This window comes from Haliotis asinina, chromosome 8 (genome assembly GCF_037392515.1).
Source record: "Haliotis asinina isolate JCU_RB_2024 chromosome 8, JCU_Hal_asi_v2, whole genome shotgun sequence".
NCBI classification, from domain to species: domain Eukaryota; kingdom Metazoa; phylum Mollusca; class Gastropoda; order Lepetellida; family Haliotidae; genus Haliotis; species Haliotis asinina.
Window position 1 is genome coordinate 10,933,963 of NC_090287.1, and position 136,696 is coordinate 11,070,658.

A 136,696-nucleotide genomic window follows, 5' to 3' on the forward strand; every position below is an offset into this window, starting at 1 on the left:
TAAATTGTCTTTTACACTTAAACTGGAAATATGATAGCCCAATGGCTCATTATGCTGAAAGTATGAAATGTCGTTAATGGAATTCGTTTTCAGAGGTAGCAAACTTCCACTATGACCTACGGGTATTCAGTTACCTACTTGTGTCCTTATTTCCAAACGTGCTTGTACAATGACGCATATTCCTTCTACACCGATTTCAAATCTGTTTGTCATCAGACTTGAAGCTTTCAAAATGTTTTTTTGTAGCCAGTTGGAGACAGTTCCAAATTTTACTTGTACCAGCTGCTGCCGTGCGTTTTTAGTCGAAGAATTGTGTGTTACTTTGTGTTTTTCTTCACTCCTATAATGCCATGTCGTTATATAACGCTTTGCAATTGCCTTAATTAATGTATAGTATACTTATTTTAACTCGCTAACCGATCATAAACTGTGTAGTTAAGTAATGTCAACAAACTCGATTGTGTTGCTAAGTGTTTATGATGGATGCCTCTTATGACAAAGTAAACAATGCTTCCTTGACGATAGGATGAGCCAAATGGAAACAGGTGAGAAATTGTCATCGACAAGTAGTTTACTACTGACCCGTCAGAAGGATCGCACTAGTCGCTTCATCATGGAAACTAAATAATGTTTAGACTGTTTTGTGTTTATATCCCTATCAGCACAGCTGTGTATTTCTACACACTCAGCACCATATGTTCTGTGAGTTTTGAGTAGTTGTGAATAAATAGACCTGTGTAGAATGTCAAGAACTGTGTAGTCAAACAGTCAAAGAAGCATCATATCTACTGGTCATAAGCAAATGCCAACAAACTCGACTGTATTGCTAAGTGTTTATGATGGATGTCTGTTATGACAAAGTAAACAATGCTTCCTTCAAGATAGGATGAGCTACCTGACCTACTGATCGACATTAGGTCAGCACTTATATACAGAGAATGTGCATTAGCTCTTCACCAAATAGCTCAGAGTCTTAACTTAATTATATGAGAGGTTGCCCAGTTCGTCTCAACTGTAACACGAGTGTAGAGCAATATTTCCTTTGTCTAGAAACCCTGCATTGTATAACTAATGTAAATTTTCGAAAGGAAATATTTTTGAACCAAGATAAATTTAATTTGCTGCATTGTTGAATTGATTCTGAGGCTCTCTCTGTGAAAACTCTAATGATGCCGATGACCAACTTGAGTGTATACAATTCCGCAGTGGGTGGCAATAGCATATCAGAATATAATAACCTCGGTAACGGAGCTGGTTTCTTATGGAAAATATCAAAAGGGAATTTCCATAATAAACCCGATGCTTGGCTTCTGGTTCGGGCAGTTTGGGCACGTGAAAACAGGTCATTATAAGTGATGCGAAGAATCATCCCTGAAACGGTTTGCATTGGATCGTGAAATTGTAATAGGTGTAAGAATTATTCCACGAGGTTTGCTGTTGCAATGTATTTGTCAACCTATAAGCTGTTAAAGCGCTCTTTGTTGTAACGGACCGGGAACCAGTAAATTATCAAAGCAAACAGAATTAGAAAGTACGTTTTAAATTTCTTCGGTCATAGAAATATGAAAAATAGTTAAAAATCGATATCGAAAAAACTGTCAAAGGATTCCTATCAGTCCATGATAATCTATGCTCTGAGAGTGAAGTTATGCCACATGAATTTTCATGAATTCACAGTTTGGCATTTTCAAAATATCTCATGTTTTAGCTTGTAAAATGTCAGCCATTATTGCGTCAATTAGAACATCCTCAGTCAAATGCCTCCCACTTTGGCAAGGAAAAGCGATATTCTCTGGAATTTGACCTATATTCAGACATACCATATTAATATTTTGACTCTTGTCATTTATTATCACCACAAGAAATTGAATCTGGGAGGGCTTTATAGATTTGCCTTGGTTTCCATTTATATGCAAGTTGAAAATGCAGATGTCCTATCGATGTACTTTGAAATAGCGTAGCATTTATTCCTGACGTGTTGAGCCACATCATCAAGCACAAATAGAACCGGAATCAATGCTAATGCTCATTAACACCAGGACCGTTAATGTTGTAGTGACTATGGACGCTCATCAATTCCACGGGATGATTAGGACATTGGCTAAGATGCCTATACAAAGACGATAACGCCTCAACCTAATGCTTATGCCATTAGACGCTCTGAGAAAGTGCACATGGGAGTCAATGAGAAAGGAATATACCTGACGAAACACACGTTAAAAGTTACTATGCATACAGTGGATCATTATCCGTAAACATAGTCTACAGCAATTCTTAATAACAGTATCTTTGTACTTTGTGCTGGGAAAAGTGAAATAATTTGTGAAGATTAACGACACTGGTGAAAAAGAAGCAACGGATATATTTTTTAGTTGTACGCTTCTCTCTAAGGTAATATGTTCTGATGTACGCCTCTTTGTAGCAGTGTACATGTCACGCGATTGAGGGATGACACTGCTTCAAAAAAGTGCACACTACACCCTATTACTCGAGACAGAAGAATACACCGTATTTATCTTATCGTTATGTAAAATGTACAAAATATCATTTTATTTTATTTTGAAATTCGCTACCGACAATTTGACAGAAATGGCATCTGTTTCTTGACCGGATTTTGAAAATATATGAAACGTATTCTAACAACCTTAAAACTGAACTAATGGTTCATTATGTTTAAGTCTAATGGATATTCGATTTATAAGCCATTTTAAATAATGCAGTGAAAGTCGGTACATAAAAATGAAATTTTGTTAGTTCCCACGGAAGCGTGTAATATTTGTTTCAGCTGTCACGCTCCTGGGATGGGTGCAGTGTCATATATCGCCTAAAGCAGAAGGAAGGGACAACTTAGTTAGTAATGCAGTAGGGACAATACCGGAAGGATATATGAAAAAGGAAAAAATATCACATTGACCGCAGTCATATCAGTTGAAAGTACGTCAACATCCTCGCCAGCGGAAGTCATGTTAAACTGTCAATCAACACAGGTGAAGGTCGTTCCACAACATCTGCCTACTGTGAATTGATTAAACATTTGGCTCCCCGTTGATTTACCTCCGCATTAAATGTTCTCCGTGGATGTGACACAACAACACCCTTCTTTTGTTACATATATTACATCCCATGTTAAGCTATCCTATGTAAGTTTGTTGTTATTGTCAATATTTCCCTTTCAGATATTATTCATCCCTACCACATCCACATCGGTCAGTCCTGCTTGACAGTGTATCTATAGCGAGTAAACACCATCACCGTACCAAAATGTTGTTATGCATCAATTGTTGATATGTACATATGTACGTAGGAATATGTTTTCACAATCTGACTTAGAAGAGTAGAGTAAGTGAGTGATTAATTCCTATACACTGCCGAGAAGTCTACATCTACAAATGTGTAAATCTCTTGCAACGATGAAGTCTACAAAACATATATACAATTTTACAAAGATGATATTTACATGATATTTACAATTTTGTAAAGTGGTTTACATGGCATTTACATTTTTGTAAAGATACGATTTGTGAAACAATACTGTTTGGAAATATGTAGAGAGTCAGATGCCTGGTGGGTAAGGCTAAACGATTGTTCTTTGATAAAACAATAAAGAAAAGCCTTTGATAATCGACACAATGGTTTGCAAAGGTAGTGAAAGTTGTATTGTTTTCTGAAAAATATAACTTCCATTGTCGTGGGTGTCCTCATGAATACATTTAATTTAAAAGATGAACGTACAGATGTTGCTTGAAGTCTTTGTTTTAAAACATAGGGTATTTCAAGAGAAAGAAAAGGTATTAGATTGTGGTGAAAACACTGGAGCAATGGTGTAACATACATGCAACCACCATGTATGTGATTGGGCGGGAGTGGTGAGGCTCACGTCAAACAATGATTTATAATAACAGTAACATAAACTTCTAGCCAAGAAAAAGACGTGATCTGTAAATCAAGCTTAAAATGTCAAAAGTTTATGCTGGTAGCAGTTTGGCCAAAAAATGGCTATGAAGTAAATATATATAGTAACTTAAAGTCTGTGCACACTGACTCCCATCCACCATGAAGCTCTCATGTTGAAGTGGGCAGCCGTTGAGACGCCCCATGTATCCACGTCGACGCCCAGTTTAGGCTCGCTCTTCATCCAACGTCTAGTAATCCCCGCTCCTTCTATAAATTATTTTTGACAAAGTGGCATAACAGATGCTATAGAAATCTCCAGGTTCAACAGGCCTCGTTATACAATTTCAAAGATAATCTGTCCATGAGGTCCATATCTGGTTTTTATTGCCGTTGCCAATGGATGTAGCAAAATACGTTTAAACTTACTGACCTTAAAGAAAGCAAGGGAACGTGCATGGTTTCATGATTACATGTTCAGTTATGCACGTACGCCAGTTTGAAGAAAGTGAATCCATTCATTCTAAAATGTTTCTGTCCTTACTGCATCTTGTTACACTCGATGGTAGGTTTATTTGTTGTTGAACTCGGCAATATTCCAGGAATATGACAGTGATCGGTAAATATTTGAGTGTGGAGGAGACAAGCTTGTGACTGACACCATGAACATCGATCTACACTGACCCTGTCAGCGTCTCTGACAACCCGATCTTGTTAGATGTGGCATATGAGAGTGAGCAGCTGATTACCAGTTTGACCCGGATCTCGCGAGTCGTTGGTAATTAGTGCTGCAAGCGAAACATATTCATTTAGTTGGAAGATATGTAAGGTGTTACGAGATCTTTTGAGATGTCCGACTCAGGTGGTGGCAAAAGTGTTGTTGATGGTGTACAGTTCAATGTGCAGTCACAATTCTATGACAAACACAGTTGGCATTTTTGTTTCATTTGTGTGTTTGTTGTCTGGAGCCGCACTCAGCAATAATCCAGGTATAAGGCTGCGGTTTTATTCCAGTTATAATAGTCGAGTCTGGATCAGACAATCCAGTGATCAACTCCATGAGCACAATTTACACATGTGCGAGTATGACAGTTCACATTGAAGTCTTCATGTATGCAACAATGCTGCATACGACGCTAAAGAAGGGAGGAACGAATCTCGATTTCGTTTCCTAACATTACACTTGGTGTTAAAATTACTTTAAAAAAATCCTGAATACGGCTAAAGAAAGAAGAAACACAACCCTGAGAAACACCATTTCGTTTCCATATATTACACTTAGTGTTGAAATTGTCTCTAAGCAATTTGTTTTCTGTAATTACTGCACCTAACCATGTGAATCGTGAAATAGTTCAAAACAACGATATTTTGCACACACGCCGTGGATTCGTGAATTCGTGGTTTCGTGGATTCGTGGATTCGTGAATGATATGTCAAATCAGTGCCCATGTCCGTACACAAAAAACAAAAAACATAATGGATAAAAATAAAACCAGGTCAAATGTAGGACATTCACGTAGTGTATAGACACTTCATTATGCCTCTCACTCAAGAATATGATTTGACAGGAGACTTTGGCTAAATTATTTTTCATTTAGACAGAGCACGTACCGAGTATAGGCCACAATACAATTACACTTGATAATCGAGGATGGTATGTAGAGGCCTCGAAACGTAATGCGTGAAGCCATACTCTTAATCGTTTGTCTGCCATCCCCACACCATTGTGTCATCGTATGACTTCTAGCTCATGCTAGTGATCACTGGATTGCATGGTCCAGACTCGGTTACTTACAGACCACCACCGTATTGCTGCAATGTTGTTGTGTGCACCGCAAAACTATACTCACTCACTCCCCACACCATTAAGTCACTCAGAACGTAGCACAATGTATAAATATCAAATTAGATACATGGTTGCAATTCAAATAACCCTGGTATAAAATTCACTTGTATAAATTCGTGTGTACCATTCATTATTTGTGATGTAGTGTTCAACGGATCAATTACATTATACGACGGTCGTGTTCCTCGTACAAGGTGATAGCTTACAATATGTAACATGTTGTCAGGCCACTCGATGTCTTAGAACCGAAAATGAGTGACTATTTCAGATATCGTGTCCCTGGTTCCCAAACTAATGAAGTTGTCAAGGGTCTGTCGAGCACGTATGTCTCCGTTCCCGCTGAAAAAGAAAGGTAAATAGACTGTTGTGTGTTCGGCTGTCTTCGTGGGAACAAATCCATTCTAAAGCTACAAGGACACCATTTCCGTCATGTTATCGTGGATCACCACAGATGATAAACATTCTTCATATTGAGCCAGGCAGCCCTTTGTTAGATCCGTCTTGACTAGGGACACAGGAAACACGTGTCCTTCAGAATTATCTAACATAATATTGATGATTGTAGGAATCTGCCGATGACCAGTCGTCACAAACGTCACAGCTTTCACGCTGTGTGTAATTATTGTATTACATCAATAATATTACATGTATCCTTACAATTCAGGCTGATCAAGAAACAATAGACTGATAACCGAACGATGACCCTAAGTAGGATCTGATATTAGATTATGCCGCGGCGGTGAGAAATATTCCAGATATGTATTACAGCAGTTGACAAATGCAAGGACTGATAAACGGGTGATCTATATCATGCACAACGACCTTCGGTCTTAAGACACACCACAGTAATCAGTACTTCAGCTGTGACAAGCCGGTATGTGTAATCAAGGCAGGTTCAAATAGACCAGTGGTTCACAGCATGAACAATCAACTGCGGTGTCACCGGTGACTTAACCATTAAGCGATCAATAAGATGGCAATTCACAATTTTATGTATTCATCTCTCTGCCAGTGTTTGGGGCAAGGTGAGGTGAATAGTCACAAAGTAGGATTGAATCTAACTTTCCCCTGTGTTGGGGTATGATAGAACCAGTGTGAACAGACAGAGACACCTTTTAAGCCTAACTCTTCCTTGTGTTTGAGTATAACAGAACCAGTGTGAACAGACGCGCACACTGTCTGAATCTTGCATTGGCAGTATTTGGACGTTGGAACCGCGATGCAATTAGGCACAGTCGTTGTTGAAATCATGGAGGAAGGTGACTCGACAGCCTAGCCTTTCTATAATTCTTTATGAATAAATAGTATTTTACACTTAAACTGGAAATATGATAGCCCAGTGGCTCATTATGCTGAAAGTACAAAATGTTGTTAATAGAATCCCTTTTCAGAGGTTCCAATCTTCCACTATGACCTATGGGTATTCAGTGAAAATGCTAACCTTTCTAAACGTGCTTGGTCAATGACACATATTCCTTCTACACAGGTTTCAAAACTGTTTGTCATGAGACTTAAAGCTTTCAAAATGTTTTCTTGTAGCCAACTGGAGAAAGTTCCAAATTTTACTTGTACCAGCTGCTGCCGTCCGTTTCTAGCCGAAGAATTATGTGTTACTTTGTGTTTTATTTCAATCCTGTAGTGCCATGTCGTTATATAACGCTTTGTAATTGCCTTAATTAAAGTTAAGTATACTTATATCAACTCGCTAACCGATCAAGCTAACCCATGTGGAAACAGGTGAGAAATTGTCATCGAGAAGTAGTTTACTACTGACCCGACAGGAGGATCGCACTAGTCACTTCATCATGGAAACTAAATAATGTTTAGACTGTTTTGTGTTTATATCCATATCAGCACAGCTGTGTATTTCTACACACTCAGCACCATATGTTCTGTTAGTTTTGAGTAGTTGTGAATAAATAGACCTGTATAGAATGTCAAGAACAGTGTAGTTAAACAGTCAAAGAAGCATCATATCTCCTGGTCATAAGCAAATGTCAACAAACTCGATTGTATTGCTAAGTGTTTATGATGAATGCCTGTTATGACAAAGTAAACAATGGTTCCTTCAAGATAGGATGAGCTACCTGACCTACTGATCGACATTAGGTCAGCACTTATATACAGAGAATGTGCATTAGCTCTTCACCAAATCGCTCAGAGTCTTAACTTAATTATATGAGAGGTTGCCCAGTTCGTCTCAACTGTAACACGAGTGCAGAGCAATATTTCCATATCTATCGCTGCATTATAAAACTAATGTAATTTTTCGAAAGGAAATATGTTTGAACCAAGATAGAATTAATTTGCTGCATTGTTGAATTGATTCTGAGGTTCTTTCTCTGAAAACACTAATGTTGCCGATAACGAACGTAAGTGTATACAATTCCGCAGGGGGTGGCAATAACATATCAGAATATCATAACCTCGGTAAATCAACTGGTTTCTTGTGGAAAATATCAAAAGGGAATTTCCATAATAAACCCGATGCTTGGCTTCAGGTCCGGGCAGTTTGGGCACGTGAAAACAGGTCATTATGAGTGATGCGAAGAATCATCCCTGAAATTGTTAGCGTTTGCATTTGATCGTGAAATTGTAATAAGTGTAAGAATTATTCCACGAGGTTTGCTGTTGCAACGTATTTCTCAACATAGAGGCTGCTAAAGCGCTCTTTGTTGTACGAGGCAGGAACCCCTGAATTATTAAAGCAAACACAACTCCAAAGGACGTTATCAATTCCTTCGGTCATAGTAATATGAAAATTCTTTAAAATCGATATCGAAAAAACTGTCAAAGGATTCCTATCAATCCATGATAATCTACGCTCTGAAAGTATTTTCAAAATATCTTATGTTTTAGCTTGTAAAATATTAGCCATCATTGCGTCAATTAGAACATCCTCAGTCAAATGCGTTCCACTTTGGCAAGGAAAAGCGACATTCTCTAGAATTTGACCTATATTCAGACATACCATATTAATATTTTGACTCTTGTCATTTATTATCACCACAAGAAATTGAATTTGGGGGCTCTTTATAGATTTGCCTTGGCTTCCATTTATATGCAAGTTGAAAATGCAGATGTCCTATCGATGTATCTTGAAATAGCGTAGCATTTATTCCTGACGTGTTGAGCCACATCATCAAGCACAAATAGAACCGGAATCAATGCTAATGCTCATTAACACCAGGACCGTTAATGTTGTAGTGACTATGGACGCTCATCAATTCCACGGGATGATTAGGGCATTGGCTAAGATGCCTATACAAAGACGATAACGCCTCAACCTAATGCTTATGCCATTAGACGCTCTGAGAAAGTGCATGTGGGAGTCAATGAGAAAGGAATATACCTGACGAAACACACGTTAAAGGTTACTATAAATACAGTGGATCATTATCCGTTAACATACTCTACAACAATTCTTTGAATGTCATTTAGAAGTGAAAATACATAAGAATGAAGATTTTTATGGATATCAACTTCTTTATGAGAGAACACAACGTTTCGGAGTTAATGCTTACTCCTTCATCAGGTGATTGAGAAAGGGATACAGAGGTGTATTTATATGTACAGGTAAAAACAATAACAAAGTAACAAGTGGAATGAGTTAACGAAAGCTAGTATAAACAAGCACTGATAGGAAGCCGATAGTTAAGATAACAATGATGGAAGCCAATGGTAATGCATTACAGTTGATTGGATATGTTTACATAACATGATTGGGGATAAGGATGGAAGCCAATGGTGATACATTACGCATGATAGGATGATGTACATAACACACGATAGGGGGTGAGCATGTTACATGAGGGTTGGTGATGTACAAACACAAGTATGTACTCGGGTAGATAGGCTATACATGAATTACATAGATAGAATGTACACAGGTAGATGAGATTAATTTATCAATAAGTCCCAGGCACTTGGTAGGTACACTCCTTGGTCGCGGTTGATGGCTGGTTTCTGTCTCCGGATCTCGATGGCCTCTTGCAGTTTCCTTTGGCGCCAGTTGTTGTTGTTGGTAGATAGTATCCTAGTGTCCTCCCATCGAATTGAGTGTTCAGGGTTCTTGAGAATGTGTTCAGAGATGGCCGATTTCTGGTCGAGTTTCCTGACTGAGGTCTGATGTTCCTTCATTCTGGTGTTGATTGGTCTCAGCGTTTCTCCAATGTATAGGTCGCCACAGTTGCAAGGGATCTGGTAGATGCATCCTCTCGGGTTAGGGTGTTCACAGCTGGGTCCTTTACCGTTGGCTTTTAGGTAGGTCTTGATGGTCTTGCCACTGGAGAAGGTGACATCGATGCTGGCTTTGGTCTTGATGAGGCGTGATATTTGATGACTGATGGGGCCAAGGTAGGGTATGGTTACTCTGATGGGTGATGGAGAAGGTTTGGGGCGGGGTTCTCGGTCCTTAAGGGTCTTGTTGATGGTGGCTGTGACGAGCTCGTCAACAACAGCCTCTCAGACACCACCACCTACCTCAATATCAAAAAAGATCCGACGGCCAGACTGGAAAGACAACACAAGAAAACCCTGAAGGACCTCCATGAGAAGAGAGAAATCAACGACATCATCTTCAACCAGCTGAACCCTATCAACTCCCAAGCCCCATACGGAAGAGCCACCATCAAGATCCACAAGAACCCGCCCAAAGCCCGGATCCTAGTCTGCTCAAGAGGTTCAGTTTTCTACAACACCGCCCAGTTCCTCACACGTCTCCTCGCTCCACTTGGCAAAGATGGCAAGTCCTACATCAGCGACTCTTCATCCTTTGTCAACCAGCTGAAAGAATCCAACCCCACAGGCACCATGGTCAGCTACGACGTCGTGGACCTCTTCACCAACATCCCACTAGAAGAAGCCCTGGACATCCTTCGCAGCAAGTTAGCCAACCGGTTAGATGACTTGGACACCCAGCTCACCATAGACAGCATCATCAACCTCGCCCGCAGCTGCTTTGACACCTCCTACTTCACATTCAATGGTAAGATATACAAGCAGATCCACGGTCTCCCCATGGGCTCACCTCTTTCTCCTCTCATTACAGAAATCTTCATGACCTCCTTCGAGGAAGCAGCCCTCTCCACAGCTCCGTTCCAGCCCCTCTGTTGGTACCGCAAAGTCGACGACACCTTCACCACCATCGCCTATGACAACGACCCCAATGAGCTCCTCAACCACCTCAACGACCAACATCCAAGAATCAAGTTCACCATGGAGACTGAGACCAACCAACACCTGCCCTTCCTTGATGTATCCCTCCACACCACAGACGATGGACTTAGAACCTCAGTTTATCGCAAGCCGACGCACACCGACCAGTACATCCACTACAACTCCTGCCACCACCCTCAGATCAAGCAAGCTATCATCGCCACCCTTACCAGACGTGCCAAAGCCCTCTGCCACCCCGATGCCCTAAACAATGAACTGGACCACCTCAGAAAGACATTCACCACACTCAACGGTTACCCTCCCCAGCTCGTCACAGCCACCATCAACAAGACCCTTAAGGACCGAGAACCCCGCCCCAAACCTTCTCCATCACCCATCAGAGTAACCATACCCTACCTTGGCCCCATCAGTCATCAAATATCACGCCTCATCAAGACCAAAGCCAGCATCGATGTCACCTTCTCCAGTGGCAAGACCATCAAGACCTACCTAAAAGCCAACGGTAAAGGACCCAGCTGTGAACACCCTAACCCGAGAGGATGCATCTACCAGATCCCTTGCAACTGTGGCGACCTATACATTGGAGAAACGCTGAGACCAATCAACACCAGAATGAAGGAACATCAGACCTCAGTCAGGAAACTCGACCAGAAATCGGCCATCTCTGAACACATTCTCAAGAACCCTGAACACTCAATTCGATGGGAGGACACTAGGATACTATCTACCAACAACAACAACTGGCGCCAAAGGAAACTGCAAGAGGCCATCGAGATCCGGAGACAGAAACCAGCCATCAACCGCGACCAAGGAGTGTACCTACCAAGTGCCTGGGACTTATTGATAAATTAATCTCATCTACCTGTGTACATTCTATCTATGTAATTCATGTATAGCCTATCTACCCGAGTACATACTTGTGTTTGTACATCACCAACCCTCATGTAACATGCTCACCCCCTATCGTGTGTTATGTACATCATCCTATCATGCGTAATGTATCACCATTGGCTTCCATCCTTATCCCCAATCATGTTATGTAAACATATCCAATCAACTGTAATGCATTACCATTGGCTTCCATCATTGTTATCTTAACTATCGGCTTCCTATCAGTGCTTGTTTATACTAGCTTTCGTTAACTCATTCCACTTGTTACTTTGTTATTGTTTTTACCTGTACATATAAATACACCTCTGTATCCCTTTCTCAATCGCCTGATGAAGGAGTAAGCATTAACTCCGAAACGTTGTGTTCTCTCATAAAGAAGTTGATATCCATAAAAATCTTCATTCTTATACTCTACAGCAATTCTTAATAACAGTATCTTTGTACTTGCTATCTTTGCAGTGAAAGTCGGTACATAAAATGGAAATTTTGTGAGTTCCTACAGGAGCATGTAATATTTGTTTCAGCTGTCACCCTCCTGGGATGGGTGCAGTGTCATATATCACCTGAAGCAGAAGGAAAGGGACAACTTAGTTAGTAATGCAGTAGGGACAATACCGGAAGGATATATGGAAAACGAAAAATATCACATGGGCCGCAGTCATATCAGTTGAAATTACGTCAACATCCTCGCCAGCGGAACTCACGTTAAACTGTCAATGAACACAGGTCAAGGTCATTTCATAACATCTGCCTATTGTCAGTTGATTAAACATTTGGCTCCCCGTTGATTTACCTCCGGATTAAATATTCTCCATCGGTTGTGACACAAGACCCTTCTTTTGTTACATATATTACATCCCATGTTAAGCTATCCTATGTAGGTTTGTTGTTATTGTCAATATTTCTCTTTCAGATATTTTTTATCCCTACCAGATCCATATCGGTCAGTCTTGCTTGACAGTGTATCTATAGCGAGTAAACACCAGAAGAGCAGAGTAAGTGAGTGATTAATTCCTGTACACTGCCGAGAAGTCTACATCTACAAACTTGTAAATCTCTTGCAACGATGAGGTCTACAAAACATGTATACAATTTTAAAACGGTGATACTTACATGACATTTACAATTTTGTAAAGATAAGATTTGTGAAACAATACTGTTTGGAAATATGTAGAAAGTCAGATACCTGGTGGGTAAGGCTAAATGATTGTTCTTTGATAAAACAATAAAGAAAAAGCCTTTGATAATCTACACAATGGTTTGCAAAGTTGGTGAAAGTTGTATTGTTTTCTGAAAAATATAACTTCCATTGTCGTGGGTGTTTCTACGGTGACAGAGACGGATTCCACATGAATACATTCAATTAAAAAGATGAACGTACAGATGTCGCTTGAAGTCTTTGTTTTAAAACATAGCTTATTTCAAGAGAAAGAAATGGTATTAGATTGTGTTGAAAACACTGGGGCAATAGTGTAGCATATATGCAACCACCATGTATGTGATTGGGTGGGAGTAGTGAGGCTCACATCAAACAATGTTTTATTTTAGCAGTAACATAAACTTCTTGCCAAGAAAAAGACGTGATCTGTAAATCAAGCTTAAAATGTCAAAAGTTTATGCTGGTAGCAGTTTGGCCAAAAAATAGATATGAAGTAAATATAAATAGTAACTTAAAGTCTGTGCACACTGACTCCCATCCACCATGAAACTTCACGTTGAAGTGGGCAGCCGTTGAGACGCCCCATATATCCACGTCGACGTCCATTTCAGGCTCGCTCATCATCCAACGTCTAGTAATCCCCGCTCTTTCTATAAATTGTTTTTGACAAAGTGGCATAACAGATGCTATAGAAATCTCCAGGTTCAACAGGCCTCGTTACACAATTTCAAAGATAATCTATCCATGAGGTCCATATCTGGTTCTTATTGCCGTTGCCAATGGATGTAGCAAAATACGTTTAAACTTACTGACCTTAAAGAAAGCGAGGGAACGTGCATGGTTTCATGATTACATGTTCAGTTATACACGTACGCCAGTTTGAAGATAATGAATCCATTCATTGTAAAATGTTTCTGTCCTTACTGCATCTTGTTACACTCGATGGTAGGTTTATTTGTTGTTGAACTCGGCAATATTCCAGGAATATGACGGCGATCGGTAAATATTTGAGTGTGGAGGAGACAAGCTTGTGACTGACATCATGAACATCGATGTACACTGACCCTGTCAGCGTCTCTGACAACCCGATCTTGTCAGATGTGTCATGTGAGAATGAGCAGCCGAATACCAGTGAATCGTGAAGAAGTTCAAAAGAGCGATATTTTGCACACACGCCGTGGATTCGTGGATTCGTGGATTCGTGGATTCGTGAATGATATGTCAAATCAGTGCCCATGTCCGTACACCTTTTAGAACAGTGCTTTCTTTAAAAAAACCATAATGGATAAAAAGAAGGCCAGGTCAAATGTAGGACATTCACGTAGTGTATAAACACTTCATTATGCCTCTCACTCAAGAATATGATTTGATAGGAGTCTTTGGCTAAATTATTTTTCATTTAGACAGAGCACGTACCGAGTATATGTCACAATACAATTACACTTGATAATCGAGGATGGTATGTAGAGGCCTCGAAACGTAATTCGTGAAGCCATACTCTTAATCGTTTGTCTGCCATCCCCACACCATTGTGTCATCGTATGACTTCTAGCTCATGCTAGTGATCACTGGATTGCATGGTAAAGACTCGGTTATTTACAGACCACCGCCATATGGCTGGAATGTTGTTGTGTGCACTGCAAACTACACTCACTCACTCCCCACACCATTAAGTCACTCAGAACGTAACTCCATGTGTAAATATCAAATGGGACACATGGTTGCAATTCAAATAACCCTGGTATAAAATTCACTTGTATAAATTCGTGTGTACCATTCATTATTTGTGATGTAGTGTTCAACGGATCAGTTACATTATACGACGGTCGTGTTCCTCGTACAAGGTGATAGCTTACAACATGTAACATGTTGTCAGGCCACTCGATGTCTTAGAACCGAAAATGAGTGACTATTTCAGATATCGTGTCCCTGGTTCCCAATCTAATGAAGTTGTCAAGGGCCTGTCGAGCACGTATGTCTCCGTTCCCGCTGAAAGGAATTGTAAGTAGACTGTTGTGTGTTCGGCTGTCTTCGTGGGAACAAATCCATTCTAAAGCTACAAGGACACCATTTCCGTCATGTTATCGTGGATCACCACAGATGATAAACATTCTTCATATTGAGCCAGGCTGCCCTTTATTAGATCCGTTTTGACTAGGGACACAGGAAACACGCGTCCTTCAGAATTATCTAACGTACGATTGATGATTGTAGGAATCTGCCGATGACCAGTCGTCACAAACGTCACAGCTTTCACGCTGTGTGTAATTATTGTATTACATCAATAATATTACATGTATCCTTACAACTCAGGCTGATCAAGAAACAATAGACTGGTAACCGAACCATGACCCTAACTATGACCTGATATTAGATTATGCCGCGGCGGTGAGAAATATTTCAGATGTATTACAGCAGTTGACAAATGCAAGGACTGATAAACGGGTGATCGATATCATGCACAACGACCTTCGGTCTTAAGACACACCACAGTAATCAGTACTTCAGCTGTGACAAGCCGGTATGTGTAATCAAGGCAGGTTCAAATAAACCAGTGGTTCACAGCATGAACAATCAACTGCGGCGTCACCGGTGACTTAACCATTAAGTGATCAATAAGATGGCAATTCACAATTTTATGTATTCATCTCTCTGCCAGTGTTTGGGGCAAGGTGAGGTGAATGGTCACAAAGTAGGATTGAATCTTTTATCCGGTGTTGGGGTATGATAGAACCAGTGTGAACAGACAGAGACACCTTTTAAGCCTAACTCTTCCTCGTGTTTGAGTATTACAGAACCAGTGTGAACAGACGCGTACACTGTCTGAATCTTGCATTGGCAGTAGTTGGACGTTGGAACCGCGATGCAATTAGGCGCAGTCGTTGTTGAAATCATGGAGGAAGGTGACTCGACAGCCTAGCCTTTCTATAATTCTATATCAATAAATTGTATTTTACACTTAAACTGGAAATATGATAGCCCAGTGGCTCATTATGGTGAAAGTACAAAATGTTGTTAATGGAATCCCTTTTCAGAGGTTCCAATCTTCCACTATGACCTATGGGTTTTCAGTGAAAATGCTAACCTTTCTAAACGTGCTTGGTCAATGACACATGTTCCTTCTACACAGGTTTCAAAACTGTTTGTCATGAGACTTAAAGCTTTCAAAATGTTTTCTTGTAACCAACTGGAGAAAGTTCCAAATTATACTTGTACCAGCTGCTGCCGTCCGTTTCCAGCCGAAGAAATATGTGTTACTTTGTGTTTTCTTTCACTCCTGTAATGCCAGGTCGTTATGTAACGCTTTGCAATTGCCTTAATTAAAGTTAAGTATACTTATATCAACTCGCTCACCGATCAAGCTAACCCATGTGGAAACAGGTGAGAAATTGTCATCGACAAGTAGTTTACTACTGACCCGTCAGAAGGATCGCACTAGTCGCTTCATCATGGAAACTAAATAATGTTTAGACTGTTTTGTGTTTATATCCCTATCAGCACAGCTGTGTATTTCTACACACTCAGCACCATATGTTCTGTGAGTTTTGAGTAGTTGTGAATAAATAGACCTGTGTAGAATGTCAAGATCTGTGTAGTTAAACAGTCAAAGAAGCATCATATCTACTGGTCATAAGCAAATGTCAACAAACTCGATTGTATTGCTAACTAAAGTGTTTATGATGAATACCTGTTATGACAAAGTAAACAATGGTTCCTTCAAGATAGGATGAACTACCTGACCTACTGATCGACATTAGGTCAGCACTTATATACAGAGAATGTGCATTAGCTCTTCACCAAATAGCTCAGAGTCTTAACTTAATTATATGAGAGGTTGCCCAGTTCGTCTCAACTGTAACACGAGTGTAGAGCAATATTTCCTTAATCTAGAATCGCTGCATTGTATAACTAATGTAATTTTTCGAAAGGAAATATTTTTGAACCAAGACAGAATTAATTTGCTGCATTGTTGAATTGATTCTGAGGCTCTCTCTCTTGAAAACACTAATGATGCCGATGACCAACTTGAGTGTATACAATTCCGCAGTGGGTGGCAATAACATATCAGAATATCATAACCTCGGTAAATCAGCTGGTTTCTTATGGAAAATATCAAAAGGGAATTTCCATAATAAACCCGATGCTTGGCTTCAGGTTCGGGCAGTTTGGGCACGTGAAAACAGGTCATTATGAGTAATTCGAAGAATCATCCCTGAAATGGTTAGCATTTGCATTTGATCGTGAAATTGTAATAAGTGTAAGAATTATTCCACGAGGTTTGCTGTTGCAAGGTATTTGTCAAGATACAGGCTGTTAAAGCGCTCTTTGTTGTAGGATTCGGGAACCCCTGAATTATCAAAGCAAACGCAACTGCTAAGGGCATTATAAATTCCTTCGGTCATTGTAATATGAAAAATAGTTTGATAATCGATATCGAAAAAACTGTCAAAGGATTCCTATCAATCCATGATAATCTATGCTCTGAAAGTGAAGTTATGCCACATAAATTTTCATGAATTCACAGTTTGGCATTTTCAAAAGATCTCATGTTTTAGCTTTTAAAATGTCAGCCATCATTGCGTCAATTAGAACATCCTTAGTCAAATGCCTTCCAATGTGGCAAGGAAATGCGACATTCTCTGGAATTTGACCTATATTCAGACATACCATATTAATATTTTGACTCTTGTCATTTAATATCACCACATGAAATTGAATTTGGGGGCTCTTTATAGATTTGCCTTGGCTTCTATTTATATGCAAGATGAAAATGCAGATGTCCTATCGACGTATCTTGAAATAGCGTTGCATTAATTCAAGCACAAATAGAACCGGAATCAATGCTAATGCTCATTAACACCAGGACCGTTAATGTTGTAGTGACTATGGACGCTCATCAATTCCACGGGATGATTAGGACATTGGCTAAGATGCCTATACAAAGACGATAACGCCTCAACCTAATGCTTATGCCATTAGACGCTCTGAGAAAGTGCATGTGGGAGTCAATGAGAAAGGAATATACCTGACGAAACACACGTTAAAAGTTACTATAAATACAGTGAATCATTATCCGTAAACATACTCTACAACAATTCTTAATAACAGTATCTTTGTACTTTGTGCTGGGAAAGGTGAAATAATATGTGAAGATTAACGACACTGGTGAAAAAGAAGCAACGGATATATTTTTTAGTTGTACGCTTCTCTCTAAGGTAATATGTTCTGATGTACGCCTCTTTGTAGCAGTGTACATGTCACGCGATTGAGGGATGACACTGCTTCAAAAAGGTGTACACTACACCCTATTACTCGAGACAGAAGAATACACTGTATTTATCTTATCGTTATGTGAAATGTACAAAATATCATTTTATTTTATTTTGAAATTCTCTACTTACATTTTGACAGAAATGGCATCTGTCTCTTGACTGGATTTTGAAAATATATGAAACGTATTCTAACAAGCTTTAAACTGAACTAATGGTTCATTATGTTTAAGTTCAATGGATATTCGATATATAATGCAGTTTAAATAATGTAAGGAAAGTCGGTACATAAAAATGAAATTTTGTTAGTTCCCATGGAAGCGTGTAATATTTGTTTCAGCTGTCACCCTCCTGGGATGGGTGCAGTGTCATATATCGCCTAATGCAGAAATAAAGGGACAACTTAGCTAGTAATGCAGTAGGGACAATACCGGAAGGATATATGAAAAAGGAAAAATATCACATTGACCGCAGTCATATCAGTTGAAAGTACGTCAACATCGTCGCCAACGGAAGTCATGTTAAACTGTCAATCAACACAGGTGAAGGTCGTTCCATAACATCTGCCTACTGTGAATTGATTAAACATTTGGCTCCCCGTTGATTTACCCCCGGATTAAATGTTCTCCGTCAATGTGACACAAGACCCCTCTTTTGTTACATATATTACATCCCATGTTAAGCTATCCTATGTAAGTTTGTTGTTATTGTCAATATTTCCCTTTCAGATATTATTCATCCCTACCACATCAATATCTGTTAGTCCTGCTTGACAGTGTATCTATAACGAGTAAGCACCATCACCGTACCGTAAGGTTGTTATGCATCAATTGTTGATATGTACATATGTACGTAGGAATATGTTTTCACAATCTGACTTAGAAGAGTAGAGTAAGTGAGTGATTAATTCCTATACACTGCCGAGAAGTCTACATCTACAAATGTGTAAATCTCTTGCAACGATGAAGTCTACAAAACATATACACAATTTTACAAAGATTATATTTGCATGATATTTACAATTTTGTAAAGTGGTTTACATGGCATTTACATTTTAAAGATAAGATTTGTGAAACAATACTGTTTGGAAATATGTAGAAAGTCAGATAAAGGCCTCGTTTCACAAAACGCTCGTAGCCTAAGATCTCGTAAGTTTTCTCGTAGCCATTGCACCTCCTATACTGTAACACAGGAGCTATGGATGCTACGAGAAAAGTTACGAGATCCTGGGCTGACGAGAGTTTCGTGAAACGGGCCCCAGGTGCGTAAGGCTAAACGATTGTTCTATGATAAAACAATGAAGAAAAACCTTTGATAATCGACACAATGGTTTGCAAAGTTGGTGAAAGTTGTTATTGTTTTCTGAAAAATATAACTTCCATTGTCGTGGGTGTCTCAACGGTGACATAGACGTATTCCACATGAATACCTTTAATTTAAAAGATGAACGTACAGATGTTGCTTGAAGCCTTTGTTTTAAAATTTAGGGTATTTCAAGAGAAAGAAAAGGTATTAGATTGCGTCGAAAACACTGGGGCAATGGTGTAGCATACATGCAACCACCATGTATGTGATTGGGTGGGAGTGGTGAGGCTCACGTCAAACAATGATTTATTTTAACAGTAACATAAACTTCTAGTCAAGAAAAAGACGTGATCTGTAAATCAAGCTTAAAATGTCAAAAGTTTATGCTGGTAGCAGTTTGGCAAAAAAATGGATATGAAGTAAATATATATAGTAACTTAAAGTCTGTGCACACTGACTCCCATCCACCATGAAGCTCTCATGTTGAAGTGGGCAGCCGTTGAGACGACCCATATATCCACGTCGACGCCCAGTTTAGGCTCGCTCATCATCCAACGTCTAGTAATCCCCGCTCCTTCTATAAATTGTTTTTAGCAAAGTGGCATAACAGATGCTATAGAAATCTCCAGGTTCAACAGGCCTCGTTACACAATTTCAAAGATAATTTGTCCGTGATGTCCATATCTGGTTCTTATTGCCGTTGCCAATGGATGTAGCAAAATACGTTTAAACTTACTGACCTTAAAGAAAGCAAGGGAACGTGCATGGTTTCATGATTACATGTTCAGTTATACACGTACGCCAGTTTGAAGATAATGAATCCATTCATTGTAAAATGTTTCTGTCCTTACTGCATCTTGTTACACTCGATGGTAGGTTTATTTGTTGTTGAACTCGGCAATATTCCAGGAATATGACAGTGATCGGTAAATATTTGAGTGTGGAGGAGACAAGCTTGTGACTGACATCATGAACATCGGTCTACACTGACCCTGTTAGCGTCTCTGACAACCCGATCTTGTTAGATGTGGCATATGAGAGTGAGCAGCTGAATACCAGTTTGACCCGGATCTCGCGAGTCGTTGGTAATTAGTGCTGCAAGTGAAACACATTCATTTAGTTGGAAGATGTGTAAGGTGTTACGAGATCTTTTGAGATGTCCGACTGAGGTGGTGGCAAAAGTGTTGTTGATGGTGTGCAGTTCAGTGTGCAGTCAAAATACTATGACAAACACAGTTGGCATTTTTTGTTTCGTTTGTGTGTTTGTTGTCTGGAGCCGCACTCAGCAATAATCCAGGTATAAGGCTGCGGTTTTATTCCAGTTATGATAGTCGAGTCTGGATCAAACAATCCAGTGATCAACTTCATGAGCAATGATTTGCGAGCCTGACAGTTCACATTGAAGTCTTCATGTATGCAACAATTCTGCATACGACGGTAAAGAAAGGAGGAACGAATCTCGATTTCGTTTCCTAACATTACACTTGGTGTTCAAATTGCTTCAAAACAATGCTGGATACGGCTAAAGAAAGAAGAAACACAACCCTGAGAAACACCATTGCGTTTCCTAACATTTAACTTAGTGTTAAAATTATCTCTAAGCACTGAAGAAGTTCAAAACAGCGATATTTTGCACACACGCCGTGGATTCGTGGATTCGTGGATTCGTGGATTCGTGGATTCGTGGATTCGTGGATTCGTGAATGAATTGTCAAATCAGTGCCCCTGTCCGTACACCTTTTCCACAGTGATTTCTTAAAAAAACGATTATGGATAAAAATAAAGCCAGCTCAAATGTAGGACATTCACGTAGTGTATAGACACTTCATTATGCATCTCACTCAAGAATATGATTTGATAGGAGACTTTGGCTAAATTATTTTTCATTGAGAAAGAGCGCGTACCGAGTATAGGTCACAATACAATTACACTTGATAATCGAGGATGGTATGTAGAGGCCTCGTGAATTCGTGAAGCCATACTCTTAATCGTTTGTCTGCCATTCTCACACCATTGTGTCATCGTAAGATCATTTGCTCATGCTAGTGATCACCGGATTGTGTGGTCCAGACTCGATTATTTACAGACCACCACCATACAGCTGCAATGTTGTTGTGTGCGCCGTAAAACTATACTCACTCACTTCCCACACCATTAAGTCACTCAGAACGTAGCTCCATGTGTAAATATCAAATTAGACACACCGTTGCAATTCAAATAACCCTGGTATAAAATTCACTTGTATAAATTCGTGTGTACCATTCATTATTTGTGATGTAGTGTTCAACGGATCAATTACATTATACGACGGTCGTGTTCCTCGTACAAGGTGATAGCTTACAACATGTAACATGTTGTCAGGCCACTCGATGTCTTAGAACCGAAAATGAATGACTATTTCAGATATCGTGTCCCTGGTTCCCAATCTAATGAAGTTGTCAAGGGTCTGTCGAGCACGTATGTCTCCGCTCCCGCTGAAAAAGAATGGTAAATAGACTGTTGTGTGTTCGGCTGTCTTCGTGGGAACAAATCCATTCTAAAGCTACAAGGACACCATTTCCGTCATGTTATCGTGGATCACCACAGATGATAAACATTCTTCATATTGAGCCAGGCTGCCCTTTGTTAGATCGTCTTGACTAGGGGCACAGTAAAGTAATCAAGGCAGGTTCAAATAAACCAGTGGTTCACAGCATGAACAGTCAACTGCGGCGTCACCGGTGACTTAACCATTAAGCGATTAATAAGATGGCAGGTCACAATTTTATGTATTCAGCTATCTGCCAATGTTTGGGGCAAGGTGGGGTGAATAATCACAAACTAGGATTGAATCTGACTTTCCCCTGTGTTGGGGTGTAATAGAACCAGTGTGAACAGACAGAGACACCTTTTAAGCCTAACTCTTTCTTGTGTTTGAGTATAACAGAACCAGTGTGAATAGACGCGCACACTGTCTGAACCTTGCATTGCCAATATTTGAACGTTGGAACCGTGATGCAATTAGGCACAGCCGTTGTTGAAATCATGGAGGAATATGACTTGACAGGCTAGCATGTCTTAATTCTATATCATTAAGTTGATAATGGCACATTATGCTGAAAGTATAAAATGTCGTTAATGGAATCCCTTTACAGAGGCTCCAAACTTCCACTATGACCTATGGGTATTCATTTACCTACTTGTGTCCTTATTTCCAAACGTGCTTGTACAATGACGCATATTCCTTCTACACGGATTTCAAAGCTGTTTGTCATCAGACTTTAAGCTTTCAAAATGTTTTCTTGTAGCCAGTTGAAGGAAGTTCCAAATTTTACTTGTACCAGCTGCTGCCGTGCGTTTCTAGTCGAAGAATTATGTGTTACTTTGTCTTTTTCTTCACTCCTATAATGCCAGGTCGTTATATAACGCTTTGTAATTGCCTTAATTAATGTCAAGTATATTTGTTTGAACTCGCTAACCGATCGAAACCTGTGTAGTTACACAGTCAAAGAGGCATCATATCTACTGGTCATAAGCAAATGTCAACAAACTCGATTGTATTGCTAAGTGTTTATGATGGATGCCTGTTATGACAAAGTAAACAATGCTTCCTTCAAGATAGGATGAGCTACCTGACCTACTGATCGACATTAGGTCAGCACTTATATACAGAGAATGTGCATTAGCTCTTCACCAAATAGCTCAGAGTCTTAACTTAATTATATGAGAGGTTGCCCAGTTCGTCTCAACTGTAACACGAGTGTAGAGCAATATTTCCTTAATCTAGAATCGCTGCATTGTATAACTAATCTAAATTTTCGAAAGGAAATATTTTTCAACCAAGATAAATTTAATTTGCTGCATTGTTGAATTGATTCTGAGGCTCTCTGTCTGAAAACACTAATGATGCCGATGACCAACTTGACTGTATACAATTCCGCAGTGGGTGGCAATAGCATGTCAGAATATCATAACCTCGGTAACAGAGCTGGTTTCTTATGGAAAATATCAAAAGGGAATTTCCATAATAAACCCGATGCTTGGCTTCTGGTTCCTGCAGTTTGGGCACGTGAAAACAGGTCATTATAAGTGATGCGAAAAATCATCCCTTAAACGGTTTGCATTGGATCGTGAAATTGTAATAAGTGTAAGAATTATTCCACGAGGTTTGCTGTTGCAATGTATTTGTCAACCTAAAAGCTCTTAAAGCGCTCTTTGTTGTAACGGTCCGGGAACCAGTAAATTATCAAAGCAAACACAATTCCAAAGGATGTTTTAAATTTCTTCGGTCATGGAAATATGAATAGTTTAAAATAGTTTAAAAATCGATATCGAAAAAACTGTCAAAGTATTCCTATCAATCCATGATAATCTATGCTCTGAAAGTGAAGTTATGCCACATGAATTTTCATGAATGCACAGTTTGGCATTTTCAAAATATCTCATGTTTTAACTTGTGAAACGTCAGCCATCATTGCGTCAATTAGAACATCCTTAGTCAAATGCCTTCCAGTGTGGCAAGGCAAAGCGACATTCTCTGGAATTTGACCTACATTCAGATATACCATATTAATATTTTGACTCTTGTCATTTATTATCACCACAAGAAATTGAATTTGGGGGCTCTTATAGATTTGCCTTGGCTTCCATTCATATGCATGTTGAAAATGCAGATGTCCTATCGATGTATCTTGAAATAGCGTTGCATTAATTCCTGACGTGTTGAGCCACATCATCAAGCACAAATAGAACCGGAATCAATGCTAATGCTCATTAACACCAGGACCGTTAATGTTGTAGTGACTATGGGCGTTCATTAATTTCACGGGATGATTGGGGCATCAAGGCGAACGGTTATGCATCGGGTAACATACAGCAGATCATTATATGTAAACATACCATACAGCAATTCTTAATAACAGTTTCTTTGTTTTTACTTTGTGCGGGATGAAGTAACAGGTGAAGATTAACGACAAAGGTAACAGGGAAGCAACGGTTATGTTTTCAGTAGTACGCTTCGCTTGAAGGAAATGCGGTCTGATGTACGCCTCTTTGTAGAAGAGTCACCCGAGCGTGGGATGACACTGCTTCAAAAAGGCGTACACTAGACCCTATTACTCGAGATAGAAGGATATAACGTGTTTATCTGATCGTGATGTAAAATGTACAAAATATCGTTAACTTTTATTTTATTTTGAAACTCGCTACTGACTTTTGACACAAAGGGCGTCAGTCTGTCGACTGGGTTGTCACAATTAGTGAACCATATTGTAACAAGCTTAAAACCGCTATAAAATGGTTCATTATGCTTAAGTTAAATGTGTATTCGATGTTTAAAGCAGTTTGAATAAAGTAGTAATAGCCGGTTATGTAAATATGTAAGCAGTGAACTAAATCAAAAAAAGTAATGGAACAGTTTGGAACTCCGGGCGCGGCATGCGTCATATGATGACGTCATGCGATTATCAGCGATGAATCTTCTAAGCTTAGAGCTTGGTTGTTACCATGACAAGGTGTAATATTTTTTCCAGTTGTCAACCTACTTGGGAGGGGTGACGTGAAAACGTGTCAAAGAGTTATTAACCAATGTAATTAGCGTGTTTTATGCGACGGTAAGGTAAAATCTATTGTAAACGAGGTGAGAAAAAGGGTGATAACGGAGAAAAAGGTGACAAGGGCTCACGGGTGTGAAAACACGAAATGAAAGAAAAACATGAGCAGCATCAAATCAGCTGAATGGGTGAGCTGGATCAGCTAGGTTTAATTCCGCTTTGAGCAGTGGTACATATCACCAGAAACCTAAGGGAGAAGGAAAGTTATAAATGTATGATAAAGAAAATAGCATATTAAGGATATGTGAAAAAAGAAGAATGGGTCGAAATCATATCGGTTGAAACAACGTCAACATCCTCACCAGGGGAAATCACGTCAAACTGTCAATCAACAGAGGTCTAGGTCATTTTATACCATCTGCCTACTGTGAACTGATGAAACAAAAGATCCGCCTTTCTTCCACCCTTTCCAACAATGAAAACTTTATCCGGTTCATCTGGCTTCCTGTTACTTTACCTCCGCATCAAACGTCATCCGTCCGTCTTGATACAATAGTGAGTGAGTGAGTGAGTGAGTGAGTTTAGTTTTACGCCGCACTCAGCAATATTACAGCTATATGGCGGCGGTCTGTAAATAATCGAGTCTGGACCAGACAATCCAGTGATCAACAACATGAGCATCGATCTGCGCAATTGGGAACCGATGACATGTGTCAACCAAGTCAGCGAGTCTGACCACCCGATCCCGTTAGTCGCCTCTTACGACAAGCTGAGTCGCCTTTTATGGCAAGCATGGGTTGCTGAAGGCCTATTCTACCCCGGGACCTTCACGGGTCGATACAATAGTATCCTCCTTTTGTTAACATAGACCCGTGAAGGTCCAGGGTAGAGAGGAAGAAGAAGAAGAAGAAGAAGAAGAAGAAGAAAATTATTTTATTTAAGTGTCACGTGCTGTGGTATAAAGTATATAATATACATATTACCATATATTAAAAACAGCACCCGGCCAGTTGGCCTATGAGACAGTGGATCAAACATACATTACATACGTTACATACCATACCTGTATACCGTACACACACACACATCCCAACACGACTTGCAACACACACACGCGCAAACACACGCACACGCATACGTACAATCGTACATACATGCAATAGTGTAGAGGTTTAAAGTTCCCAACATGGACCAGCCATCCACCAAACCCATACGCACTTACATATTGCAGTCATGGTAAATACAGCACAGGCATACTATTAAACACAGATAATAAAAGTAAATGTTAAAATAAACTGACATGTCGAGCTATACACACTCACGTACTTATTAGACAATGTATAGCATTGACGGAAGCCCGCTAACGATTGGCATCAAGTTTATGACACCTGTACATTTTGTAAACAAGGGCGGCTAGGAATTTATGTACACAGGGAGTATTGATTAAGTAACAAGTCTGTTGCAGTGGAGAGAGATTCGGGAAGTAGGGCTCCAAGGAGTTAACGTGTTCCCATAAATCATATCTTAAATCAGAACAAAACTTGCATACGGTTAGGAAGTGAACTTCATCTTCGACTACTTTAGAGTCACACATTTTACAAATAGAACAGGCCCCCACAACACTGGATCACTGGATTGTCTGGCCCAGAATCGTTTATTTACAGACCGCCGCCATATGTTATAGCTGGAATATTGCTGAGTGCGTCGTAAAACTAAACTCAGCCACCAATTTGTTAATATATTACATCCCATGTTAAGCTATCCATTGTAAGTTAGTTGGTATTGTTAATATTTCCCTTCCAGATATTCATTCCTGGGTGATTAATTCCTATATACTGTGAAAAAGGTCTACATTTACAAGCTTGTGAATCTCCTGTAAAGATGAAGGTTACAAGACATATAATTCAGTTTTGCAAAAATGTGGTTTACGAGACATTGTACAGTTTCGTAAACATGTGGTTTACAGAAGTTTTACGATTTAAAAAATACACTTTTGGAAATATGTACAAACATAACTGAACCGTAATGCTAAAGGATTGTTCCCTGACAAAAAAAACCCAAACGTTGATAACTGATGAGTGTCAAGCCAATTAAGACTGCGCCTGGAGGGAGGCTGTTTAAATTTGCTGAACAGTAGATTAGTTCGACACGTTGCGATCTGTGGTATGCACAGTTGGTGAAAGTTCCTTTATCGTGGGTATCACAACAGTGATAGTCACGCATTCTATATCAATACGTTTAGAGTTGCAAATGTCGCTTGAGGCCTTTGGTTTAAACATAGGTTATTTCAAGGTTCCACTACACTATATCAATATCACATGCTGCCCGAGCGAGGACCGTATGGAAACAACTCAAACGGACAGAGGCCTGTGACAGCTGTGATTGGATGAAATAGTGTAAGATGTGTATGTGTTTTAAAAGCACATCCACCCTGTTATTAAAACTGACCACAATTTTAAGTATTTAGTGCTGTCATTTTTATCACCATGGGTTATGCTTATGTGTGTACCTATATTTTGAAGTAGGTGACATTCGGTGCGGAGCTGGGGGTTGATGTGTTCCGCTTCCTGTGCTTGGCAAATGTGCCGGACAAGTTGGCCACAACTTGTGTTTTATTGTAGTTTAGAGGCCAGACTGTGCCCATGTGTACATGGAATGGCTGTTGATAGCCTGGATATTTTTTAAAAAAATATAAGGTTACTATAGAAGTCTATGGGAAAACATTTGGTGTTGTGTAACCTTCAAGAGAAAGAAAAGAAATTGGCTCATTATAAGTTGTTCACTGGTCTCGAGGGGGACCATGGGCTCATGTACCTCGAGGGTACATGAACCCATGGACCCCGAGGGACCATTAGACAACGTATTTGTCTTACCGAACACCTGAATTTTAATTTTGAGCTGTTTGAAGCACTTCTGTTGAATGCCAGGCGAATCTCCATTTAGCAGACGACACAAGGTAAACAGATTTAGAGTTATCTCCCTTCCATCGATTTTCAATCGCAAAACATCGGTAATTTTCGTGCTTCACACGTGATTCAATGGTTTTCGAAACAAAGAAGTACGACTATGAAGCACCAGAAGTTCGGAATTCCCACCGGTGTACATTGATAATACCTTATATAAGCAGGGCGAGGTTTGGTTTACATATAAACAAATCTCGAGGGTACATGAGCCCATGCCCCCCTCGCGACCAGTGAACGACATATGATATGCCTCTCCCGAATATGTATATATTTAGGGAAGCTATTTACAACAAATCAGTTGCCAATAAAGTAATAGAATGGAATGGTACCAAATGTTTGCTCTTTGAATAAAATTTAGTGTTTGATTGTTAAACTGTATGTTAAACCTTTTGAAAACTGGATGAAATGGCAAGCAGAGATAAACTTTTTGTTATTTGTTTGAAGAGTCTACATTACCGTATAATAGGGAATGTATGGCGTATCTATGATGATAAAAGTACACTGAGAGAGGTAAGTCATTATATAACAGATAGGTGAAGAAATAATGAATATTGTCTTCTCTCGGGTGATCACAAGGACAGGATTGAAGAGATATGTCTATTGAACTTATTAAATCGCTGCTCCCAGCCTGAGGTGCGCATAGTGTACTTGAAACTGCCTGCTACCATTACTGGTGTCAAAGAAGAACGAGGCCCTGTACGGGTAGATATTAAACGTTTGACATAGTGATTATTAACAGTGCTTCTTGATTGTGGCAGACTGTTCCATTGTATGATTAAAGGATCTAGCATAGAGAGCTGATCTGCATTTCTTAGCGTTCAGTTGCCATCTGTGATTTAGACGGGATTAAGTTTTTCAAGAAAGTTGAAGTTTCATTGTTTACAATTTTGTGCATCAGCTTTTATTTTGCATGGATCTTCTTTCGTCAAAAGGGTAAAAGTGTTTCAAAATATAAAACATATTGTTCACACAGCATCGAGGTGTTATTTGTTGAGGGAAATGTATCGAGGAAGAATAAAATGTTTGTAAATAAGTCGGCTCTACGTGATAATCTGTATTTCATGGACCTAAATCAGTTGATCATCTTTGATGCTTTCTTGATTACTTTCTTGCGCTCATGCCAATTACATTTGTTTTGCACTTAATGATGAGATACCGTTTTAATATTGATATTATTCATGTGAAGATGATGAAATCATAGCTGGTGCTTGTTTGCGTCACAATGATATGCTTTCAGTTTTGTTGGGATTGAAACTGACATTCCAATCTCTAACCAATTACGATTTAGTCATCATTGAATTAAGTAGCAGTAACATCAGAATAATCACCACTAACATAAAGGGCTGTGTCATCAGCAAATAAACGGATTTCACTAACAGCAACTAGGTCGTTTGTCTATCAGATATAACAATGGGTCCAAAACAGAGCTTGAAGCTTTTGAGAATAGCAGGCGACTGCAGATTTGAACATTCTTTTCAAATTATTGTGGTGTAAGTGGTAATAATTCCGGGGCATTTGACATCAGATTGACTTTCTTATTTAGGAATTTGATGCTTTTCATAAACTAGAATCTTTGAATGCATTTCTCTATCACTTCCTTCTTGTAAATGACTTAATTAATTAGTTACTCTATGATTTATTAAAGGACATCATTGTTTTCGCCTCATTCAACCCATGTGTGGACAACATAACCAGTTATCTATTAACAAGTTCATAATCTTTCGAGAATACACCAATTGCATAACACCGTCTCTGAGCAAAAACCCAAACCGGGTCTGTGCGGACCTTCGGCGGTATTGACTGTATTCTACTACAATTAGTCTATGATGCCTTGGCAAGGGTTCACTCTATGACATGTAATACATAAACCCTGACCAGTCAGTCAGTGGGGATGGTAAACCTTATCTAATCCATGCAACGTAGGTGTGTGTAATTTGTATTTATGTTTCAAACTAGAAATCTATAATATTTAAATATAATAACAACTCTTCGTGTGTGAGATCATGGCTTGTTTTTCATGCTGTTTATAGAGAACATTCATCAGCAACCATGGAGATGTTTACAGTTTGTACCGGAATATTTATCACTAGTTAAGAACAGATGTAAAACACTCTCGCACAGCTGCATTACACGATCCATTTCTATGGTCTCAACATCCCCGGTTATGTAGCAGATCGAAATATACTCAATGGCATATTTTAAATCGATAATACATGCTGATCGATGTCCACTGTACTAAAATGATTCGCCTTCCCTTGATATTCCACGATTCTCCCTGACTGAGTGACGTTTCATTATACTGGTATCGACATATACGCTTTCCATATTCTTTTTATGGCGTGTTCTAATAATGGAATATTTGAAGATTCTTCCAAATGCTAATCATACCTTCTTCAGTAACGACTACAAATGAGAATAATATTTCATTCTCTCCAAAATGCGTCTCTGTTTCTTTAGCAACGCATTATTGCAAACAGGAATTGCGTATGTACGATTTTCATTCTGGTTACTATGTCTCCACCAGTTCCGAATCTATTACAAGTGAGTTATAAGATCTTTTGGCAAACGGTACAAAATAGAGAGAATGGTAAGGAATATTTTTAGCAACATTACAGTGAAAAATGTCACCGCTGATTATCCGAGTATTTAATTCATAGGGTAGAAGACTAACAAGTTCTAAACATTTCCTAGGCTTGTTTTGCACAATCAGCAGAAACGTTATAATTTGTAAGAATACAATGTTAAAAGTCACATGTTGGTTACTTCCTATTTTTATCCATTCGTGGAAAAATAGATTGTGGAAAAATCAGAACGCAGGTTATATTTGATTATTTGATGATAGATATTTGTAATCAGTTGTTACATCTTCAAACCAAAGAAGATAGTATTTTGTATTAAATTAATATCTGTATTTTGTGTTAAATTAAGTTTTTTTTTAACACTGAAAAGCAATGTTTTTGGGCGACAAACGTCATAAACGTTAAGTCATGTTTTTTTTCTGAAAATGTGCGGTTGAATGCAGTAGGAATCCATGAAACGGGAATTGGTCCGGAAAGATTGATGTCCGTGATTCCAATCATCGGATTGTCTGGGTACAGATAATAGCCACTCTGGCCGGTACCAACAGACCTTCCTATATATCCACATCCTCCTGCGAAACCGATGTCAATGTTGACAGACCACTGCACCCTTGGTTTGCGTCCGATTAGTGCAAGAACAGTGCAAGAAATCGATTACAATAGCACCACATTCTTTACCACTGAAGTCCACTTCAGCTGCCTCTTCTTTGAACTGGATACTGCCATTGCCAAGACAACATCTGAGGTTCCGGTTACAGTAATGAAGGTTAGCACTCCTCGGAGCAAAGTCTTGTTTCATGCAGTGACGGCCGTCAGTGTGTTGATCGACGACGATGGGACGTTACGCTTGTGGACGTGTTGTTCAAGGTTGTATATTCGTTGATCACAGCATAATGGTTTTCTGAACTATGACTACACGTCACCAGGGCCCGTATCGTTTCCCATAATGGCAAGGTTATCAGTCCTGAAGTCCTCCCGGTCCTTAATACTCAATGCCTATCCTCCGTTGGCCTGCTGTTCAACCTGATTCGTCGCCTATCGAACACATGCGGAACAAACGCTTCTCAACTCCATCTTGAAGCGTCAATGAGACGCTACCGTAAAACTCGTGTCACTGCTATTGAACCTTATACCGGATGCTCCAACTAATTGTGGACCCGATGCCAGTTTTAGTCTGAGATGACGTCACAGAGGACGTGTTCTTACACTGTAATAAAGAACTTACGTTTCAGTGACATCAATAAATCGCTCTGTTTCAAACTCCGTCCTTTTAAGGTTTACATGTTATGCCCCGTGATTGTTAGTGAATGGCATATTTATTTTCAACCACTTGACAAAAATAACGGACACGTGAAGGTCCCGGGGTAGAATAGGCCTTCAGTAACCATAGGCAACTATGCTTGTCGTAAGAGGCGACTAACGGGATCGGGTGGTGAGAGTCGCTCACTTGGTTGACACATGTCATCGGTTCCCAGTTGCGTTACGTTTGGATGACGTGGACCTTGATCTAATTGCAGTTAAGGGTGTTCTCTCTCTCTCTCTCTCTCTCTCTCTCACACACACACACACACACACACACACACACACATACACGCGCGCACACACATAGACAGAGGAGGAGGAAAAGATTTCTGATAGGAGATTTTCGTTATAACACGTCCCTTTCTTCATATGAGGCAAGGTTGGATCAGATACGGAATTGCAAACGACTGTCATTATAGTTGTTCGTTTAAGTATAAGGATAAAAGTACGCAGATTATGACTAATGTGCAACGACCCCTGAAATATCCGGGGCATAATAGAAAAATGTAACGAAGTGCAACATGTAACAGTGAACTAACTGCAACGCGTAACAACAGGGCAAACTGAACCCGAGCCAGTGAAGTACAACAGTCGGTCCAACACAAGAAAGTAATATGCAACAATTATACTACCCATCAAAAGTCTCACTTAAAACACCCACTATATGTTATATAGGTATACATGGTTACAACGAAGCTGAATTTCTCCACCAACGTTGGGGAAACAACTGCAAACCTTATGCAGACTAATTGCACGAGGATGATTCATCAAAGTGCTGAAAAGCATGTACAAATATCGTGCATGTGAAGTGCTGCGTTTTGGTGTAAAGTTCTGGTAAGAATTTGTAATTTTTCAGAGAGGTTAATCATTTGTTGAACGCATGACAATAGTCTTGTCAACGTTGCGTTTGTTTTCTTATACATCAGTTCACGTGAATACAGTACCTTTAAACATTATGTAATTTTTTGCGAAATCTAGTTTAGAACAGTTGACTGAAGTATGCGGCTACACTTACAGTGAGAGTCTCAACTTTTGATGGGTAGTATAGTTGAACACACGAGTCTAATCGTGATGGAAACAGTAGACTCTTAGAGTAAATGAAACACATGGCTGTAATCTCTAAAACAGTGACTGAAACAGTCAAAAAGGAAACGGTTGACCATTTCAGATTAATGTATTCAGATTAATAGCATATATGGAACATCTCCTACAGGAGATACTAAGTCCTACGTAAGAGATACGAAGTCTTACGTAGGTGCTAATAAGTCCTAAGTAGGAGATACGAATTCTTACGTAGGAAATAATAAGTGCTACGTATGAGATATTAAGTACTAAGTCCTACGTATGAGATACTAACTCCTACGTATGAGATACTAATTATCTCCTACGATAATTAGACTTATTATCTCCTACGTAGGAGTTAGTACCTCCTACGTAGGAGATAATGAGACTGAAACATTTTTCACCGTGGCCCTAATACGCTTCCGTCACGATCTGTGTCGTTTAGATGGTAGGTTGTAATCATATCATTACTATTCTAAAAAGTAAAAGTAAACGAGGCTTGTAATTGTACGTTAGACCTCCTGCCAATGTACAACATTCGGAGGTTTTTATTGGTAGGTAACACTGCGAGGTAATCAACACCACAGGCGTCCTCAAGTTCCACAAGCGATTTAGCACTAAGACTATATTTAGCCTGTGAGTAACTATTGGAGTTTAGTGTACATTAACATGTTTGCTTTGAGGAGCAGGACCTTGGCGTCTGAGGTAAACTAGACCTTGAACGAAGCTTGGAACAGAACACTGCATGAAGATGTACCTGACGTCCTTCTTGTGCTTTGATTTCACAGAAATACCCAAACACAAACACGCAAACACACACACACACACACACACTCACACACAATCAACAACATCAGCAACAACAACAACAAACACAATATCGAGCAATATCTGCTACCCTTTACGGTGTCTGTACAACATTCATTTCCTGATATTTATGGTATTTACACTATTGAGTAGAAATCCTTACCTTATCTTCCTATTGAATATTGTTACGAAACTGTATGTTAACAGCGTCATCAAATCGTATGGCATTTAGATAAAAGCCTCCAGCGATTAATGATTGATAGCTACAAGGAGTCAAATAAAGCATAACGTTGTATTATAAAATTAATAATTATGTTATTCCCTATCAAAGGAACGAGGTGCCCTTAACTCTTAGCGTGGTTAGGTGGCAGAGTGTCGACCGAAAAGAACAATCTTTATTCTCCATATGGCATCAGTTTCGAAGATATCATCACGAACTGCCATAATACCCAAGTGTATAACGTTTGAGAAAACATCTTTGATGTTCTTTCCGAGCTCCACATTACAATAAATAATTCAAGGTGACCAGTGACCATCTGCATGTAATTCAAAGCTGGCGATTGATTCGGGATAGATTTCAACGCACGAATGCCAACAATATATCATTCCTTAGTTGCGTATCTCTGTTATTGACTTTCCGCAGTCCATGATTATCGGAAGGAAGGACTAATGGTCAGACTAGGTGACATATTTGATCCATCGCATCACATTTATTAGATCGATGGTAATGGCGAGATTCACTGGATTTTCTGGCTCGGGTATTCAGAGTTTGTCGTCATATATATAGTTGGGTTATATATTACTGTGTGCAACATTCAAAAAGAAGAAAAACCAATTGCAAAGATGTTTGCAGATTCATTAGGAAGAAGATATTTTATTCATATCTATGATTTAGACAAAACTACAATAATATTAAGATGCCTGGCAGGCAAAGGAACGTAATCACCCATACGTCTGAGAAACGCGTATTCAACTATGTGTTACCAGTTTCATATTGTGTCGTGGACTTAGATGTCTTTCGTGATTGTTCTCAATTTAATGTTTTGTAAACATTTGCAACACATAGTCAACTTCAGTTTCGAAGCGTTTACTGCTTCTTGCTTTACAGTGTTCTTCGTCCTCCCACTGCTGGTACAAAATGAAAGATGGAACGTTGACACGAGATGCCAATACATTGCATACACTGCAAGGCATAAATATCGCATACACCTTTGTATAACGTAGTAAACGTACTCACGATCAAATGCACCGTTGATGATTTGTTTGTCTCATTGGTTTGTAACTTGTAAACACAACACAGACTCGTGTGCACCACGGTAGGTATTTCAACATCAAACTAACTTCGGTTGTCATGTCAAGTGGTTTGTTGTGTACAACAAGATTAGATCTGCTATCGATCAGTTACTGTTATCACAGACACATATGTATTCCGTTGTTTCGAGTCGATTTCCAAATTGAAATAACAAGTTTACCTAGAAATCTATACGCAAAGGAATTCCGACTGAAACCAGATAACAACAAGTAAATGATAACATATTTTAACGATTGTAGAATGAAAGGAACCAGGTTTACCAATCGATACAAGTTTCAAGCAACATTAGGGAAAAGGCTACACAAAAAGAAAGAACGGCAGTACACAATGTTTTGGAAGTATGATAACAATGAAAGTAAACGTATAATAGAAGTTCTACAGGAGAAAGATTAACAAGAAGATTCACCTCACGGCAGCTGCGGTCAAACAGCCAAAACTGGCCGAGGATGCATATGTATTGAGTAAATATGGTCTTCTTACAATCTATGTTGATGAATATGAGATGAGATGGATGAATCATGAATCACAAGGTTCTACATTATATTGGGTTAATCCGTAGCAGGTTCTACACTACATTGGGTTTATCTGTAGCTGTTGTGGAAGATTATAGCCCACGCCACTGCTAAAATTATATAGTTACTTAGTAGGATACAGTGTTTGCAATACTTTAATTTACCAGCTGCTACCTTCAGGCTTTAAAAGCTACAGGCCCTGAATGAGATCTGCAGGCCCATTTGGTTAAAGTCAAACCAATAAAAACAAAGTAGACTACATTGTACACAGTTTCAGACTGATTTTACAAAATCAGTTGAAGCCTATGGCACGCAGGGAATTTTTATTGGGTTGACTGTTGTTGAAAGCGTTGAAATACTAGGAAGTAAATCTGTAAATTAACATAAGATGGTGGATCGTGGATGTTCCGAACGCACGTAAGGAAAACGAGGGGTTATATCCCAGTTGAAAAATAATTGACATATAGTTTACTGAAGGCCAGGGTCCCGTTTCACAAAACTCTCGTAAAGCTAAGGTCTCGTAACTTTTCTCGTAGCCTTTGCACCTCCTATGTTACAGTATGCCAGGTACAAATGCTACGAGAAAGGTTACGAGACCTTAGCCTTACGAGAGTTTTGTGAAATGAGGCCCTGAGCCGTGAAGGTCCCGGAGTAGAACAGGCCTTCAGCAACACATGCTTGCCATAAAAGGCAACTATGCGTGTCGTAAGAGGCGACTAACGGGGTCGGGTGGTCAGGCTCGCTGACTTGGTTGACACATGGCATCGGTTCCCAGTTGCGCAGATCCATGCTCATGTTGTTGGTCACTGGATTGTCTGGTCCAGATTATTTCCAGACCGCCGCCACATGGCTGGAATATTGCTGAGTGCGGCGTAAGACTAAACTCACTCACTCACTACTGAAGGCCATAAGGGCCTGCACATATTTGAAACTGCCGGCCCCATCCAATAACAGCCGAACGCTGTTAGTATATTCTAACAACTGGCTATTGTTGAAACAAAATATATTGAACCGCTACAGAATCCCGCATTATACAAGTTAATACGATTATGACATTGTTCAACCAAACAGTACAATATGGGAAACACACAAGTGACACTAAAAACGCAATGGCCATAATCTTGAGCAGACTGTATTACACTACAGGGCGTTGACACACACGATGCCAATGTTTCTCCAACAGGTGTACAACATGGTTCCGATACGTTAGGAACATGATCCGCCTAGCACTTGACCGGGTTCCTGTCAAAAACGCTTTGTCCAACGAGACTCGTTGACACTCAAGGTGACGACAGACTTCCAGTGAGTCGACCATCAAGTGTATAAGTGATTGAGTTGGGTTTAATCTCGCTTTGAACTTTGTTCCAGTTTTATCACAGAGGTTATGGTGGGAAAGAAACCATAAGTGATGTGAGGCATCAGCTGCTTACCACATTTGAGAACCCTCGAGCAATGTTGTGGCAAATCTGGAAACATAATCTCATAATTCTCAATAGATGGTTTGACTGCCAGTCCAAACCGATCACCACATTGGCCGATACCGTGGTTCTTTGGCATAGCAAATGCCATCTCTCCAAACATGCCCCATCTGTACGGTCAGGAAGGAACAACGATTCTTCTGTGAAACTTTGACGTCAAGGAGGTACTTTTCCTGGTTCTTTGACGCTGTGCAAGTTCAGTCTTGAACTTTTCCCGTATGCGGTCCTCTTAAATTATTAACTCTCAGTCGATTGCGTACAGTTCGAATTTCCTTGAAGTTACTGACTGGGTATATAGCACTTAGCAATGCAGACACTATTGTATGGATGACCTATTGTGTAATCAGCGGAATTTTATAATAATTATCTATAGCACCGACCACGAATAAATGTACTCCGTATTCTTCTCGGTCTCGGTCAAGAGGACTAGTTTCAAGACTAGCATTCTCGGGCACAAGGCTAGTAGTCAGATATATTTATGAATTAGTGCTTTACGTATTCTTTAGTATAATTTTCAATGCTTTATACATTGAGTGCGTATATGACTTTGTAACGTTTCGCTATAATAATAGAACAGATTGAAACAATGATATGACGTAATTTAATATGGAGTATCCAGTGCTCCGATATTTGCATATGAACTACAAGCACCATAATCCACACAGTGAGGACACAGTGAGGTGCAATGTGGATGGTTCAGGGAATCCATTTCACGCGGGGAAACTACATACACGCACCTCATCTCACAGCTACTCCAAGATGCACTGATTATCCTTGTTTAAGAAGGAGTTGTCAAAACAATGTTGTTTGTACATGTTAGGTGCCTAAGTTCTATAAATGTTGACCGATGCTTAAATAGATTAGAGAACTCGGACCCCTGGTATCTATCTAATCGGTGATGTAGTGAAAACCCGAGACGGGGAGCAAGGTTCTTGTCCTCGCGCTCTTACCTTAACATAATCGACTGTTTGTGATATACCTGCTTTCAGTAGTTATGCTGTGTGGTAACCTGGATGCATCCTGTAACCTTTCGAGTCCTGTGTCTAGTTTTGGTCTTACGTGGTAATGTGGCAGAGGATATTCAGTATTTTTGCCACGGATATATTTGGAAGTGAAATAAACATTCAAAGAATACCGTCAGCTGTTGCTGGCTATATATTTAGTGGCGCGCCCAAGCAGCTCGGAGAATAGAGTGATTTCCCATAGTGTTCACAGTTCAAGGTCGGCCCCAGTCGTGGACATGTTTGTTGCTCTTTCAGTGTAGAGAGCGAAGATTTCTTCTTCGGTTTCAATTTTTGATGCAACGCTAGCTAAGCCTGGTATTTCGATATAAATTGTTGATTGTCTCTTGGCCTCGTATGGTTATATTCCGATTTAATAATGTATGTCTGTACGTACCCTGTATCATAACCTTCTACTTTCAACTACAAAGATCACTTATCTAGATTATAATTCAAATTAAACATTACACCAACTCTCGTACCCTCTACTGGCCGAACATTATTTTAAGCGCACCCCATAGAGTTATGCTCTTTACGAATATCTCATCTACAAGATGGGGTTGAAACCAGTTTGATAAACACCGAGAACACCGCATGCTACAGTTTTCGATATACTGAGCATTTTTCCCATTCCTTTCATGGCAAGTGTTCTCTGTTTGGAAGCTGTTCGCCTCGAGGTTTCATTCATCTATTTCAAACAGGTGGCAAGGGATAGTAAGTCTTTTATGGTATCAATAGGAAGCAAAAGTGAGTGCATATTCCCCGAAATATATAACATAAGCCAAAATAGTGTGAGAAACGTGTGACAATGTGCCTTTAAGATTCAACAGGCAACACCGTGAACATGCAGCCTGCGTTTATATTTTGATTGCTTACGCTAATAATTCCACTTTGAAAAAATGCCACCAATGCACCGGGTTGAGTACTCACGACTTCAACCAATTTTTTGTACGATTAATAATTTTATCTTTTCTTTTTCTCAAAGGATGTATTATTTCTTGGAACGTGTTTGTTTCGTACTTTTCAATTAAATCACTTGTATGTCTCCTAATAATTTTGATATGGTATAAAGATACTAGACTAGAGTTTGTATTGTATGATGTTAACAATTCCCTGAGGGATATGAGAGAGAGAGAGAGAGAGAGAGAGAGAGAGAGAGAGAGAGAGAGAGAGAGAGAGAGAGAGAGAGAGAGAGAGAGAGAGAGAGAGAGAGAGAGAGAGAGAGAGATGCCCCGTTAGTGCTTTAACTTTACCGTGAGCTATGCACAGGGGGTGAACACCCAGGGGATGGTCTAGGCATGGTTATTCCCGTTGCTCTGCATATTGATTGCTGAAATGGACATGCTATTGACAAAGAAAAGTGTCCATCTGTCTCGACAAATATACACAAGAGTTAGAGCAATGATTCCTCTGTTGTAGATTTTATCACGACAGGAACATGACTTCATTCCAACAAAGAACTCAGAGCAGCGTTTGCACAGAGCTTGAATTAGCCTTCCGGACGTCTTGGCTGTCAGATAGCAATTATCATGATAGGGTATGGAGTTCACCCATGTCTCTGAAGCACAATCATGGATTACCTACTGGCTGGCAGTTGAAACGCGCCGTGTCAACACAGGAAAACTGACACAAGGCTGGTCAGTCGAACCATGCTTGTCATGGACTGTCATACTCAGGATTGTCTGGTCTACAATGCAATCATGTTATCGTTATAGCCAGGATGGATGGGTTGGGAGAGAAGGAACAACCATTGTGATTTCACTGTCTTGAACACAACTGATTCTTAGATAGATCTTGGTGGTTTTTTTGTTGATTTGATTTTACTCTGTTGCAGAACCTTGTAAGACAATTTCCTCACTGTATTGTGAGGAAATCTTCAAATATGTTATCGGTAATTATCAATAAGGAAACTTGTGTACTGGTGATACCGAATATCCCAAATGAAGGAAAATATACTGCGAACAATGATGTCAAATCACAATATTGATCTGTGTCAAGCTTCGAAATCATGAAGAAAGTTTTGACGGATTTTTATGTTTGGTGCTGGACTGTAATTGCTGTTGGTGACGTCTTAAATATGAGTATGGATAGATTAGAGATTCCGGATACGTGTTATGTTACGGTTTATACAATAGAAGGACCCGGTATGAGATCTGTTGTCGTGTCATATGAAATCATTCCTTACAGTAAATTCAATATTCCCTGAGAGTCACACCGTATCAGGTTACGTTCAATCTACGTCATTTGTATTGGTCTATCTGTCAAACATACAATGTTCCTCTGACACTTCAGTGTTCCCAGCCTCAACAATAGTCCAGTTAACAAAAGCATTAGACGTCAAGTATACGTGGCAATAACTGTAAGTTATAGGCAGTGTGACTTCGTGTCTAACACGTCTTCGAAGCACCGCACAGGGAGGCTGCACACGTCAGTATTGTTCCTCTTGTTACTGTGAGATGTAACATCGTCATCCGGGCATCGGTGAAACCTTCCACTCAGTCAAGAGCGGTATCAAGTCAGTGTAAGCTATGACAGACGGATTGAACACAGGTGCTGTAGGTGATGTTTCTGTGGATGCAGTTAGTGGATTCTGATGGAGAACTACGTAAGTATTCATTACGGACCTATGTAGATATGTTTGTAGCACGATATTGTTCATAAACTGGAATGTAATAACCGTCATATTTAGTGGTCTGGTTTATATAGAATGAGAATGGCGCAAGCGTCTCGTATGTAGATATAGTAGAATGACAACAAGGTGTAAACACACACAGACACAAGCACACACACAGACACACACACACACACACTCTCTCTCTCTCTCTCTCTCTCTCACACACACACTCACAAACAAGCAAACACGGAGATTTGCACAGACACCTGTCGCGAGTATATATTCCTATATGTATTTATTGTTAGCTGATCTCTCATATCAAGAGTCCGAGTATATTGGTAATACCACCATCTCGCAGTTACAATAATGCAATTACCACAGTTACATAATTACAAATGTTAGAGTTACATGTCAACGATACAATCGCAGTATTATTTCTGTTGACTGTATAAAGAAAATCGTGAAAGTTCTTATTACTACTAATGCGATTTGATTATAATCGGAAAGATTATGAAACATGACCTGTTCCATGACTTCCTATTAGTAGTCTGTACACTGTATACTCATGTCTTCAGCCATTTTATTCGTACGTAGTATTGTCTTCCCTGTGAAAAATGCGGACGATCCCCTTCACTCATTTGTCATTTTTTCAACAGCGAGCCGCTCCCATCAAACCAGTGAACATGTATCATATATATAAATAATTGCATAAGACCAATATATTAGCTTTCGAAATGTGCACGCACGCCGCGATGCCCGAGACATTAGTTCTAGCTATTCTTGTAGCATTAATTCATTTATGAGATGTGGTTATTTTCTGCTGTAGAGCTGCTCGTGTTCTCGAGAAGGTACCAGTATATAAGGTGGTGCATTATATATACATACATATATTGGAGAATATATATATATATATATATCACAGAACATCGCGCCTGCGATTTTTAGTTGAGTGACTTAATGTTCTACCTGCTGGAATCAACAGCATTGTCACAGCGGTTTGTAAATTGTCCGGACCAAACCAGTGATTGAACGCATGAGCAAAGATTAACGTCGTACTGACTCACTCACTGGCAACCAACCGATCCACACTATCCGGTTAAACAAGTGGTTTAGCGTCCGCTCGTCAAGACGAAAGTAAGGTTCGATTCCCCACATGGGTACAATATGTTCCCCGGGGTGATATTGCTGAAAAGTCACACTATTCTATCACGGCAGTTATGGTGGACAATGCTGTAAGTACCCTGTGATTAAAGCCTTCGCTTGTTACTCTGAGTTCCCGGTTCGATTCTGTTACGAGAGTGTATTTTCTGTGAAGTGTGTTATTGATGGAGTAATAATTACTATTGGGTCACGATGTTTAGAGTTTTTGAGTGATAGTTATTATGGATCACACTTCGTATCATAAATGTTAGTACTTTAGCGACACAGGCCTTTAGGGTAGTTCTCTAGAGTTACCTCCCTTTGAGTATGCGTTTTAATTAGTTGTGCGTACTCCCCGGAGACGACGAGAATGTTCTAAGTTAATGGAGACGGTCGTATTGTGCTAGAATGTTCATTAATCAGTGACTTGGTATATAAAGGCTGGTTGACGACACGGACACACACACGGATTAACTGTAGTACATCATTCGGTTAATTGCCTCTACATCAACGCTTGACATACATAACCGCTGCCTGACCGCTCAGGTGTTACATTCACTGTAACTGTTTCTCACTCTCAAACAAAGACTCTGGTGAGTTGACACTATATTTGTGACCTATCACTTGAGATTTGACTCAGTTGCATTGTACATGGAACCTCTATTGTGTATATTTGTATCTTGCTTTTGTTTGCTGCCCAATACAAAATATCAAAATTTTAGACTTGTCTGGGTTATATTGTGCTGGTTCAGAGGGGATTTCTTACACCATTTGTCACGGCAAATTTTTAACCTATTCTGGTATCCCGCGCCATTTTATTGCTGAAATATGACTAAAAGCGTCGTAAAACCATGCCCAATGCCCACTCACGAATACACCATGCTCATATGCATCATATTGCGGCAATCATGGACAAGGACTTGGACAAGGCGAAGGGTAGCCTAGCGGTTGCAGCCTTCACTTGTCAAACCGAGGACCCGGTTTTATTCTCCACATGATACAATGTGTGAAATTCAGGTCTGATGACCATCCTCCTGATGTTGCTGAAATAAAACTATAGTCACTCACTCTCTCAGTTCGGAACATGTGGTATTTCAACCACGGGCTGACGACATGCATACTTGTATGTATTTCTGTGGATTAGGTGGCGGGTTGTCTCATGGAGTGGGTAGGACTAGACACAGGAACGAGCATATTTGTCTTGTTTTTTCAAAGTTGTGTACACAAAAAACCGAACTCTCACTGTTGACAGAGAAACGAGTATCCAATCTATAGGTGTAAAATACACAGACTTGAGAATCTGAATGCATGCTTGTTACCAGTATTGTCGTATCTTGTGATATTAATTGTTATACTTTTACTATTGTTTTAAGAAATCAAGAATGTTTTGGTGCATGCATGTAAATCATTTGTCCACTTGTTTCCATTATGTCCTTGCCAATGTTTATTTGACTAAAGAACAATAGTGTGACGTCCCCCCATGATAAGGTGCTAAAAATGCAAGTTCCATATCCCTGGGCAAGCTTTCCATGCCACACCTTTTGCAGGTGTGAATGCCTACCAAACAAACCAAAAGATCTGGCGAACATATGAATCACTGTCCAAAGCTGTGTCGGGTTGAGAAGAGTCACATGTTGAGTAGTGCGATACATCGCAAGGTGTTTATTTAAGAGTTTGAGTTGCTAGGACGTCGCAAATTGCCTTACAAAAGAAGAAGGCCTGTTTGTCTGGATTCACAGTAAGTAAGTTCAACATTTCACCAATGATATACTTCCCATCAAAGGTTGAGACTCACTTGTGTAAATATTGTCACTTAATTACTTCAGACAACTGTTCTAAGCTAAATTTTGCAAAATATTCCATATTGTTTAAGGGCACTGTTTACACATGAACTGAATGTATTGTACAACAAATTCGAAACGCTGAAAGGATTATTGTTATGAGTTCAATAAATAGTATGAAATATTGAAAATTGGCGAATTCTTAACACAAAACTTTACTCCAAAACGCAGTTGTTCACATGCACGCTATTTGCACATGCTCTTCAGCATGATCCCCATACAATTCATCTGCGTAAATGGACCAGAATGAACTCTATACTCGTCGGATTCAGTCATTGATAGTGATTCATTGATTCATGGTCATGAGGGGTGAATCTTCTATAGAATTGTCCTTTTGGGTGAATTACCGTGTAATTAACAAAATGTTTTCTTGTTATTTTTCTCACTATCGCTGAAAATTATGAAATTATCTTAATCAATCCTCTCATTTTGACGATTTATGCATTTGAAATAATGTCTATCTGTTGTGGCAAAGAACATCACATTGCAAAACAGAACAACGTTGAAGTCTGAGACAAAGGTACAATAGTGTCAATCTGCTTTATGGTTCCAATCAAAGATTACTGTTAATAAACCCTACACTTGGGTTTCCCCAAACTGGTTGGCTTCCCCTGCAACATGTGTCATCCTTGGCATGTCACAAACATAACCCTGACTCGTCAATAAACACCCCAAAGCTCTTTAAGTCATCCCTTTCATGGTCATCCATTTCGTAGAGTGAATGATCACTTATCTTCATCCGCAGCTACCCCGCCAAAGTATTTTAAGGAACACTCTACATACAGGAATAACTGTCACTTGATCCCTCGTGGATTGCACAGACACCACGACCAAGTTTGCTAATATAGGAAATGGGATGCATCTCAAACCAATATGATGAAATGTATCCATTTGATCTATGTATCCAAATCCAGTGGATGACATTTGATGATATTCTTCAGGATCACATTTGTCAAGCGTGGTACAACGGTCGTGGATATCTATGGGAAGAGTTGACATCCATATTGTATCGCCTCCCTCAACTATCCGTCGTTACTCTTGCCAATGCCTCTTAAGAATGGATCAACTTAACGGATAAATATTTCACCGACCTTAATCATTTTATCAATTTAGTACTTCAAATAACGATCGCGTCTAGCTATCTTACAAACTCTCTCTCTTTCTATCTCTCCCTCTCTCTCTTCGCTGATTAATGTTTAGTTGGCGGCGATCTGTAGCCCAATTTTGTACTGTCTTGTCCGTATTTAAAATCCACTTTTAGAGATAGGTACTTACTTCTAAATAACTGCGATACTCTAATCGGTTTTACTGTCCTTCGATGACAGTCTTTCTATACTTTGATATGGCTCAAATACTGCCGATGTGATTTTAAATTTGAACTCAATCTCCCTCTCTCCCACAGTCACAGATAGATGAGAATGGTAATCGAAGACTATGGAACTTCTTCAAAAAGTTGAAGCGCGTATGTTTTTACCTCAAGAGGTTCGAGGACTGTGATACCGACTGCAGGAAGGAAAACTGCATGAATTGTATTTTGAGATGGCCCCTCGACTAACAGAAATATATTGGCCTTCCTTGGAAAGGTAATACAATTAGCGCCATCAGAGGGAATCACTTGCCTGCGCTACGTGGCGCATTGTTTTCTTTTATTTGCCCTTTCAGATTACGATTTCTGACCAATTATGACCCCAAAATTGTCGAAGACGTGCATGATTGTGTTCAAGTTATCGTCAACCGATTCTTCAAACGGTTGGAGTGCTTTCAATAGGTATAGTTGCTCACGGCAAATTTTCACATAATTTATGATGAACGTTATACTCTTTCTCTGAGGCAATGGTTAAATGTGATTTGGCTTTACGAAACCAATTCCAAAAGCGTGTAATTTCCGGTTGACAATAAAGCCCTTAACAAGACTTCTGCCCGAAAGCAATGGATGCGCGTATCTACCCGTCACCACTTGTGTTAGGGAGCAACGAGCTCAAGAAAAGATTTGAGAAATGAGTTTCTGTTACTATTGGAATTTCCTATGCTATGATTGTGTGATATTGTTGGCAGCTGTAATTGTTGTTTCGGTGGCAGTGTCTCCAACACACTGCCTAATTTAGGCGAGCGACGTGCGTGGTAATTACATCCAAAACTGGCTGTTGAGAGGAGAGCGTTTCTTGACTAACGACCAAACTTAGGCACTGGAAAAGAATCACCATTTCACAGCTGTGTGAATGGCCTTTACAGCGATGTAAACAGAGGGTAGTGGATAGTCATGTGTGTGTGTGTGTGTGTGTGTGCCTATGTATGCATTACTAAGACTCGTTCATGCTCCTGAAATATACATTAACCTTAGCTGCAACCAGTTAACCGTTACAACACTGATAACTCGGGGTACGTTTACTTTGAAGAGATATCAAGATATTATGGATTGCTGTTTTAGTGAAAGCTTAATTTTCTGTTGTGGGGACGGACATCACTGGCCATCATGATACAGCTGGAATGTTGTTAACTGCGGCATAAAACAGTATTTACTGTATTTGTTATGCTGAAACAATTCAAATGTGTACGTACAGCGATCATACCGGACACCACTGCTTGTAACAGGAATTCTCATAACCTGTTCTTCTGACATGAATGTCCGCCATTCCTTTTTATTGAATGCGCGAAGGTTCATTGTTACAGATACACGTATTTGTAGAATAACAGTAAAACGGTAAATATACATTTATATCTGTTGTCTCATCTTTTCCATCTGTATCTAGGTAACGGATAAGAGATTTTTATGTGTAACATCCTGTTTGCAGTTCTCATGTGTTTTACGAGAGTATTTTAAGTTTTGTTATCAGGACTGATTGTATTTTCAACCAGGAGCGGATGTGACTGTTTTGACTGTACATGTTTTCTAATTAATGTTTGTAGCAGTTGTATAATTCATGCATATACACAGGTATATATTTGTTCAACGCAGAACATGTAAATATTATTTTATAGTTAAGTTTCGGTATGATATTACCTCAAGCAATAATTGCGAAAAAGGACACTTAATCAGGGAAGTAATCTGTATGTATGTATGTATGTATGTATGTATGTATGTATGTATGTATGTATGTATGTGTGTGTGTGTGTGTGTGTGTGTGTGTGTGTGTGTGTGTGTGTGTGTGTGTGTGTGTGTGTGTGTATGTATGTATGTATGTATGTATGTATGTATGTAAATGTATGTATGTATGTGTGTGTGTGTGTGTGTGTGTATGTATGTATGTATGTAATATCGCATACAGACACTAAACGCACATGCGAATACGCCTCAAAATGTATCACATGTGCTTAAATGCTTGACCCATTGGAACTACCTTGTTTTTCATAAAGCTGAAAGCACCACGTCTAAACGCGATCAGTCTTTTGGCAAGACAGCACCCGGTTTCAACAACAACAGGCTATTCACAAGTCAACGGAAATATACACACATTCCACCGTAAGTGCTGGACAGAGACTAATATGTCCAGTAGATCACAATAAGGTTGGAGATACGTGATCAGATGATTATATTGCTGGAAGAAATCCATCCTTCTCAAGACATTCGTGGAGAAAGCCCCTCCTGGTATTGATGAAAATCTTAATTGTTTGAGTTGTGTGTGAGTCAGCTTCATGTGTGGGGATATCCCATACAGGACTGTATAAAATCAATCATCCGTGTACTAGATTAAATTCTCGTAGTAATACTGCCTTGCATGTGTTACGCGTTGTTTATTGTCAAATGCGCTCGGGTGAACTAGTCGCTTTACCGATGAATGAAAGCAACAAACTCGTTCCATATTTCTCCTAAATCTTTGCTTAAAGTAGATTCGCTCGTACGATGCTGACTCATGACCATGTGTTTAGGAATCATTAAAATGATGATCCAATGTTAATGAAGGAACGTGTGTTAACGTGTGCTTAACACTGAGTAACACATTGCCTGTCAACTATTTATTGCGTTAGTCGAGTATCCGCAGATTTTCACTCCTCATCATGGTGACGTACTGACATGTAACTTCTGTTCCTCGGCATAAAACTCAGTAAACTGAAAGAATTTTGTTTCAGGTCACTTCAGGGTAAACTGACAACAGCACATGAGACATCTCACATCATCGCATATAAGCACACGGGATATATCACGTTATCATTTGTAACATCTCATATTATCACACAGTATGTCTTACCTCATCACGTGTGATATCTCACTTCATCACCATTCAGATATCTCCTTTCATCATACGACATATCTCACTCCATTACATGGTTTGTCTCACATTATCACATGGGATATCTCACATCGTTACATGAGATATCTCACATCATCACACGGGATATCCCACATCATTACATGGCTTTTCTCACATTATCACATGGGATATCTCACATCATTACATGAGATATCTCACATCATTACACGGGATATCTCACTCCATCACACAGGGTATCTCGAATCATTGCAAGGAATATCTCAATTCGTCATACGGAATAATTCACGTCAACACACGGGATATCTCGCATCATTACATGGGATATCCCACATCATCACAGGGATATCTCATATCATCACATAGTTTGTCTCACATCATCACACGGGATATCTCACTTGGGCACACATGATATCTAACACCAACACACGGAATATCTCACATCATTACATCGGATATCTCACTTCATCATACAAGGTATCGCGCATCATTGCAAGTGATATCTCACATCAACACACGGAATATCTCACATCATCACATTGGATATCTCACATTATCACACGGTGAATCTCACATCATCATACGGGATACCTCACATCAATATACGGGACATTTATTATCATCTCACGGGACATCGCACATCACCACATAGTTTGTCTCACTTCATGGCACAGGCTATCTCACATCAACACACGGGACATCGTACGCGACCACAAGGGATATTCCATATCATATCCTTACACGGGATACCACACGTCATCACATGGGATATTTCACACATTCAGCATGGGACAGCATTATGAGGACAGTGCGTATGGTCATGATTTACGTTGGCCACGAAACACTTCCTCATGTGTAAATGCTAACGGGGGCTGCTTTGTGAACATGAAAGTATGACTCAAAATCAAACGGAAATATAAAATGGCTTCCCGGTTAATATTGTGCTGAGGCATAGCAGAATATGCACAGGTCAATTGACTTTCATTTGTAGGAGAAATTTGAATCTACATCTGGCATTATAGCATATATCATCTTATCTAGTATAATTGATATATGATTGGTTAAAGAGATGGTTTTACGTTGTGGTGTGATGGGCTGGAGAGTGACTTTCATAGAGTGTACGAGTGTTGTTTAACGCTGAGGGAACGTAAAGGGTTAATGGGAATGCATAGACTCTCCTAGGGATAATTTGGGATATTACCGATATATGTATATAAGATTTTGCTCGTCACGCCGACTGCCCTGGTTCAACATGGGTATGATATAGGAAGCCCATTCCAAAGGCAAATTTTATTTATGTTGCTCGGTATAATACCCACTCACTCACTCACTCACTCACTCTGACATTAAAATCTAAAGTATTGTAAATACCACAAAAGAGCATAAGCACAATAATAGTAAACCGCTTATATTACTTATTTAATTTCATATATACTATACACATTTAAACAGCAATATGTTTACATATGCAACACACCGACGTTCGGCTTTACTGGCCAGTGTAACCTCCAGATTGTAATTAGTTAAAGAACGTGCTTAGGTAGCCTGGATTTTCATAAGAATGAATTTCCTCCAGCAGAATTAAATGCAAAACCTGTTTAAATTCAACTTGTAACTGGAGTAGTATTGGGTATATCAGTGAAGCAGATGCAAATCAATGAATCTTCTTTTGAAGATGCAGGCAAGCAAATCGAAAAAATAATTTCCACCAGGGAACTATGACCCAAACAAAAAACTGATGAAATTCAAAGCTGACCTGACCATATGCTTAATTTGCTGTTCCATGGTTTGAGACTATCCCTTCGGCGAGAAGCGCTGCAGAAAGCTCATTCTCAGACATCAAATGCTTGTTAGAAGAGAGAGAAGCTACAATCGACTCTGGCCACTCTCCTAAATTGGGGCTCGTTTTCGCGCCAGATAGTACAGTACTGGTGGATTAACAAGGTTTTAATTCATAAAGAAACACCGTCAAATGGCAGGGATCCCGGCGACAAATAGCGAAATTGCGATGAAAAGGATCAGCCGATTTAGCCGAGGACGTTAATCAAGGGCGTACGAGAGACCTGGTTGGTCAGCGCGTGTGTAGTACTATGGTGTGGAGACGAGGAACAAGCCAGTTCAGTACTGCTGCGATAGCGCTGTTCCTTTAATACTGAACGCTTCTGTCTCTCTCAAGTTAGTGTACAATTAAATGTTGTAGCGATTGTTTAACCAGGAGTGGATACATTTCAAGGCGGGACATCCCAGTGTGTGTATAACTCAAAAGCTGATTGTTGTATAAACTCAAGGCTTATTTTAACGCTCGGAGAGCCCGTGGCGGCAGTGACGTCCACTTATTAGAGCTAGGCGCTACACATGAAACGTGGAAACCACAGGTTCTTTGATATGGAGGTATAATGACGGATTCTTTTGCGTTGGCAGGTAACTTGCTAGGAATATACTCGCAGCACAACAATCAATCCCACTGACTACTGTTCGCGCTGAAGTCGGCGAGACGCTGGGCGTATCATGGGGTGCAGCACATCCAGCAATGAGAAGAAAGAACAAAATGAAATTGACAATTACCTCACTAATGAAGAAGTGGATCTCGTCCGGAAGAGCTGGAAAGCTATAGAACATGATTTGGACGACACAGGAATGATTATGTTCAAAAGGTGAGTTTGAACACGTTCAGTGAGATTTCTTTATGGTTCAGAGCATTTACTGTTTAGAAAATCTCACTTCTGTTTGTTCTTCTTCTCCTCCTGGCCCATTCTATCGACCGTATTTCATATTCAACATTCTTAGGGTTCGCCTAATCACTTTCTGACACAAATCGGACAGTGTGCTTAAAAGATTTGGGTTGCCATATTGGAAGGTTTGTTATGTCAATAAATATGACAAGATGTCTTTTTTTAGAGTATATAGATCAGGAACGTTATTCGAGTGTTTAACTATCACTGAAATCCATGTTCACCGGAAGGTTTCTTGGAAAGCCGCTGCATAAATAGCGGTAATATTCCTGGCAGGTGGCAGTAGAGCCTTTTCGTCCTCGCCTTGGGAAAATCCTATTTGCCATATTATCGTCTCTCGATACCATTTGACTTGAGCGTTAACGCTTTGATGTCAGCCTTGGGCAGACGGGATCTCGAAGCTGAAGATCTAAGTAAACATCATCCGTTAACTGTGTGACTATACCTAGACCTTCATTTCAAAGGCCGGCAGTGTAATTGTGTTTCCTAAAATCAGTTTACGAGACGGTATTACAGTTTCTTTGCATGGCTTACAACAAGTCAACAAGGCATTTTTTCTTTTTAACATTTTCTGAAGCTTTAGCTTCTTCAGATTGCTTTCTAAGATACACGTAAATGAATTTCAAAGTGTATGTTTTAAAATTGTTTGATAGTTAATTAAAAAAGTGAGCTGTGAAGGTGTAGGCATTTGACGTCACAGACTTCGATCACCAAACATGCTTCATGTAATCACCACCTTGCCTCAGTAGAGGTTCGTGTTCCAGACTAATATATAATCGACCGTCCTTCAATAGTAATGACGCATTCCGTCTTCTGTACTTTTTATCCAATAACAGATTTTTTCTATCAAAAAAGAAATAAAGAAACTTACGGATGGTCAGCTTTCACGAGTCGCTGACTTCCTGTTTCAGAATTTACATAGTTCGAAATTGTTCGGGTGCATCACGTTTTAGCGCCCTGAACGAAAATGTGAAACAATTTAATGGTTTTTCCCTGAGCATATTGATCGTGAGATTATCCGTCAAAGATGATGAAAGTGTGTCCCGATCATTAAATTTCCTTGATGCTATCGTTGACTGCCTCTACAGGCAATGTATATTACATTACGGTATCTAAAGCATTACAGTGAAACGCTTAGCGGAATGTCAGTAGAATGAGGCCACCTAATATATGAAGAAGTGGATGTGCCGTATTGAAGATGGATGTAGCAGCGTAGTGGGTGTAAAATCGTGTTTAGAATTGTAGCTGATTTCCCGTAGCTTTAAAAAACATATACAGGACTTACAATTGCAGTTTCCTTGAGACCCATCATGGGGCGTTATAGGTGGTAAAAGAGCAGATGTATATAAAGTGTGTACGTGATGTACATACTGTGTATGCGTTATGTATATATTGATCCCACGTTTTCCATAGGGTATACGAGATGTATATAGTGTGTTCATGATGCATATATTGTGTATACGTACTGTATACATTGTGTACCCGTGATGTATATATTATGTATACCTGGTGGATATATTGTGTACACTTGAAGCATTTGTATGTATTGTGCATACGTAATGGAATACATTATGTATATATTGTGCGTAAGTCTTGTATAGGCTATATGCTGGTGTACATGTATATATTGTGTATCCACAATGTATGTATTGTGTGATGCATATATTATGATGTATATATTGTATGTACGTAAAGTATATATTGTTTATACATGAAGTATATGCATGCATTGTGTATACGTAATGGAATACTATGTATACGTTATGTATGTATTGTGAGGACATCCGTGAATAAGGACTGTGTATACGTGCTGCATATATTGTCTATACCTGATGCATTTATTGCGCATACGTGATGTCTATATTCTGAATAGGTAACGTATATATACACACATACATACATCGTGTCAACGATGCTTGTAAGAGACGACTAACGGGATTGGGTGATCAGACTCGCTGACTTGGTTGACACATGTCATCGGTTCCCAACTGCACAGGTCGATGCTCATGTTGTTGATCACTGGATTGTCTGATCCAGACTCGATTATTTACAGACCGCCGCCATGTGGCTGGAATATTGCTGGGATCAGCGTAAAACTAAACTAAACTCACTCACTCACTCACTCACTGAAAACGGTTGTTCATTGTTAAACTCACTGCACTGAAGATCGGGGACATGCCGTGTTATAGTTCTACTATCGACAGTCGTAGATCGATTAATTAATGTCAGTCACTGGATTGTATGATCCAGACTCGATTATTTACAGACCGCCGCCATGTGGCTGGAATATTGCTGGGATCAGCGTAAAACTAAACTAAACTCACTCACTCACTCACTGAAAACGGTTGTTCATTGTTAAACTCACTGCACTGAAGATCGGGGACATGCCGTGTTATAGTTCTACTATCGACAGTCGTAGATCGATTAATTAATGTCAGTCACTGGATTGTCTGATCCAGACTCGCTTATTTACAGACCGCCGCCATGTGGCTGGAATATTGCTGGGATCGGCGTAAAACTAAACTAAACTCACTCACTCACTCACTGAAAACGGTTGTTCATTGTTAAACTCACTGCACTGAAGATCGGGGACATGCCGTGTTATAGTTCTACTATCGACAGTCGTAGATCGATTAATTAATGTCAGTCACTGGATTGTCTGATCCAGACTCGATTATTTACAGACCGCCGCCATGTGGCTGGAATATTGCTGGGATCGGCGTAAAACTAAACTCACTCACTCACTCACTCACTGAAAACGGTTGTTCATTGTTAAACTCACTGCACTGAAGATCGGGGACATGCCGTGTTATAGTTCTACTATCGACAGTCGTAGATCGATTAATTAATGTCAGTCACTGGATTGTCTGATCCAGACTCGATTATTTACAGACCGCCGCCATGTGGCTGGAATATTGCTGGGATCGGCGTAAAACTAAACTAAACTCACTCACTCACTCACTGAAAACGGTTGTTCATTGTTAAACTCACTGCACTGAAGATCGGGGGACATGCCGTGTTATAGTTCTACTATCGACAGTCGTAGATCGATTAATTAATGTCAGTCACTGGATTGTCTGATCCAGACTCGATTATTTACAGACCGCCGCCATGTGGCTGGAATATTGCTGGGATCAGCGTAAAACTAAACTAAACTCACTCACTCACTCACTGAAAACGGTTGTTCATTGTTAAACTCACTGCACTGAAGATCGGGGACATGCCGTGTTATAGTTCTACTATCGACAGTCGTAGATCGATTAATTAATGTCAGTCACTGGATTGTCATGCCCTGATTATCAACTGACCGCAGTCATTTAGATGGACTGTGGTATTCAAGAAGCAAACAAAAGACAGCCATAGGACGATTTAAGGGTTGGTGGATTTTCTTGTGGTTGAAGTGGTTCGTACCCACCCTGAAGTCACCGCCGTTTCCATTGTTGAGGACTCCTCAGTGACAGTGTAGGTATACTGCTCACAGAAGCATTAAGCTTCACTTTCTCACTCATTTACTTGCTATTGCGAAAGTAACAAAAGTCAGTTAGCCCTGAGTTATCATAGATAGTCTCCCTTGAAAGGTTGGTGAATCTTGTGTGTCATTCATCACATGTTATCCTGTTGTCTGTCGCGAGCGAATGGACAACAATATTTGTAAATGCATTTATTTCCGCTGAATTTGGTCAGTACGAATCGGTGCGACCCACTCGTGATTGAAACCCTTTGGTCGATGTAAAGCTTTTCTACAGTGTACCTAAAAATAAGCAAAGGCCAATTGTTCCTGGTCTTGATTCTGGTACGAGTTCCAATGCATTAGATAGACAATTTGTCGTTTCATTGTACGTTTATATTGCCCAATGAAATGTCTAGACGCGGATAACCACGAGACTGCACATAGTGGCGGGAGGGATGCAAGTCGTTCAGAAAGGCCGCTCTCATTCCGGACTTCTCGAACATGCGTGTTATCCAGCGGATGGAGTTATGGATGTATTACCAAGCCTGGGAATGTTGGATTCGTTAAGAAAGGGTGTCGGAACGTTACAGAACCCGCATTCCCACGAGGCTTTATTGTAATTGCATGGGAACGAGCGGTCAGACATAATTGGATGATTCTCATGTGCTACCTTTCACAGTCGATGTAACGTTCTAAATATGACTTTGATCGTACACTATTGCACGTACTATGTACCTGACTTTGGTCGTATTCCATTGTGCATAGTAAGTACCTTCTATGCATGTAGAATGGTTAAAGTGTTCGTTCGTGCCACCGGGTTCGATTCCATTTCTGATATTGCTGAAATATTGGTACAAGCGGTGTGCAACTAAACTCAGTCAATCCCTACTTTCCATATGGATCTGTATCTACATAGATAAATGTTGTATCAACGATACCATTACCTGTGGATAAGGTTAACTATCTTGTGTATCTAGTATAGACTTGCACACAACATGTATTTATTACAACCCTGTAAATAGGATCTTCTGATAACCCTATCTACGGTATCCAGTTATCACTATACACAGCATATATTCATTACAACCCTTACAACCCTATCTATAGTATCCACTTATACCTGTGAAAGCATGTCTTTATCACATGACCGGACACATATATACGTGCTCATTTGTCTGTCTGCCTGCTTGTCTCTGCTTGCATCCCCTGTTAATGATCCTCTGTAAAGTCTCTCTCCCCAAAGTACCTCCGCCCATCGTATCTCGGTCTTGTTTAAAGTATATATCGCTTATATTGTCTGAAAATATCCCTACACTGATGACTTCTACAAGGAAAATGCTCCTAAGGATTCTGTACAACATGTCGCCCCAAAGACATTGTGCTAAATCTCCGGTCCTGATGACACTGTACAAAATATCTCGTGCTAATCACATTTATAAAATATCTTGTCCTAACGACTCAAGTACAGAATATTTCGTCTTAATGACTCATACACAATGTATCTCGCCCTCATGTACAAACAATCTCGTCCTAATGACCCTGTACAAAATACATAGCGCTGATATTTTCTGAAACAGTATCTTGCATTAATGCCCTGTTTAAACATCTGGTCCTAATAATAGTGTATGCAGTAAGATTAAGTCGGTCGTCAACATGACCCTGTACTAAATCTCTAGTCCATATGACCCTTTACTAAGTCTTTAGTTCATATGACCCTGTACCAAGTCTCTAGTCCATATGGTCCTGTACCAATTCTTTAGTTCATATGACCCTGTACCAAATTTCTAGTCCATATGACCCTGTAGTGCTGCATCTGCGATGACCATGTATGACATTATGCGAAGTATCTGGTCCGTAAAACCTGCCACCAGCTATCTAGTTCTTAGCCCCTGTACAGGATATCTGGTCCTTATCACTCTGTATGTAGTCCTAGTTACCATGTGCGAAGCATCTGGTCCTTGTGGACATGTGTAAAGTATTCCGTCCTAAAGATACTGTACGAAGTAGTTGGTCCTTATATGCAGCTTCATAACATATCTCGTCTTAATGACCCTGTATGTAGTCTGTCGTCATAAAGACATTGTACCAAACATCTGGAACATATGATCCTGCGCATCGCCCTGGGGCTCCTTTCAGAAAGCAACCTTTACTAAGGTTAACCTTAACTCCCATTCTTTAACACTGTTTTAGGTTACCTGTGTCTAAGGTTACCTTAGTGCAATGTTGAAGAATGGGAGTTAAGGTTAACCTAAGTAAAGGTTGTTTTCTGAAAGGAGTCCTTGACGAATCTGCACCAAGTATCTGACCCTGGTGACCATGTATATGTAGTATATAGTCCTAAAGATACCGTATGAAGTATCTGGTCCCAATGACCCATATGTCATCCTAAGGATATTGTACAATGCATCTGGTCCTAATAAACATATATATAGTATTTCGGCCTAACGCTATTGTACTAAGTATCTGGTCCTCATGATCATGCATATAATCTGTCGTCCTAAGGACATTGTACCAAGGATGTGGTCCTTATGACCCTATACGTTGTCTTAACGACCCATCACGAAGTATGTCATCCTACTGACTGGAGCATCAAACCTTCACAGCAAATGAAATGCGTCTTGTCTCTACATCTGTATACTATGAGCATTAATTAAGCACTCCCTGCAAATATATCATCATCACATTATATAACCATCGGTCGCATGCTCACGGGCTGCGAAGAAGCCAAGCATACCGGAGTATAAACGCCACAATTGCAGTGTGTACACTAAAGTTTTCAGAACTGATTTGAAAACTGCAATAGGACCGAATTACCATTACTGTAATGGCAAGAGGTAAACGTTTAATAAATTCACGATGACAAGTTATTGGCATGCATGGAGCAGGGATGTCCTGTCGCAGCTTCGGTGACTGTTTGAGCATAAAATACATGCCTTGCAAGACTTAATTCCATGACTTATGCCCCAGAACTGCACATACAACCAAGCTCTGCACCACGACCACTAGGAGGCTGCAAGTTGTAGGGTTCACTGGTCCATGCAGCTGAAACTGATGGTGGATCAGTGATGGTTTGGGGTGCGTTTTATGTGACTGCGAGTTGGATCCCAATACAGTACCTTGGACGCTCAAAGGTCGTAATGCCACATTTTGGTGGTCATCTCCTTGTCACTCGTCCGAAATGTATGAATGACAAGGCCAGGCATGACCATTCTCGACCTGTCACCGCCCATTCACTGATCACTACAGTCGAAACATCACCATCGCACTCAAGGATCGCCGATATGACCCTCATCGAACATCTTTGGGACTATCGTGTTCCAGATTTGACCAAGAGATCCTCCTGTTCAAAATCTAAATAGACTGACACAGGCACTCCATGAAGAATGACAGAGGATTCCAACCGACGTTTGTTTGCAGATGCTATCCGTGACTTCAGATACTGATGTAGTCGCCAGAGGTGGTCCACACAATCACAACAGTCAGTATTTGCTAACTGTGTGACAATCAGATTGATTTCGTAGTCATGGTAACCATATTCCGACATTGCTGATATTCACTGTTTTTGTGTATGCTTCTCAGATTTCAAGTACATTGTTACAAGATCAGTATAAGTAGTCTTTTTTGTTTTAATCAGAGTAACGTGTGTTACAGATTTTAATACGCGGAATTTGGTTATGAGAGTATGTACAACAATACGTACTGTTTCCGTACTATATAGTGGGTGGCGCTTGCTCAATGTTCATGTGCATAGCCAGTACGTTACCCATTCGTCCACACATTATCCATCTCCTGCATATTTCAATAACACATCTATATATGACCAGATATTTCTGTAGATGTACTATGCCCATTAGTTGTTGATGGTGTCGTTTTATTGCTCCTGTAGATAGGTACATTAATCATATCACCAAAGCCATTACCCGGTCGTCATATTCATATAGTCATTATTTATCTTATTTGCTGCTGTCGATATGATCGGCCGTAAATACCAATGCTGACAGCAAAAGCTACCCATCTATCATCTGCTGGATACAGTATCCAATCTGATAATCCTGTAAAACATATGAACTGCATGCTATGATATACAGATACACCTTATTTACTCGTCGGGAAATATATTGCTTTGAAACGCTCGAGTAGTAAGGCCTTTTAATGCTTGATTTGGGTACTTGTAATTCCCAAATGGCTTCGAGACACATTAAGACTGACAGATCTCATTACTCATGGACAGCAATGAAGAAATTCTGAAGGCCGGGAAGGTGAACCCGAGACAACTGTGTAGTCGACACATCAGTGTTTGACACGAGGCTCGTTCTTATATAGATGTTTTTCAGTTCGTGTCGAGTAAGGATTCTTTCGAGCTTTTAAGTTATGTCCTTTATATGTGTCGGGCTGGTTGAGTTGTGTCCAAGTTTTATTCACAGCCATTCATCTACAGTTTTTCGCATTACCTGAAACATAGCACAAGGTTTCGTTCTGCATCATCATGTTCCGATTACACTGCAGCCGTTGTGTCGACATCATCTAGTTCACTTCCCTATATCCCAGCTTATGCATTACTTGAGCTTCACATATGCAACGTCTAACCAAGCGCTCAAATGCGACATGCTATTGTATGCCTTCCATAATCACCAATCAATACAATACAATTTTCATTTACACCACACATCCAATATAAAGCAGTTCAGGTCTTAATGGTCTTGGACGCATTCTCTTAATTCTCTTCTTTGTGTATGCATTTCTAACCATCATCTCTTTGTATGTCGTCATTGGTTCTCATTTCCGTGCCTTAATTCTGCCACAGCATCACCAATAAACTGTAAGTCAATTAAAGGCCCGACAGTAGCCATCACAGGAAATATATTCCCGGTAATCGATTTAGGGATGAATTCATTACGGCGTAATATTGAGATCGCGGTTGCTGTATAGTGTTATTTGGAAAACACACCCCGGCGTGTGGGGCTCAGAGATCATTGACGTGGCAATAACTTTGGTCAAACGTAGCTCCATTGAAAAAGTAGCTCTGCATCAATCACACGCGGCCATTTTTCAAGTAAGCTTTACGTCCGTGATTTTCATTATTTTAAGTTGGATGTGAACCACCTTATTTATTTCTGCCTAGTTCCCATGACCTATACATGAAGGAATTCTAAAGGTCTTACACCGTGCTGAAGTTATGTCATTTTGGGTTTTATGTTTTTTTGTATATTATGACTGATACATTATGATTATTGCGAGACACACATTTCACGTTGCCAATGGAGGCCTTTTGAGAAAGTCTGAAGGGAGAACATTTGATTGTTGGTATATTATATTATATTATATTATATTATATATTATTGTAGTTATTTATACTGATTAGTCAGTGAGAGCTCGAGGTAACACATTTCGATATCCCCCTCTGATCGAACAATCAGATTTCACGTCAGTGTCAAATGAATAACAGAGAAAGGTAAATTTTGAAAAAAAGGAGGCATAAAAGAGATATGTCGCATTGTGGTTACAACATTTAGCTCTATATATACTACATGTAACCTAGTTTTCTTGTATTCTTGAATAATCACATAACTAGTTGTATATGCCTTTTTGTCAAATTGAATGTTGTTGTGCTTTTGCTAAACCACAATCACATTTGAGGATCCCTTCAGATTAATTTCTGTCGAGTACCACTGCGTGTGAAATACGTCCACGTGTTGCTCTGATATAGCTGTCGCTCCGGGGTTTCTCCTCAGGGATGTCACTGACAAGCGTCACGTCCCAGGGGGCTACGTAATCAATTGGAGACAACACTCATTTGAAACTGACATTTTGAGGATATTGCAGTGAGGCCCATTTGATACTTGTATTAAACAGAAATCGAGTCGGCATATCATGATTTGTCTCATATATATACATAAAATCTGGTTACACTTGTACGTGGCAAACTGTTGACACACTTATGAAGTGTTGTCTCGAGGCGCGCAGAAATAAACAACGGTGTTACGTTTTTATTCTAAACTACTCTCTCATGTGATGATATGATATACATATTGTTTACCTGACGGGAGCAATATTAATGCCAATAATATACTGAGGGAAAAAAGAAAGTAGACTTTTTATGTAAACGTGACATTGTTAAATCGAAATCATATACTCATGGACACAAATAACAGAACACACGAAAGTACAAGTGTTCCTATATTCTAGTGATTGTTTTACTCCTTTTCTCTGTCTGCCTCATATCAACAGAAACAAAGCCCTATGTGCAGGAGTTGTGTATGAGTCATACAACTATTGTTTATACTACCCGAGTGACAAAGTTACGATGGTTATGAATCGAATTTACGCGTTGTTGGGCAGCTGAATACTCGTCTTCTAGAGTACATATGATGCATCCAAATGGGCATAACGTTAATCCTCATCAATTAAGACGACCACTAGACATCTCAAGAGTGACCCAGGTCATTACACGTAACGGATGTCGCGGCCATAGAAGACCCACTCACCTATTTCCTGTGTCTACAGCGGAGTTTCAGGAATTTGCCATTTCCCCAGCTTAACCCTTTCAAATCGCAGATGGAAGAAATATTTTGATAACGGGATCTTGTAAAAGCTTCAGTGGAAAATATATTGCATAGAGATACATTTGCAGGAGTGTTGCAAAGAGATTCCATGGTCATTTGCTTGTGGAGCTCTTGATGGCGATTGCAAAGAAAAACAATGGTATGAATAGATTCAATAGCAGAGATTACTGCAAAATGAATTAATGGTAGAGATACTTGGGAAGGATCCAGCAGATGGGAATATTGGAAAGAGATTTAATGGAACCTGCTCTTGAGGTTAATGGCGAAGAGTTCTACCAAGAGATTTTGAGTAATAGATGTTGACCATGAGATACAATAGCGAGGAGGTCCAGAGATTCAAATGTACATAGCTTAAAGTTTGATTCACTGGTTTGCTTTTGACTGCTTCAAGACTTTGGGATGCCACTGGTCGATTGAACGGATATTTTGTAACTCGGTTACGTTTAGCACATTTAGTTAACGGCTGTCGCGTCGACATTATATATTTTATCTATCATTTATTCCAAGAGGCAACCTAGTATTTTACAGACCTCAATAATGTTATAACATGAATTTTTGGTAGACTTCATTAATATAGATGAAAAGCCAGGGCTTCATATTTCGGATATTAGAGTAATTTTTTCGATCAATACCCTTGTCTAGCCTCGTGTGTGAGAAGTAAAACGGACCTGCATTGCCAAGATAAATTCCAAGAAAACCATCGAAAATCGTATCAAGTTAATATGAGATGGAAATCTATCAATCTTTGGCTAGCAGGCAGATGGCACAAAGCACGCCTCCCAGCAAACACATATGGCACTTTAGACCTGCTACAGACATACCTAATAAAATTATTAAAACAAATTTGACGGGATTTGGGGATAGGTCGATCTGCTTCCTTGGGGGCTGATACGATATGTAGTTCAGGTCTACCGCGACGTGGTTTGATGCCACGGAAGATGCGAACGAGTTCAGTACAGGCTCCTACTGGACTCTCGATCACAGTCAACTATTCAAGCTGCATTTTGTTAGAAAGACAAAGATTAATATCAAATGCCATCAAGTATATTCAGACAGAACATGAATAGATGTGTTTACAATTAACTTTTAAAACAGCGCCCGTGATTACGAACAAGTATGGTATATGTATTTATCCCTGTGGCCTTGAACTACGTCAGATGTAACTCATGGTAGAATGAACGCGAAAGACGTATTAGAATATAACGACTCAGCAACGACCCTTGTCCGCCATTCTATCATTAACTGACCCCTGGTGGTTACACAAGGGGCTTATGGTAAATACATTGATCTTTAAGAAGAGTCTATCAAAATATTGGAACATATTTACAAAAAGACTCGATGGTAATACAGATATTTCAATAATATTTTACCTCATTGCAGAAAGGAGTTATGGTTAGTTTTATTGTGGATGAATGCCTCTTGTTTTCTTTGAGAGAGAATAGGCCACGTGCGCCTCAGTTCTAGTCGATAACGACAGTCAGGATCGGCAGTATTGGAGGAGATGAGGTGGGAGCTTAACTCTATCACTGACCGTTGTTCATGCTGTCAGTCACTCTTTTAAATGAAGGACTTTTTGATGGATATACAGCTTCTTTTATATTGTATAGGCGACGCTTCAACACAGATACTAATGTCTTTGTCAAACGAGTCATCTGCTTGACAACGGCATTAGAATCCACGTGGAAGCGTCGCCTATACAGAATAAAGAAGTTGTATATCCATAATATATGTATATAGCCGTAAAGGTAGTCCTAATCCTTTATCTACCCACCTTCTGGAATGCCAATTAAAGAACTCTTTCGAATGTCTAGAATGTGTGCATGTGTAAAGTAATTGTTTTGGTTATTGTTGTCAGCAACTTTTTAATCTTGAGTTAGGAAGACTTGCTAATAAATGTGAAATAAATGTCAAAAGAAAGGGAAAAATTGTATTGCGATTCAAAATTAAAGTAATTATGTTGAAGAGCCCAGTTTGTAGGTTAATATGTCACGCCAGATCATTCTGTTAAAGTTCCATTTATGGAACACATTAAAACTATAAAAAAAATCGTCATTAAAGGTGTTACAAAGACGATAATCTCGAGAAAAATCTTAAATGAATTGAAGAAGGGGAAACCAAGGAATCTTTTTCCAGCGTTTACAGGAAACTAGAACGCCTTCTTATAACCTTTACTGATCCTCCTGGATTAGAAACGTTCACCGAGCAGTGGTTTAAAGTGTCTCCGAGACCTTATACCGCAGACCTTGTAAACCTTGTCGGCGCTATGGTAATGCCATTATGGCGGCGTCGTCACAGATCCCTGGTTGGAACTGGTACCGTCGTTGACAACTGTTTAAGGGGATCTTGCTGTCCACAAAAACACCAGGTGTCAGGTCCCCGAAAAGAAAGATCTGTTTTGGCTTAGCAAACTGTCTAGGTGTGATAAATGTATCAGCATAAACACAACCCCGATTGATTTCTCCGTGTGTTCTCCCTTCAGGATGCATCAGCTAGCGTTTGACTGACCCACTTCTTTGAACGAAAACTAACACTTGTCTGTTAGTGTATATTGTAGACCTTGGAGATGAATATCTCTGTTCTATAGATACAGTATAAAATGTGATAGATGTTGAATTGTAGTCTCTCAGGTGAGGCCCGTATCCATCGTTACATAGCTTCTGGCTTTGATCTCATATCACTTCTGTACTCATTCCTTTATTAGTAGTAGTAATAATGAATTATATATGATTACTGGTAAACAATTTTTGATAAGTTTAATGAAATGTTGTTCAAATGGGTATTCAACCAAATGTCTTTGTACAATTTCAATACATATTGTAAAGTTTGTTAATGCCTAAAGTAAATAAGTTTGAAGTGCATTGAGCAAAGATTATGGAATTGTTTTTTGGTTACGTTGTAGTTTTTTTAATCTCATCAGATCTGAGCAGATTTATTCATGCCCCTCATTCTTGAAACGGTTTTCGTCTCTCCTTATGTATTGTTCAAGTATTCATCTATCTGTCAGTCAACGTCTCAAGAATGTTTCAAGGATAAATTGTAACTGGATATGAGTATAATAAACGAATATTTTGTTCTTGAATCTACAACCAGGGATTCATGAACATTTAAGAAACATTCTGCTGTCTTTCTTCTCCAGCAAACAGAACACCAAATACCTAAATAGAATATGTCCATAATTGTCAATACAATCGTTTCTTTATATTCACTGACAGCATTTTAGACGAGTGACATTAATCCACGTGTGTTTTCAAAACGCAAAGGATTTTGCTGATTTTTCTGCAAATTCAGTTATGTTTACACGTTTGTTTTCAATTTAGTACACCGCTTTCCCAGACGACTAACTCTTGGTTTCACTACCTCGTCCTTGGGGAAATCATCCGTACAAATAGTTACAACTCTTTTCGCAGCGGGTATGGATAATCCGCCGCGAATGAAAGCAAACTTCAGTTGAACATTAGTGAGATCACAATATATGAAACGGTGGACTTCCTCAGCGCTAACATGTATTGCTCTTTCAGTGAAGCTATAAACAGGCGATCTTTGTTCCAGAGTTGTGTTGATCAGGTTACGATCAAACCGTTAGTTCGTTACATGTTGGACATGACGAGGGCGGTTCCGAATTTGACGCATTAGTAACTTGAAACAATGATCTCTGAAACAACACCCACTTTTGACAGAAACTACATGGTTTGTTCTTGTTTTGTGTCAGGTTGACAATTGACTTGCCTCTGCGTGTGTGTGACTGACGCCGTCGATGATGCGAACTACGTTCACTCACAGGCCACTCTTTCTCTCCCTTTTCAGACTTTAATAGCCCGTATATATTGTTATTTTCCAAAATAGAGCTGCCAGTTTTAACTTTCCACACTAGTTTTAACTGTAACTGTGATAGTCTAGTTTTTAAGCCCTTTAAGGACAGGTTGTTATAGTATATACATATTTCATTTCAATATCAAACATATCCTCGTCACAATATTGCCGATGTGACGTTAAATACTCACTCACTCACTCATTTTAGGCTTTAATAAGTATTTCTTTAAATATGGCACGCTAGGTTTTATCTATATACACAATTTCCTGAATCACACGGTGATAAATCTGATGTGGAAGACAAAGGTTTAATGTCATAGATTTCAAGCTAATTCGGGGTTTTAAGAGACAACAATCTTGGTCTTCCTTCTGCGTCAATGTGAAGCATACGGTCACAAGTCATCACCAGAGCCTGTTGTAGTTAAATGCTGAGCAATGCTCTAGGGGTCATTCAAGAACTATTTGAGGTTAATATGTCCTAGGGGAACGAACAAACAGGAGGAGACCTAGTTTCCTCATCAGGGAGATGACTACCGATCACCCCATGCACGTCTATAGTTGTCGGTTAGGTAATATTGAGAAATGTGTTATTGCGATTAATATAGTTCCCAGAACTCTTTCAAGAACAATCTCATTTCGACGGTGTAATTTAGCAAAAGGAAAGGTCGATCCGACATAGATTATCAGGTTTGATAAGGAGATTAGTCTGGAAAGGTCAGTTCAAGTAGGGAAGCTCTATCATGCTTATTTTCTTGATGTAGATATGGAAAATGCCAGGATACGGAAACCAGGTCTTTGTTTTAAATTACAAAATAACGGAATAGTTGCCATGCTCCTATGATACCCTAGACTATACTGAATAAAGTCAAGTTTCTCTTGAATACAAATCTTTGAAAATATCATTGCAACTGTCTGTACTGAAATGATACATGATTGTCTATTCACTTTCATTTGATAACCGGGGTCACCGGCGAGCCATTCGTCTAAGACGACGTGCATTGCTCTGTTTAAGTTGACCACGTTCACAAGAGACATGTAACAAATCGGATTTCACCACCAGATCAGCCAGTTATACCTCTGGTTAGTCATCCACGTAGTCCGCGTTCCATCACCTGACGCCATAGACCTGCATTTCCTCTGGAGTTGTCAAAGAGCAAGGGTGCCGATCCACGAACCGTTCGTAACGTTACGACCTGTCGTAACTCTATACGTTATCAAAGACTTCCGACTGTCGTAGCTTTGCGAAAGTTCTGTGGATCGGGCCCAGCTGACACTCTGGCACAATACTGTTTGAAGCAACGTAATGACACACTCACTGACTTCTTCCCTAATTCCATCTGCCAAAAGCCTTTACAAACATGAGTCAATATCATGTAATGTCATTATAGTCTAAATTAGGTGAAATGGAATTGCGTGACAATATATTATTCATAGTGATCTTAATGGGAACTTGGACAGCAGTCATATTTACCACATTTTAGTCGTTGTCAAAAGATGATGTTTTTGCTCAAACATTCTGACGCTTTCTCTAAATGTTATAACAATTTGGGCAATTTCATGCCCTTTACAACTTGTCGATTTACGAGGCCCATTGGGACCCCTACCATGTTTCGTCCCTGTCAGTGGATTCGAGCCGATAGCTCGTCAATAATTAGTTTCAGGTTACCCGACCAACGTACTGCAGAAGCTTCAGCGGTGGCAATACCGTTATAATCCGAAGACACTCTTGTACGCTTACTGACGACAATTGTCGACTATTCTTGTACACAACTGTACAATCATTAACATCTATCAATCTCAAAAAGGTGCTCTAGCCTCATAAGACGTACAGCAACCGTTACCTTGGAAACAGTTATTGGAATTAATTTTGGTCCTTGGTTCATCACTATGTGGGTACATTTGAAGAACGAGGTGAAATAAAGATTCGTAATCAAAACCTCCTCATAGGTGATATTATATTTTCTTTTTAATCTTGATGAAAAAAAACCCAACAATTTAATCACCAGAAAGAGAAGCGGTAGTTTCTGTCAATGAACCAAAGTGTCTCTATGGAGACGTCTGAATACGTCAGTTGATGCGACGTGTTAGTATCCCTCCAACAGAGGTGTGTTACAGTTCACAAATTATCATAGAGGGTTTGATATTCGCTCAGCTGGATACAAGCATTGATTAGATCCGACTGTTGTGTTACCCGTCATGCGACTGCTTTCCATCTGCGTCTTTAACGTTGGAACCGCGTCCTCTCATAGTCCTGTAGGGACGGATCTGCTAACCCTTTTTAAATGATCCTCTCATAGTCCTGTAGGGACGGACCTGCTAACCCTTTTTAAATGATCCTCTCATAGTCCTGTAGGGACGGATCTGCTAACCCTTTTTAAATGATCCTCTCATAGTCCTGTAGGGACGGACCTGCTAACCCTTTTTAAATGATCCTCTCATAGTCCTGTAGGGACGGATCTGCTAACCCTTTTTAAATGATCCTCTCATAGTCCTGTAGGGACGGATCTGCTAACCCTTTTTAAATGATCCTCTCATAGTCCTGTAGGGACGGACCTGCTAACCCTTTTTAAATGATCCTCTCATAGTCCTGTAGGGACGGATCTGCTAACCCTTTTTAAATGATCCTCTCATAGTCCTGTAGGGACGGATCTGCTAACCCTTTTTAAATGATCCTCTCATAGTCCTGTAGGGACGGATCTGCTAACCCTTTTTAAATGATCCTCTCATAGTCCTGTAGGGACGGATCTGCTAACCCTTTTTAAATGATCCTCTCATAGTCCTGTAGGGACGGATCTGCTAACCCTTTTTAAATGATCCTCTCATAGTCCTGTAGGGACGGATCTGCTAACCCTTTTTAAATGATCCTCTCATAGTCCTGTAGGGACGGATCTGCTAACCCTTTTTAAATGATCCTCTCATAGTCCTGTAGGGACGGATCTGCTAACCCTTTTTAAATGATCCTCTCATAGTCCTGTAGGGACGGATCTGCTAACCCTTTTTAAATGATCCTCTCATAGTCCTGTAGGGACGGATCTGTTAACCCTTTTTAAATGATCCTCTCATAGTCCTGTAGGGACGGATCTGCTAACCCTTTTTAAATGATCCTCTCATAGTCCTGTAGGGACGGATCTGCTAACCCTTTTTAAATGATCCTCTCATAGTCCTGTAGGGACGGACCTGCTAACCCTTTTTAAATGATCCTCTCATAGTCCTGTAGGGACGGATCTGCTAACCCTTTTTAAATGATCCTCTCATAGTCCTGTAGGGACGGATCTGCTAACCCTTTTTAAATGATCCTCTCAAAGTCCTGTAGGGACGGACCTGCTAACCCTTTTTAAATGATCCTCTCATAGTCCTGTAGGGACGGACCTGCTAACCCTTTTTAAATGATCCTCTCATAGTCCTGTAGGGACGGATCTGCTAACCCTTTTTAAATGATCCTCTCATAGTCCTGTAGGGACGGACCTGCTAACCCTTTTTAAATGATCCTCTCATAGTCCTGTAGGGACGGATCTGCTAACCCTTTTTAAATGATCCTCTCATAGTCCTGTAGGGACGGATCTGCTAACCCTTTTTAAATGATCCTCTCATAGTCCTGTAGGGACGGACCTGCTAACCCTTTTTAAATGATCCTCTCATAGTCCTGTAGGGACGGACCTGCTAACCCTTTTTAAATGATCCTCTCATAGTCCTGTAGGGACGGACCTGCTAACCCTTTTTAAATGATCCTCTCATAGTCCTGTAGGGACGGACCTGCTAACCCTTTTTAAATGATCCTCTCATAGTCCTGTAGGGACGGATCTGCTAACCCTTTTTAAATGATCCTCTCATAGTCCTGTAGGGACGGATCTGCTAACCCTTTTTAAATGATCCTCTCATAGTCCTGTAGGGACGGATCTGCTAACCCTTTTTAAATGATCCTCTCATAGTCCTGTAGGGACGGACCTGCTAACCCTTTTTAAATGATCCTCTCATAGTCCTGTAGGGACGGACCTGCTAACCCTTTTTAAATGATCCTCTCATAGTCCTGTAGGGACGGACCTGCTAACCCTTTTTAAATGATCCTCTCATAGTCCTGTAGGGACGGATCTGCTAACCCTTTTTAAATGATCCTCTCATAGTCCTGTAGGGACGGACCTGCTAACCCTTTTTAAATGATCCTCTCATAGTCCTGTAGGGACGGACCTGCTAACCCTTTTTAAATGATCCTCTCATAGTCCTGTAGGGACGGACCTGCTAACCCTTTTTAAATGATCCTCTCATAGTCCTGTAGGGACGGACCTGCTAACCCTTTTTAAATGATCCTCTCATAGTCCTGTAGGGACGGATCTGCTAACCCTTTTTAAATGATCCTCTCATAGTCCTGTAGGGACGGATCTGCTAACCCTTTTTAAATGATCCTCTCATAGTCCTGTAGGGACGGACCTGCTAACCCTTTTTAAATGATCCTCTCATAGTCCTGTAGGGACGGATCTGCTAACCCTTTTTAAATGATCCTCTCATAGTCCTGTAGGGACGGACCTGATAACCCTTTTTAAATGATCCTCTCATAGTCCTGTAGGGACGGACCTGCTAACCCTTTTTAAATGATCCTCTCATAGTCCTGTAGGGACGGACCTGCTAACCCTTTTTAAATGATCCTCTCATAGTCCTGTAGGGACGGATCTGCTAACCCTTTTTAAATGATCCTCTCATAGTCCTGTAGGGACGGACCTGCTAACCCTTTTTAAATGATCCTCTCATAGTCCTGTAGGGACGGATCTGCTAACCCTTTTTAAATGATCCTCTCATAGTCCTGTAGGGACGGATCTGCTAACCCTTTTTAAATGATCCTCTCATAGTCCTGTAGGGACGGACCTGCTAACCCTTTTTAAATGATCCTCTCATAGTCCTGTAGGGACGGATCTGCTAACCCTTTTTAAATGATCCTCTCATAGTCCTGTAGGGACGGATCTGCTAACCCTTTTTAAATGATCCTCTCATAGTCCTGTAGGGACGGATCTGCTAACCCTTTTTAAATGATCCTCTCATAGTCCTGTAGGGACGGATCTGCTAACCCTTTTTAAATGATCCTCTCATAGTCCTGTAGGGACGGATCTGCTAACCCTTTTTAAATGATCCTCTCATAGTCCTGTAGGGACGGATCTGCTAACCCTTTTTAAATGATCCTCTCATAGTCCTGTAGGGACGGATCTGCTAACCCTTTTTAAATGATCCTCTCATAGTCCTGTAGGGACGGATCTGCTAACCCTTTTTAAATGATCCTCTCATAGTCCTGTAGGGACGGATCTGCTAACCCTTTTTAAATGATCCTCTCATAGTCCTGTAGGGACGGATCTGTTAACCCTTTTTAAATGATCCTCTCATAGTCCTGTAGGGACGGATCTGCTAACCCTTTTTGAATGATCCTCTCATAGTCCTGTAGGGACGGATCTGCTAACCCTTTTTAAATGATCCTCTCATAGTCCTGTAGGGACGGACCTGCTAACCCTTTTTAAATGATCCTCTCATAGTCCTGTAGGGACGGATCTGCTAACCCTTTTTAAATGATCCTCTCATAGTCCTGTAGGGACGGATCTGCTAACCCTTTTTAAATGATCCTCTCAAAGTCCTGTAGGGACGGACCTGCTAACCCTTTTTAAATGATCCTCTCATAGTCCTGTAGGGACGGACCTGCTAACCCTTTTTAAATGATCCTCTCATAGTCCTGTAGGGACGGATCTGCTAACCCTTTTTAAATGATCCTCTCATAGTCCTGTAGGGACGGACCTGCTAACCCTTTTTAAATGATCCTCTCATAGTCCTGTAGGGACGGATCTGCTAACCCTTTTTAAATGATCCTCTCATAGTCCTGTAGGGACGGATCTGCTAACCCTTTTTAAATGATCCTCTCATAGTCCTGTAGGGACGGACCTGCTAACCCTTTTTAAATGATCCTCTCATAGTCCTGTAGGGACGGACCTGCTAACCCTTTTTAAATGATCCTCTCATAGTCCTGTAGGGACGGACCTGCTAACCCTTTTTAAATGATCCTCTCATAGTCCTGTAGGGACGGACCTGCTAACCCTTTTTAAATGATCCTCTCATAGTCCTGTAGGGACGGATCTGCTAACCCTTTTTAAATGATCCTCTCATAGTCCTGTAGGGACGGACCTGCTAACCCTTTTTAAATGATCCTCTCATAGTCCTGTAGGGACGGATCTGCTAACCCTTTTTAAATGATCCTCTCATAGTCCTGTAGGGACGGATCTGTTAACCCTTTTTAAATGATCCTCTCATAGTCCTGTAGGGACGGATCTGCTAACCCTTTTTGAATGATCCTCTCATAGTCCTGTAGGGACGGATCTGCTAACCCTTTTTAAATGATCCTCTCATAGTCCTGTAGGGACGGACCTGCTAACCCTTTTTAAATGATCCTCTCATAGTCCTGTAGGGACGGATCTGCTAACCCTTTTTAAATGATCCTCTCATAGTCCTGTAGGGACGGATCTGCTAACCCTTTTTAAATGATCCTCTCAAAGTCCTGTAGGGACGGACCTGCTAACCCTTTTTAAATGATCCTCTCATAGTCCTGTAGGGACGGACCTGCTAACCCTTTTTAAATGATCCTCTCATAGTCCTGTAGGGACGGATCTGCTAACCCTTTTTAAATGATCCTCTCATAGTCCTGTAGGGACGGACCTGCTAACCCTTTTTAAATGATCCTCTCATAGTCCTGTAGGGACGGATCTGCTAACCCTTTTTAAATGATCCTCTCATAGTCCTGTAGGGACGGATCTGCTAACCCTTTTTAAATGATCCTCTCATAGTCCTGTAGGGACGGACCTGCTAACCCTTTTTAAATGATCCTCTCATAGTCCTGTAGGGACGGACCTGCTAACCCTTTTTAAATGATCCTCTCATAGTCCTGTAGGGACGGACCTGCTAACCCTTTTTAAATGATCCTCTCATAGTCCTGTAGGGACGGACCTGCTAACCCTTTTTAAATGATCCTCTCATAGTCCTGTAGGGACGGATCTGCTAACCCTTTTTAAATGATCCTCTCATAGTCCTGTAGGGACGGATCTGCTAACCCTTTTTAAATGATCCTCTCATAGTCCTGTAGGGACGGATCTGCTAACCCTTTTTAAATGATCCTCTCATAGTCCTGTAGGGACGGACCTGCTAACCCTTTTTAAATGATCCTCTCATAGTCCTGTAGGGACGGACCTGCTAACCCTTTTTAAATGATCCTCTCATAGTCCTGTAGGGACGGACCTGCTAACCCTTTTTAAATGATCCTCTCATAGTCCTGTAGGGACGGATCTGCTAACCCTTTTTAAATGATCCTCTCATAGTCCTGTAGGGACGGACCTGCTAACCCTTTTTAAATGATCCTCTCATAGTCCTGTAGGGACGGACCTGCTAACCCTTTTTAAATGATCCTCTCATAGTCCTGTAGGGACGGACCTGCTAACCCTTTTTAAATGATCCTCTCATAGTCCTGTAGGGACGGACCTGCTAACCCTTTTTAAATGATCCTCTCATAGTCCTGTAGGGACGGATCTGCTAACCCTTTTTAAATGATCCTCTCATAGTCCTGTAGGGACGGATCTGCTAACCCTTTTTAAATGATCCTCTCATAGTCCTGTAGGGACGGACCTGCTAACCCTTTTTAAATGATCCTCTCATAGTCCTGTAGGGACGGATCTGCTAACCCTTTTTAAATGATCCTCTCATAGTCCTGTAGGGACGGACCTGATAACCCTTTTTAAATGATCCTCTCATAGTCCTGTAGGGACGGACCTGCTAACCCTTTTTAAATGATCCTCTCATAGTCCTGTAGGGACGGACCTGCTAACCCTTTTTAAATGATCCTCTCATAGTCCTGTAGGGACGGATCTGCTAACCCTTTTTAAATGATCCTCTCATAGTCCTGTAGGGACGGACCTGATAACCCTTTTTAAATGATCCTCTCATAGTCCTGTAGGGACGGACCTGCTAACCCTTTTTAAATGATCCTCTCATAGTCCTGTAGGGACGGACCTGCTAACCCTTTTTAAATGATCCTCTCATAGTCCTGTAGGGACGGATCTGCTAACCCTTTTTAAATGATCCTCTCATAGTCCTGTAGGGACGGATCTGCTAACCCTTTTTAAATGATCCTCTCATAGTCCTGTAGGGACGGATGTGCTAACCCTTTTTAAATGATCCTCTCATAGTCCTGTAGGGACGGACCTGCTAACCCTTTTTAAATGATCCTCTCATAGTCCTGTAGGGACGGATCTGCTAACCCTTTTTAAATGATCCTCTCATAGTCCTGTAGGGACGGACCTGCTAACCCTTTTTAAATGATCCTCTCATAGTCCTGTAGGGACGGACCTGCTAACCCTTTTTAAATGATCCTCTCATAGTCCTGTAGGGACGGACCTGCTAACCCTTTTTAAATGATCCTCTCATAGTCCTGTAGGGACGGATCTGCTAACCCTTTTTAAATGATCCTCTCATAGTCCTGTAGGGACGGATCTGCTAACCCTTTTTAAATGATCCTCTCATAGTCCTGTAGGGACGGACCTGCTAACCCTTTTTAAATGATCCTCTCATAGTCCTGTAGGGACGGATCTGCTAACCCTTTTTAAATGATCCTCTCATAGTCCTGTAGGGACGGACCTGATAACCCTTTTTAAATGATCCTCTCATAGTCCTGTAGGGACGGACCTGCTAACCCTTTTTAAATGATCCTCTCATAGTCCTGTAGGGACGGACCTGCTAACCCTTTTTAAATGATCCTCTCATAGTCCTGTAGGGACGGATCTGCTAACCCTTTTTAAATGATCCTCTCATAGTCCTGTAGGGACGGACCTGATAACCCTTTTTAAATGATCCTCTCATAGTCCTGTAGGGACGGACCTGCTAACCCTTTTTAAATGATCCTCTCATAGTCCTGTAGGGACGGACCTGCTAACCCTTTTTAAATGATCCTCTCATAGTCCTGTAGGGACGGATCTGCTAACCCTTTTTAAATGATCCTCTCATAGTCCTGTAGGGACGGATCTGCTAACCCTTTTTAAATGATCCTCTCATAGTCCTGTAGGGACGGATGTGCTAACCCTTTTTAAATGATCCTCTCATAGTCCTGTAGGGACGGACCTGCTAACCCTTTTTAAATGATCCTCTCATAGTCCTGTAGGGACGGATCTGCTAACCCTTTTTAAATGATCCTCTCATAGTCCTGTAGGGACGGATCTGCTAACCCTTTTTAAATGATCCTCTCATAGTCCTGTAGGGACGGATCTGCTAACCCTTTTTAAATGATCCTCTCATAGTCCTGTAGGGACGGACCTGCTAACCCTTTTTAAATGATCCTCTCATAGTCCTGTAGGGACGGATCTGCTAACCCTTTTTAAATGATCCTCTCATAGTCCTGTAGGGACGGACCTGCTAACCCTTTTTAAATGATCCTCTCATAGTCCTGTAGGGACGGACCTGCTAACCCTTTTTAAATGATCCTCTCATAGTCCTGTAGGGACGGACCTGCTAACCCTTTTTAAATGATCCTCTCATAGTCCTGTAGGGACGGACCTGCTAACCCTTTTTAAATGATCCTCTCATAGTCCTGTAGGGACGGATCTGCTAACCCTTTTTAAATGATCCTCTCACAGAATTTTCACTGCTATTTTGTTTTTGTTTTTTTTCGACCAGTAAAACCTATTTCGATAATCAAGATTAATGATCCCTGGCGTTTGGGTTTTATCAGTATTATGAATATTTTAATTTTCTGTGAGCTATAAAGTAGGGACATAATGTTATTTGGATGCCCAATTCCTTGAATCGCACTATCTGTTTTCGTGTACTACGTAAATGGCATTGATGATGAGTGTTTAATAATTTCATAAACAACAATTGTCAATGCCAAGTACACATTCAGTGTTTGTGTACTTTCTCTTAATTTGGAGTTTGAATAAACATAGCGCTGAAAACATCTCAGATAACAACAGGCTCATTCTCTTTTTCAAAGGGACTCTAACAATACTACTGGCAAACAAGGATAAGTTGAGCACAGACCAGACAATTGACCCCTATCATCATGTATGAGTGCAGCCCACTAGCGCTTGTCATTGTGAACGAGGGGGCCCCAAGTTGTTCGCGACCACATGAGAGTCTTATGAGTATGGCGTGTGCAACTATGCGAGGAATCAGTTTCATCGTCATGCAAATCATGTACATAAACCTACACCTATTCAACCTTTCACAAACCAAATGCGTTTGCTCGTTGCCGTGCATCGCCTACTTCTCGTAAACGCGTTCTCTTCGCCAGTTCAACTTATCCTTGTTTGCCAGTAGTTGTGTTGGTGTTATTAAGCATTTCACGTAGGGATAGTCCTGCATAAACGTGTGACACTGAACAGTCGTCCGTTATATATGAACGACTCCCCATCGAAGGAAAGTAAATATTGATAATTTAGAGGAAAGATTTCTGCATCTGAAAACTGATTTTGACATGCAATGACTATAAGCGAAACATTTCTCTAATAATATTGCTGTGTGACTTCTTGATAAATATATTAAACGACTGAAAATGCCATTTCCATAATGAGTCCGATTAAACTGCTTTTTTATACCACGTAGTTCTTAAATTTATGGTTTATCTATGACATTACTGTTAAAAGAACGTTTTCATTAAATGATGCATATTGATAGTATTTACCACCAATATTGTTATATAAGTGTATCAAGAGTCTAAACCAGAAACACCAGATGTATTACTAAGAATAATTGTTGTTAATTTTTTTTTTTTAAAAAGCGACCCTTTCCTCAGAAACTAGAAATATATATGTGAAGCAGAGGCGACTGTATCATGAACGTATATTGATAAGAAAACTGTCCTACCCTGTCGGTGTCAAAATAGAGCATTGCACTGGACATCAGGTATTAGTGTTGTCGCCAATGCAATATGAAATTCTCTGTTAACCATTCAGAATGTTTACTGAGGCATTGAATGCTGTGGTGTGTGGTCATGTGCACAGAACTCAGGTCACAAATCTGTTGAAGTTAATCAGCCATGTTCACGGAGAGGCTTTGGAAGGGTGATGATGTTTAGCGGCTTGACGTCTGAAGGTTTCTAGGACTTCAGTTCTTCTCCACCCCGAAGCACGTGTTGTATATATAGTCTCACCTCAGACAAGTGACTTTGTTAAAAACTGCCTTGTTCTCCCATCAGAATAGGGGTACCCAGTGGGATAAGTAATGTAATTATAACCTTCTTGCGCCTAAGAAGCAGCTTGGGTATCGGAAGTAATAAAGCATCGTGTGCTTCGAGTTTACCTTCATTGCATGGAGACAGCATAATATAAATATCATTATTATTGTTGTAACCTTTGTCAAACAAATTACTGAAAGTCTTGACGCCCCTTGAAATGACGGTCAAAGAAGCTTGGATGAGGATGAGCATGCGTCTCCATCTGGTCTGTAGATTATTTTTATCTCGTATATTTACAGATAAACATAAAAAGGATAAGAAACTGGTTGATGTTGAGATGCTGAAATTGATATTAAGCGCGTCTATTACACGGACATACGTTACCTTTCTGGATGCAAAGCTAACCGTTCTCACGAATCTCTGACAGATAAGACGTGTGCGTGCCCCCACTGAGTTGGCAATACTTTCTCCATACATTCAGTATAAACACGTGCTTATATCACAACGCTCTTTCATGCGAATATGTAAACAGTTTTAGATGGTGATAACCTTTTTCATGGAAAGTAACACGTTGAGAGAATTCATGTAAACAAATTAAGCTAAATTAGAGTTTATCAAGATGCGATAAGAACGTATTACGTGAAAGAAAACTGTCAAAGTAACTCTTTACATAGATGTTTCTTAGGATTAACAGATTACATCTAATTTTCGGCTGAAATATGGACTGACTGATTCAGAGCGATAAAGGTATGCATTAGACGGGCAAAAGTACGTTCACAACTAAATTTCAATCAGAGGCGTTTTCATAGTCGGCCAATCTAGACTTGCCAATAACCAAGGTACTGGGAGCCAGGGAGCAAGGCTGATAACGTTGCTACCCCAATAGTAATCTTTAAGCTATTACTTCAGGCGCCGGAGCGTGGCGTCCTCATAAACGCGAGTACACCCTAGAGACCCCCGTTAGGATTTGGCTTCAGAATGGGTCCCCAGTGCCCCATAATTTTGAAAAGAGCAGTTTATGAGGATCGGTTTCAAAATAACTTGTAACAATGTACGTCCTTGCTTACGCCATCGATCATTGCTTTGAGTGGATGTTGTTTTATGCCGCTGATAACAATATTCTTGCCAAATTATGGAGGTAACACAACCAGTGGACAGTGTCACCAAGACGCATGGTTAACTCTGTCGCTGGTATTTCTAAGGACAAATCAGTGAGACACTTTATTTCTTTAATTACTTGCATTCATTTAGGGCGTATCTATATTGATATGGTTATAAAATAACCATGTTTTGCGTAAAACATTCCTTTTTATAGTGTCCTAAGCAGTTTAAAAATGCCTTGCATAACACAGTAACGTGCATCACCCTCTCTTTCTCTTACTCGCTCTCTCTCTCTCCCCCTCTCTCTCTCTCACTCTCTCTCTCTCTCTCTTAGAGAGAGGCGGATGCTTTGCTTTATTCAATTTCTCAGTTCTCCAGGGTAACATCAAGTACCATGTTACATTTGGGTATCAGCCAGCGGGCGATCGAAGTGTCTAGAATTATGTAGGTTCCTATTTCCTCCTGCAGCGGCGATAAACCTCCAATAACCTCAGATTCAAAAGGCAATAACTACTGGAAATGACGGATGAGGAATGAATGAGCGACAATATCAGCTCGAAAGCTCAACGAATTAAAGCGTAATCACTTCTTGGGAGGAGAGGCCCTGCCATTTAATCTTCAGTGGAAAAATAGATTTTTCAGCTTTTCGGCAAAAAATGTAATAAATTGTAGGATAATCTCAGGGATAAGATAAAATAATGCTTTGGTAGTGTTTGTTGAAGGTTCTGTGCATAATAGAATATGACAGGCATTATTTTAGACATTTCCGATTTAACATTTGGAAAAAAAGATACCTCTGTCCGTTGACATCACTTTGAACATTATGTTGTAGAAGTTATTCGGCCATTTATAAATCTGACACCTCTATGACAAAAATGGATTCCATTCCAATTTCATATTGTTCGCGTATATTCTAAGATGACAAGTGGTGTGCCTTTGCATTTGTTTGTGACAGAGCCGTTGTTGGAACCGGATACGGCTTTCCCGAAAACTTGTATCATCGCAGTTTGATGGTGATTCATATACACGTACACATTACATAGTCGGAACCGGTCAATGGGCGCTGCTTTAAGAAGTGATTTCTTATAATTATGGAAATAGTGTTACCGCTTTAGTCAGAAGTAAACGGCTTGATTTGAGAAATGAGTTAATTATTCAGACAGCCGTGAGACCAAAACAAATGTCAAGCTGGCTGATGTTTGAATGAATATGCGCTTGTTGTAGAATCCAGGGTTGACTATCACGTGTATTGACGTAAATTGAGTCAGCATATGTGCTGTACCCCAAGATTCCTTTGTATGAAAAAAATGTAATTCCAGAACAATCCCATCTTGTCATTAATGCTGAATGACTTTAAGAAGGCACGTCGCTGGGGAAACGCTAGTCTGCTGTATGTGCTCTTTCGAAAACGTCATTGATGTAAAATGAAAAGGGATGACTGACTGATTTTTGCTTTACACCATGTCACCCACGTAGTCTCACTTTGTATGGTAACTATTTAAATTGATGAGGGTCCTGTGCAAGAAGTGAAAATCATTTTGCCAAATTGATTACATCTGGCATTTAGCAGTAATGCTATACTACTTGTGCACAAATAAGAAAGTAGAATTATTGTTGAACTTTAAGACATTACGATCATGTTGTTTTACCTTCATTCTGTAAATGTTCTCCCCAAAATGGACACTAAAGGTCAGTATCGCGTAATGGAGCTACAATGCAAACTCGCGACGAAAATATATGAAGGAATAAGTGAAATTAGGTAATGATTCACGAAAAGGTGAGCCTGTCCTGCCTTTCCGGTAATTCATTCAAGCCGCACAATGTGCATTAAGTCTACGAAATGAAGTTAAATAGTTCTTTTCGACATGACATTTTACCAGGACTTCGCCCGTGACATGTGGTCCCAAAGTGTGTTCTGACATTCAAATTGATCCCAAAACAAGACAGTTGTTCAAAACGTAATGTGATATGGACATTGGCAAGCTTAAAATACGGTGCTTTACATCATGTTGTTTGGAAACTGTTTGCCAACATTTAGATGTATCAATTATGGACTAAATGTAATGTGGAATACACACTGAGGTTATGTCATATGTGTTTGAGTTGTTTGTAAGGGTGATATTTAAGATGACTTTCACACTTTGAACTACTGAACATATGATATCATCATCGTTGTATTCTTGTATCTAAGATCGACAATCACGCTGTTGATCACTGGATTGTCAAATTCGATTATTTATAGACCACTGCCATATAGCTTTAATATTGCTGAGAGCTGCGTAAAGCTAAACTCACTCTTAAATTAAAGTCATTTGATCTCAAGACGTCGATGTACTAATAATGCCTGCATGTTTCTGTATATAAGTGTTAAAGGTGAGAAATGTTCTGTGTGCTAAAATTAATGTCATGGATGACTTTGGTTTAAATGTGTGGCATGTATACTGACATAGATGTCTGTCGTTATGACAACATATGAGCTCATTGCTCGGGGATTTGTTCACTGTAGTGGCGATGAGTGTGAGCATGTCCCGCCCTATATGTAGCACCCGTCTCTCACAATTCGCTCACAATGTACGTGTATGTTGCATGAAGCGGCACAGCTTTACTCCCGCCATGTAGGGGGGCCTGTGAACCATACAGGCAATCGATGGACAAGACGATCTAGTTCACTGGTTGCAGACCGGTGAAGATCCGGGTTAGAATTGATCTTCAGTAACCCATGCTTGTCTTAAGATGCGACTAAGTGGTCAGGTTCGCTGACTTGGCTGCCACATGCTGACTGATACTCATGCTGTTGATCATTGGATTATCTGGTCACGCTCAATTATTTACAGCCAGCCGCCATATAACTGGAACGCTGCTAGGTGCGGCGTCAAACTAAACTCACCCACTCATCGGCTGGAATGAAACTGTGAACACTATGATATACACATAAGTTTAAGACATATCTTCATATAGCACAATAGGGACAGTTTAATGTCTCGGTCTGCCTCTTCTGTTGGTATCAGTTCACAAGAAATAAATGCTACAGTGTTCACAATATAACCGCAGGAATTTAGCCTAGCAGCACAAACATCGATCGGGTTCCAGTCAACACGAACCGTTAACTCCAAAGAATAACTGCCTTGATTATCACGGAAACACATATCACCGGTTGTAAAACCAGCGAAACAAGCTCACCTGGCGTTTCCCCTCTGACTGTGAGACCCCACACTCATCGCCCAGGGAATACAGCGTTCATCTGAATTGCTGTTATATATATGTTTTCACTGGATCAGTTGTGGAAATTAACCGGATGCTCGACGCCGCATGGTTCTTGTACGTGAAGTAATGCCACGTCTGGTGTTGTCCTACAACACGGGGTGACACGGAGGTGTTTCTCCTGTACACAGTGAAAGGAAAGGTCATCAACGTTGCTTTGGCAAGACACCTTAACATCAGGCGGCGGTATCACGCAAGAAAAACCCTGGCTGTCATGAACTCGTTTTTCTCATCTGTAGGTGGTTGATTAGATTCCGAATACCATGATGAAATGTATACAAGAGGCTGGAATTATGTATATAACGTTACGAATATAATATTTGATCGCGTACTCGATACTTTTTACGTTGCCCTCACGGGCATACTTGAACGTATCGGTGGGCATACACGTCGTACCCACAGTGAGAAGGCTTACAGAGATCCCATATGAATGTGGAAAAGGTTTTGTCGCTTCTGTTTACAGAGTTTGCCTGCTATAATAATTGAGGCATGCTGTTTTTGCTATGGTAACCAATAGTTCCAAGTGGGTGGCACTTAAATGTCAGCATGGAGATAACAGACAGCGCAGTTTCTTGTGTTCTTGAGAGAGTGAATGGGTTCGGTTCATTGCTGCGTTAAAAGATGTATCCGTTACATCACTTCATGTCATTTTAGGTCGGAGGAAAACCAGCGGTGATGCAGACGTTACCTCAGGGCCACGTTTCAGAGTGATTATGTGAGTTTGTTTTGGGCTGTGTTTAACAACATTCCTATTTTATTACGGAGCTGGTGAGGTGTTGGAGGCATGGCCGAAGTGAGTGAGTGTGGTTTCACGCCCAGCTTAGCAATACTACAGGTATATGGCGCTGGTCTGTAAAAACCAGGTTATGGCAAACCAGGTTATGAACACCATGAGGTTCGATCTACGATGGGAGCCGATGATACGAGTCAACCAAGTAAGCGAGCCTGGTCACCCTATCCCATTACACACCTCCTGCGACAAGCATGGGTCCCTGAGGATCAATTTTAACGTGGACCTTTGCGGGTTACCCTAAGTGATGAAGAGATTACGTAAGTGCGCTTACGTGTGTGTGAGAGGTACGACGTGATGAAGAGATGGTCCTGTCAAACCCGGATTCGAACCCATGATCAAAGGTTTCTGAATTGTAGCAGGAACGCAACCAACGCAACGTATGTCAACCTGTAAATTCAATATTCGTTCTTGAGCCTCACTTATTCCCATGATTACAGTTTTTGCTAAGATAATGGAATGGATCAAGGTCTTAGCACTTTTGTGTAATGCAGCACAACATAATGTTTGGATGCCGCCATTGTGAATGAGCGTTGTTTTACGGCTCTGTTGCAGTCTATCCACACCTGAACTGGGCTCCATGATTTTCATTATTTGAGGGGGCGTGTGCGTGTGTGCATGCGTGTATGCGTGTGTGTGCGCGTGTGGGGAGTGAGGAGTGTAGTGGCGCTTGACCGCCTCTAATCAATATGTTATTATATTGTACAACCGCCCGACAATCGGCCTTGAAGCAAGATTAAATGCTTGCAGCGACAAAGTGAAGGTTTCTTTTAAAATCGTTTCATTGTAACGTTGTCTATTTTCGTCTTAGATGAAAATGCGCAAACAGCAAGCAAACATTTATTAATAAGGACAAAACTCTCACAGACGCACTGACGTCAATACCAGTATCCATGACTAATATTGAGATTGAAACCATGAATATTGTGTAGGAAGTACTGTCCTTTACATAACGGGTTTGCTCGACTGACCTTGCGGTGCCTCCTGCATTTCATTCACCAAATACTAAAACTTTTCACAATCATAATCACCGTGTAATGTAATTTAATAATAAATAATTAAATAAATTAATAAATCATTTTAGTCCGAGACGAAGATTATTTAAAGAAACTGCATGAAGTGATTGAGGAAAGGTATAAACTCCTTATAGTTTTTAGCCATAGTGTGAAGAAACTTTGTAATGGAAAATAAAACTTTATTAAACTGAATGTCACAAAATGAAACTGACGAATTCATCTCTTGCGGTAGGACTTATGTCACGCGATCATAGTCCATCGTCTACTACTTATGGTACGTGTCTGGATGTTGATAAGGGAAGATTGTAAAACTTTTTATTACCACCGTTGTAGAGATCGTCGAGAGTTACTGGTAAGCTAGGGCTTTGCGAGAGAACGAACTGCAGTTCGATAGGGTTTACGTCTGGTGACCTAGCTGGTTACATCATGCGTACAATCGTCTCCTCGAAGTAGGCATCAACGATCCTGCCACTGTGCGGTCAAGCGTAATTGTTCATGAGGACACTACGGTAATATCGCATAAAGATGTAGCATTAATGCAGAATGACGTGTTTGAGGCACACACCTTTCATCTTGTCACAATATGTGACTGTCCTTGACCACCACCCCAAATCATGATTGACCTCCCAACTTAGAGGTGATGTTAGACCATGCTGATTTGTCTGCCCATCATCCGGGCTAGTTGAGGTCTAGACATTATCCGCGCCCAGTTCTGGTCTGCCCAATTGACAAGATCTTCAGTCCAAATCAAATGCGCCTGTCTGTGATTTAGGATCAGTGGGATTCAGGAGGCATGCCCTCTGTGACCGGAGACTAGAATCACGTAGACGACTGGGCACTTTCTGAGTAGAAACGTGAACATATTCTACTGGTCATTTCTGAGTGTGACGACATTCACGAAGCGATGATTTTAAGCTGCAATCAAGAGACTTATGTCTTCTTGTGAGGTTAGCTCTGTTAACCCGCTGTACATGGAGACCCAAACATCCGGTAGCTGATCCAGACTACTGGTAGCTGATCCAAACTTCTGGTATCTACTTCGTGACCGGCAGACAACAAGGTTGAATCCAACGTGACGTTATGCGTGGTCAGTTTAAATCAGGCCTATACATCCGCCAAGCTCTTCAATCGTCAGACGAGGCGTTTGTTGATGAAAGGGCATGCGTGCATTTAATTGCTTGCATTAGCAGCAACTCTTGTGGACTCTGTTAACGATTTGCAAAGCATATGTCACGATAACGTATGTGTTCAAGCACCTCGTGCACATCCTCTTAAGAAGCATGCATTCTCCTGATCACTCTGAAATTGTGTGTTGGACGGGTGTGGAGAAGGCCGTGTGCGTATATATGTGTGTTGGGGGTAGGGGTGTGGGGGTGCCGATGTAGAGGTGTGGTAATCATTGAATGTTGATCGGGATATCAGCCAATTTATGAATGTGTTTTTGACATAATCAAAACTCGCTCCTTAGAAAAGTATGACCGGGGAAGGAAACTACTATATGTATGCCCGTTAAAATACTCAACAGGAAACACGGAGAAGAAAATACGTTGTTACATGAACGTAAAATATAAAATTACAGAGAATAAAAATTCATGAGTAATACGAAGAGAGGCATTTTATTCCACCTGCATGTATATCGATGAATAGTCTTTGCATATTTGCGAGTTTTAGTTGTCAAAGAGATTTTTAGGATATTAAGCAAGAAAACCCTGTCTGAACAGCTAGGATGATGGGCCATATTTAGCACCAGGAGCCTCTTGAAGAAGACACTGTGTGCATAGTCTGGCTTACCTACTTTCTCTTTTCATCCACGTTTTGTGGATACATATGGGGTCTTGTATAAATGTAGGTCACGTATGTCACGTGATCGATGTAAACTGATTCCGATGAAGCTAGGGCATGAGGTAACACGATAATATACGTTGAAACAAATAATTGGACAGTTTACTACTTTGTAAATTCCGAGTCTGACATTCCAAGCTCTAGTATCTACAGGCGCAGATCCGATTGAAATGGCAAAATAATAATAATGATGTTTATGGCGTTTATATTGTGCTGTCTCCATGCCATGAAGATACGCTCAAAGCTCATCACACATTATTACCTCAAATAACCCCGATACAATGGTTGTGATGACAATCATACGATTTAATTAGTGATACCATATGTTTTCGAAAAGTGTAAGCTTATCCCAGAAGTCTTAAGCAGAACAGACGTGTAGCTGACATCTCATCAAGAGCTGATTAATGTTTTTTTTATGTTTTCAGGTTCTTCGAGCAACAGCAAGAAATGAAGAAACTATTTAAGAGGCTACTGTCAAATACAGAATCTGGCAACTTTATTTTTGACGACGATAGGCTTCGAGGGCATGCCCGGATCGTTATGAACAGTTTAGGGGCTGCAGTTGACAGCCTGGATGATTCCTCCAGTTTGAGCAGCATGCTGGTGTCACTTGGAGAGAAACACGCGGCCTACAACGTGAAAGGGGAAATGATTTCAGTATGTGATTATGTCTTTAATCTCCAGATGATATCATTTGATGTGGTGCATACAAATAGTTATACATTATTGAAGTGAGTGTGAGTGAGTGAATTTAGTTTTACGCCGCACCCAACAATATTCCAGCCACATGGCGGCGGTCTGTAAATAATCGAGTCTGGACCAGACAATCCAGTGATCAACAACATGAGCATCGATCTGCGCAAATGGAAACCGATGACACGTGTCAACTAAGTCAGCAAGCCTGACCACCCGATCCCGTTAGTCGCCTCTTACCACAAGCATTGTCGCCTTTTATGGCAAACATGGGTTGCTGAAGGTCTGTTCTACCCCGGACGTTCACGAGTCATATACATTAGTGAAACAAAGACAGCGGAGAGACGTCTCATCTGTTTTGTTCAGACCATTCTGGTGCTTCGAATGTATGTGGAATTCCTGATAATCATGTAGAGCACTGATACTGCGTTAACGTGGGTTGGTTGTTTAACGTCTCAGCCTTCATTACTCCAGCTATCTGGCGTCGGTATGTAAATAATCTAGTATGGACCAGATAATCCAGTGATCAACAGCATGATTAATCTACGCAGTTGGGATACCATGCCATCTGTCAGTCAAGACAGCGAGCCTGAGAACCCGATCTCACAAGATGTTTTACTGAAGATCAATTCTAACCCGGATCTTCACGGGTTGACTGCTTTAAGCATTACTTACTCGTGGAATACGCGAGAAACGTAACCTTTACCTAATATCCATGCGGTCATGGCGGACACGTTGAGCTGGGCATTGAACTTATGTCTGTGGTCAGTTGTACATTCTGCATCCTTGCTGTTCTGGATGCATTTGTATACTGTCCGGAGTGACATGTGTTGCTCAAACCATTGTTAGAGATCCTCCACATTTGAACGGTGCCCTTTTGCAATGCTCACTTTGCAATTCAACCTTGAATCTCTGGTTTTCTGTAAGTTGTACAGAGCCAGTGTTGCCGTTGCATTAGACTGAACCAAATATACTCTAATTGCATTTTACTTTTCGATACATATACGTGCGTTTAGAATAGTTATAAACAGACACATACCCAACCTCTTAAGGGAACGAGCCAATTGACTAAGGAAGATTTATCTTAGAGACAGTCCTGATCCATTGAAATATTGCCACATTAATGTTCCTGCATATTTACTCGCAAAAAGTACATATAGGTTTTCACGCGAATGTGTTTGGGGATGGTTAATATCCTGCGTTGGGAATAAATATTGTATTTAGCGAGCCTTGATGAGCTCAATACATAGTATTTATTCCTAATGCAGGATATATATATCAACCATCCCAAAACATACGAGTGTGATAACCTATTTCTCATACAATGTCATTCTTACTTTAGAATTTAAAAAAATGTGATTTCATTTGCAACAGATCATGAAACTAAACTTCCTGTGATGTGCCCGCATATCTATGACGTCACAAATGTGTGCGTAGTAATACGTGACGTCACAAGCTCAGTGACGCAGTTTTCTACCGAACACTCATTTGACTGCGTTACATCATGTAGTTCCCAGTCAGCTTTTATGTTAAAGAGCGTATTGTTGTCAAGGAATATTAACTTAGTTTGAAAAATGATAGAAAACCCTTGTGGAATTGGGAAAAATTTCAGTTACACTTTTGAACAACAAATATAGTGTTCGCCAGGCATTTTGCAAGCGCTCTTGTCAACTAACAAAGTGTCAAACAGTTCATTCGAGATTTTCCTGGCTGCTGTCCGAGTCAGTGATTGCAAGACGCTTGCGTTTCGGTGCTAACGAAGTCATAATCAGTCCCATCTATCATTACGAGACAACAATTTTCACTCATCAAGGCACTCACAGTACCGTAACCACGGCCGTCAATCTGGACACGATAGATGGGCGTGACGCCATGTTTGTTTACAGTGTGAAAGTATTCCCTAAAATTTGCATATGACCTCTCTAATTTGCATCGGCATCCGTATATGACCGCAACGGATACCGAAAATATCCGTTGGTTTTATCCTGCAAAGAACACTATCCATTGTATGATAAAGTATATAACCACACTATGCGTTTACTAATAAAAGAATTAATAACTAGTACCTGTCTATATTGGAGAGAACTGAGCTCAAAATCATAAGAAAATAAATGTTGATCACAAGCCAAATCCCCATCCCGATCCTCTGAAAATCAAATGCTGTTCCCTAAATGGATATCAACAGAGAGATCGATGTTACACAATTACACTGTATAGCCGGTTAAATCGTGTGTATGCTTGGTCTATAATCGCCTTTACACATATTGCAACTTTGCACTTTACTTTCTTTGATATAAAGGAAGCTTGATAGAACCTGAAAATTAGGACATTATCCTCCATTAGCTAAGGTGCCGGTTTCCCCCGTGGCTTGTTATAATGGGATTGCACTAACTGCTACTATATCTGGAGTGTAAGGACGATTAAAGGGTGTGATCCCAGCTTCCTGATCAGCTCATCGCCCCAGTTACGTTACCTTACACCTTGATGCATATTTAATAACAATAACACCATGCCATCAGTTTCTATTCGTCTTGAACAGAACAATGCGTGGTTGAATATTCATGATTCATATGAAAAGATAATGGTTTCTGGTATATTAGACTATATATGACCTTAGTACGTGGAGTATGTCATTTTGGATATGTAGGGCGCGGAAATATCAGTAATATGGTGAAAATACAACTTGGCATGGGGTTTCTGTAAACTGTTTGCCGGACATATTAACCTGATATTAATGATAACAACTTGAAAATATTTGGCTCCCATTTTCATAGAAGACAACTTAATGTTTTTAGAGCGATGGACAATTCCATTGCTCCGAAATGCTTGATTGTTCTGTCAGTAGTATTGTGTATCCGTAGAGGCTTACACATGGGAATCGACAATAAACAACATCAAGTAAGGTTTTCCGCCTATATTTTCCTTTGATATTGATTTACTACTCTGTACTTTAAAGTAATCTCAGGTACGCATCACTGACGAGGGGGGACACGTGACCTAGCTGTTTGAAACTTCACGATTACTTCTGCAGATTACTTCCCTTTGGTATGTCAGAACTGTGACATGTCCATGCTTTTACAGCCTAAAACCACGCTGCCATTGACATTGTTTTTATATACTGTTGTTCCAAATTACAGAATCGTACATATGCCATTTTTTCTAACAGTTTTATGAAATATAAATAGTCATATTGTTTGACTTGGACATTTTTTTTTCAAATAACGTCCATAACCAATCTTTTTTCCTATGTTACAGTTCCTTTGGCCAGCTATAAGGGACGCGATGAAGGTTAAGCTCGGCGACCAGTTCACGCAGGAGACGGAGCTGGCATGGCGTCATGTTTTTGAATATATAAAAAGCAATTTATCTGAAGGCATCAAGCAAGGAGAGCTAGAACTTATGGAAACGAGAGAAGACAATTCCGTAGTGTTTTAAACATGTCTCACTAACAGCCTGATTCAAGCCACTACTACGTCCCGCAGAGATCAATACAAGACCAAGGTGTGACTGGTGTCATTATGTTTGCGTATTATGCAGACATGGAAGCATAGAAGGTTCAACAGAAGATTTAATTAACAGTCACAGATATTGTGCTATTCTTTTATCAGGTTATGTAGCATCTGAAATGGCGGGGGAGATCCGTGCCGAGGAGAGAAAGCAGTATCGAGACATGCACCAAACGATGTCCTACAGAAAATTTGAGCGCGAACATGCGCCAATCAATCTCATAATACTCCTTTATTACCATGCTTCAAGCAAGAGATGTGATTCAATGGTTTAGTTCACCTCAAATACCTCTTGAAATGCCAATCACAATGTAGCAAATATTTAGCAAGAAAAAAATCCTTTCCGTCGACAAAAATCCAAGCTTAGATTGAAGAAGCTATCATTGTCCGTGTATTGATGATGGAATCTGGAGACGTTGCTCTCATGGGGTTCGAGTAAGATTTGCCAAGACTACAACCTAATAACATGTATCCACATTCACCTATAAAAGACTGTGGTATGAAGCAATGTTGTATAAGGCAGGGGTAGAGGAATGTGAATAATCTGTGATTCTGTTGGAATAGGTCATAGTCTGTTACTGAGCGCTAGGTGGACATTAAGAACATGGACCTACATTGTGACCTAATATTGCATATATTGTGCTTGACCTAGCCATTGTATGAAACATTATTATATTCATTGTTCATTGTTTCTTGATGTCATAACCTGTGACACCGAGTGACGCCATAATCAACACGCTGACGTCGAAACGTTTTTTTTGTGAAGTCCATATGATTCAAGCAAGATATGAATATGTGTGTGAAGTCTTTTGGATTATGAAAGCTTGAACGAGATGTCAACAAAATAAATGTCTCCTTCCCTCGTGCCCTGTTCTTACGGTCCTGAAGTCTATCCACATAGGGCCAATCTTCACGGCAGTAGATAAGGTAGAAGATTGGGGGATTCTTTCGGATAATACATTCATCGATTCTATCAACCTGGATTTGAACTGGATATATTGTGAGTGACAATCTGGAATTGAAATCGAAAGCAGAATAGTTTTCTGGAAAGAAACTTGATATTTATGTTCACTGTCAATATTGTGTCGTTTCTCTGTGAACGAACCCTCTCGGATGATATATATACATATATATATATATTATATATATATAGTAAGTAAATGGTAAGTTCAGCTGTTGTCATGTTTTGCTTCCTTTTAGTATTCTATCCTTGGCCACAGTCTACAGTAAATATAGCACTAAAGGACAGTACTATAATCTGCTGGCACCTGGTGGCACAGGCTGCCATTACTGTCACAGAGGTGAGCCCCTATCACGGTTTCCCGACGGACAGTTGTAATTAGACTTGCGGTAATTTAGTATATTAGTAATCTCTTAGATTATGGACAGTAAATGTAGTGATGGTGACGGATGAACTTGAAGGGTCTACATAAATGCGATCCTCTATGGGAAGGGGAAAGTAGAACATCATGCACTTGTGTTGCTGGTTCTAATATACGCAAACATCACTTTTGTAAAATGTGCGTTGAGGCCTTTCTTAATGTTACTTTAAATGTGGAAAAATTATTGCTTTGAAGTTTTCGTACAGCCTATACCATTCCTTCATCTTTTAAAGATTGCGATGTGGATGTGAATCCAGAGAATGCAAATGATCATCACCCCAAATATCCCTTTGTAGGGCCTATACTGAAGACAGTACTAGTGTGCATGATACGCCCATGTGTGCATGTCCTAAAGTGGTGTCAGTACTAGTATGCATGATACGCCTATGTGTGCATGTCATATGTTGGGGCACACACCAGTTGGCACAATGCTGCCGCGTGTGCAGGTCCTTTATTGGTGTCAACCGCCATACACCAGTCTGGTCATATTGCGGTACCGTCTCTTGTTTGAATGACACGTCAATGGAAGTAGGTCCTATATTGGTGTCACTCCTAGTGGCACGATACACCCATGTGTGCACGTCCTGTGATTGTGCACATTCTGTCTGAATGATACGTCCATGGGAGTAGGTCCAATATCAGTGTCAACCCTTGCGTTACACCCATGTGTGCAGGTCATGACTGTGCACACCCTATCGGAATGACAAGCCCATGGGAATGGTCCAGTTTTGGTGTCACCCCTTGTGGCACGATTCGCACATGTGTGCAGGTCCTATAACTGAGCACGTACTATCTGAAAGATACGCCCATGTGAGTGGTCCAGTATTGGTGTCACCCCTTGTTGCACGATTCGCACATGTGTGCAGGTCCTATAACTGTGTACGCCCTATCTGAATGATACGTCCATGGGAGTGGTCCAATACTGGTGTCACCCCTTGTTGCACGATTCGCCCATGTGTGCAGGTCCTATAACTGTACACATCCTGTGTAAATGATACGCCCATAAAAGTAGGCCCATTGTTGGTGTCACCCCTTGTGGCACGATTCGCACATGTGTGCACGTCATGATTGTGCACACCCTGTGTGAATGATACGCCCATGGGAGTGGTCCAGTATTGGTGTCACCCCTTGTGGTACGATTCGCACATGTGTGCACGTCATGATTGTGCACACCCTGTGTGAATGATACGTCCATGGGAGTGGTCCAGTATTGGTGTCACCCCTTGTGGCACGATTCGCACATGTGTGCACGTCATGATTGTGCACACCCTGTGTGAATGATACGTCCATGGGAGTGGTCCAGTATTGGTGTCACCCCTTGTGGCACGATTCGCACATGTGTGCACGTCATGATTGTGCACACCCTGTGTGAATGATACGCCCATGGGAGTGGTCCAGTATTGGTGTCACCCCTTGTGGTACGATTCGCACATGTGTGCACGTCATGATTGTGCACACCCTGTGTGAATGATACGTCCATGGGAGTGGTCCAGTATTGGTGTCACCCCTTGTGGTACGATTCGCACATGTGTGCACGTCATGATTGTGCACACCCTGTGTGAATGATACGCCCATGGGAGTGGTCCAGTATTGGTGTCACCCCTTGTGGTACGATTCGCACATGTGTGCACGTCATGATTGTGCACACCCTGTGTGAATGATACGCCCATGGGAGTGGTCCAGTATTGGTGTCACCCCTTGTGGTACGATTCGCACATATGTGCACGTCATGATTGTGCACACCCTGTGTGAATGATACGCCCATGGGAGTGGTCCAGTATTGGTGTCACCCCTTGTGGCACGATTCGCACATGTGTGCACGTCATGATTGTGCACACCCTGTGTGAATGATACGCCCATGGGAGTGGTCCAGTATTGGTGTCACCCCTTGTGGTACGATTCGCACATGTGTGCACGTCATGATTGTGCACACCCTGTGTGAATGATACGCCCATGGGAGTGGTCCAGTATTGGTGTCACCCCTTGTAGTACGATTCGCACATGTGTGCACGTCATGATTGTGCACACCCTGTGTGAATGATACGCCCATGGGAGTGGTCCAGTATTGGTGTCACCCCTTGTGGTACGATTCGCACATGTGTGCACGTCATGATTGTGCACACCCTGTGTGAATGATACGCCCATGGGAGTGGTCCAGTATTGGTGTCACCCCTTGTGGCACGATTCGCACGCGTGTGCAGGTCCTATAACTGTACACACCCTGTGTGAATGATACGCCCATGGGAGTGGTCCAGCATTGGTGTCACCCCTTGTGGCACGATTCGCACGCGTGTGCAGGTCCTATGATTGTGCAAACCCGGTCTGAATGATACGACCATGCGTGCAGGATGTACACTGGTGTCATCCCTTCTGCACGTATTTGTGTCTGTATTGTGCTGGTGCCAGTAGTTATCTGCGTGTTCTCTACACTGGTGTCACCCGAAGTGTGCATGGTACATCCTGGGAGACCCTACAGAATGAAGGCCCTCTGGCCATCTCTCACATTTCCCATGACACGCCCATGTGTGACTGACTATTACTGGTTCCCATGATCCCAAATATGCATGATACTTCCATATTCATGTCAAGTATGGATTGTACGTCCACGTGTGCAGTTCCTATTTGATGTCCATCACCACTTGTATGCATTGTGTGTCTATGTCTACAGGTCCTATACTGGTGCTCACCACTCATTTTATGCACCAACCATAAATCTACAATATGTGACCTCAGTGTAAGGTCCCATATACTTGACTTCCATCCCTAGTATGGAGTATAACATGTGCAGATCCTCAAAGTTGGGCATCAATCCTAGAATGCGTTACATTCATTTGCGTAAAGGGTAGTTCTTATGATGGCACATTGTTATGATGCTCCTGACAGCTCCTTGATGAGACAGTAGAGTGTTTGTATGGTGTATCAGACGCTGCTGATCTTACCGAGAGAAGTTAGAAGTGGAACTTATTGTACCCAAGGCAAGGCCTGGTCGGCGTGCTGTCAGTATCTGTCTATGTTAAACTGCGGCATGGTATCTTCTTCGGCTAATGCTAGACAACCAGCACTAGTTTTAATTAGTGCAAGCAGAAATGTGCATTCGCCTGGATGTATTATTTCAGAAGTATTCAACGTGCTGTTTGCACCCATTTCACGCACCTCTGATGCACCACTGTTTCTGCCCACCACTCCCTGAATACATTATGCGCCCTTCTGTGCAGCTCCAATGCTACTGCCCACCAACCGTAGTGTGCAGTGTACACTGTGACAATTTATAGTCCTATACCGTATACGCATCTGTTATCCTTTACTATAAACTGCAATCTGTACTGGTCCTTAACTGTCAACAACCACTCCTTATGTGCAGTAAATACCTCTATACACTGTTATCTCTTAGTATCTAACTGTTATCGCTTAGTATCCAACTACTGTCGACACCCACCCATTCTGTGCAGTATACACCTCTATATGTTGTTATCCCTAGCCGTAAACTGCAGTCTTTACAGGTCCTATACTGTCGATATTCACCTCTTATGTGCAGTATGCAACTCTATATGCTGTTATCTCACAACAATACACTGCAGCCAGTTCAGGTCCTATACTGTCGACATCTACCTCTTGTGTGCAGTATACACCTCTATATGCTGTTATCCCCAGCCGTAAACTGCAGTCTGTACAGGTTCTATACTGTCGACATCCACATCTTGTGTGCAGTATACACTTCTATATACTGTTATCCCCCAGGATTAAACTGCAGTCTGTACAGGTTCTATACTGTCGACACCCACCCCTTGTGTGCAGTATACACCTCTATATACTGTTATCCCCTACAATATACTGCATACAATGCATGTCCTATCCTGTCGACATCCACCCCTTGTGTGCAGTATACACCTCTATATACTGTTATATACAAATATCATACTGCAGTCTGTACAGGTCCTATACTGTCGACACCCACCCCTTGTGTGCAGTATACACCTCTATATACTGTTATCCCCTACAATATACTGCATACAATGCAGGTCCTATCCTGTCGACATCCACCCCTTGTGTGCAGTATACACCTCTATATACTGTTATCCCCTACAATATACTGCAGACAATGCAGGTCCTATCCTGTCGACATCCACCCCTCGTGTTCAGTATACACCTCTATATACTGTTATCCCCTACACTATACTGCAGACAATGCAGGTCCTATCCTGTCGACATCCACCCCTTGTGTGCAATATACACCTCTATATACTGTTATCCCCTACACTATATTGCAGACAATGCAGGTCCTATTACTGTCGACATCCACCCCTTGTGTGACGTTTCTCTAACTCTATTTACTATCTTATACTGTTTTCCTCATATGAAGGTTTCCCCTCATGTTTATGTACTATCCTACTTGTCGCCATGGATGGCGTACGGAAGTCACTTCGAATTCTGCATATTGTGTTATTGATATTTTTGGTATGCAGTATGCGCCTGTTCGTGCAGTTCCAATACCAGTCTTTACCTATCCTACACTTGTGTCAACTCGTATTCTGCCCCTAACAACCCCTAGTGTGCCCATAGTACACCTCCATGTTCTACTGCTACAGCCAGTCAATAGAGTACTCCGAGTATGTTTATGTTCATTACTGTTCTTCAGCAGCCCTCGGGGTCAGCTTACAAACCTGTAGGCTACTACTCATTCCTAATCAGCCGTGAGTTTGTTCACCTGACTAACGTACATCATACCCCTCGGTGTAATGGTTCAGTGAGCAGCAACCGCGATCACAAATCCTAAAAGAAAACTGCCGATAGCATTGCTAACAATCCATTGTCTTCAATAGACACCCCTGTGTCGATGTTCGCCTCCTCCCTTGCTTGTGTGCAACAGACACCTCTGTGTACAGGTCCTATACATTTGGTCAGCATCACCTGTGTGCCATAGACGCCTTTGTGTACACGTCCTATACTGTTGGTCAGCATCACCTGCATCATAGACAGCCTCTGTGTACAACTGCTATTGTTCACCTTCCGTTGTGGTATACTGTTCGCCAGCCATATGGACATTATCCCTGCTGTATACAGGTCATAGATTGTTGTTCATCTCCCAAGTGTGTAGTATACCCCGTTTGCTTATACTTGTAACCTTAGTGTTTATTATACACATTCCTAGATCTGTACCAGTCATATGTATCTGGCAACCATCGTTAGTGTGCAATATATACATATGTGTACAGGTTCAATGCCTGTGAACCAGCATTATTGGAAGTGTATTACCCACGTGTACATGTCCAGTGCTTCTGTCAACCAATATTCATCAGCATGTGTATCTCTCCTCTATGCACAGGTTCAGTGCTTCTGTCAAATACTCTTAGCAGGCAACGTATTTGTCTTAGTTCATGTCCAGTACTTCTGTCAACCAATCTTCGTGGACAGTGTATGGCTCTATGCACAGGTCCAGTGCTTCTGTCAACCAGCCTTAGTTGACAGTGTATGCCTCTATGCACAGGTTCAGTGCCGTCGTCAGATACTCTTAGTAGGTACTATATGTCTCTGTGTACTTCTGCCAACCAGTCTTTGTGAGCAGTGTATGATTCTATGCACAGGCCCAGTGCTCCTGTCAATCAATCTTAGTGGACAGCGTATACTTCTGTGCACAGATCCTGTGCTTCGGTCAGCCAGTCTAATGGACAATATATGGCTCTATTCACGTGTCCAGAGCTTCTGTCAACCAGTCTTAGTGAACAGTGTATGCCTCTTATGTATGTAGGCATGTGTCCTGTGCATGTCCGTTCCCGTTACGCATCGCCTTTAAACTCTCAATTGCACTTTGAATCACACAATCGTTTTTTTTTAGATTCCCATTCAAGAGATGGTTTAGTAATGAAGCAGTTGAAGAAGGGAGCAGGCTTGCTGCCACTTGTACGTGGGTGCATCTGTTTTCTACTGCTTGTTTTACAATGCTGGCTGTTTACATAACATGATATCAAGCCGCAGTTTGAAATGGGCAACCCACTTTCTATACATACCACAGCCGACTAGTCTTTTTGTTATCCCCATAAATGTCGAGTGCCATCTTGTAATGCCATCTGCGATGTATCCAATCACTGTCCTCCCTTTCTCCATTAGACGAAGCCACGGAAGCATTCCTTGGTACCTTGAGTAAACAAATTTCTTTTTTCTGCTGTGGCCTGCAAAGATGGAAAACACGTTGGCTTTATTGTCATGATTTTATTACCAACTATTTTCGCGATGGACAAAATATATTCTGGCGAGCATGTTCTTGTTTTGACACTTCATTAACACTTAAACACCTTGTCAACGTGTATTGAAACATGCTTTTCATCATTAAGAGTTTTTTTTTGTTATTTAACGTTTTCGAAATGATGAACTTTTGATATTAAAACTTGTATTGTATAATTAAACTGTACTTTGAAATCGAATATGAATGATGTAAGCTTGTATTTTCAGTTTTAACTTAGTCAGTTTCAGATGCATATGTCATTGAATATCACCCTTTGTTGACATATTCCAGTCAAAGTTCAATTACCTTACGAGACACTCACATCGCCAGTATGCAGATCAAGACATATTGTAACATATTTATAACGCTGGTGAATACCACCAACACTTAGCTCTGTTTCCAAAAATACCCTTTTCAGAGCCAATTCCGGCTGAAAGATCTATCGATGACTTGATGTATTTAATTTATGAGCGTTGTTTTCTGAAAGTGATGTGTCACGTGGTATGATCAATAGCATGTAGATTTTGCATGTAGACGTGTCGTGTAGTCAAGTGCACAAACATGGTTGCGATAACACCATACTTTCTCAGCAGGAAGTACGTCAAAAGACGACAATCGCGATATTGACCCAGTAGCTGTGATTGTGACATCAAACAATGGAGGTGTTCAACTCAGGTAGTGCGAGACAACACTAAAAGAACCTGACAACCATTTTTACCAAATTGACACTCAAACGAGAAAAGTTCGATTTTGGGGGAAAATGTTCTTTTTTATATGCACACTTTATCAACCACGGTTACATTTCCGTGTACGCGCAGTAAAGACAGTACTTATAGGATATATATAACCGAGACTAGTCTAGGTATTAGGGTTAATAAGAGCAATCTTGTGTTCTCGTTATAGAGTTGAGCCTTTGTGTTTAAGGGATCAAACATTTCGGAACGAAGTAATTTACAACAATCCGCCATAAAAGACCGATCGAATACTGATTTTTCAGGGAAATGGATTGGACGTTTTCAGTGAAGAAGGAATGCCACCGTGTGGACACCTGCGCATATGTCTTGGTAGTCTTCATTGCCAAGCATCGGCTAATGGAGAAACATGGAAAAAATGACCCTTTTATCATCTTTTTCTTGAATGCTGAAAAAATTCTGGATAACATTCTCAAAGCTAAGAAGGTTTATATATGACGGGAATGGATTTACTAATATTTTTCTGAAATTGCTAGTTTTTCAAACCATTAATTAACACTGCTTACACTGAAGTTTTGTAATCTTGTTTAAAGTAGCAAATGTATATCTTCCACCATTCTTAGCAAAAGACATTTCAATGACCCAAGTTTCTGAGATTTATAAGTCTATCTACCTTCCTCATATGTGTCCAATTTGAAGTCGCCAATCCATACTGTTGCCAGCGCAACCAAGGAAACACCATGGCCTGCTTACACTGAAGTTTTGTAATCTTGTTTAAAGTAGCAAATGTATATCTTCCACCATTCTTAGCAAAAGACATTTCAATGACCCAAGTTTCTGAGATTTATAAGTCTATCTACCTTCCTCATATGTGTCCAATTTGAAGTCGCCAATCCATACTGTTGCCAGCGCAACCAAGGAAACACCATGGCCAGTTTCATGATGCTGGAGATACTGCTGAAGCTAAACACATCATTACGAGTTCCCATTCATAGGCATGCGTGTTTCAGGGTTCAAACCTTATCTGCAAATAACCATCAAGATCGAATGATAGAGGAATTTCGTGTTTTATTTCACACGAAATGTAATAAACATGTATAGCAATGTGGGCAGTTCATCATGGCGGACAGGAACAATCAATCAAGTGAAATAAACCGCTGTACTTGTGGAAGTTATAATGGTAATAGCTTGACCAGCTGGACCGCTGTTCTGTCCAGGGTCATCATCTGGTAGCCAATGGTCAGGAAAGAGCACGTCTGGACAAAAGGCTTACAACTGACCTCGTTCCGACGGGTTTGTCTCGAGGCAAGGCCTTTGAGGTTTTGTAGGGTATAGCGCCCGTTCTTTGTTTGCCACCAATATACAGCTCACACTGTGTCATAGAGTTACAAGTAAAGGTGCTCGGCTTGATAACCGATAAATGCACAGATGATATGTAACCGGAGACTTGTCCACCATGCTTACTATTTACTGCGGCAACACTGCCAAGGTGGTAAATAATCAACTGAATGGGATTAACCGGGAAATCTTCAAGAATGAGATTAAACTAGCAACATGAACATCTAAAACTGACATTAAAATTGATGTTCGATAATTGCATATAAGTAGCTTCTCTAGCTCATGCCCACTCACATTCCTCCGTTACTAAAGGTGAACTATTAAAAATACATTTGAGACAGCATGCTTTGTACGACCTTTATAATTGAGAAAAAAGTTGTTTCTTACTGAAAAGATAGCTCTGTACACATTTTGCTGTGTTGCCAGCTGAATGAATTTAGGTCTGTCGTCTTTGATCGTATGAGATCAGTATCGTCATTGGTGTTTTTATTATTCGCTAATGCTGTGTAAATCTGAACGGTTTCATCATAATCATCATCATCATTAGCAGCATCACCATCACCGTCGTCATCATCGTCATCATCGTCATCGTCTCTATCATCATTGCAATCATCGTCACCATCATCAACATCCCAGGGTACACATTCGTCTTTGTCGTCGTCAAAATCATCATAATTACATGTTAAAGACAATACAGTATCAGTGTTTCTCGTGAAGAAAGAATATTATAAACATTCTTCATACTGCGGGGTTACATAAAAATACTAATATCCCATCAATATCCTTCAGTTGGAATTAACGTGATTCTAAATTTAAGGCAACTTGTATACAATATTAGTTTTGTACTGTATAAGTACTGTATTCAAATGATACGTGATAACTGATGAGGTCCATTATGAAATTCAATCATGACGTCCATGACAGCATGCAGGCTGTAATCGCCATTTATATATGGACTATGTATCTATAAAGTGGTCATAAGGGAACACTTCACACAGCCCATTATGAGTAGGCACTGTCGTGATATTGCTTCAATATAATCAGGAGAAGCATAAATTCTCACCCTCTTGCTCGCTTTATTATTACACACACATTAGGGCTCAATCATGGGCTATTGGGAAACCTAGTCTGCTCTTTGTTCCTATTACAGTGACTGAACTTTGTACTATTTAGAAACATGTCTTTACTTACGAGATAGTGAAACAAGCAGTGCATGATAGATATTATGATGAAGTCTTTTCATGCAGAAGGAAACGTTTGAATCAAAGAACTCAATGTCAAAGAAAACCACAACATGTCATTCTAGATTCTATGTCCATTTCATCATTGGCTACAGTTACCACAATCATTTCCTGACAAATTTTCTTTTACCGAATTCTCAGGTTGTTTGTATGATAGGCGTTCATTGATTGAGACCCGCCATTTAGTAACAAGACGCTTGAATCTAAGATATGAGTCCATTGTATTCCTAAGATATTGTATACAGAAAAACACGCCCCATGTGAAATATGAGAGAAAGCGGTCATGCCGCGAACTGGTAGTTTCAGCTCAGTTTACTCAAGAATCTGATCATTTTGCTGTAGTTCGTTACAATGTTGCCGGGGAGTTGTCTTCAAGAGCTGTATCGTTGAGTGAGTCATACTTAGTTTGAACAAAAGGCGTATCAAGACCAAAGTACATAATTGATAAATCAGGCACTGCGGTGCCAGCGCCCGTACTGGCACGAACCTGGTATTGTTTTCTGCACGTCAGATATTGGAGGTTTACCTTAAATGAAGCAGAACGGGACTGAGGTCAGAATATGTTTGTGTGAGTTGAGTGACGCCACACTGAGGTGCATTCTCGCCAAATGACAGTAAGCCATAAATAATCGAGATATTTCTGTTATGTCTGTAGCTATTCGTAGGATAATAAACGCACCAAAACCATTTCCATCATGATGAGAAATATGATATCAATATTGAGATATCCAAAGATGTATAAGTGACATGGAACATCTTGTGAGCTTGCGTTGTATGTTTCTTCTTTCCAAGATGGCCAAGCAGTTAACATTCGCCAATACTTGGGGACTCCACACGTCTATGGGAATAAAACAATCATTATTATTCGAAAAATATAACTGCCCCCATTCCTTTACATATTTCATTTGAAATCTGTTCCAAAAGCTGTATCTATTGCCTTACTTCGATTATATCAACACGTGTTCATGAGTCACTGAGTATTTCCTGTCCTAGCACCTATCACAAAGACATGAAAGACACGTCAAGTATTCAAATAAAGATACGTGCATATATGATACAATTAAAAGAGGTAAGTGTATTGGACATGATGTTGGTCAATGACATCCACAATGAATCATCTGAAAATGTTAGAAGGAATGTTGCAATCTCGATCGTGTAGCTCGTGTCATACAGTGGAAAATAGTCGATAAAAAGCATGCTTTATATTTTACATCAACAGCGTCTTACACTTAAACAACAACAACAACCCCCCCAAAAAAAAACCAACAAAAAACAAACAAAAAAGAAACAAAAAACAAAACAAAAAAACAACCAAAAAACAAAACAACAACAAAAAACAAAAACAACAACAAAATAAACAAAAAACCCAAACAAAGCAAAACTATAAAAAAAAAAAACAAAAAAAACGAAAGGTTTCTCCTAAGTGAACCTTGCTCGTCTCTGAGTAACACATCCTATCACTGTTTGAGAATCCTTGATGTATAAGTACATTCCACTTTTCTCAAATACTTCCTGAGAATATGAAGAAAGCTACGTGCAACGCCGCTGGAGAGCAGAGTAGTATATTCAAATTCCAAATTGTCTTGCAATAAGCACAATGTCTTCGTAACCTTTTTCTAACAATGAATACTTACTTTATTTTGTCCATTCACTAGTCTTAGGAGAATTATAAGGGGTTTATCATTTATGCCCATGTAAAGATATAACGGAAGCCATTATGTCATAAGACTGACCCACAGCTGACGGCGTATGTTGGCACGTCTTACGAAGAACCTTTCCGCTCAACTTTTGCTCGCCAGATTTATTAGCACCAAATACAAACATAGTCACAAGTAAGGAATACTACTTTACACAATTTTGCAACTCGTCATTGTCGTCATCATCAATATTCAGAATATAACAACCCCCCCAGCCCCCTCCCCCCCCCCCCAAAAAAAAAAAAAAAAAACCGAACCAAAACCAAAACAAAAAGAAACCCCAAACAAACAAACAAAAACAAAAAAAACAACAAAACGCAAAACAAATAAACCACAAAAAAGCAAAACAAACAAAACAAAAAACAACTCCAGTAATTATACACTGCATCAAACTGCCGAATATCACTTATTTGTCAAATATCTCATGCACTAGTCTTCGACTACACTCGTCTACCAACTCATGTTACGTATCAGTCTACCTGCATGTGATCACCCAATAAAACTTAAGACAACTCATACAGTCAAGATACTAATTATACAGTCAAGACCTGGCTTCTGGAATGTTTCAGTGGACCGCAGATTCTTTTTTTAAAGGCCTTTTCCATCAGGTTCATCAATGCCCCTCAACAACCAATACACATTATATTTCACTGGTGTTCAACTTAAGTAAGGCTGTAAACAAAAGGAATTCCTAGGACTATAAAGTTCATGAAGTATTGAAACGGATACAGTTGGACGGAACATCTAATTCCTCAGGTACAATTCACCGGGAGAAAGCGTGTTGGGTCTCGGGTAAGGAACACTAAACAAGTGTAGTAAATATTGACCAGAGAGCGTATCTCGGAGGCTGGGTGATTTTGAGAACTCAAGGCTTAGGGTACAGAACCCCACTCCCTTGTTTCAGTCGGTGGCCCAGATATGTGGATGTCATACTTATGAATGTTTCGCTTAGAAAACCAAAACCGTCGTAACGTAAAAAACTTTCTTTAGTTCCAGAATTGAATACAGAAAATCCACATGAGTTGAATTGGATACAGATAACCCACATGAGTTGAACTGGATACAGATAACCTACATGAGTTGAACTGGATACCCACATGAGTTATGCTACGTTTACAAAGCAACGGATGTAGATGATATTGGAGTGGATAAAATGTGATCTGATCCGTGGTAAACCGTGTACACTGTATGTAATGCCACACATGAAGCTGTAGATAGGTTGCCTGCTACAGATTTAATAATTTAATACGACAATAAGATCAGATAGCGTTATTATCAAGCATGTACATCTACACATATATGAATGTATGTCTGTCTGTATGTATGTATGTATCTGCGTGCGTGCGTGCGTGCGTGCGTGCGTGTGTATCCAGAACGTGAAGGAATGTAGCCACTGGAGAATGTAACATTTCAGTCCATACAATTGTAATCGAATCTGATAAATGTGATTATTACCTAGTATATGTAAATTAATGTAGCCATTATCATTGTATCTCATTAATGTAGATTATCGATTAACAGTGAGAATGGACCCATGTTAAGTTCGATAAAAGCCTTGAGTAAGTGAGGCACATTATTTCACTTTTCCCTTATTGTAAACACATATGATGATCTCGGAAGCTAACCAAGCGTCAGGAACATATGACACGGAGATTTTCAGCATTTTATCTTTTGGCCACCGATGCTTCTACAAACATCTATGATATGAAAATCTACATCACCTCCCAATAAATGACGTGGCAGATGTGTTTGTGTTGTCAGTACACAATACATTATCCTGTTGCATCCATTGTGCCTGCAGATAAATATATATTGCGAAAGCTTTCAGAATTATATCATCACGTTCTGAAACTGGTGCAACTTGTTCCCCCTACATATTAAAACGTAAACAGACTGCTCGGACATAGAAAAAAACAATGTTTGAGGGTGAGTAAACTGAAGTAAGTAAGAAAGGGATATCTGAAAGTGATATTTTGGTATGGGTATCATAGATATGGTGTGATCTTAAGCTGACTTTCCGCCATGTGGCGTATTGATAGCATCTGCAATATTTCTGTTAAATCTAATTATCAAGTGTTTACTTTTTTTACCCGTCAGTTTACGTGCATGTTGAATAAGCGGACGTTCACCGACAACCCTTGTGATGTGATGATTGCAGCCACTAACAGTTTTTCTAATGAAACTTCCTCCCTGAGACATCAATAGACATTAACAAATGCTTTTGAGAGACAGTATTTTACCAACTAATGTCAAATAACAATGACATAGTTCATCTGAAAACTCAGCATAAAGCCGGCGGGCGATGTTTCTATTGAGTGAATCACAAGTAGGAGTGTTTGCAGGCGATGTCTAGTCTAAGAAACCTTGCCTTTTACACGTACTTCTGATCTTACAAACGAACAGAGACTAATGTTCCATTCACAGATAATGCACATTGATCACTAAATCAACTGTTTCCTCTCGAACTCAACGACAGAAGTTGGCACGCAAGTTCACAAAACATATTTAAATATATGTGTACGGTGAATCAGCTCGTATATCAACTCTTGGGTTTTAGTGATGGAGTTTAAAATGCTTGCAATTTCCCTATTGAACCAAAGACAAGGAATTTCCACATGAAATGAAGGTTGATGAGGAAATATCAAGAACATCCTAAGGGCTTCAACGCGAAACTCCTCTGACCGTTATAGAGGATCAGGTTTCTCTTTGAGATGGGCAGGAACGGTTAAGGGTCAGGGTGAATGTGGTCGTGTTTGGGAAGTAATGTCTCTGGCTTTGCCGTACTTGTCAATGCGGATTTGGGTCAATGCTCATCGGTTGACACACAATTACTCCTTAGCGACCTAAGTGTCTTTTGGAATAATGCCTCAGGCAAAGAAAGTTGGTCTGAACATTCAAAATGACATTTGACCCCGATGCACTGTTTGAATTTAGACACACACATCTCTCGCCTTGAGTTTGGTTTAACGCAAAATCATCTGATTAGACTCATATTGCATTTATAACGCGTTATGCCTTGTGAAAACGATGATGGCATGTGTGTGTCTGGACCTCTAGGTTTTGTCGACTGGAACCACTCTCTCTTAATATACTTTATGTCGTATCGAATCACCAATCGGGATCCTTTCACGTACAATTATTGTAAAGTCGAGGTAAAGGCATTCTATATCACTATGTCAAGGTCAGTAATGACAAGGGCTCCGTTTACCCTGTATACTTGTTTTCTTGTCTTGAGGATAATCATGTTCAATGTCCCTTGCGATAATTGCGCTTGTATTGTCTCAGTCTCCACACAGTACACAGTATATTATCGACCAATTAAACTATGATTGCGCAGTCTTAAGCTGCTCGACCATCATCCAAAATATTAATGAATGACGCATCCACATATCCACACCGAAGGTAAACAGTACGGTGTATTCCTGTGGCGATTGATTTCTTGTTGGTTCATGTATGGTGACTCTGCTGATGCAAAAGATCCCCAGGAGATACAAACTTTCAACTACAATTGTATGCTTGGGAATGCGATATAACCAAAGAATACAAACTTTACCGAAAGCGCCCACCTGCTAACAGTTGCTGATTATGCATGGAAAAACACCGCCATTTCTGGTTTTGTGCTTTTCGGCATCCTTGTTTTGTCTGGTAGTAAAATCTGACGTCACATTTACATAAATAAATTAGTATTCTAGGTCATGATGATTTTGTTCTCCAGTGGTCGTTGCCTTTACATACTGTACTGGCGTCGTAACCATCTCCTCATAGGACATCTCTGCTAAACCCACACAATTTCCAAAGCACAAGCTTTGTCCTTGAGGACGACTGTGCATGTATTGCCTGTGGTATTAAATTCTACAACAGCTTCTTATGTCGTGAGAGTGATGTTTGGATACGAATTCTTGTACCGATGTCAAGCAAGGTTGATGCATGACAAGAAGATGTGTGTGCATGCATAAATTTATGAGTATAATTTATACTGAATGTATGAATGAAAGAACATATCTGGCAAAGAAAACAACATGTTTGACATAATAGGCTCATCAGTCAAAAGTCTAAAATGCCACTCTTACAAGTTATGCTCATACAAGTCCGCTGATTGATGAATTCTCTGTCATTAAGAAAGGGATGTATGAGGCTTGCGTCGAATAGGACAAATTGTAATTACCATTTAATTCAAGGATTCTTCAGCACACAATTTCCAAAGCACAAGGTTGTTATTGAGGACGAGTGTGAATGTATTCCCTGTGTTATTACTACCTTCGTGCAGAAGGGAATATGTTCTTGAGTGTCACGAGAACATAAGATGAATGCATATTACTGTGGCAGTGTGAACGATGATCCTGCTCTCAGCTCTGAGTCAGCATCAAACATCAAGTCAGAAAGTAAAACCAATTGCAAGTTGCCAAACATTCATTCAAATGACAAACTGGCACTCTCTGGTGCATTAGTAGTTCAACACATGACTGTTTTAATTTATACAAAACCAGTATATATCAGATCAACTCCAGCTGGATAGATTCAACAAAACAGCGTTATAAAAACTTTAAGACATTTCAGTCATCCCTTGGCATATACAAGTACAAAAAGTTTTACACATTAATATTTTGGTAATATTTATACATATTCAGATAGCAATAATACTAAGGTGCGTCAAGTATGTTCACTAGAGGAATCCGTTCCCATAGAGACCGTTAAAAGCCTGGTATTTACGCGTACAGAAAGTATATATTGGCCGTATTAATATGTTCGTAATAGTTGTAAAATTTTAAATATATCTAAACAAAGATAAAACCAATAAATCAATACTTCATTATGAAAAACAACATATTTCACAGGCGGTTTTCATAGGGTGTTGGTTGTCTGTGTCATTTTTCAACGATGCTGCGAGATGAAGTTGATCATGAGGTATTCATTAGAAACAGCAGTCTCATTCACGTTTTTGATACATCTATCATCTCCGCGTCATCATAATCTTCATCACATTGACCATGTAGTGAAAGAACCCAGGTTTTCCGCGCTTCTCTTAAGTAAGTGTATCTTAACGCTGTCGTAAACGTCCCGTCCAGAACAGGACACAATTTCTGGAAAGAACAAAAAAAAAAAAAATAAATAAATAAGAAAAAAAAAATTATGTTGCAATAGGACGTCTCAAAACATACACATTTGTCCCCACACAGCATATTGGTCTTGTCGAGTTTTAATGTTTCCAGTGGGAATGAGGCCTTGAATTTTCCAAATAGTACAATTTACTCAGTGTTTCCTTTGGGGAAAACACATTGTATTTCCACGGGGGCAGTGATTGGATTTGGATTTTGGTACTTCTCGAAGATGGAATCATGGCAGCCATGTCAGATTCGTGTTACAGTTTTGGACTTTATGACCACAATGTTTACGAAACAGCAAAAATAACATCTAGCAATTGTCTGTTCTTAATGTAACACGGTAGCAAATTCATATTTGTCTGTTTCTGTAATGGCTTTGAACTGGAATGAACGTTACAGGGTTTGTAATTCAAAATGTATATCAACTTGTTAATTGAGGTAAACAATCATGGACTAGAAGACAAGAGGCTTCAATCTCGTGGTCATTAATAATACTCACTATGTGTTTCATCATGTTTTCATGCGCTTATTGCTATGTACATGCATAGTAATTTACATTGTTCGAATGTTTGCTTTTGGAATAGAGCTTCTGTACATGTAATGTCTATATCTTCTTGACTGTCGGATATCAGCTATAGCGTTGTGGCCTTGTCTTATACTGCGTGTTCATAATTCCTCAAGTAAATGGATATCGCCTCACACACCTCATCTACTGTAACATCTAATCTAAACAGCTTACGAAACAACATACATAATCTAGCAATTGTAAAATAACTGGAATCTGAACCTTAATCTTCGTTAGACCAAAACTAGTTCAGTATGTAAGCATTCGACTCCCCCATCCCCTCAATATATTTCTGTGCACCAGTGCAATTGAGGTTTCCACATTTCTGTCTCGACCACTTCACAGATGTTGTCCTCTCTAACTATACTCTTCAAAAAACGTAGGGGATCTTCATTTTTGTTATTTACGATTAAAAATATTTAGGAGATTTATCGGAGTCAAGCAATGTTCATATGATATTATTGAATGTTTTGAGAGTGCATCACCATTTGCACTTCCTTACAACCATAGGTATTTGAGTGAGTGAGTGAGTGAGTGAGTTAATATGTAACGTCACATCGGCAATATTTCAGCCATATCGTGACGAGAACAGATTTGAAATTAAAGTGGGATGTGTGCATATTATCAAAACCTGTCATCAAAGGACAGTACAAAAACCAGAATATCACAGTTACGGATAAAACTAGTGTGGAACCGTAAAACTGATAGAACTATTTGGACAAGACAAGATAAAACACGGGCTATATACATCACCAGCAGCTGAAGGTAGATACCTTTGCTACCTGCATGGACCCTGGCTGGATTTACACCACCCCTTCGGACACCGGCGATGGTAGGAAGATTTAGCCAGTATTTTAAAGAACAAAAATACTACGACTAAAAAGTATGGTTGAGCAAAATTGACTTTGAAAATCGTTGAGACTTACGTACCTTCTTGGGAGGACTATAATTTAACGCTACTTCAACACCCTTTGAGGGTACAGCCACTAACGATCGCAGGTGCTAATTTACAATACCATGCTTAAAAGGTACATTATCTATGTACAAACCATATTCAAAACATATTCAAAATTTATGTAGCAATTCTATTTCCTTTAAATACTCAATTATTAAATGATGATTAACATTATATAAAAAATCCTTTACAGTTTTCACATTGAAATATTTATCCCCTGTGATGGCAAAATCAACACAGTCAAGCAAGACATGCTTGACCATGATTCTCTCATCACAAGGGATACAAAACGGAGGATCCTCACCTTTTAACAAGTACTCGTGAGTATATCTCGTATGGCCAATGCGACATCGTCGCATAATAACCTTTTCAAATCTGGACTGACAACCCAAATAGGTATAACCGGTTTTATTCCATGTAATGTATTGATACCTACTTGGGTGTCCCACTTAGATCTCGGATATATGATCTTATGCACATGGCGACTTTATAATCAGAATAAAGGATGAGAAGAGGTATCACAGATTTGTTGAGTGCCGCCTTGGCAGCAAGATCGGCCATTGTGTTACCAGAGATTCCAACATGGCTGGGTATCCAACAATCATTATACAGTTCAACAATGTCAGCTAAATGTGGATGTTGAGAAGATATATTTTAATAGCCTGGAGGCATGAAAGAAAGTCTGAATAAATGATATGTTGTTTATATTTAGGGTGTTTTTAATATAGTTTAGGGCTGTTATTATGGCATGTGCTTCTGCTGTAAAAATGGAACTGCTGTTTGGTAATCTAGAAGACATTGTTCTGGATCCAATGTCCACCATCCTTGGACCCATCTGTAAATATGGATTTATACGTACTATACTTACTTTTTAATTGATTACATTCCTGTTAGTATTGTAATTCATTAGTTCCTGAGAGTTTATATTTACTTAATGTAAGGTCAACGTGTGGTCTAGCCACGTTCCAAGGAGGAGAGGAAAACAAGCGAGAAGAAGCTATATTATCTAGCTCAATGCCAGCAGCAGAAAGAAAAGGTTTTACTCTTAGTCCAAGAGGCGGAGAAGACTTCTTATTGTACAAATCCCCATACGGAGGTTTGAAGACACAGTTATATTACAGTTATTTGGAATGTAGTCGCTTTTGAATGATGACTGGTGTATGGCATATAATATGCATGTATAGGATTTTCATTTTAAAACAAACGATTAGAAACAAACACTAACAAATGTGTGATGGAAGATGAGTGTCAAAATTAATGTTCTAAGTGATTTATCGACCTTCTTGAAGAAACGTCAAAATCAAGAATGGAACCCAATGCACGTGTATGGAGCTACTGCGTTGTGCACGTTCATATCATACGTTGTGTTAAGGGGTGGTAATAAGAGGGAAATGGAGGTGCGTTCAGGGGATTCTGGCTTTGAAAAGTGTGTTAACGTTACGTATACAGTTCGTATCCAAATTAAAAGTTCGTTATCCCCTACTTTTCAAGAGTATACTCATCAAGGTGTTCTGCAAGGAGAATGAATTATCCCAAATGTGAAAATGTATTATGATCTGTTGACTGTTTATTGTATACATAACCTGGAAACCAAAATGAAAATGAAAGGTCGAAATAGGTACACATACACCTGGAGGTATATACACACTATAAAATTGTTTCTGAGATCTACCATGTATGCTTTCGCAAACGTTAGTCTCATTAAGAGAAAAACACGTCTTTCAGCAATCTCGGATACCGTTATTAAGGCTCTGGTATAGTGATGACGTCATTGCTGACAATGTTATTAAGATTCAAGTCATCTCTGAAACTGTTATGTAAACTGGGCACTCCATTCTGACAACGTTATCACAGCATCACGTGAACATGAAGGAGATTATAGCTCTACCTCATTACACATCCTGTATAACGTGGATACTTCATGTACTTATCACCCTATGCTTGTCTTAAGGGGAGAAGACATGTATCACGTAGACGATCTGAGGGACTTATGTGTCATCGTATTCTGACCATGTTTGATCAGTATATGAAATAATCAACTGATCAATGGTAAGGGTGGCAATTTACAACAAACAAATAAGCAAACAAAAAGTATTGTTGACCAAAGTCAATAAAACAAGTACACATATTCTAATATGTATAAAGAATTTAAAAAATTATGGTTTATCAATTAAGACACTTGCATTTGTTATCCTTTCAACCGTTCACGCAATGTTTCATATCGAACCCCATACGACAGGGTCAAGTTAGGAATCGCTTACAAAGTAGCATCTGGCGTTTGAGTCAGTCATTACGGAGGTACTGAAGCAAGTTCTTTTCCCCGTCCATTTCACGTCAGACCTGTGCGTGAACTCTCTGCCTGGTGCTTGTGCAGCCAATTACATACATCAGCATTGCAGTCAGTCATTGCTTGCAGTTGAGGCCTCCATATTTTTTATCAGAATATGAATCAATAGAACGCCAAAGAAATATCGATTTCACTTTTGCTTTTTCGAAATGAAGAAAAACCTGGATACGATCATCCTTGGTCCTCTGTTCCTTCTCTTATGAAGCTGGCAGCCCTGTACAAAAACCTGCACCTTGTCACAAAACGTCAATATTGAAAGGAATCAAGTTCAGGGGCATCACTATTGCACACTGTATTATATTGTGCATGGTTGTTATAATACGTCATTCTTAACCATTCTAAACATCTAAGCACTAGCTCTTCATGTTATGTAACAATAATTCATGTGTTTTGGCACAGTGAAATGTGAACTGACACTGGTAGTGATACGGTTCACTCCCAAAAGACAGACTCAGTGAGGACACATTACCTAGTTGAACAATGCTGACCACCCCTATTCAATTAATGAGCTGACTCACCCCTATTCAGTTAAAGAGCTGACTCACCCCTATTCAATTAATGAGCAGACTCACTACAGAGTATACTAACAGAACAGATTAAAATGTTATTCTAAAAAAGTGATATTGAGCATACAGGTGTATAGATATATACCTACATAACTGAATAAATGTTCACATTTGAAGAGGCACATACAGTCATATATAATTTGAAGGTGATTGGCTGATAAACACATTTCATGAAGAAAACAATGAAAGATTCATGGACCCAAACAGAAATATTTTGATAAAATTAATTTTCGTTATTCAACAAATGATAGACATCTTAGTAAAAAATGGAATCCGTTACATAGAGCTTGATTATTTAGCCAGTTGGTAACATATGATTTGGTGTCCTAAGTTTTGTGATAAAATTAATTTTCGTTATTCAACAGAAGATGGACACATTAGGAAAATGGAGTTCGTCACTATAGCTTGATTACAAAGATTACTAAGTCGGTTTTCTTTCAAAATATTTAGGGAGCGCTTTTGTCTCTATGGGCAACATATGATTTGTTGCCCTAAATTTGGTAAGCGAAATTCTGCTTTGACAAGGTACTTTGAATTAAATTTCAGGAATAAGCGCATTCTTAAACCTTGAATAATAAAATCCCATTGATGATTGGGTAATACTTGAATTCCAAGATAGTACAAACTGGTCTAAAAGGGTAGTGTGCATATTATTCTTGAACAAAGTAACGTTATTAGTATATGGAGAGGCTCATACATAAGGTCTAAGGTCTTCACAAGAAAATATATGTTGATGTACATATATATGTTTATGCAATATGTCTTAATTTAAAAATCATTAAATGAATTAATAAAACTAAACGTAATACCTAATGTTGTCTTTTATTATCTGGGCACATGCCATTATTGTCAAGGGTACAGTTCAAAATGTGTTGTTTTAAGCGTCTGTCTTTTGGGAGGTCTGTTTTATGGGAAGATACCAATGATACAGCGCACGTTTTAGTTTATATTCTCCAAAAAATACAAGAATCCAAAATACAACAAATACCGTGAAACCTTCAACGTTGTCAAAGCTAGCAGTCATTCCTAATCTCTCATAATGACTCCTATTGCCCTGTGATAAGAAATAAACACGTCAGTTAATGTCATTTCATCGGTGAGGGGATCGGGTGAAAATTCGATGACATTTCATATTGTGTTACAGCTGTTCAATTAGGCCGTCGTGAGCTTCAATAAATAATATTTACACCAAATGAAGGTGTGTCGTCAAAGAGGACCCTTTTTATTAAATCATCAAACGACGCTAAAGAAAATATTATGACACGTTGCGGTTAGAAGCAGGATTTGAGAAACATATTTTCACGTTCTCTAAAATACATCTAAATGTGTGTTAATCCCGTCATGTTTAAATCCCCAGCCATGTTGAGGAGTTGGACACGTTTTGATTTGATTACGATCACAACAGATTCGTGAATGGTAATTCTGTTGCAGTTGGAGGGGGTATGCAATCCCGTGAAACACCACTCTATTTTCTCACGATATCATCAAACGGTAAATATCTCATCACATGAGATACACATTCATGCTCAGTTTATAATTACAGCTTCCAGCTAGCATCCGTGATTCACTAAACGTGATATCAACAATGAATGAACTCTCGTCAGGCAAAAACAAAAACAAATAAAAAAACAACAAAAAAAAAAACAAAAAAAACAAAAAAACAAAAAAAACAACCAAATTCTAGTACGTTTTTGGTTGAGTCCCATCCGAGAGTCAGGCACCTAAAAGCCAGCACACAAAGTCAGCCGCCTAGCCCGCTCAGCCACCGCGACTTCCACCGTGTACTTTTATAAAGTAACATGTACTTTTATAAAGTAAAAGATCCATATATGTGTGTCTTATAACACACAGTGAATAACATTTGTTGTAATGTGAGCACCTGTTTTCTCATCGAGGGATTCCATTCACATCTTGACTTCAAACTACAACTATCATGTACAGGTCACGAGATTAAATTGACTGCTGTGAAGTGCAAGAAATGCTTGCAATACTACTGGAAATGTACGGAGTTTATGAGGTCAGTTTTCACGATTTTGTTGTACGTGAGATATTTGTGATGTTCTGTGTCTTTGCGACAGATAACCTGTATGAGTGTATTCTACCTAAGATTCTTTTACAGTGGATGCACTCTGACATCGATAAGGATTTATGGATAAAGCCTCAGTGTCTCCTGAATTTCGGAAATGGGACGCTATCGGTGTTGATGTGCATAGAACGACAGTCTAAAAATGTACATCCTGGTTCAACTTTGACGAAGATACTCCTTTCGGCGGTGACATAGCCACAGAAGGGAATGGCGAGAAGGTTCGATACCTTAGACGTGAATATATTACAGTCTCCTATGCATCATACATCCCAATCCATATATACATAAGATTCTCTTACAGTAAGTGCACTCTGACATCGTCGCTAAGGCATGATAGGTAAAGCTTCAGTGTCTCTTGAATTCGAAAATGGGATACATTCGGTCTTCGTGTTCTTAAAACAGTCGACAAAAATGCGTCCTGGTTCAGCTTTCACGAAGTGATGTACTAAAACGACTGTCGTTGCTGAATTAATCATCTTCCCCTGTGCTTCGGTGACGAGGACATGTTGGTTCATTGACGCCCTTCCATAACTTACTTTTGCCGTTCTGGTGACAAGATACTACTGACAGTGGTGATGACATAGACACAGTGCAAACACACCCTCAGCTTAATGAGTGCTACTGTGATTGTCTACGGCATTCAAAATAACACATGAATATACTACTGTCTGCCCGGCTATAACTACAAGTGAATGCGGAAGAAATCAGAACATTGAGTTGATTTTGTGTGTGTATTTCATACGTTCAACAAATACATGTAGTCATATTAGAAGTGCAATGCTTTTACTTTTACAGTATTATCCGATACATCTATCAGAGTTTGTTACCTTTTCTAACATTGAATCGTCCCTTTATTTTGTCTTGGTCTACTCCCTAGACGTTTGAGAATTAAACGGTTTGGGTTTATTACAGATTGTGCCTATTGACATGATGAAAGGAGGGTGTAACAAATTGGACTGACCCACTGCTTGGGACGGATGTACGCACAGGTTTACGAAAGGACATCTCCCCTGTTACAGCCTTTCTCGCTCCTATATTTGCCTCATGTACAAACGCATTTGCACTGAAATGATTTATCTTTATACGATTCTGCAATTTATCAAATATGCCTATTCTAAATTATGTAACCTTATTCAATGAATCTGGTCATTTCAAGCGATTAGTAGTGAGCGCGAAAGGAGAATGGACCATCCCCAGTTCAATAAAGGCCCTTTGTAATGCAGGCACACGCTTTTTAAAAGAGACATGCTGATCTCGAAAGCGGACTTAACGTCAGCAACACATGGCACATCGAATGTCAACATTTCATCTTTCGGGTCACCTGTGCTTCCAGGAATTTCAGTATGACCTCCTAACAAATGAAGTGAAAGATGTGCTTTTGTTATCAGTACACAATGGTTTCTCCCGAAGCACTGACTGTGTCCGTAGATAAATATGCATTGCGAAAACTTTCAGAATTACTAACCATATTCTGAAAATGTTGCAACTTTTCGCCCCTGTAATATCAACGTAAACAGATTGCTCGGTCATAAAAAACACATATTTTATAAAAAAAAATGCCGCGTAATGCCGGGATATCATGTTCCTATTGAATGAATCACAAGTCCTAGTGGTTGCATTCCGTGCCTAGTCTAAGACACCTTGCCTTTTACACTTACTTCTGATCTTACAACCGAACAGAGACTAACGTTCCATTTTCACCGCATCGTGACAGATAATGGCACATTGATCACTGAAGCTATAGTCAATGCCACTAATTTCAAACAGTTTCCTCTCAAACTCAACGAAAGAAGTTGGCACACAAGTTCACAAGACACATTTAAATATATGATGGTGAATCAGCTCGTATATCAACTCTTGGGTTTTAGTGATGGAGTTTAAAATGCTTGCAATTTCCCTATCGAACCAAAGACAAGGAATTTCCACATGAAATGAAGGTTGATGAGGAAATATCAAGAACATCCTAAGGGCTTCAACACGAGACTCTTCTGACCGTTATAAAGGATCAGGTTTCTCTTTGAGATGGGCAGGAACGGTTAAGGGTCAGGGTGAATGTGGTCGTGTTTGGGAAGTAATGTCTCTGGCTTTGCCGTACTTGTCCATGTGGATTTGGGTCAATGCTCATCGGTTGACACATAATTACTCCTTAGCGACCTAAGTGTCTTTGGGAATAATGCCTCAGGCAAAGCAAGTTGGTCTGGGCATTGGAAATGGCATTCGACCCCGATGCACTGTTTGAATTTAGACACACAAATCTCTCAACCTTGTGTTTGGCTAAATACAATATCATCTATTTAGACTCATATTGCATTTTCTCACATTCTTTGTGAAAACGATGATGGCATGCATGTACTTGCATGTACGCTATATACTTTATGGCGTATCGAATTAACAATCCGGATCCTTTCACGTACAATTATTGTAAAGTCGCAGTAAAGGCATTCTGTATCACTTCTGTATCAAGGGCCCCGTTTACCACGTATACTTGCTATCTTGTCTTGAAGATAATCATGTTCGATGCCCCTTGAAATAATTGTTCCTGTATTGTCTCAGCCTCCACACTGTAAACAAGATTATCGACTAATTAAACCCTGATCGTGTAGCCTTAAGCTGCTAGAGTCTCATCCAAAATATTAATGAATGACGCATCCACATAGCCACATTGAAGGGAAACACTACCGAGTATTGCTATGCCGGTTTTGTTCTTGTCGACATAAACTTTCAACTACAAATAAACGCTTGGAAAGGGAATATAACCACAGAATGCAAAACGTATGAAAAACGCCTACCTGCTGACAGTTGCTGAAACATTAAAACTCAAGGTCCAAAACAGAACATGGGATCGCGCTTAAAAATATAATCACCATTTCTTGTTTTGTGTGTTTTAGCACCCTTTCTTTGCCTGGCAGTATAGCCTGATGTCATAATTACATCGACAGATAAGTATTCTCGGTCATGGTGATTTTATCTCATTTTGATTTTGCTTTCATATATTGTATTTGTTTCCAATAAAAAGGCGATGTAACCATGTCCACATAGGACATCTCCGTTAAATCCAAGCCTGTTGTGCAGCCAAACAGGGAACAGCTGAGTACTTGAAAACACAGCAGAATTAATATAACACTGTTATTTTATCTGAAGTCATTGCCTCGGGATTACTGCTTGAACTTTCATCTATATCACACACAGGCATAAACTAAGAGCGTGTGGAATAGAGTTAAGTATTAGCTTCGAACCGGAAAAGAATATACAGTAAGGATTTTTCAGTTTCGCATATTTTCAGAACGAATATCTTCAGTATATATTTGTTCCTCTTCTTCATGTATTACTTTCATACATTTGTGAGATATGTTTACCATTATCTCCCTATTGTGAATCATGGTAGAATGTAATTGGTCCTATAACACGTCATATTGTTCTTTATTATATGTGTATGGATGCATAAAGAGACGTAAGGACGATTCGTTGTGATGAGTGCCCCTTGGCGGGAAGGGACCTTTAATCTATATACCTACCTTTAACCCAGTCCCTGGCTTAAGGTGATTCATAAACAGATGTGTATGAAGTAGTCGGTTTCAACACAACGGTAAGGTTTTGGGTTTTGTATCTCTGCTTCAGTCAGCTGATTAAGGGGTGGTGGTGGTGATGACCTAATTATCTGTCATTGAGAAAGGGGCGTGTAATGCTAACGTCGAATGGGACAAACTGTAATTACCATTTAGTTCAAGGATTCTTCTGCACACACTTTCCAAAAGCGCAAGCTTGTTATTAAAGACGAATGTCAATGTATTGCCTTGTGTTATTACTATCGTCGTCCACAGGGGACTATGTTTTTTGTGTGTCACGAGAACATAAGATAAATGCATAAGGCTATTACTGTGACACCGTAAATGATGATCCTACTCTCAGCTGTGAGTCAGCATCAAGTATCAGGTCAGACACTAGAACCAACTGCAAGTTGCTAAATTCATTAAACATTCATGCATGACAAATTGATATTGCCAGATATGACTGTCATATAATGTAAACAAAACTAATTTATTTCAGAGCATCTCCAGCTGGACAGATTCAACAAAATCAGCATTATAAAAAAGAACTAACTTTTTTAACCATTTTAGTTATCCCTTGGCGTATACAAGTATAAACCGTCAATATGAATATAATGCACATCATTATCTTGATAATAGTTGTACATATTCAGCTATGTAAAAAAAACTAAGTTGTGTCAAGAATTTCCACTAAAGCCCTCCGTTTTCTGTAGAAGTAGAAAACTGTTGAAGGTGTGGCATTTTCTTGTGCAGAGAGTTAAATAATGGTACACGTTGCTACCTTGGCAATGGGTACTATTATACACAATCAGTTAGCAATGATGCTAAGGTGTGTCAAGTATGTGCAATAAAGGCACCAGTATTCTGTAGATGCAGAATAACAAAAAACTAAACTAAACGCACACACACATACACACAAACAAAAACGATATTTCATGGGCGGTTGTTATTGGGTGCTGGCTGTCAGCCACGAGGCTCTGAGATAAGCTTGGTCTTGCTGTGTTCATTAGAAGCAGCATCTTTACTCACACTTTCTCTTACATCTGTCATCTCCGCTTCGATCATCCTAATCTTCATCACATTGACCATGTAATGAAAGAAGAAAAGCCAGGTTTTCCTCGATTCTCTTGAGTAAGTATCTTTTAACGTTGCCGTTAACTTTGAATTCCCATCAAGCGCAGGCCACAATATTTGCAAAAATAAAAAAGAATTATGTTGCAAAAAGAACACCCTTGCCCTCACACAGCATAAGGTCTTGTGAAGATCCGGAGTTTTAGAGCTTTCAGTGGGAATGAGACCATGATTTTTCCACATTGTACAGTTTATTTAGCGTTTCTTTTGCGAATGAAAACACATTGTATTTCGCTGCTTCCGTGGAAGAAGTGATTGGATTTGGATGTTGGTACTTCGTGGTGAAGCAATTATTGCAGCCATGTCAGATTCGTGTTACAGACTGAGCTTTAGTAACCACAACTGTGAAAGTAACAAATTCACATTTGACTGTGTTTCCTGTGATGGTTTTGAACTGGAAAGTACGTTACAGTGTTCGTAATTAGAAATGTATATCAACTTGTTAACTGAGGAAAATAATCATGAACTCGAAGAAAAACCATTCAATCTCGTAGTCACTATGTGTTTCATCATGTTTTCATGCATTTAGTGATATGTACATGCATAATGATATACATTGTTCAAATGTTTACGTTCAGAGGAGAGTTTCTATACATTAATTTCTACATCGTTTTCATTTTCTAGTGCTCAGATACCATCTTTTCTGTTAGAGCTATAGCGTTGTGGACCTTTAAAATACTGAGATTTCATAATTCCTCAACTAAATGTTCATGACGTTACATACCTACCCTGGGCTGACGAATGTGTTTAGTTTCTAAACAATTTACGAAACAACGTAACTCATATCTAGCAATTGTAAAAAGACTGGAATGTGGACATTAGTCTTCGTTAAACCCAAACTTGTTCAGTATTTAAGTGTAGTATCTAAGTGTAGCATTAGACTGATCCTCCCCTCAATACATTTCTGTGAACCAGTGCATTTGGCCCTTACACATTTTTGGCTCTTCCATTTTCACAGATGTTGTCTCTCGAACCTTCAGCTACTATCACCTCAGGCTTAGTCTATGGAGAGAGGATAAATTATCCAAAAGGTGGAAATGCATCATGTTTAGTTTACGTTGCATGTACGTTTAGGTTAAACTTAGATAACATAACATTAGACACATACAAATGTGGTGCTACAGTAGCTTTAATATTGTAGGGTGTAAGAATTCCCTGATAAGTATGGCTATCAAAGACCACTGAATCGTTATTGACATGAGTGTACTCAAGTGCGCATGACTGTATGCTTTAATTAAACCTTGATTCCGTGGATCAGTCAGTTCTTACCGAGATTTGGCTCCAAGCACTTTCGAAATCAAAGAGATGAAAACCATGGAAGCCGTTTCCATTGTAGACAAGAAGTCGCTCGTGAGTTTCAGTATTTCAAGTATAAACCGTATGCATTTGTGTAGAAGAAGAGGTTACTGAGTCTGTGAATATAATTCTGCATCAGATGTTTCCCATCTCTTTTGTCATAATTCAACAAGGGACTAAAGCTATGACGTAACATTATGAAAGAACAAAGTGTAATAAAAACGCCTCTCCTTATAACTATGCGAATACTACTTCTGACTTCACCACAGTCTACGTTACATTTCAACATCAATTCGATTGGTAAGCTTCAAGGGCACAGCTGTTCCGAAACCGGTGAATGACGAAATGAAAACCTTCTGTTAGAAACCGGCCTTGGCCATGAGTGAGGTATTTATGTGGGTTTTGCGCAAAGCCTAAATGTTTAAGGACACCATCAGCTATATTCATTACAGTCCTCTTTCTCATACTTCAGTCAACATTCAGAAAGGCTTAGAATAGGTTTCAGATTTGAAAAACGTGTTCAGTCGGTGTGGTCTCGGATTTCCAGCGATTGCAACTATATATTCTACCAGCATCCCTTCTGCCGCCAGCCTTAATCGAGTATCGTCCTGAGAGTATGGGTGTCTCCCATCTACGGTCGAACATGTTGTATCAGCAATGAGTTTTGTTTAATAGAGGTAGTGTAGCATCAGTATTATTAAGTTTCAAGGTTACTATTCTTCATTCTATTACTCAAAGGTCGCGAAAAGTACAGATACACGTGTAGGTATATGCACACCATTAAATTGTTTTTGAGGTGTACAGTGTATGTGTTCACAAACATTAGTCTCATAAGAGAAAAAACACAAGGACTTTGCTACATCTTTCCGCCATCTCTGATACCGTAATTAAGCCTCTGAAATCAAGAAATGAAATGAATGAAATTATTGCTGATAGTGTTATTTCGCTCATAAGTCATTCCTGAAACCGCTATGTAAACTGATCACTCCATTGTGACAACGGTATGGTTAAAACGAAATAAAGGTGCCTAAGCCTATTCCATTCCCCGCTTGACTATATTTCTTCCAAAAGTGAAGCGACTTGTCATAATTTGTTTGCTATCCATTCAACCGTTTTATATCGAACTTCATGTGACTGCGCCAGTTTATGAATTCCTTACAAAGTAGCATCTGGCGTTTGAGCCAGTCATTATTGAGTATTGATGCCAGTCTTTTCCCTGCCCGTTTCACATGAGACCTGTGCGTGAACTCTCTGCCCTGTTACTCGTGCCGCCAATTACATACATCAGCATTGCAGTCAGTCATTGCCTCTATATTTTTATCTCAATATGAATCAATAGAACGATCAAGAAAATTTAATATCGATTTCTTTTTCGCTGTTCTGAAAAACATGAAGACGATGCTCCTTGCTCCTCTGCTCCATTATGTTATGGAGCTAGGAGAGCAGTACAAAAACTTGCACTTTGTTACTAGACGTCAATACCGATAGGAACGGAGTTGAAAGACATGATTATTACGTAGCTTCTGTCATCCGACTTTGTGGTGATAGAATGTTGTGCCTCTTTGCTAACGTCAAATGCCGGCCAAACTTGAGAGTTGTAACATTTGACGTGATGCGCACATATTACATATTCCTGTAGCATTCTAAACATCTAAACACTAACTCTTAATGTTATGTAACATTAACTCATGTGTTTAGGCACAGTGAAATGTGAACTGACACTGGTAAGGACTGATACGGTGGCATATATAGCGGACGTTTTACTTTCTGTTCTAAAAACACATCATTATTAACCCAGTTCTATATATTTTTTTACACACAGACGCTTGGAATAACTACGATTTTTATCATACCGTCAGCACGGACACAACATCATACCGTCAACAGGAAATTTCATAGATGATATTTCACAGCTAGTCAGTCATCCTGTCATGAGCTCACGAAATACCTTATGTTTTCACCAGATGAGCGTGTATCTGTGACGGGTACACTTGCTATCAAATCAGGAAACGACAGTAAAGAAAATATTATGACACGTTGCAGTTAGAGACAGGGTTTGAGAAATATATGTCGATACTCTCGAAGGTAGATCTGACTTTGTGTTAATCCCATCCTGTATAAATCTAGACCATGGTAAGGAGTTGGACATGTTTTGATTCAATCATGATCACTACAGATTCGTGAAGGGTAATTCTGTTGAATTTGGAGAGGGTACACAGTCGCGAACAAAAAGATTCTAATTCCTCGCCATAACATCACACGATAACGAGCTCACCACATGTTATACAGGTTCGTTCTCAGTTTATGGTTAAAGTTCCAAGCTAACATCTGTGATTCAATATACGTGATATCAAGAACGGGTGGATTCTTTTTAAACGAGAGATAGTGAGTGAGTGAGTGAGTGAGTTTAGTTTTACGCCGCAACCAGCAATATTCCAGCTATATGGCGGCGGTCTGTAAATAATCGAGTCTGGACCAGACAATCCAGTGACCAACAACATGAGCATCGATCTGCGCACTTGGGAACCAATGACAAGTGTCAACCAAGTCAGCGAGGCTGACCACCCGATCCCGTTAGTCGCTTCTAACGACAAGCATAGTCACCTTTTATGGCAAGCGTGGGTTGCTGAAGGCCTATTCTACCCCGGGACCTTCACGGGTCAGACGAGAGATAACACGAGAAGTATCATCAGCGTAAATCAATTATATGAACACAAAATTGTGATCGAAGTGTCCGGAGACGGAATAAGAAACCAAGAGGCAATCCTCTTCTAATTATGAACTAAGTTTTCATTATATACCAACAGCCCACAATGCTAGGTATGTCTAAACACAACATGAGTATTCCTGGATTGATAATGATGCATATGTACAGATGTTTTACTGTATGTGCAGTAAAGGACAGCAATATCTCGGTATAGATGACTAAATGACATGAAATAGAACATGTGTGTTATTAACACTGACTATTGATAATCTACTGATGGTTGTGATATGGTCCAGACAGCCTCTCGAACATCATACTGTATACGAAGGAATAAAGTTTTGTGTTTGTCGGAGTGGCGAATATAGCATAAATAGTGCAGTGTCTGCTTGTTACTATGGGAACAATAATAACAAAGTTGTCATGTCTGTGTGATTAGACACATGTATTATTATCCATGAAAAGACCCAAAGATATGTATGCCATGGCACACAGTGAATAACATACGTTGTAATGTGGAGAGCTGTTTTATCATCGAAGGATTCATATCATATTAAGACTTCAAACTGCAACCAGTATGTAAAGGTCATGAGTATAAATTAACTGCTCCGATGTGCACGAAGTACTTGCAATACCACTGGAGATGAACTGACTTTAACAGGTCAATTGTGGCGGTTTTTTGCATGTGAGATATCTTTGATGTCGTGGACGTGTTATTGAAAATGTTCTAATTTGTCACTCATTCACTTCCTGCTAACCGTCTTCGAGCTAACTGCAAATACAGTTGGGACTCCGGTCCTGGGGAGTAAGAAGTACTTGACTGGCACCTTGACGGGGAAGGAAAGTTTTTTTATCCTAAACTGTCATCATGCCAAACCAAACACGAACCCGATCTTTCTCATACCGAGGGCCTTCGCATCTCAATGACAAAGAGTAAACATCTTCCTGTGACAGATGAACGATGAGTTGTTAACTTTTTGACACCCCTTCATAAGTTATTTTCACTTTCGTATGAAAAGTACGTTTTGACATTGATGATGACATAGCCACAAACGGGAATGGCGAGAAAGTGCACCTGTTAACTTTAACTCATACTGCCTACCTATAGCAATGTAAATAATACGTTTGATATCCTGGACGTGAATATTGCACAGGTTCCAGTGTCGCAAGTGCATTATACTTCCTAACCCATGAATAGATACCTTTACAGTGGGTGCTATCTGATATCGTCCATAAGGCATAATATCGCAATCCATGTACTTTCAGCCGTCCTGGTGACACTGAACATGGCATCATATCAAACCGCACTCACAGCACCATCGTCTATATGTGTGATATTGCAGTGGACACGACAAGACTTCAACTGGTTTCAGAACTGAAACATTCGTTCTGCCAGTAAAGCTGAGGTGCATATGGTTACCACTGTGGCTGTTCCGGGTATACCTGTCTGGTGCTTCTGTCATATAGCTCATGTTAAGGAATATGTTTGTGACTGTTGTGTTTCATGTTTCTGGATCTTCCTTGTCACAGGAATGTTTTTTTTCGGAATGTAAAAACGAACATCAGCAGTGGTTTCTGAACCACCAAGGATAACAAGTCAACACTGAATACTGAAATGGAGCACTTTTGTAATTATTAAAAATTCAGATGGAAAATTAGCAATACGCTGGTTGTTCTGTACACTCGTTCCATGCAGCCTCTCAAATATCAAATTAAATTGCAATGAATAATGTTTTCTGTATGTCGAGTGGCCAACAAACCGGAAACAGTTCCCTGTTAGATTTTACTGTGGTCACAATAACAACATAACTATTTTGATAAGGAGAATGGACATATGTGTCATAATCGCCTTGACAATGAACGCTTTTTGTCCACAACTCCCAAGCCTCATGCTTCATGACACGGTACTAAACGTTCGTTAACTTTCCCATACTCGCGTATCCTCATCTGTTCCATCCTCCATATTTACACAGGACAAACATCTTTCCTTGTGATGCGAGCAGGGGGACTTGTTAGTTATTGACGCCCTTTTATCAGTTATTTTTACGTTCTTGTGACAAGATACAACTATTGACAGTCATGATGGCATAGTCAAGGAGCACAATGGCAAGAGAGTACATGTATAAACTCAGCTCCGTTCAACGCTACTGAGAAAATGTACAGCAGTGGAAATAACCGGTCTCGGCTATATACCTAGGACATGAATATAATACTGTCTGCCCTGCTTTAACTGTATCGTACTCAACAAGGCAAGTGATTGTGGAAAGATTCAGTGCTTTTACAAACAGATAAAGGAGTTAATTGTGAATCTACTTGCGTATGTGTAATATTCCAAAAGTTTAACAAACACTCATATTAGAACGGCTATATTTTACTTTTGCTTTACCATACATCTTGCAAAATACGGTCTTTGTTAAGAACCTTGAGTAACATTGACTCGTTGCTATTGTGACTTGCTATATTGTGTCTTTGGTCACTCTCTAGACCTTTAAGATATACACGGGTTCGGATGATTATGGATTATGCCCGTGAAAACAATAATTATTCAAGGATACTATAACGCATTGGTGTTACCACAGGCAAACTGTAGCGCAAATGGGATTGCGCAGCATAGAGAATATGACATGTCTTCTTCTATGCGGGCGACTTTGTCAGCGGTGGCTCAGCAGGTTAGGTAGCTGACTTTGTGTGCTGGCGATTAGGTGCCTGACTCTGAGGGTGCGGGTTCAAATCCCGGATGGGACTCAACCGAAAAAGTACTAGAATTTGTACTTTACTGAGAAAGTGAAATCCCAAATATGACATATGTTCCATTTGACCACTTTCTAAACTGCATCGTGTAATCATAGACTTCAGGGGTAAACTATTTCGTTTACAGGTTTGTACAAATCGCGACCGCTGTTGTGAAAAATGAAAGCTATATGTTCTCACAATCTACTATCACTTAGTTTTGTCTCCTGCTTTGCCTAGTTTCCGAGTTACAACGTTCTTGCTTTCATAGACGATAATGTCAAAATCACTTGGTGTCGTTAGGTTGTAATCCATGTTAGGTGGTATAAACCTACACGTTATTTGTCATCATTCACTTGATGCTCAGTTAATGAATTTATAACAGGTATAATTAGTGGTAACGCCACATAGATTACCCAACAAAGGTCCCAATTTGGCATTTCTTGTGTCTGGATCGATCAAAGGATTAACCGATAACACACTTAATTACTTTTATGCGGATTTAAATGGGGATGTGTCAGAAGGTAATGTTTATGTATGTACATTTACTGAATACACTCTATCGTGTCTGTGTCTATGTAAAAACAACAGCCTTCTTTCAAAGGATTAACCGCCAGTACATTGATTGATTGCTCATTATTGGCTAACTAAATTACTTATATAAAAGAATGACGCACATTATGCAATTATTTGCCAGGTGTGCTATCTTGGGTGACCAATGTAGACTATACAGCAATGTGAAAAACCTGAAACGATACATGACATTGCTTATAACATAACAATTTCACTCTTGGAAGCGAGGTGATTTAACTTGCAATATTAATATCACTTCGATCCCCACCTTGCTTCCGTGGAAGAAGTCGTTATGTCACAAGGTTTGTCATGCAAAATCCTTTTGGCTATGATTCAAATGCATATTTAACTACCAGTAAAAAATATTTTTGATTTTCTAAGTTGATGAAAACAAACCATAATCTCAATAATTCTAATGGACTTTAGCCCGCGATTTTCAAAAATGACGGCGCCTTGTCGGAGGATAAATGCTATTTAAGTTTGTTTTCACAGACTTACAAAATCAAATTTTAAATTACTTTTCACTGGTAGTAAAATATGTATTTTATTGATGGACATTAGGATTTTACAAGACATTGCTTGTAACTTAACAATTTCATTCTTGGAAGCGAGGCGGGGGTGGGGTGGGGAAGTGGGGGGATGGGTGGGTGTCAGTATAATATTACTTACGACCATATTGTCACTTCGACCACAACCTCTCTTCCGAAGAAGACAGCGTTATATTCATGCAAAATCCTTTTGGTCAGGAATGTGTAGTAAGCAGTCTTGATTTTATAAACTCGATGAAATTTGAACTCCATTTTCTAGCAACTTTTGAGCGCTTGGTATTAGTTAACCACAAGTTTTTTTGTTTTTGTTTTTAAAAAAAATGCTGTTCCGTTTATGACTAACCAGAAGTCTTTCATATGCAGTTGTAAAAAGAGTACCAAAAGACTGAGTTTATTCGTTCTTTAAACCTTACACTCCAAGGTGAAACATGCTCAGTGCAACACCAAATATGTAAGATTATGACATAACATATATTTAATATAACTATATATTATCAATATATCTGTGTGTTACCACCATCTTTCTATCTGTTTACTGTAACTATTATCATTCTAACAGATCATGCAACCATTATCATTGTAACCGATTAGTGTAACATATGTTATTGTAATTATTGGCCAACGGACGATGTGTTCTTTGTATCTGATTACTGTAATCTTATTAATTCAACCATTTAATACTGAGCACGAAGGGATTATGGTCGCAACTCCAGTTTGATAAATGAAGTCACAGATGGGTCTCAAATATTGTTATCAGTACTAATTAGATTATGCTGATGCACCCACTGTGTCCGTGTACAAATATGCATTGAAAACGCTTTCAAAATTACCATATATATTCTGAAACTGTTGCAAACTTGTCACCTCTACGTATGAAAACGCAGACTGCTCGGTCATAGAACACCGATGTTTGAGGGTGGCTAGAACAGAAACGAGCAAGAAAGGGGATGTTTTTCTTCAGGTATCGTAGTTATGATTTGACATTGAGCTGGCTTCAGTGTTTATAGCCCATGCAATCTTTCTGTTAAATCCAATTATTAGGTGTTTACTTTCTTCTACCCGTCAGTTTATGTGCACGTTGAGTAAGCGGACGTTCACCGACAATCTTTGTGATGTGATGATTGCAGCCAATAACAGTTTTTCTAATGAAACTTCCTCCCCGAGACACCAATACATATTAAAAATGCTTTAGGCCGACTGTTTTACAAACCAATGTCAAATAACAATGACATATTTCATCAGAAAAGAAACAGCATAAAGCCGGGAGGCGATGTTCTGTTGAGAGAATAACAAGTTCGAGTGTTTGCATTTCATGTCTAGTCTAACAAAAATTGCATTTCACACGTTCTACTGATTATACAAACGAACACAGACCAACTTTCCAATTTCGCCGCGTCTTCGCAGATAATGGGACATTGATCACTAAACCCATAGTCAATGACACTAATTTCAAATAGTTTCCTCTCAAACGTATACACAGAAGTTGATACACAAGTTCACAGAACACATTTGAATATACATGTATGGTGAATCAACTCGTATATCAACTCTCAGGATTCAAATGATGGAGTTTACAACACTTGCGATTTCCCCATCGACCCAAAGACATGGAATTTCCACATGAAATGAAGGTTGATGAGAACATATCTAGAACATCCTAAGGGCTTCAAGACGAGACTCTTCTGACCATTATAAAGGATCAGGAACGGTTAAGGGTCAGGGTGAATGTGGTCGTGTTTGGGAAGTAATGTCTCTGGCCTTCCTGTACATGTCCATGCGGATTTGGGTCAATGCTCATCTGTTGACACATAATTACTCCTTAGCGGCCTAAGCGTCTTTTGGAATAATGCCTCAGGCAAAGAAAGTTGGTCTGAACATTGGAATTGGCATTCAACCCTGAATCGCTGTTTGAATTTAGACACACTGAGCTCTCAGTCTTGCGTTTGGAAAAATAAAATATCATATGGTTAGACTCAAATTGCCTTTATCAAGCGAAAAAATGTTGATGGCATGTATTTTGACCGCTGTTGTTGTCTGGAACCACTCTCTTTTAATTTACCTTGTGGCTTATCGAATTACAAATCGAGATCCTTTCACTTACAATTATTTTAAACTCGTAGTAAAGGCATTCAGTATCATTCGCTCCAATTCCTGATGGGCAAAGGTACAGTTTACCCTGTATATGTGCAACCTTGTCTTGAGGATAATCATGTTCGACGCCCCTTGCGATAACTGCTCTTGTATTGTCTCAGCCTCTACACTGTAGGCAAGCTTGTCGGCTAATTAAACAATGATCGTGTGACCTTAGGTTGCTAGACTATCATCCTAAATAATTCATGAATGACACATCCACATCGAAGGGAAACTTTACAGAGTATTGCTATGCTGGTAGGGTTCTTGTTGTTTTATGTAAGGTAAGCGAGTTGCCAAAAGTTGCAAAAGAAATTGCAATCTCACGGTCCAAAAGATCACGCATATACAAAAAGTAACATTTCCTGTTTCTGCTACCTTTTTTGCATGGCAGTATAATCTGATGTCACGAGTACTTACGCAGTTGTCCATTGCCGGCCGTCATCATTTCTTCACCATTTCTTCACAGACTGCATTTACTTTGGATGTAAGCCGCAAACCCCTTTACATAATAACAATAAATCACCACAAATAGCAGAGACGGTTGTACAACTAATGTAAAACATTTCGGTATATGAAGACAGTAAGAGTAATGTAATCATCGTTGCATCATCCTCAAGTCATTGTCCTGGGATTATACTTTAATGTTAAACTATCTACAAAATTCCAAAGTTACTTTTCACCGACAAGCGAAGAGGCTCTGGATGGCGACACGTCTACATGTAAACTTACATTATGAAAGTAGTTATTCATTACATCGTGTACAAGGCGTTTTAAAGTCATTTTGCTAAAAATGCACGGTATGGATTTTGGACACTCGTTTACTCTCAGTGATATATCGGAAAATCTTGACACATACTGTGCAATTCTTCTCGGATTGCTGTATATACCGGACTAAACGTACGGTCCCAACTTAATCCTTCTTTACAGGAAATGTCTCTACTGTATGACTCGGACTGCTGTCTAATGTGGACGTTTTAGTTTTTCCCAAGCCAGTCCGAATTCGACGGAGTGCACTGTATTTATTCTTCACTCAAGCGTTACCGCATTCGTAGCTAATAACGTTGTCCTGTATCCGGCATGCATGGATACAACCAGAGAATATAAAAGACGCGGTGTTCTTTATGTAACACTTTTGTTTTAAGTGAAGCCATTGTACCGGGATTTATACTTCAACTTTTATTTGTAACACACACAGTCATAAGAGAGTGAGGAATAGAGTTAAGTATTAGCTTCAAAACGAAAAAGACATACAGTAAGGATTTTTCAGTTTCGCGAAAATCTTCATTGTATATTTGATATTCTTTCAAGTATTATGTTCATACATTTGTGTGATATTTTTACCATTACCTCCCTATTTTGAGCCATGGTAAAATGTAATTGGTCGCACAACACGTCATATTGTCTTTAATGCCTGGATGTCTGGATGCATAAAGAGACGTAGGAAAAGGACGATTCGTTGCATGTATTTGTGACGGGTGCCACCTGGAGGGAAGGAGAGGCCCACCTTTAATCTAGTCCCTGGTTTCATAAACAGATATGTATGATATAGTCGGATTCAACACAAGGGTAAGGTTTTTTGTTTTGTTAGTCTGCTTCAGTCAGCTGATTAAGAGATGATGGTGGTGGTGACACCTAATTATCTGTCATTAAGAAAGCGACGTGTAAGGCCAGCGTCGAATGGGACAAACTGTAATTACCATTTAGGATTCTTCAGCACACACTTTCCAAAAGCGCAAGCTTGTTATTGAGGACGTGTGTGAATGTATTGCCTTGTGTTATTACTATCGTCGTCCACAGGAGACTATGTTTTTTGTGTGTCACGAGAACATAAGATAAATGCATAAGGCTATTACTGTGACACTGTAAATGATGATCCTACTCTCAGCTGTGAAGCTGGTCAGAAACTAGTACAGATTGAAAGTTCATTAAACATTCATGCATGACAAATTGGTACTCTTTGGTGTAATGGTACCACCACACGTGACTGTTACATAATGTAAACAAAACTAATGTATTTCAGAGCATCTCCAGCTGGACAGATTCAACAAAACCGCACTATAAAAGGAACTTTGTTTCTAACCATTAAGCCATCCCTGGGCATATGCAGGTATAAAAAGTGAATATGAATATAATACACATTAGTATCTTGATAATAGTTATACAGATTCAGCTATATAAAAAAAAACTAAGGTGTGTCAAGAATTTCCACTAAGACCCTCCGTTTTCTTTAGAAGTAGACAACTGTTGAAGGTCTGACATTTACCTGTGCAGAGAGTTAATACAAATGGTAAATGGTACACGTTACTACCCTGGTAATAGTTATACACATTCAGATAGCAATAATACTAAGGTGTGTCAAGTATGTGCAATATTCTGTAGAGCAGAATAACAAAAACTAAACAAAACACGAAAAAAAACGATATTTCATGGGCGGTTGTTATTGGGTGCTGGCTCTCGGTGTCAGCCACAATGCTCTGAAACATGACTTATTCACACTTTCTGTTACATCTGTCATCTCCACGTCGATCATCCTACTCTTCATCACATTGACCATGTAATGAAAGAGGAAAAGTCAGGTTTCTTCTCTAGAGTAAGTATCTCTTAACGTCTTAATGATACTTTGGTTTTTCCAAAACACACATTATATTTCGGTACTTCCGTGGGGAGCAGTGATTGGATGTGGATTTTGGTACGTCGTGGTGACGGAATTAGGACAGCCATGTCAGATTTGTGTTACAGACTGACTTTTATTGACAACAACCGTTAAAGTAACAAGGTAGCAAAAACATATTTGACTGTGTTTCTTGTTATGATTTTGAACTGGAAAGTACGTTACAATCTCGTAGTCATTAATAATACTCACCACGTGTTTCATCATGCTTTCATGCACTTATTGATATGTACATGCATAATAATATGCATTGTTCAAATGTTTGCGTTCAGAGGAGAGTTTCTGTACATTAATTTCTACATCGTTTTCATTTTCTAGTGCTCAGATACCATCTTTTCTGTTAGAGCTATAGCGTTGTGGGCCTTTAAAGTACTGAGACTTCATAATTCCTCAACTAAATGATCATGACGTTACACACCTACCCTGGGCTGACGAATGTATCTAGTTTCTAAACAATTTACGAAACAACGTAACTCATATCTAGCAATTGTAAAAAGACTGGAATGTGAACATAATATTAGTCTTCGTTAAACCCAAACTTGTTCAGTATTTAAGTGTAGTATCTAAGTGTAGCATTAGACTGACCCTCCCGTCAATACATTTCTGTGAACCAGTGCAATTGGCCCTTACACATTTCTGGCTCTTCCACTTCACACATGTTTCTCTCGAACCGTCAAATACTATCACCTAGGGGTCGATCTATGGAGGGAGGATGAATTATCCAAAAGGTGGAAATGCATCATCCATAATGTATAAAGGTATAATGTTAATATTTATGTATATACACAAACTGAAAACCAAAAGTAACTGAAATATCGCATCCACGATTCCCTAGAAAAGTGTCCCCTCCGAAAATCTGAAGATGTTACTTAAAACCCCTTTCTGGTGAAACAGGAGATTTCATGAAAAATAAATAAAATCGTACATAACCTCGGCAAACATTTAAAAATACCACACGGCAATTACAACTATGCGTTTATTTCTTTGCGATTTTCCAGTCTTCAATGAGAAATCTTGAAAATGAAAGATGATGTTCTTTCTTGTTTCAGTAATCTCTCAAAAACATCAAATATGACCAGTAATATTAATTTATAATGTGTACTAACCGTGTAGTGCTACCGTGGTCTTATCACAGTTTCTATTTAGACGGTCTACAAAAATATACAAACAACAACAAAAAACTAAACAAAAGCAACAAAAAACAACAACAAAACCCAATTCATCACAGGTTCTAACGTGTCATCTTGATATGATGATTTTGAGAAAATATGTATCATCTCTTGTTATATTTTACATGATATTATTAATTTTGTGTACGCGACCAACAGCGGGTGTGTATATAAGTTTAGGTCAAAATTAGATAACTCATTTAAATGTGATGCTACAGTAGCTTTAATAGTGTAGGGTGTAAGAATTCACTGATAAGTATGGCTACATTATGAAAGACCACTGAATCGTTATTGACATAAGTGTACTCCAAGTACGCATGACTGTATGCGTTAATTAAACCTTGATTCTGTGGATCAGTCAGTTCTTACCGACATTTGGATACAAGCAGTTTCGAAATCAAAGATATGAAGACAATGGAAGCCGTTTCCATTGTAGACAAGACGTCGCTGGTGAGTTTCATTATTTCAGTTATAAATCTGATGCATTTGTGTACAAGAAAAGGTTACTGAGTCTGTGAATATAATTCTGCATCAGATGTTTCCCATCTCTTTTGTCATAATTCAACAAGGGACTATAGCTATGGCTTAACATTATAAAAGAACAAAGTGTAACAAGTAACGCCTCTCCTTGTAACTATAGCATATTACTTCTGACTTCACCACAGTCTACGTTACATTTCAACATCATTTCTACTGGTAAACTTAGATTCCGGCTTCTCGATTCTATTACTCATAAGTCGCGAAAAGTACAGATACAATTTAATGCACACCATTAAATTGTTTTTGAGGTGTACAGTGTATGTGTTCACAAACATTAGTCTCATAAGAGAAAAACACACAAGGAGTTTGCTACACCTTTCCGCCATCTCTGATACCGTTATTAAGCCTCTGAAATCAAGAAATGAAATGAATGAAATTATTGCTGATTGTGTTGTTTAGCTCATAAGTCATTCCTGAAACCGCTATGTAAACTGATCACTCCATTGTGACAACGGTATGGTTAAAACGAAATAAAGGTGCCTAAGCCTATTCTATTCCCCGCTTGACTATATTTCTTCCAAAAGTTAAGCGACTTGTCATAATTTGTTTGCTATCCATTCAACCGCTTTACATCGAACTCCATGTGACTGCGCCAGTTTATGAATTCCTTACAAAGTAGCATCTGGCATTTGAGCCAGTCATTACTGAGTATTGATGCCAGTCTTTTCCCTCAGACCTGTGCGTGAACTCTCTGCCCTGTTACTCGTGCCGCCAATTACATACATCAGCATTGCAGTCAGTCATTGCCTCTATATTTTATCTTAATATGAATCAATAGAACGATCAAGAAATATCGATTTCATTTTTACTGTTTTGAAATGAATACAATCATGAAGACAATGCTCCTTGTTCCACTGCACCATTTTGTTTTGAACTTAGAGAGCAGTACAAAAACCTGCACTTTGTTACTAGACGTCAATACCGATAGGAAGGCAGATATAGGCATGATTTACTTTCTGTTCTAAGACGCACATCATTATTAACCCACAGCTATGTATTTTTTACACACAGACGTTTGGCATATCTACGGTTTCTATCATACCGTCAGCACGGACACAACATCACAGGAAAGCGATGACGTTCAGCGAAAAGTTTCAGAAATTGATACAGTTTCCCAACGTCCTCGATGCACTCGATAGAAAAACAGATGTCATCATCGGAGCAAGACGTTGGAGATGCTCTTCGTGTCCTGTGAAAGCATAGACATAGTGAAAGTTAGCAGTCTTTGAAAGGAGCTTCCTACACCCTCGTTATCATTGCTATAACCTTGCTATAGGAGACAAACACATCAGTTAAATGTCATTCGTCAATGAACACTCGATGACATTTCATATGTTGTCATAGCTAGTCAGTCATCCTGTCTTGAGCTCACGAAATATCCTCTATTCGCCTTATGTTTTCACCAGATGAGCGTGTATCTGTGAAGGGCACACTTGCTATCAAATCAGGAAACGACATTAAAGAAAATATTATGACACGTTGCAGTTAGAGACAGGGTTTGAGAAGTATATTTCGATACTCTCGAAGGTAGATCTGACTTTGTGTTAATCCCATCCTGTGTAAATCTCCACCATGGTAATGAGTTGGACATGTTTTGATTCTATTACGGTCACTACAGATTCGTGAAGGGTAATTCTGTTGAATGTGGAGAGGGTACACAGTCCTGCACAAAAAGATTCTAATTCCTCGCCATAATATCACACGATAACGAACTGACCACACGTTCGTTCTCAGTTTATGGTGAAAGTTCCACGCTACCATCTGTGATACAAAAAAACGTGATATCAAGAACAGATGAATTCTTCTTAGACGAATGATAACACGAGAAGTATCATCAGCGCCAAACAATTAAATGAACACAAAATTGTGATCAAAGTGTCCGGAGACGGAATAAGAACCCAGGAGGCAATCGTCTTCCAATTATGACCTAAGCTTTCATTATATACGAACAGCCCACAATGCTAGGTATGTCTAAACACAACATGAGTATTCCTGGATTGATAATGATGCATATATCCATATGTTTTACTGTATGTGCAGTAAAGGACAGAAATAACTCGGTATAGATGATTGAATGACATGAAATAGAACATGTGTGTTATTAACACTGACTATTAACAATCTACTGATGGTTGTGATATGGTCCAGACAGCCTCTCGAACATCATACTGTATACGAAGGACTAAGGCTTTGTGTTTGTCGGAGTGGCGAATATACCATAAATAGTACAGTGTCTGCTTGTTACTATGGGAACAATAATAACAAAATTGTCATGTCTGTGAGATAAGACACATGTATTATTATCCATGAAAAGAGCCACATATGTGTATATTTTAATACACAATGAACGTTGTAACATACACAACATACGTTGTAATGTGGAGACCTGTTTTATTAGCGAGGAATTCATATCATATTAAGACTTCAAACTGCAACCAGTATGTAAAGGTCATGAGTATACATTAACTGCACAGATGTGCAAGAAATGGTTGTAATACCACTGGAGATGAACTGACTTTAACAGGTCATTTGTCACGGTTTCTTGTATGTGAGATACCTTTGATGTCGTGGGCTTTTTGGTATTGAAAATGTTCTAATTTGCCACTCATTCACTTCCTGCTAACCGTCCTCGAGCTAACTGCAAATACAGCTGGGACTCGGTCCTGGGGAATAAGAAGTACTTGACTGGCACCTTGGCCAAAAAGGAAAGCTATTTTATCTCAAACTCATCATATCAAACCAAACACGAACCTGAACTTTCTCAAACCGAGGGCCTTCGCATCTCAATGACACAGGGTAAACATCTCCCCATGTGAGAGATGTACGAGGAGTTGTTTGCTGTTTTGAAAGTTATTTTCACTTTCGTATGTCCAGATGGTAAGTTTTGACATTCATGATGACATAGCCACAAACGGGAATGGCGTGAAGGTGTACCTGTAAAGTTTCACTCATACAGTCTACCTATAGCTATGTAAATAACTGATTTGATACTTTTACAGTGGGTGCTATCTGATATCGTGCATAAGGCACAATTAGTAAATCTTCACACAGATGCATGTTGGGTCAGCTTCCACGAAGGGATGCACTAAAACTTCTATCACCGTGGCACTAATTAAGATGACATTTCTCAAGTTGACCTTGGTTGAAGAAAACATCGTTCCTGGTTTTTAGTCCCGATATGTGCACGTGTAAATCAGGACAGTTTGTATACAAAATTATGAAACATTAGATGACACTCTAGATCTTATTGTCTGCACAATGGTCTGTAACCCTTGTATTAAGATTATACACTGAAGACAATCTATCATGTCTTTCCCACATTTCTGACCGTTGTTCCACCCGCTCTTGAAACAACTGGAATACCTGCTGTCCTTAACGCTGGCCTTCACAGAACCATACTTACTGCTCTTATCTCACACGCTTGTCTGACCGCTGTCCCCAAAACAATCTTTCTTAATGATCTCATTACTCACCTACTTTCTCAAACAATAACCGTCCCGGGAGCTATCGACCTATCGCAAATATCGCAACCCAAGTACATTCAGTCGTCCTGATTACAGTGAACATAGCATCATATCAAGCCGCACACAAAGCACCATCGTGTATAAAGGTATGTGTGATATTGCAGTGGACACGACAAAACTTCGACTGGTACTGTTTGTAACATTCTTGCATGCAATTGGCAGTTTGTTCTTGCATGCAATTGACAGTGTATTCCAACGAAGAATAAACTGACGTTTAGAGTCACACGTCTGACACGTCTATGGTTCTCTGGGAATGTGAAAGGGAAGATCAGCAGTGGCTTCTGAACCACCAAAGGTAACCTGTCAACAATGAATACTGAAATGGAGCACTTTTGTAATTATTAAAGATTCAGATGGAAAATTTACAATACGCTGGTTGTTCTGTACACTCGTTCCATATAGTCTCTCTAATATCAAATGAAATTGCAAGGAATAACTTTTTGTGTATGTCGAGTGGCCAATAAACCGGAAACAGTTCCGTGTCAGATTTTACTATGGTCACAATAACAACATAACTATTCTGATAATGAGAATGGACATATGAGTCATAATCCAGGAAAAGAACTAAACTTCAACATTCTATGCAACGGAATAAATAATATTTCTTGCACTTTCAAGACATGTTATCTCATCTAGAGATTCATTTTGTTTTTCACTTCAAATTGTATTCAACAAGATGAAGGATTACGTCATTAACTAAGCGAAGTATCAGTGACGAAATACCTGTATTGGTACTGGAAATGAATCAAAGTTAATCCAATTTCAAATTTTGGTCTACGTGATGAGCCGTTGATGTCAGCGATAGTTATTGAAAATTATATTGTCTGATCGGACATTCAGTCACTTCTTGCAAGTGGAGTGGTGGAGCTGACTGCAAATAGCTGGGTCACTCCCACCAATCCCAAGACTGCCATTGGTAAGAGGCCCATAAATGAAGCATAGACAAGGAACGCTTTTCGTCCACAACTCCCAAGCCTAATGCTTCATGACTCGGTACTAAACACTCGCCTGCTTTCTAATACTTGCATATCCTCATCCGTTCCATCCTCCATATTTATACAGGGCAAACAAATTTCTTTGTGATACGAGCAGGGGGACTTGTTAGTTATTGACGCCCTTTTATCAGTTATTTTAACGTTCTTGTGAGAAGATACTACTATTGACAAACCATGATGGCTTAGTCACGGAGAATAATGGCAAGAAAGTACATGTATACACTCATTGTATGCAAGTTCAGCCCTTATGTGAATATCTACAGCAGTCAAAATAACAGGTACCCGGCTATATACCTAGGACATGAATATAATACTGTCTGCCCTGCTTTAACTGTATTGTAATCAACAAGACAAGTGATGGTGGAAAGATTCAGTGCTTTCACAAACAGATAAAGGAGTTAATTGTGAATGTACTTGCGCATGTGTAATATTCCAAACAAACACTCATATTAGGACGACATTATTTTACTTTTACTTTACGATATTACCCGGCACATCGTGCGAGATACAGAGGTTGTTAAGAACCTTGTCTAACTTTGAGTCGTTGCTATATTTTGTCATGGGACACTCTCTGGACTTTCGAGAATTAAACGGGTTCGGATAATGATGGATTGTGCCTCTGGAAACAATTAAAGGAGACTATAACGCACTGACCCATAGGTAGGTGCGTATGTACGCACGGTTAGAACCTTTCTCTCGAGATATATATTGCCCCAATTACAAACGCCTTTGCAGTGAAATGATTGATTTATACAGTTCTGCAATTTATCAAATAATCCTTTCCTGAAGGTACTAGTCTTCGACAGGAGGCAACCGCAGACAATGACGAAGATCTCTTAAACAGCACTAGCCTCGGATCTTCATTCTCGTGCTACCTGCAATCCAGCAACACGTGGTTACCCTGTAAAACCTGAGACAAAAACGGTGTTAATTACATAGTCAAGAGCTGGTTTCTGAAATGCTTCAGTTCACCATAGATTCTCCTTAAAGCCTTGTTAATTAAGACCATTGATGCCCCTGTGATTGTGCCCTTTCGTGTTCAGTTCAGTTTGGGATTCCCAGAACCGTAAAGCCTATGACGTGGTGAAATGGATACATTTGAACAGAAC

The 136,696-nt window shown here is 39.8% G+C and overlaps 1 protein-coding gene across 4 annotated transcripts; it reads left to right on the top strand.

The window, feature by feature from the left end:
* The first annotated feature begins 40,649 nt into the window (after window positions 1-40,649).
* Window positions 40,650-112,440, top strand: LOC137293784 (neuroglobin-like). Of its 4 annotated transcripts, none has more exons than XM_067824521.1 (4): window positions 40,650-40,692; window positions 50,312-50,544; window positions 84,061-84,292; window positions 87,584-88,698. In XM_067824521.1, exons 2-4 carry the CDS (start codon window positions 50,399-50,401, stop codon window positions 87,761-87,763), a joined length of 558 nt encoding a protein of 185 aa, XP_067680622.1. In that variant the 5' UTR covers window positions 40,650-40,692; window positions 50,312-50,398; the 3' UTR covers window positions 87,764-88,698. The 4 variants fall into 4 exon arrangements, 3 of the variants coding, with proteins under 3 accessions (XP_067680622.1, XP_067680620.1, XP_067680621.1); XR_010957495.1 differs by lacking the exon at window positions 40,650-40,692 and adding an exon at window positions 112,428-112,440 and having other exon boundaries at window positions 49,682-50,544; window positions 87,584-88,179; XM_067824519.1 differs by lacking the exon at window positions 40,650-40,692 and adding an exon at window positions 49,682-50,138.
* Window positions 112,441-136,696: the final 24,256 nt, after the last annotated feature.

Coding starts and splice junctions, on each gene's coding strand:
- LOC137293784 (XM_067824521.1), top strand. CDS start 50,399: ATGGGGTGCAGCACATCCAGCAATGAGAAGAAAGAACAAAATGAAATT. Junction 50,545..84,060: donor GGAATGATTATGTTCAAAAG/GTGAGTTTGAAC, acceptor TTATGTTTTCAG/GTTCTTCGAGCAACAGCAAG. Junction 84,293..87,583: donor TGAAAGGGGAAATGATTTCA/GTATGTGATTAT, acceptor CCTATGTTACAG/TTCCTTTGGCCAGCTATAAG.